We start from the raw sequence: 132,333 nt of genomic DNA, 5'->3' as shown, positions 1-132,333 counted from the left end.
ATTTATAAAAATGAATTTTTTAACTAAATTTTAGTCAAATTTATTGAGACCCCTTATGATCAACCTCGACATCCATAATTTAATTATATATAATATGCTCAACTACCCAACAACATCTCATTACAGCCCGTCATCTAATTTGATAGTGATACATGATATGCAACCTCTATCGTCATGATTAATGGTATTTAGGTTACGAAAGCTGCATCTAACTGTGTGTTTGAAAGTCTAAATTAGCGTGATTAATTAATGATGTGACAATCATTAATATCTTCTTCATTTTTAGTTTTCTAGTTTTTTAATTTTCTTAAATCAAAAGTACTTCAAAAAATTCAAAATCTTATAATTTTTCTTTTTTTTTTAAAAAAATTGTTCTCTAGAAGACGAACACGAAGATCCCATGCACACATGTGCCTAAGAAGCATGAGAAATGAGAAATTGTAGAAGGATGGAATTAATGGAAAATAAAGGGAGTAGAGAAGAGAGAGAAGCACAAGGAGACAAAAAGGGTTGGATTATTAACAAAGATTAGGATTATTCAAATTTATCAAAACATTAGGATTAAATAGTACTAGAATTAAAATATGAAATATTCTATTCAACCTCCGGTCTGCAAGTCGCACACCACACTCCTCACATAGGGAACCCGGTTTATTGGGAACACGTCACGGCTCTTCTCCCCTCACTCTCCCCGAGCTTCCCTCGTACTGACGCCTCTCACTCCCTCGAGCTCCCTCAGATTGACGTCTCTCAACCCCCTTTAGTCCCAATCTCTCTCACAGATTCCTCCCTTCAGCGGCCTCTCTCTCTGCCTCTCTCACCGAGCCCTCTCTTATAAGAATTGCTAACCCCAACCATCTCTCTCGCTCTCAAACTCTAGACAGTGGGTTGAGGTTCTCCAAACTCCAGACATCGCAGAGAGACCCAGATCTATTCGTTGATCAGACATTTGTACAAAGTTGAGAGCTTGAGACGCATTCCCAATTCCGAAATGAACCTTGTCATTTTTCACATTGCCTTCATTCTCCGTGCTGCTACCTGCCTTGTGCTCAGCACTGTTACCTCTGCGCACCGCCAATCTCTCCATCGTAGACGTCAATAACCCAAGGTGAGAATCTCTCCATCTCAATCTCTCTCCCTCTCTATGAATTTTGGTACTTTTAACTGTCTTAGCTTGTGTTTCAAGATAGTCTATTGGATGGTAGATTTCTGATTTTCTTTTTCCTTTTTTTTTCTGTTTACCGTTTTGGCTTTGAGGAATTGTGGGTGGTTTCGTGATTTAAGCTTTGTCGTGATGAGGGGTTTTCTCTAATATTGATTGGGTTCGTCTGATGGGTCTGTTTGATTTTCATTTCCCCTTAATTTATCTATCTTGCTGTGAAGTTTCACCAGAAAACTTTTCCGACTCTGTGTATTATTGAAGTGCCAATTTATCTCTAAAACTATGTCATGTGATTTATTAGTTCTTAGATTTACCTTTGTTGACGGAGGCAGCGAAGCTAGACGACGGGCGGAACTAGAAGACGGAAGATGATGGTGTCGGCAACAAGAATGTGGGAGGAGAGAAGGGGGGGATGCGAGGGAACACGGGGAGGGGAGACTAACGCTGGGGGGTAGGAGGGAAATTGAATTTGGATTTATGGCAGAAGATACAAAGCGTACACTTCATTTAATAAAAAGTAAATGACACGTAGGATGGTGTCCGGAGGTTGGGGAATAGTAGGAGGCTGAGTAGCAAAACTCTTAAAATATATATACATAAGACCATATATTATATAGTACTCTTTATTGCTATGAACTATTTATTTTTTATTTACAAATCCGCTGGCCGAGGGATACAGATAGTTCCACACAACTGCTATAACATAATTTAATTTAGAAGAAAAATTAAAAACAAATTTATGATCAAATTGATAGAGCTTTTACACTTTTGATGCAATGCTCCGTACATTATAATGAGGATAATTTTAACAAGTTATGTGCATTCAAAATATACACATTACAGCTAATCGATTTTTTTCTCTCTTTTAAATATTTTTTAAATGTCTTAAACTATTAAGGAAAAAAAATAAATTCATTAATATGTAGTCACTTCCTTCACCATTTAAAAAAAAATTAAAAAATTAAAAAGGCATTTAATTATTAATAGGCACGTACGTTTGAGGTATTTCATTCTATCATTTTCCTACTTTAATTAAAAGATCTAATTAAATCATGTGGCCATGGAATTCATTAGTTTCAACGAGTTCTCGTCAAGTCTCCATATGCAACAGACTACGTACGATGCTTCCAACTTCCAACTAAAACCCCCATCGATGGCGATGGAGCGGGTGGCTGTCAATTCTATCAATATTATTATACTACGATGTTTTTGTTTTGTTTTGTTTTTGTTTTTTTTTTTTAGTTATATATATATTAAGAAAAATAATTAATCAGTAGGCATAATTTTCGACTAAAGTAGATTTTTTTTTTTTTTTTCATAACCAGAAATTCATTCATTTTCATCAAACAGAAATCCTTACAAATAGAGTTTTTATCAAGCCTAATGACTTGACTTACAAATGAAGGAAAATAATCCCACCACATCACAATGTCATCAACTTCTCATGCATGTGTAGTCGACTGATGAGCAGCCAAATTACCGAGCCGATTAACATGCACAACTCTTGCTTCTTGAAAACCTTTCATGAGCTTGCGAATATCTTGGAGATCAAATGTAGAATAAAATCAAAATTTGTTAGGAACTCAGAATTATCATTTAAAGTCAGAACATTAAACAATCAGTTTCTAACAATACTTTTGGAACATCCCATTGAGCACACAACTGTAATCCCCTTAACAAAGCAGTAGCCTCAATAAATTCAGTAGATGAGACTTCCCGTTCAATTTTGCTACAAGCCACTACAATATCACCATTATGATCTCTCAAAATCACCCCTCCCCTAGCATAATTATGTTCACAAAAAGTAGCCACATCAATATTCAATTTCAAGTATCCTAGAGGAGGAAGATTCCAACACACAACTTTGTTCATCTTCTCATTAGACACATAAAAAACCTGCAACTCTTTATACTCTAGCTGTATAGAAAGAGCATTATTTACGATTACATTAGTTTGCAATGATACATGCCCATAAATAAATGTATTCCTTCTATACCAAAGCCCCCAAGCGATTACTATAAATCTGGATAACAAGTCATCTGGCCTCTATCTCTAGCCACGTTTGCCAAATCCCAAAAGGAAAGGTCAGAATTCACATTACATAGTTGAGAACAATATTCCACCCATACATTTCTCACATCTGAACAATAAAACAAGGCATGAGTAGCATCTTCACTAACTTGGTCACACAACACACATTAGTCATCCTCCAACACATGTTTCCTCTTCAAATTTAGAAATGTTGGAAGCTTTTCTTGACAAGACTTCCATGTAAAAATCTTTATTTTTTTTCGGGAGTTTCAGCTGCCACAAACACTTCCAAAAAACTGAATCAGTTCTTTCCCTTGAATGCTATCTCATTACTTGAGATTGACTCTGTTGTATCACTCTATAAGCACTCTTAACTGAATATATATCATTCTTCTCATGAACCCAAAACAAAAAATCATCTGAACTTATAGAGACATGCATCTTTAGAATCTGTTAAACCACATTTTGATTGAATAGAGCTCTCAAAAATTGAACATTCCACCAACCCATATCCTCATCTATTAATGACTAGACTCTTAAATCTTCCTCAATCTCAAAAGGAGCTAGAGGCATAGTAAAATTTGGAATCCATGGGTCTTTAAACACTCTTACAGATTCTCCATACCTCACACGCCACGTACAACCTCTTTTCAAATAGTTAATCGCTTCCCAAATTCCCTTCCAAACATAAGATGAATTAAACAAACTTTGGCTTCAAACAAGCTTGTATTAGGGAAATACCTGGCTTTATAAATTCTGTATATTAGAAAACCCTCATTTCTTAGAAGTCTCCATCCTTATTTAGCTAAGAGAGCTAAATTAAAAAGACGTAAATCTTTAAAACCCATACCTCCTCTACATTTTGAAGTGCAAAGTTTCTCCCAACTAACCCAATATATTTTATTTTCCTGAGACTAATTCCCCCCCCCCCCCCCCAAATTTAGCCATCATCATCTCTAACTCATAACACAAAGACTTTAGAAACAAAAAACAACTCATAGCATATGTCGAAATAGACATTTCTACTGCCTTAATAAGAACCTCCATACCCCTTTGTAATAACAAATTTCATTTCCACATTTGTAATTTCTACCACAATCTATTTTTAATACCCGAAATGGCTTGTTTTTTTAACCAACCAACTATAGGCTAAATTAGATATTAATTAAGCTGTTAAGTGTTATCTTATCTTCATCGTGATTTTTATTCTTATAAGACAATAACTTTAGGATCATTCTAGACTAGGGCATGCTATTTGACATTAATCCACTTTGATTGAGATAATAAAAATAATTATTTTTTAATTAGTTTTTAAATTTTATTCTTTTAAAAGAAAAATTAATAGTTGATATTGTTAAGTTTCAGATGAAATCAAGATCATGAACTCGAGATAAGAGAGAAAACTTGAAACTGAGATTTGTATTTACTGAATTGAATTATTACAAAATGAAACTCTGTTTATATAAGTACAGAAAGAAAGTAAAATGACTAACTAACTAACTAACTAACTCTTCTTCCTCTTTTAATTTAACACGTGCTGCTGCTGCTTTAGACTTCAATTCCATTTGTTCAATCTTGGATGCTATACTCCAACACCCCCCCTCAAGATGAACATGGATATTAATGATGTTCATCTTGCGTAATGTGTGATGAAAAAATAGAGAACCAAGGGGTTTTGTCAATATGTCTGCCAGCTGCAATCTTGAAGGAATATGAAATAGCTTGATGACTTTTTGCTGCAATTTTTCTCTGATAAGGTGACAATCGATTTCTATGTGCTTTGTCCTCTCATGCTGAACAAGATTTGTTGCTATGGATAAGGCTGCCTTGCTGTCTGTATAGAGCATTGTTGATTGAGAATGATTAATTCCCAAATCTTGCAAGGCATAAATAAGCCATTGAATCTCACAGGTGGTTGATGCAATGGCCCGATACTCTGCCTCTGCAGATGATCTGCTTATTGTTGCCTGTTTCTTGCTTTTCCATGAAACCAGTGAGTTGCCTAGAAAAATAGCAAACCCTGTGACACTTTTTCGAGTGTCAATGCACCCTGCCCAGTCACTGTCTGAAAAGGCTTTCAATTGCAAGTCTGATGATGAGGGAAAAAATAATCCTTGTCCTGGTGTTGCTTTCAAATATCTAAGAACTCTAGTGGCTGCTTGATAATGACTGATTGCTGGCTTGGAAAGGAACTGACTTAAGACTTGAACTGAATAGGCAAGATCAGGTCTGGTGAGAGTTAAATATAACAATCGTCCAATCATTCTTCTGTAAGCTGATGGATCATCATACAAGATAGAATCTGTTTCAGTGAGCTTAAGATTGGATTCCATTGGGAATGTAGCAGGCTTGGCAGCAAGCATCCCAGTATCTTGAAGTATATCAAGAGCATATTTCCTTTGGCAAATTGAGATTCCATTCTTGGACCTTGCCACTTCCAAGCCAAGGAAATATTTGAGTTCTCCCAAGTCTTTAATTGTGAACTGGTGATGTAAGAAATCTTTGAGTAGTTGAATTTCAATCAAACTGTCACTAGCCAATAAGACATCATCCACATAGACCAGTATAGCTAGGAAGAATGATTCAGATTTCTTGATGAACAAAGAGGAATCTGAAGTACCTTGGACAAAACCATATTGAAGCAAAGCCTTGGACAATTTTTCAAACCATTGTCTACTAGCTTGTTTTAAGCCATATAGACTCTTGAGAAGTTTGCAAACTTTGTTTTCCCCCTTTTGAGCCATACCAGGAGGTAATTCCATATAAACCTCCTCATATAAGTCACCATGTAAAAAAGCATTATTTACATCTAGTTGGTGAAGATGCCAATTTTTAATGGCAGCTATGGCTAGGATTAATCGAATGGAAGTAATCTTTGCTACTGGAGAAAAAGTGTCAAAAAAATCCAATCCCTCTTGTTGATTGTAGCCTTTAGCAACCAATCTAGCCTTGTGTCTCTCTATAGTGTCATCTGCTTTATATTTAATTCGAAAGACCGACTTGCAGCCTATGGTCTGTTTATGTTTAGGAAGAGTAACAAGTTCCCAAGTCTTATTTAACTCTAAGGCATTTATTTCTTTTTGCATAGCAGCTTGCCATTCAGGTATTTGGACAGCTTGTTTAAAGGTTTTGGGTTCTTGAGAAGCAGAAATTGATACTAGGAATGCTTTATGAGACGAAGACAGTCTAGTTGTGGATATAAACTCAGAGATAGGATAGAGAATACCTTTGTTAGGAGAACAAGCCGCATGAGGAGATGAGGAGTTTGCTTGTTCAACATTTTGGACAGAACCACAAAAATAATCCTGCAAGTAGATAGGTGTTTGTTTCATTCTTGAAGATTTTCTAAGCTGTTGAGAGTGATCAATTTTGTGAGAATGTTGACCACTGGAGGATTCAGTATTGAGAGTTGGTTCAATATTGAGAGTTGATTCAATATTGAGAGTTGGTTCAATATTGAGAGTTGATTCAGTATTCAGCATAGGATTTTGACTATTTGGTACAGTCAGTGTTTCTGTGCTTGCCATTTGTTGAATTGAGGGATTTGATGCATTTGAAAATGGATTTGAGGGAGTATTAGAAAAAAGGGAAGAAAAATCTGAAACAGAAGTATTTGGTGGAAATAGAAAAGAATGAGCCTTGGAATTAGATGGTAAGGCTTTAAAAGGAAAATGACTTTCATGGAATATGACATTCCTTGAAATGAATGTTCTGTTTGTGTTTAGATCTAGCAATTTGTATCCTTTGATATCAGAGGGATATCCTAAGAATAAGCATTTTAAAGCCCTTGAATCAAATTTATGCCTGTGATTTGAAAGAGTTGATGCAAAGCAAAGACATCCGAATACTTTTAAATGGGAAAGATTAGGAGCTTTATTGAAGAGCATTTCAAAAGGTGTTTTATTTCTAAGGAGAGGAGTAGGGATTCTATTTATGATGTGTGCTGCTGTCAACACACAATCACTCCAAAAAGTTAGAGGGAGATTTGCTTGGAACATTAGAGCTCGAGCAGTGTTTAGTAGGTGCTGATGCTTCCTCTCCACAACACCATTTTGTTGTGGAGTTTCTACACAGCTCTTTTGATGTAATATACCTTTATCATGATAGAATTGAGGAATAAGAAATTCAGACCCATTGTCTGATCTGAGAGCTTTGACAGAAACATTAAATTGTGTTTCTACCCATTGTACAAAATGTTTTTAAGATGGAAGGAACTTCAGACTTAGCTTTGAGCATATATACCCAAACACATCGTGTGTAATCATCAACTATTGTAAGGAAAAATCTGAAGCCAGAATAAGATACAACACCAAAGGGACCCCAGATGTCACAATGTATCAAATCAAAAATTTTATTTGCATGTGTCTGAGAAACAGGGAAAGAAAGCTTTCTTTGCTTTGCAAAATGACATGTATCACAAACATTATTCGAATCAAGAGATATAGAAGGTTCTAATTGTCTAAGAAAAGGTAATCTAGAGATAGAAACATGTCCTAATCTGTTATGCCAGATATCTAAATGTTGTTGGGTAATGGCTGAAGCAAATGGTAGAGAATGAAACTTATTCTTGGTGCAGGTAGTAACTTGTTTGAAGTGGTAAAGTCCATGTTTTTCATGAGCAATCACAATCATCCTCTTTGCTGATTGGTCCTGTAAAAGGCAATAAGAGTTAAAGAAGGAAATAGAGATATTAGTATCTTTGGTTAGTTTTGAGATAGAAAGCAAGTTGAAAGAAAAGTTAGGAACACATAACACATTATTTAAAGATAATGTGTCAGAGAGGCAAATGGTGCCAATATAATTGGCAGAAACTGATTGGCCATTAGGTAGGTTGATGAAAGTATTAATAGGCTTAGGTGTAAAAGAATATAGAAGAGGTGAACAGATCATATGATCTGTTGCACCAGTGTCTAATATCCATGAAATTTCATGTTCTTGGATTGAAGAAACAGAAAAACAAGAAGAGTTTAGAAAGTTACCAGAGAAATGAGAAGTAGCAAGATTCACAGCTGGTGTGAGGTTTGTTTGAGGCAGTAGAGGATTTGAATTAGCAAGTGCTAAAAGTTTGGTAAATTCCTCATGAGTTAAAGAAAACTTTTGGTTCTCATTACTGTTGGTAATATAGACCTCTTCATTGGAGATAGCTGCATTTACAGTAGGTGAATATCGCTTGCCTTTGGGTCCAGTCCAACCAGGGGGATATCCATGCAACTGGAAACACTTCTCCACAGTGTGTCCATTGTATCCACAATGAGTACAGTATAGAGAGGATCTCTTTGACTTGTCTTTCAAGAATTTAGGCTGGTGATTAACTTGTTTGACCAACAGAGCATGAGTTTCATGATCAACAGAATTATTCAACTGTCGCCGACTTTCCTCTTGAATCAACAAAGAAAATACATTTGCCATGCTTGGCAATGGAGAACAGAGAAGTAATTGACTCCTTATTGAGGCATAAGAGTCATTGAGACCAACTAAAAACTTTAAGACATAATCAGACTGTTGTCTCATAAGAAGAAAATCAAATAAGTTGCAGGTGCATGAAGCCATCTTTCCACAGCTACAAGTAGGAAAGGGTCTGTAATTGAGATATTCATCCCAAAGTGTCTTAAATGAACTGAAGTACTCAGTAATTGTTAAAGAACCTTGAGTAATGGAACTGAGAGATTTTTCAAGATGAAAAACTCTAGGACCATCACTTCTCAAATATCTGGTTTTCAATTCATTCCATAAATCGACAGCAGAAGCAACATAAAGAAGACTACTTCTGATTTCTTTCGATATGGAATTCATAAGCTAAGAAAGTACCAGATTATTGGCTCGAAGCCAAGCAGTGTGGAGAACACGTTGATCAGTAGGAGGAGCAAGGATTGATCCATCAATAAACGCAGCTTTGTTCTTGACAGTTAAGGCAATGATGATAGATCGAGTCCAGGCAATGTAATTATTACCAACAAATATTTCTGAAACCAGCAATGCACCAGGATTATCACTTGGATGCAAGTAGTATGGACTAGAGGAATCATCCGAAGGATTTTGACGAAGATGAGAAGAATGAACAGATACATCATCATCAGAATTCATTCTTGAAAATTTCCAAGAAATGCAAGAAAATTATGATTAGAGATTACAAAGATTTCGGGATGAAGATGTTTGTAATCTTATCAGGAAATGAAGTTTCAGATAAAATCTGATACAAAGATTGCGGAAGCAAGAGTATTTTCAATCTGATACCATGTTAAGTTTCAGATGAAATCAAGATCATGAACTCGAGATAAGAGAGAAAACTTGAAACTGAGATTTGTATTTACTGAATTGAATTATTACAAAATGAAACTCTGTTTATATAAGTACAGAAAGAAAGTAAAATGACTAACTAACTAACTAACTAACTCTTCTTCCTCTTTTAATTTAACACGTGCTGCTGCTGCTTTAGACTTCAATTCCATTTGTTCAATCTTGGATGCTATACTCCAACAGATATGTCATTTTTTATTTAAGAAAATATAGAAATTAAAATGTGGAATTAAATAAATATGACTAAATTTGGTCAAATTAGCTAGGATTGCCAATTAAAGTAATGTTAATTAGTATTTTTGATAACTTTATACCATTAACCTAAAGTTAATATAAATATCTCTCTCTTTTTGGTTTATAGAAAACCCTCTTCAAATTTCATTATAATTAACGTAATTAGAAGAACATTACATCATAGGTTCAAATTGAGTCGTCAGACCAACTACTTTCGTAATCAATTATATATAGTACCAACACACAATACGTACACAAATTAAAACATCCTCAAACTTCTTTGCAATTGCAAATAAACTTACACATGCAAGTGAGTGAGCAATTACATGCATTTGGCTCCCTCCTTTCATGCATGCATGCAGGTTGATTTCATACAGATGGATTGATTAATTAGCTAGACATCTCATTCGCCTCCACCAACAATATTGCTCGATCTCTGCACTCATATAAGATCTGTAGAACTTTTAAGCACCTCAATTGTCGTTATGGAGTCACTTAATTTCTATAATAATGTCAGGTATGATCTCCATTTGACATATTAGTTGTAGCTCTCTCAAGACTGCCAAAGCTTCCATATCCTCTACCTTCTCTTGCATATTTTCGAAGTAAAATTATACCTGTCATCTCTATACCACACATAATTTTTGATCGTTTTATTTTTTCTCTTAGCAAGTATGTGATATAGGGATGATGAGTAAAAGAATTGATCAATTAGTTTAGCAGGAATAAAACAAAAAATAAAATAAAATATAAGTATAGTGTGTAGTATGTGGTGTGTGATGTATGATGAGTAGCAAAACTCAATTTAAAATTCAAATCATTTGCATATATGTTACCATTAAAAAATTAAAACCTCTAATTCCATCTCAGTAAGATAACTCCCGCCACTTCAAATTTAGAGTAATTATTAATTATCAAGTAGTTTTTGGAATTAAGATATTACTCAATACATCTTATCATAAGATGTGATGTTAAATTTATGTAATTCTTCTATGAACATTGTCGCATTTACATTAATTTAGTATATATAAAAGTAGTTGGAGATCAAGCTGGCCTTAATTTATCATCTTATAATTCTGTAGTTTTCCCCAGACTGTACGTTCTTTTGGGCATGCATGCATATTCTTCTACGTCTACCATCATATCTTTAATTTAGGTCAATAGATTGAGCAATTGATGAACGATCATATATATTCCTTAATTTCTATGATCTGTACCATAATCCACAAAGCCATGCATGCAGCATCGATCTTGAAGATTTTATTCAATTACTACTTCATCAGTAGTACCGTAGGATACCCGTTTCTTTCTTCAATTCCCAAACAAAAACTCAAAAACTGGAATATTGGCCAGAGGAACCACAGATATAATTAATGCGTTTTCACTCCCTAGAGGGTGGGCTAGCTCAAGTTGTGGTGGCCGGCCACGGGCCACCAACAGCGATTCTATGAATTAAGAAAAAACGATAAATTTATATCTCTTACAACTATTTTATATTAAGTAATGCTTATTTTATATTAAGGAATACTATATATAAGTTATAAATAGATAAGTCTCATATAAATTTATTGTAAATATGTTTCAACGTCATTCATGTACGATCACCTATAATTAAAATGTAAAGTGACTTAGGGGTTCGTGGGAACGCATCCGATACCTAAGTTAATAATCACAATAAGAACTTTTTTTAATAAAAATCAGATAATCTTTCACATACCTAAGTTCTTTGTATATATAGAGTCCATGAGACATCTGTTATTATGTGATAACAGATTTATCTGTTATTCAAAATTCAAATGTTGAGACGAAGGGTTTATCCACATTCAAACGATATCTATACTCAACCAGTAGCTTCTATTCTCCGATAGATTTTTGGACAGTTATCTTCTTAGTGGTTAAGATGGATTTGGCCTTGGGGGTGGACCGAGCTCTTAGGGGGTTGAGTTAGCGGTCCGATTGTTGGCTCAAGTCCATTGACTAGCCCAATGGGCCTCAAAGGATATCGATCCATCTCTAAAGTCTTTTATAAAAAAAGTAAGTTCCATTAATTAAAAATAGTTTTTTGACATTTTTTTATAAGGACTTGTCTATTTTTAATTTGTATAAATTATTTCTCTTTAATATTCAATCTATACAAGTATTGACCCATTTCATTAAAAATAAATTTATATTTTATAAAAAAAAATCTATTTATTATCTCTACATTACATATTATATTTAATTTTTTTTAATTAAATATGATAATATACTGAGGGGAGATGATGAGTTGGAAAGCGGATTTACATCCAAATTAAACTGCACTAGAAACAGTTCTTCTACATGCAGGCGCGCCGCGGACGAAACTGCGCACCAACGATGACGTGCCCGGTCATAAAAAAAAAAAAAAATACAGAACTGATTCAGAAAAGGGAGGGAAGCGTAAAGCTTCCGAAGCACGTTTCCACTGTCCAGCTTCCGAAGCACGTTACCGAAGTCACCCAGCCGTGGCTTGCAGTTCTGGGTAATGTGCGACCGTCCTCCTCTACGACTGGCCTCTTCTGCGACCGGCTCCTCTCCGACAGCCTCCTCCGAGGTGACTGTTAGTTATATTTTCCAACAGTTTAACTCGCGCGACCAACTCCTATCTCATTCTATATTTTCATCTATCATTTTCTGTATGTCATCTCATCAGTCTCTGTTTTGCTACATTTTCTGCCATTACAGAGGTGTCTTGGGTTCCTCATTTTCTGTTTTACATTTGGCATTCCGAAAAGTGCAATCTGAAGTGCAAGGCCCGTCGTCCTCTCGAAAAGTGCAAGGTTCCTCATTTTTAGTTTAGTGATTTTTTTACAACAAGCATGTAAGTTTTTAGTAATTTTCTGCTGTTGCATAAGGAGATGGTTTTTTCGTTCCCTGATAAAGTGTTATTGATTTTGGTTTAGAAGAAAAAATAGTCCAGATAGAGGAAAGGAGTCGAGAAACAGAGAGTGACAAACAGAGAGTGAACTCCAACCCGAATTGAGCTTAGACCCCTATAAATTACATGGAAAGTTGTTTTATTGTCATCTATGCATGTCGAAAAATCCATTTTGCTGATAAATGTCATATAGGGGTCTATGGTGAAACCTTGGCCACCACGGGGTGGCTGGAAACTTTTCAGTTTTTGATAAGTTTTGGTCATTTGGAGAGAACTTGTGTTTAGCATTCTCAATTGGAATGTGAAATAATTTGATTTGAATTTAAAAAAAATTTTGACATCTTGTATTTTTTTATATTTTTGTAATATAGAATTTTTTGGGGTTCCGATTTCAGTGTAGCATTTTCGTGATATGAATACACAATGAGTATTTGTTGTGATTTTTGTGTTATGGTTTGAATATAGAGAGGATTGAGTGCAATTTGCAAAAGATATAACATTATTTTGTATATCTTTTGAATAAATTTATATGATATGAATTTCAATATTCTCTAGATGGAGAAAGGGAAGGAGCATGCATCTTCTACTACACCTCCTACAGAAGAACATGCAACAAATCCATCAACGCAGGTACATACATATTTGTGAATGGTTAAATTCCGTACTTTTTTTTATTATCATCACTGGTCTTGGGAAGTAGTTGCCACAAGACCATTCTTGGGCATTGTGTGCAACAGCCTCTTACTGTCAATAGACCAGTGGGCAATATTCTCTATATCTGTCATTCATAATCATTTTTGTTTTAAATGTGTAGGCGATACCAATACAATTTTATCCGGATTTGTCAAATTATATGCATACAAGCCATCCACCAATTCCACATCCATGGTTACCGCCATTTGTGGCGCGTCCTGATGCCAACCCAATGACATGGACAAGTCAGGTGATAAATTGGTTTGTTAGATAGTGGGCTTATTTTTATATTGCGAGTGTAAAAAATTTTTTGAACTTTTGTGGGTGTAAACTGCAGGCAAGTCCGATATTCCCATTTCACTCAAGGACTAATCCTCCGATTGGGGAACACTCTGCAAGTTCAAGCCATGCCCCTGAGCCTGAAAGTATATCACCTGAGTCTACTGAAAAAAGTATGTCTACGCCTTCGTATCATGATACTGTTGAATCAAATCAAAAGGACCAATTTGGGCCAGAGCCGGCAAATGTATTGCATACTGAAGGGGCCGAAATCGTAGAGGAGCCGAAGTTGGGTATGGTGTTTCAATCTGAAGAGGAGTTACTTTCTTACTACAAAAAGTATGGGAAACAATGTGGTTTTGGGATAATGACACAAAGGAGTCATAGGTTTGAGGATGGGAGTGTTAGATATGTGACAGTGGGTTGTGCTCGTGGTGGGAAGGCACGGAACCGTACGTCTAATGTCGCAAGACCACGTCCGACATCAAAGACAGATTGTAAGGCAAGGATAAATGCCTTATTTGGAAAAGGGGTGTTGACGTTGTCGAGTGTTAACAATACCCATAATCACGGCCTAAGTCCACAGAAGTCGAGGTTCTTTCGCTGTAATAGAGAAGTCAGCGAGTCTGTTAAGAGGGTGTTAGATATAAATGATCAAGCTGGGATCAGAATGAACAAGAGTTTTGCCTCTCTTGTGCAAGAAGCGGGTGGGTTTGAAAACCTTCCTTTCAATGAAAAAGACTGTCGTAACTATATTGACAAGGCACGGCACCTTCGACTTGGGAAAGGTGGCGCTGGAGCCCTCCGTGAGTATTTTGCTCGGATGCAATATAAGAATGACGGGTTCTTTTCACTCATGGATATGGATGATGACGGGCGGTTGAGGAATGTATTCTGGGCAGATGCCCGAACTAGGGCAGCCTACAAATATTTCGGAGATGTCGTGACATTCGACACGACGTATTTGACAAACAGATATGGGATGCCGTTTGCACCATTTGTTGGTGTAAACCACCATGGCCAGTCAATTTTGTTGGGGGCAGGATTAATTTCGAGCGAGGATACAGAAACGTTTACATGGTTGTTTCATACTTGGTTGAACTGTATGGATGGTGAAGCTCCCAAGGCTATTATCACAGACCAAGATAGAGCCATGAAAAATGCAATAAGTCTTGTCTTTCCAAATAGCCGGCACAGATTTTGTTTATGGCACATATTGAAAAAAATTCCTGAGAAGCTAGGTTCACACAGTGCATACAAGACCGGGTTGAAGAGTCAGTTGCTAAATTGTGTATATGACTCTCACACAATAGAGGAGTTTGAGGTGTCTTGGGAGGTGTTCATTTTGAAGTATAACTTGCAGGAGAATGCTTGGTTGAAGAGTTTATACGATGAACGTACGTATTGGGCACCAGTGTTCATGAAAGAAGTTTTTTGGGCTGGAATGAGTACAACTCAACGAAGCGAGAGCATGAATGCGTTTTTCGATGGCTACGTGCATGCTAAGACAAACTTGAAAGAGTTTGTCGATCAGTTCGATAATGCCTTGAGGAAGAAGATTGAGAATGAAAGTGCTGCAGACTTCCACTCATTCAATTTCACGATTCCCCTCGTCTCTCCCTCTCCACTTGAGAAGATTTTTCAAGACATTTACACTTGCAATAAATTCAGAGAAGTTCAGAAAGAAGTGATAGGGATGCTTGCAACTCTTCCAACTCTTCACCGGAAGGATGGTGTAATTGCAACTTACCATGTAGAAGATGAAGTGAATGTCGATGGTTTCATTAAAGAGGTGACCCACACAGCACACATTAATGAGGCCGAGTGCGAAGTGAAGTGTTCATGTGCCTTATTTGAGATGAGAGGGATTTTGTGTAGACATGTCTTGGGCATTTTGAGAGTTAACAAAGTCCGATCGATTCCAAATAAGTACATACTAGATCGATGGAGGAAAGACAGGAAACGAACTTACACGCTTATACGAAGTAGTTATGACGAAGTTGATCAGAGGCCTGAAGTTTTGAGATATTCACGAATCATCAAGATGTGCTACGAAGTAGCCACAAATGCAGCATCATGTGATGACCACACTGAGGATATGCTACGCAAGCTAGAAGAAATGAACTTAAGCTACGACAGCACTCTCACACCGTCGAAGGTTGTAAGGTCTGCACTCGATACAACGACTGAAGCAAGTTCGAAGAAAGTACTGAGTCCCCATGTGGTGAGGGGAAAAGGCAGACCGCCGTCCCTCAGAAAAAAATCAATGATTGAGCGGGTGAAATCCACGACAAAGAAAGGTAGTCAGAAAGGAAAACGTAAACAGGTACACTGAAATATGATAGGGATGACGTACAATAGACCAGCTTCTATTTGTTCATTTAACTGTAAACTAGCCCAAATTTATTTATTCAATAAATAAGAGGTTGTATTTTTTTTGTACTTTGTAGCCGCATGGACTAGAAGGAGAAGTTGTTGGAACGTGTAGGAACTTATTTGGCCCAGCAGATATTGGGAGACAACAAGATGTCCCATTTCAGGTAATATTATAAATATTGATGGAAGCTTATAGGAGATGGAGTAATATAATTTTCGAAATTATAGTCTACCTTGGAAAGACTTTGATCTAACATTTTTTGTATTTCTTGATAGCCGCCTAACAACACTACCGAGGTGTTGGACTTTAGTGCCTCCGAGTATGGATTAGCCGTGAATGAGACTCAAGAAAGTGTAAATATTCTCATTTAAAATGATGTTTTTATTTTATGTTTTTATCATTTGGATATTGCCATTATATGTTGGTTTGATAAAAGATAAAATATTATATCTCACAGATGCCGATTGGGGTGGATGGAACCCAACCAGATATCTTGCGTTAGACACACCGGTGGGAATAAATCTGGCCATAATGGGGTTTGTATCTCAAATGCACGGCCAGGCTATTTTGGGAAGATGAAATCTTTTTCCCAGCAATTTTATTGTTTTGTCAAATGATTTTTGGTGTTCCCATTTCAGTTCAGCAATGGTAGATGAACAAGAGTTTTGTACAAAAGTAGCTGCCACAGATTTTTTTGTGTAATTATGTGGGTTGGATCAGCTCATTGTTTCATACATGGCCGCCACAGATTTTGTATTGTTCGATGCGTGGAGCTAGACTTGCACAAGATATTAATGGGGTGTACATATGTTGGTTTTGGGATGGCTGGACAGTTGCAGTGTTACAGTACAAAAAACCAGAAGATGGGTCAAGCTAGCTGATATGTGACTGGTTATTTTTTGATGTGTGGCATTAAGATTTTGGTTGAATTTATATGTACAGAAGGATGGATATATAATGGGGTTTGTTAGGCAGTTTTTTGATGCCTGGAACCCATAGGGATGGTGTAAATATTTTATGTAATATGATGGGTGGAACGGATTTGCCTTATTTCTTGTTTAGGCATATGTGTGAATTGGTACTTAGTTCAGGGGCCTGTATAACGTGCTGCAATACATATGTTCTGTCCCATTTACGTTCATATTTTGGTCCAGAATGAAAGGGTAGACGTGATGCATTTAGTTATTTTGAGTCATAAACAATTCACACAAATTTTCTATTTAGTCTTCACTAATTCTCACAGATTCTATTTTGGGTGTTAGGGGCTAATTCACACAAATTTTCTATTTAGTCTTCACTAATTCTCACAGATTCTATTTTGGGTGTTAGGGGCTAATTCACACATATGCAGGTTGTTTTTTGGACCAATCTGGGCAACCTCTCCTATTTCGCTTTGACCTGTAACTCTGGCCATATTTCAGCGTCTTTGACCTGTATAACGTGCTGGAATTTTGCCATTATTATGAGCTGTTCCAGGTACTATATTATGCCTCGATTATATCCACAAAATTCTGGAAACTGCAGGCACTATAATCACAAGATGCACAATCATACAATACAAAACCAGAAGTTCTTTTCACACAAATTTTCACTAGTCAGCAAGTACACAATCAGATATAACATTAGAGGTGGATCACTAGCCAATGTTCAATTTTGTTGTCCCAAGTCCTCAAAATTCGGAACTCTAATTCTTGTACATATTGGTGTATCCAAATTTCAGTTCTAAAGCAGAAAGTCTCCAAGTCCTCAAAATTATACACTAAGTTTTACGATAAGAGGATATTCACTGTGCTCGTATAAAGTACAAATAAAATATAATACAAATTATACAATACACCCTTAGAAGTTTGCATTGACGCCAGACTACGGACTCCCTCTTCACAATTTCAGCCTCTATTTCTCGAACCTCTTCCAAGGCACTTCGAACTTGTTCCAATGCAATTCGAACCTCTTTCATGGCATTTTGAACCTCTTCCTTGGTTTGTCTGAACTCTTCCTCTCGTGATCGAACTTCTTCCTCAATTTGACGAAGAGCTGCCGGAGTTTCAATCAGCTCTTCCTCCTTCCTAGACATCTGAAAATCAATGTTTTCAATTTCTTTATCTATCTCATGACGTCTATCTGCCCATTTGAAATAGTTGCAGTGGGGTAACCCCTGTATAAACAAATAAACAATACATTTAAAATTAACATATACTGTTCTGTCTCAAACCCAAATGCAAAGCTTTGTAATTCACGTTATTCGTACCTTCGTATTATATTTTGAACACCCAAAGAATGATCGGCCCGGATTCCTCAGCGTATTCGATGTTCTAAGTTTTGCGGCTGACCCACAAATGCACGTTGGCATGATGTTGGAAGTATGAGTTTCAAATGAAGATGAAGAATCTTCACTTGAAACCTTTTCTTTAGACAACATGAGGGATTCAAGTTGACACAATGGGCCTAATATAAAAGGATCAACCAAGTTGGTCCTGCCCGAAATATATTATTACAAGAGGAAGCTCATACATGGACTTTCTGCATATGTGTAAGGGTAATAAGAGCCTTAATGTCATTTCACAAAAACAGAAACTGAAATTTCATGTTATCCATAGCTTTTCATTAAGCCATTCAGGGTAACTCTCAGATCTGGACAATTTGAAAGATTGTACCCATAATATGTTTAAGATGGTATACTTGAAGGGAGAGGAACGAAAGAAGTTTCAAAGATCAAGTGCGGTCAATGTATGGGCAATGAAATCTATTTTTCAGTACTGTACTCCCTTCACGGAGGTTGTAATTGATTTTCATTGCGTGCCTAGCAGCATAAATTCCTTGTATCTCTAAACTAGCACGCTTAGGCATGAATGCTCTTGTATATGTCCCGTATACTTGGGCTCTTGCTTATTCGTTTGATCAATAAAATCTTGCTTACCGATTAAAAAAACCTTCCATAAAAATACTAGGTTCCAAAATTATAAACTAAACACGTAGCCCTCCCTACACAAGTCCACTTGCAACATCTCCGAAGTCATATCACAATGCATAAAAGGAAAAAACCAATACATAACAGATCAGAACAAAAAGACAATCATGGAATAGAAGAAAAGAACAGCTGAGTAAAGCAGTCGAAGCATACCACTCTAACAAGAGTTGATACCTTGATTAAGTATTTGGAAATCTAAGTGCTAAATAAAAAATTTGTCTTCAACTTGTCCATTGTCCAATTCCCTTAAAAAGGGAAAAACTTACCATCAATCACATTCCTACATCAATGCTCAAAATACGTAAGAGGAATGATGCAGTTGCCTCTTATAATCAGAGTAATCCCACGTTAAGGCACAAAGAGAGCTCAAGCCAAACGAAAATGGGTTTAAATCTCGGATATAAAATTATCTTTTTCGACAACAATCATACTAAGCCATGCACAAAATAGAACACTGCCTCTAACAGCATACTTCGATAACCAAGATTAATCCTTTTTTCTATCATCAAGGTGGAGAATTGAACCAAGAAACTTTTCTATATCATCAATTAAATCACTTTTCATTGTTTTCAATATGATCAATTCACTAAGCTACCTACTCTACTAATCTCTTTCCTAGGAAGAAAGGGATTCATACTATTTAACTTCCACCAACGGCACCAACCAAGGATCAACTGTCCTGTGTCATACCCTTTATTAACCTTATCAACCAATTTTAGTCAAAGTAAAAATATAAAATATACAACTAGCACTGTTTTTATCAAATCTTAAAGAGGCTTGAACATAAGGACTCCATATTCTGTATCTGTCATCTCACAATCTTAAAGGGGTTGCAGATGGAAGACTCGAAAACAGAGACGATTTTGGCAGGTCGAAAGTGAGGGAGATCAAAAGAGAGGAAAAGGGCATGAAATGGAAAAGGGATTAGTGCAGAAATTATTCAACATATATGTATGATTTAAGGAAAACAAAGTGTCATTAAAGATTCCATCAAGCGAGAGAGAACGAGAGAGACACCTGTTATTCAAGGCTAGGGTTTCGTGAGCCTCGGATCTGCGCAACGGAGTCCACGATCAGACCACGCTCCCGAAGAACAAACCACCAGGTTTGTTCAGAGTATTACAGCCGCTCGGTCGAAAGTGAGTTTGGGGGGAGATTGATGGCATAAGAGCTCTCGGTGAGGGGTTCGGTGAGGGGTTGCAGACGGGGGACTCAAAAACACACAAGATTTTGGCAGTTCGAAATGGAAAAGGGCTTAGGGCACGAAATGTTTTTAGGGATTTTGGTGAAATCCATTTTCATCTTCCCGCTTCAATGAAACGGGCCCGTTTCATTTCATCCGAACAGTTTTAAAACACCTTAAACGCCCCGTTTCATTTAGCCACATCAGCATTAGTGCGCAATTTCGTCCGCCGCGCGCCTGCATTCAGAGTTTTCCCACTAGAAAAAGCCCAAACTGACAGTTACAAACTGAAGGGCCATATGTTGCGGGACCCACAAAGCATCGTTTGTCTTTGAGCAAAACGACATCATTCTCTGTGGAAGAAAGAAGATAACATTCCAACTCCTTCCTTCGGGAAGCACCACGCCTGCCCCAAACACCAAACCATGACCGACTTGTTCTGTCCCGACTGCAAGCGGGCGACGGAGGTGGTGTTCGACCACTCCGCCGGAGACACCGTCTGCTACGAGTGCGGCCTTGTTCTTGAGGCCCATTCCATCGACGAGACCTCCGAGTGGCGTACTTTCGCCAATGAGTCCGGTGACAACGATCCCGTCCGAGTCGGTGGCCCCTCCAACCCCTTGCTTGCAGACGGTGGCCTCTCCACCGTTATTTCCAGGCCCAATGGGGCTTCCGGAGACTTCTTGTCCTCCTCGCTCGGCCGCTGGCAGAACCGCGGGTCCAATCCGGATCGTTCGCTTATTCAGGCTTTCAAGGCCATTGCCACCATGTCCGACAGGTTTCTTCTCTCCCTCTCTCTCTCTCTCTCTTTCTGTGGTTACGGTGGTTCTTTTTATGTTTAGTCGGAAAATGAGAGGAAGTTTTAGAATTAACGTTGGTTTCTTGTTTCTTGAATTTGAAACTTTTCATGCAACTTTTATATAATCATACTCTCTCTCTCTCTCTCTCTCTCTCTGATGTTTTTTTTTTTCGCCTTGTTACTGGAGAAAATGAGGGTGAATGAGTGAAAAAAAACCCTTATTTTTCTGTGTCTTCACTTTCGAATCCAGCCATGCTTTGGGAAGAAAGAGATGCATTTTTAAAAGAACCTGACTGTATTTGTTTGGTTGGGAGGAAGTGAGGGGTGAAGGGGAAAAGGAAAAGGAGCGACGAGATTTGCTGAGTACAATGAAAATTCAACCGAGGCCTCTTAATTTTCCGTTTGACTGGTGAGAGGTGGAGGCGCAAACTGGAAGGGTGTTGTTTGAGATTGTATGGGTTTTGCCAATAAACAAGTTTTTTAAAGCTCCTAAGAAACAAAGTTGATATTGATTAGTTAGATTAAATTATGAGGTGGACACATCTGTGAGGATAAGTATAGACGACTTTTTTATTTGATTTTAGTTAAGCCTGTGTGTGTCTGCTAGGTGAGAAAGTGTTGGAAGAGAATAGAAAATTTGGTGGGTCCTTTGTGTTTTTGTCTTGTTTATTTTTAAGAAGGAAGCATTATGCTATTCAAGTAGGGATCTTTATCTGTTTGGGCTGATTGAGTGGGAGTTTACTATATATGGGTAGGAAAACATAATTCGATATTCATGATTTTGATAATTATTCCTATTCTGCTATTCAACCGTGGTATACTTTTTCTGTCTTTGTAACCTTAATATTCCCATTATTTCAGCAGATAATAGATTCCTGCTTTCTGTTGAGAATATTTGCAAACTGCAATATAGTTGAAACTACTATTTTCATTGCCAATTTTTGTCAATAAAATAGATTGTTAATGAAAAGACTTGTACGTAGACTGAGAGAGAGAAGAAAAAACTTGTGCAAAGGAAAATGTGGCGTGGCCAGGAGTGAAGTGAATTAAGTTTCTATAGAGCATAAATAGCTGGTTTCTTTTTCAGGCAACCCGTTCATTTTTTCTGAATGGTCTGAAAACTCTTTTTCTTTTTCTTTTTTTATAAGTAAGAAGTAAATTTTATTCTTACAAATGAAATAGGCATAGCCCGTGTGCACAGAAAGTATACAAAAGAACACCTAAATACATTCTATAGTAAGGAAAGAAAGTCATGAACATTGTTTACGTCAAGTACAATAGCTGAAAACCAAAGCATCAATGTGCACATAAAAAAATTCTGAAGCTTTGCCATCGTGCGCTCCCTATCCTCGAAGCATCTCTCATTTCTTTCCGACCATGTACACCACATGATACACAACGGGATCATCTTCCACACTGCCGCCACTTGAGGGGAGCCTTGAAGTTCCTTCCAACAGGCCAATAAATCCACCACCTTCGAAGGCATTACCCAAGCAATATCCATTCTTCTAAAGATCTCATTCCAAAGCCCCCTTGTAACCTCACAATGCAATAGTAAGTGAACTACAGATTCTCCATGCTTTTTACACAAATAACACCAATCCATCAAAATGATGGTCTAAAAGCTTTGGAGCTCAAGTGTCATTTTTAGTGTTTTATGGCAATGTTTTGTCTGGATTACGGAGTGATGTTTGATTTTTAAGAATGACATAATCACATAAAAGAAAAGGAACAATCAAATGTACTTTTCTCATCTCTATAAGTGAGATACCAATAGCAGGTGATTGCTATGAGATTGTTGAAAATCTAAGGTTTATATCTGACTGATGCAAGTCTTCACCCAAGAAAGGCTGATATAATAATTCTTTATTTCAGGTTGGGACTTGTTGCAACCATAAAGGTATGATGGTTACAAAGGAGGTGTGTTTTAACTTAATCCAATATGCTGAAAAGTGATCTACATATCATTCTTTTTCATTGTTGTTACCTAGTGTTTAGGATGGCTTAATATCCATGTTACTTTGTTTGGGTTTTATCATGAGTGGTTATGTCAAAGACTTGATATATCTTGTATTGCGCTCAGCTGCTTCAGACGTATAATGTTCATATGATCCATTTGAGTGTATTTAGAGATGTAAGGACCCAGTTGTTATGGGGCTATTGAAAGACAATCGTTTCACTAGCTGTTGAATGGTTGAAAGAGTGTCTTTCAGGAGAAAGCATGTACGTTATATGGTGTTGTACATATTCTGATTTCAGTCACAACCAACCAAGAGTGATTAAGATGGAATCTGAATTCCTAGTAGGATTTGAGTTCTAAACTGTCTTATTGATGAAGCTTAGAAAACTGAATATTCATAAATGTTCAAACTTTCAGATTTAATTGTTAACAGAATCAAATAATACTTGCTTAAATGGTATGTCGGTAAAAATTAAATTGTAAATTTGTTTCTCGTTAAGGACACTATCCTGTTTATGTGGTTTTGTTTGTAATCCGATTCTATCCATCTTTTTTTAATCACAGCAAAGGCAGTTATTGGAAAACAGATGTTTGTACAGTTGGCAGTCACAGTTTTTGACCTGAAAATTAGCGCTGTAATTCTGTTGCAGATGTGCAGTTGTATAGGATAGTATTGGGCACCTGTGCAAATACGCACTAATAGTGTATATGGCATCAGTGTGATTGCATAAGAGAGAGAATGTAACATAAGTGTAATCTGCAACTTACAAGTTGCAAATGATTCACCTTCCATATTTTTTGGGTGAACGAGTCATTCCATCAATAGCAATACAGTTCAGTACATGGAATCTTTAGCAATACAAGGTCAAAAACAACATAGCAGAGAGTATAACAAACACTCCTAACATAAACTACAAATCTGCAAAGACTCTTTTGCTACAGAGAGTGTTGGTCGGAATCTCAGTTCCTGGGGCACCAAGAAGCACCCCTTACTCACCTCTTAAAACCATTTTTAAAGGCTACCAAATTGTTTAGATCCTATGAGATGATTTTCAAGATGTTTTGTTTGTGACTAGGTTGGCCTCCGTATATCCTGCAATTCCTCCATATCCAGACATGATATACTATAGCTCCCAATGCAAGTTTGCATATTACAGCTGCCATACTTTTACCTTTCAGATTCTTTAATCTCTAATCAGTTGCTGGCTTGTCCCTCAAACACTTTCTCCTTACTTCTCTCCATAACCGTTTTGTATAGAGATGATCTGTACCTTCAATGCAATTTCTACAAAATACAATGGGAATCCCATGTATACCCCCATTGCATCAATCTATCTTGAGTAGATAGTATTTTTTATTTTCCACCAAATAGAAGAAGTTTGCTTTGGAATTGCACATGAGATACAGACAAGTTTCCACCCAAAGAATTCTGGCAATTTAAATTTAATAGTTTCCCAAGTATCAGAAGTAATAAACTAGCAGAATTTAAAAGGAAGCCAATCAGGTTTATCAAAATTACCTAGCTGAATAGAAGGAAGAAGAGTCTGAATTATCACTATGTACTCTGATATAAAGGCCTTGTACCCATTGTTTATCAACTGAACCACATGAAAGTTTAGCTTCCATATGACTTTCTGAAACAATGACAGCCCTAGATCCAAATTTGTTTTTGTGAGGAACGCTTAATGGCTGCCACTAGTCATGCCAAAGATAAATAATTTCTTCATTCCCAACTGCATTATGTTGAAAAGCTCTAGCATAATTCCCTAGTTTGAGAATCTTTGTACATCGCAATACCTTAATGGTCCAGAAGGATCTTTTCCTTAATGCAAAGCGACCCACCAAGAACCTGCCTAATTGTAGATATTCCGAATATGTTTTGCCTAATAGTCTTGTCCTTTTTTTTAGGGACGAATAATATTTCAGTATGTTATATTTTTAAAATTATACATCGCATATTTAGATTGAATCTCTGTTCTCTCTAGTTTTGAAGTGTTTTGGTTCATTCTTGATATATTGTGTAATTTTGATTTAGGATCGAGCAAATGAAATATATAAGAAAGTAGAAGATCAAAAACCTCTGAGAGGAAGGAATCAGGATGCCATTTTGGCTGCTTGCCTTTATATTGCATGCCGTCAAGAAGATAAGCCCCGCACTGTAAAAGGTGTGGATATAATCTCTTGAGAATTTTTATCAGTAACTTATTTCTGTGTATGGGGGAGTCCCTGAATGTGTTTTCTGATCAGAAATTTGTTCCGTTGCTAATGGAGCCACGAAGAAGGAAATTGGCCGTGCAAAAGAGTATATTGTGAAGCAACTTGAAGTAGAGATGGGCCAATCCATGGAAATGGGAACCATACATGCTGGGGACTTTCTGGTGAGTTTATCAAGTTACACCAATCAAGGGGTGTCACCTTAACCTGTGGGGTCTCCTCATGCTCTATGCAACTTGTACATGTATTTGGCCCTGCACATAATGCTTGATGCCCACTGATTGTTGAGTGGAAGTCGCTGACTCGGCAAATTGTCCTGCTTCATGTCATAACCTACCAATGGTTTTATCTGTCACGTCTTTATTTTCTAAGTATATCTTAAGAATTTTCTAACAAAAGCATTGACATCAATCCCATTTCTATATATACAGAGACGTTTTTGTTCCCGTCTTGGCATGAATAATCAAGCAGTTAAGGCTGCTCAAGAAGCTGTACAGAAATCTGAAGAGCTTGATATAAGGTAGTTCTGATTTTTTTTCTCTGCTCTAGAATTTTGCAGATGTGAAAAGGTTTTTCAGTATGTTCTCTTAGTCATTCCTTTCTATCTGTATTTGCTCAACTGGTATGCCAATTGGTATGTAAATTTATGTCTCTTAATAGTTCTTTTCTGTCTATATTTGCTCAATTGGTATGTTAATGATATGAAGCTTGTGTGCTGTGCCGAATTATTACACTAGTATTTAACAGATGGAAGGTTGCTTTTATACGAAGATAAATGTACTTGGTTATATAGACAAGGCACCTATAACTGTATTGAAGACGTTATAGGTGGTAACCAGTCGGTGTTGCTTGGATATTGACTGATATTGGTCATGCAACTGAAAGTCTTAGAACCTGTCTTGTCTGAGTGTTCTCTCTACCACGTGCAATACCATAGTTTATGGTATTGAAGACGTTATAGGTGGTAACCAGTCGGTGTTGCTTGGATATTGACTGATATTGGTTATACAACTGAAAGTCTTAGAACCTGTCTTGTCTGAGTGTTCTCTCTACCACGTGCAATACCATGGTTTATGGTATTTTTTTTCTTTAGTTCACATGAGTGCAGCCTCAAACCACATTTAATGGTCACCAAGTTTACTGAACAGTACTTTTAAAAGTTAATAAATAAACCAAATACCAGTTGATAGGAAGTCAAAATTCCTAAACAAATTTGTAGCTGCACTAGACAGTATCGTGAGGGGTTAATTTTTACTTTCTCTGAAGTTAAAACGTTGGATTTGCAGAATTTCAGATATTCATTGAGATTTTAAATTTTAAGTATAATAAGAAGATGGCTTTTTGAAAGCATTAAGAAACCCTGGCCTATTGGGTTCTTTTGCAGGAGAAGCCCAATATCTGTTGCAGCAGCTGTAATTTATATAATAACTCAGCTATCTGATGACAAGAAACTTCTGAAAGGTTAGAAAAATAAATTAATATTACTCCTGGTATCTCCTAACTCGACAGAGGTTACAAACATTGAAGCACTGTGGGTGCAGACATATCGCTTGCTACAGGGGTTGCTGAAGGGACCATCAGAAATTCCTACAAGGACCTTTATCCCTATGTTGCAAGACTAATACCTCCTTGGTATGCCAAGGAGGAAGACCTCCGAAACCTCTGCAGCCCATAGAATATCAACACCAGTTGCATGTTTTGCAGCAGCACCTTTTAGTTAGATGATGCTGCTATTTTGGACATGGAAGAACTTCTATGTTTTCCGAACATCTTTCTGCTCCTTTTAGATTATCAGGCCTCTAACTTGTATTTCTTAATTATGTAGTCGCTGTCAAAGTAGTTGTCATCGAGCCAGAATGCTAATTTGGTTTTGTCAGCTAATGCCGTGAGATTACCTTTCTTTTTGTTTCGTTGGACTCTGTAGTGTTGGGTATGAAACACGGGGGTTGGGATCTGAAAGTAAGCCTTTTAACTTGGGGAAAGGGAAAAGCTTAAGAGCATGGCAAATTGGCAATTGTATGTAGTTCTCCTTTTCTTTTACCAAATGATGCGATGATGAATGTCATTGTACAAAATTTAGAGCCACTGTAAACAGCATCAAAAATTCATGTCAAACAATGGGATTGAATTGGAGATTCATGTTTGCTCGTTGAAATCTAATGTCATGGAGTTGGGTGGCTTTACAGAGTGTTGTTATCTCTTGCATTTCCTGATTTGTTCGATCTTATTTCCTTCTCATGCCTTGAAAGCAATGGGAGAAAAAGAGAAAAATGGTATTTTGTGAAGCAAGATGAATAATTTGAGAACAACTTTTTTAGCCCCCAATGAGGCAAGGCTTTAGTCAGGAACTATAATCCTCGTATACATATGACTCAATATAATATGGCATTATCTGAATGATCAAAATTGGTTTCCACTTTTGTATGCTTGCTCCTCCCTTATATAATCCCATTGATCTCTCTGTTGTGAAAGCAACGATGGCAAACAAATAAAAACAAACAGTCAAAAAATAGTCGAGCGAGCTTTCTGTCTACGTCTTTTCTGCTCACAAACCAAGCTTCACATGCAATCGATCCAAAACTCTCAATTCGTCTGGGTCCCTTTCTAATATTACCATAATTTTTAGTTGATTGTCCTGGCCCTGTAGTAGATTGGTATAGTTTCTATCCCCCTTATTGTTTTCATTTGTATCCAAAACGGACACCAAGGTGATACTGATCAGATTAATTTCTGCTTATGCACGAAGAGAATTACCTTCATTTTCCAGGAAGATAATGCTTTTGTGAAGTAGGAATCCTCCGGTTTTGCATGCAATATTGGGTACAAAAGGTCATATGGCCTTTTGGTCTCTATAGGACCTCTGATTTTATTTATTTGTAATGATTTCTTTGTTGAAGAAGTGTGATTTTTAGTATTTTCCTCTCATCACAAAGAGAGGAGATAATATTCCAGCTTGAAGTTCAAAATAAAACGTGTTCATAGTACTCAATATTGGAACTGATTTCTTGCTAGCCTTTTTTCCCTTTAAGAATAATAATTTCTCTAATTAAAGGAGTGAGCATTCCCCATCTAGCCGTCTAGTAGTTAGGGCTGGCTCATAGTTGGTAACTTGTTCAATTTTCCTACCCAACTCTCTAGAAAGTAGCATCAATTTTCAATTTTGGAGGTCTCAAGCCTTGTCATAATTATTAGTCTTAAATAAATAAAAATTATTAACAAGCATATTGCTAAATTTGAATTTGACTAAGTTCGCTTATTAAATAACTCAATATTCATGATAAATACAAAAATTTATTATAGTTTTTAAGTTATTATTTTAATTTATAACCCTTATGAAAATTTTGGCCCAATTTGGAATAACGAGTCAAGTTCTCTCAAGAAATCTATGATTATATCAATAGCATGCACATAATATTATTTTTTAACTTCACAATGAAAATATCTCATGATATGAAATCATATTTAAATCCTTATTAACGTTATTAATAATATATATATATAAACTATATAAAGATACTAAAAATCAAAGTTGGTCTATAAAATTTTCTAGATAAAATCATCATAATATATCATATAATTAATTAATTTTATCAAAATTAAGTAACTTTTTTTTTTTAAAGAAAATGTCACAATTCATTCAATAATCAAGAGAAACTTACATCTATGACGAGATACATGCGAGAATATCCCCATAACAACCATTTGAAGTCCCACCAGTAAACTCATCTAAAATTAAATGAATCATTAGGTAAAATTAAAAGTATAACTTGATGATAAACTTGAGTGCAATATTTCATGTTCGAATACTACTTTATCGCCCACTAGTTGTTCGATCGAACTCTATCCCTTTATATCTGATCTACTCGTACTAAAAGGAAGGGATCATAGAGAGAGTCAATTAGCTGGGTACTTTGCTTAATCATGAAGTATTTTTATTGCAAAGAAAGTAAATTAAAATTAAAAGTTAATTACTAGTCAAAAAAGAGATTTAGAAAAGTGAAATAGAATATATTATTTTTAAAAATAATACTATATACAGTACTCGTATAATGCGCAAATGTCATATAGTCGTTTTGAAAAAAAATGGAATATAATATTAAAAAAATTAATCTTTTTCATACTAGTATTGTATTTTTTTTTTTTTTAAATGATTGCACGGTACTTAACACACTCACGACTACAAGATGTATTATTTCTCTATTTTTAAATTTAATTCCCATGCATAAGCCATAATGACGACCTTTTGTCATTCATAAAGGTTTTCATCCTCATCTCTATTATTATTCACCTTTTTGCGTTTCAAACTCGCACTCCAACTTTAAGACTATTCAATGCGTTGCTAAAGAATTTTTTTTCTTTTCTCAATCCAAAACCTCTCTAGTGGTTTCAAGAATATTATCTTCATGAAATGGCAATCCGAGAGAGAGAGAGAGAGAGAGTTCCCTCAAAGCTGTGTCAGCTTCCCACTTGGGGAAAGAAAAGTTTCCAAAACTTGAATAATCCATGTCATTCCGAAAGAAAGCAAAAAGAAGGAAAGATGTCTTTATAAATTCCAATGAATCGAACCATGCAGCTATTAGGGCATATGTAGTTTTCCATTCCCCTACAATTTCTCTACTGATAATGCTAAGTCATCGTACGAAAAATACTTATTTGTGATCAGATATTTATAACGAAAGCAAACGATTGTTTATTATAAAAATGGATTAATAAGCATTTTTCTTGTAATGAATGTTGCTCATGATTTTCGCGAAATGGATGGCACTTAATTCTTTGTTCTAAGTGACCCTACACTTTTTGTCCATAGACATATGCATTTGATATCTGATGCTACAATGCAATGCCATGGGTCTTAGACAAACGTAGAGATTATAATATATTCACTGATCTTGTGGTCCCTCTAATATTGTGAGCACCAACCCTACATCAAGCAATCAAATTAAAGAGACTAAACTCCATGAAAAGTGAAAACTACCTGAAACGCCCGGCCATTAATTCTGATCCACGTGACATACGATTTAGTTCTTATTATATATCATGTGTAGTATAGCATGGTCATTTTGGTCAAAGACAAAAGGGCTTTGTCACTCTAATGCCAAGGTGGCAACATCTTTAGGTTATCCCTCGGGAAGAGATTGGGAGATAACCACATTAACAGTACATCAACAGTGCGACAAGTAGCTAGCATCACTAATAGCCGCAGGATTTGTAGGGTTTGGCTTTGAAGAAAACCAGATACATGCATTTGTTGTATCCATCTGATCTAGTTTGTTGGATTTGACACTTCAAGATGGAAACTTTATTCCGGAATTTGATAAACCCCCAATCATTATGAACTTTTTCGATATTGTTGACGTTTGGTGGCATTTGGACTTTTTTAATCTCAAAAGTTAATTCAAGAAGTGAGGCTTTATCTCACATTTATAAATTAATCACCAGCTCCTTTCTTAATCAATATAGGACAATCCCAATAATCACCCCCTCACATATCGGGCCCTAGGTCGAAGCAGCAGCAACCCATTTCTCCTACAGACTATTGAACTTGAAATTGTTGATAAACTTAAACTCTGATATTAGTATTGGGTGGTCTTGGATCTCTTTCAACCTTAAAAATTAGCTCAAAAGACGAGAATTTCAACCAGCCCATTCCACAACCGATGTGGCCCATGTGGGACAACCCCAACAGTTGATTTGCATGTTTAAAGCTCATTGGTACTGACATATGGCACCAAAGGCACATGATAGGTTCCGGTGGTAACTAATGCTTGGGAAAGTACTGATTAATGGGCTAATTTGATTGATTTTAAAAGTAAAAATTCGGCCAGTTTAAAAGTCAAGAACCAATCTATCTATAAGCAAAAATACATTTAAGGCTAATTTAATACGTACTAAAAGTTTTTATCAATCAAGTCATGTATCATGTTGATGTTAAATTAATATATTAACGCATAGTTAAACACTGAACACTTGAGGTGTTCTTTGGGTGGACATGACCAGTATTGTTAGGGGATCAAATCTCGGTTAACAATATAGATGTTCCTTCGGTGCATGCCAGTGTCAATCAATGAATTGATTCCTATGGTCCTACCCATCCCCGTTAAGATGGAGTCATGATTCGTGGTTTTTGTAGAGTCTAACTTGTGAACTGCTTTGTTATGACTTAAGAGTCGTGAGGGTTGATCATTATTTTGTAATTGTCTATGTTTGGTGAGTCTGAAATGAGAGGAAAAAAAAAAAAAACTTTTCATTTTGAAATTTAATTCCGATATCCGTTTCGTTTAACAGATCAGTCAGAGGGTGAGTGGATTCTAAAGATATCGAAAGCCGGACTCAGACTCCAAAAATGTCGGTGCACACTCGTATAGTATATATTTTAATATATTGTTAGTCTAATTTGTATTTTAGGGTCAGAAATACAATTTAATCCTTTTTATTAAGAAAAACTAGTCCGTATCTTCATCTATAATATAATATACAAAACATGACATAAATCACTTAATATCTCAATCAATTAAAAAGAAAAAAAGAATCTTGAGAACCACATAAAAAATGAAGATTCTCTCAGCTGATCGATGTGCCTGACCCCAAGATTCCAATGAGCTGCATTATCTAACGTGGGACCTCACGTTTTGGCAACCTCTAAAATGAGATGGAAAGAATCCATTGATTGTGTTCAAATTGCCACCATTAAGGAATACTTGCTATCCAAATTGATTATTAGGCAGTAGCCACTCACCTCAATGCATGTCTCATGGTAGATGACAGATCTGCATTAATGCCACGCTGAATATTCTCCATTAATTTGAATAGATGTACATGCAAATATTTTTTTTATACACACAAAACACTTAAATACAAACCCATATATATAAATAACTCCCACTTGTGATGTCTCTTTCATTTACTAATGGCTTTATTCAGAAAAATCAGTGCCATCCTACCTCAGCTGAGATTATACTGCAAATTGTGAAGTCAATTATAGAACGTGATTTTTAATTAGCCCACAGCGTACTGTGTTAAGGTGCCAAGGACCCACACCCGACAGGTGGGGATGATTGTGTGCAATAACGTCCAATCATCAATACATTCAATGTTTGCTGATTGGACATGGCCACCTTGATTAGAAATTCATCTCAATATATCATGAAGCCTGTATTGATGGTCATATGTGGGTCATGGTGGTTGATGATCATATGTGGGCCATGTTTTCAATAGGAATTCACCTGCATGCAACACATGGAATAGTACTTAAGCTATTCATCTAGATGGACAGTGCAGGAATCAAGGATCAACCCAGATAAATCAATAAATTATATATGGACATAAAGTCATTAGAATTAGGTAAGAAAAGAAGTACCAGATTAGTACCAGTTCCAAGAAATAAGAAGCAAACACAACTCTAGATAGCAGAAAGGGTGTTCCGCCACCTTACCTAGAAGACTTTACTGCTTTGCTATAATGTCAGGTTTGACAAATACAGGAGGAGGCTTTGATGCAAAGTAGTTAGGACCAGTTAATGTCTAAGTACCTGTATCTGCACTAACTACCCATCTTCAGCCTTCCCAGATGGACCCCAACAGCTTCCTTTTCCTATATATTTCTGTCCCTTAGCCCTAGAATAGAAAGGGCGTGAAGATTGAAGAGAGAGATTTGTCCTTCCAAAAGGCATAGTTAGTCCTTTGAGCAATATGGTACAGCCTTTTTCGGCTATGGTCCATATGGGGCACCACAAACTTGGGATACAAACCAGCCAAACTTTTCCCTGATAAAATCTACATATCTATATTATTCTACCGAAGTGTTTCTGTTATGTCTGGCCCTCTCCGGGTTCTCCAGCGCCAGATGTCCTTGTTCTATTCCATATTTTTCACGGTGGTCCTTTTGTCAGGGAGCTGGTTTCTGGTGCTTGCTCATGATTCATGGTGCCCACATCATTTTGTTCAGCAAACCAATCGACGATTCCAGCAGAAAACGGATAGGTTCTGGGAGTATAACGAGCAGACCAACAGTTGGGTTGAAGTAGAATTACCGTATGATCTAATCTCTTGTCTAAATGATAACTGTACGAAAGTGGGTTCCCTTGGTCGAACAACAAAGAAAAGTGAGGATCACATGGAAAGAGAATATGATGTTCCTGTAGAAAGAGAGAGTTTGAAAAAGAAGGATGGCCATGGAGGAGTGGAGGACAGTCCTGATACGGTTCTGCCTCTGAGAAAGAGAATTTCATTGATTAAAATGTCTGATGAATCCATTTGGGTCACTGGTGAAAGTGGCTCCATCTATGAGAGGTTTTGGAATGGAGTGCAGTGGGTGATTGCTCCCCATGATTTACCAATATTCGCAGGTCATGCAATCTCTGTTTTTATTGTCAATCAGACAATTCTTGCACTATCAGAAGCAGGAATTCTGTATCAGGTACTATACAGTGCACAAGTTGTCTCAAAAGTTTTTATCAAATAACATGCTATGGTATTGATTCATAATTCTTGAATCTTCACGGATAAACATCTGATTCTTTTTTATTGGCTATCTGTTTTTTACTTCTAGGAAGGGAGTAGGAGTGTATTTTCAAGTATACAGAATTGATTATATAATACTTAAAAGCAGAAATTTCCCCTTGCATGTGTGTTCTTCGAATTGAAAGGCATACCAGACTGATTATCAGTGATCGCTAACTATTTTATATGCAAGTTTCCGATTGAAGTCGGACTGAAGTCAGGTCCGATTTAAAATCTAAAATATATGAAATTCTGGCACTTTGACTCGGACCTAAAAGACAGTCTGCTGGATGGAACAGCTGGAATCATTGTAACTTGCACCAGTTGATTTACACTTTTTCATTTACAGTTGAAGCTCAGCGAGAGTTCACAGCCAGTTTGGGTAGAGCTTATACCAAGACTGAATCAAAAAACAGGTACAGAAGAGGAGCAAAGTTCTGCCATGTTAATAAAGTCTGGTGCTGTGTCACATGATGGAGTGTAAGTACATCAACTTGTATTTTCAAATTTACATCACATATTTCTGTTACTGCAAGAAACTTGTCTGTCTCCTTAAATGACTCTCTTGTCTTTGCTAATGCCTGCCAGTAGAGTTTATTTCTGCACAAGGAAGGGGGCATTGATAGAACTAAGTGAGGTTGAGCCTCCAAGGTAAGACTTAAGTATATATGACTAAAAGCCATTAGAACTAACATTAACACAGTAAAAATTTAAATTTCAGTGTCTATTTATAATGTAGATTCCGATGGGGAGACTCTAATTTCACTTGGACGTTTGTGCTATAAACGTTCAACAGATGGGTTTATCATGGCAGACCACCTGGTGCAAATGTTGCAGCAATAGCTGATGCTTCTGCTATCAGAACAGAAGTAGTTTATACCATAAGGTGTGATCTCTATCTCACTCCCGTGTACCTGCTTTGCATACACAGATTATCAATATGACATTGAATTCAACAATCTCAATTCCGATCATGTCCTTAACTAATTGAAGCATCATAGTAGCCAAGATCAATATTGTAACAGTCAGTATGAAAGTAGGCCAGGAAAAGACCACAAATGAAATTGTGAAGTTACCAATGTTACAAAGAAGTGAAAGAACAATGGCATTATCAGAGTGCTTTATTATCATATCAAGCTAAACATTTAGCTGTATAATGCAGTTCTATAGGAGATCTTTATGAATATGATAGAAGCTCAAAACCGTCATGGAAGAAGCATATATGGAGAGAAGGAACAGGACAAGATGCTTCTCTGATTCCATCAATGGGGTGCACTTTACATGGCCTGACTGGAGATCACTCTATATCTCTATTTCTTTTAACTAAGGTACTTTTTTCTGCAAGTATCTATAAAACAATGCATATATCTATAACAAATAGTGATAATCTAAATTAGAGTGGACAGGAAGTGAAAACCATTAGGATGATCTGAAGAATGGTTGAAGAAAAACAATTCGGGAATAAATCAACAAACACTTCAGTAATACAAATTTTTTAACATCGGTGGAATCCTTAATTTTTGTGATTTGCTAAAGAACTCGGGATGCAATGGATTACTTCCACTGCACTACAAACAAAGAACCCTCTGTTTTAATACAGCTGGTCTACTGGTATCTTTTATATCTATCAAGCTTTTATTTATTTACATGCATGGATCTAACCTTACTTCTTCTGAGATTTTTTTTTTTCATCTTACTTTTTCTGTTCAAATTTCACATTATCATCATGAGATGTTGCATCTATATAGGGTGGTAGTTTGATAGAGAGACGACTACACCAAAGGAAGTGGAAATGGGTAGTCCATGGAAGTCCAAAAGATGAGCATCTGACAGCTATCACACCAGCTCTGCAAGAAGAGCTAAATGAAAAATTATTCTCGTTGTTTCTCACTACATCTACTGGATTCATTTATGAATATCGAATACCGAAACAATCAGGTAGGCCCTGTGAAGAAACTAATGATGTTAGTTCTATCAATTAATTTACCTTTAGAAGCAGTTCCCGATTTGAATATTTCAGGTTCATGCATATTTTCTTGAAAGGGTTTGCTTACCACCTATAGCATTCACTGAAAGTTATAATTCAAATTGCATATTTACACTTTCACACACTAAAACATTAAAAACAATAAGAAGTTCAAGAAAACTTTCTTCAAAAAACCAACAGATTCCAGTTATTACTTTTGATCAAGAAACCCATTTTTTATACACAAGTAGTTAAACTTCTTCTGAAATAACTGGTAGGAAAAGCATATGCAGCCTTCCATTTTAGAAAATCTAAGATTGTCCATCAGAGATTGCGAGGAGGGAATAAAGAAAAATCTGTCCTAAGGTAATTTGCTTGCTATCTTGGTAGTTATAAGAGCCATAAACAAAGAAATAAAGGAATATGAATATAAAAATGCCTAAAATCTTGAGTGTCCTCGAAGAGATATTCATAATTGAATTAGCTTTCGCACATGGATCAATATTTAACCAGTTGTTCCTTGATGCAGAAATAATGTGGAGGGAGGAAAGAAACTAGAAACCAAGGAACTTATACGGGAAAATAATGAGTTGGAAGGTGCTAATAACACAGAATAATCAAAGCATAAAACGACAAGTAGTTGGAGTGTGAAAGAATCACAATTCAGTTTCATGAGATTTTTTAAATAAAGGGATTCACTCAGTTCTTACTGTGGAATAAACTTTGATGACCTCACTCACCTTAGAACTGACTGCTCAATCATTAGCATAATTCATCAAAACAAAAAGATTCAATTCCTACACTCAGTCATAGATATATTCGAAGCTTGGTAACTTTCCATCCTCATTAGTAATCCTCTTTCCGTTTTAAGTCTTAAAATAAAGTTACAATACTTGTGCCAAAATTGAAAATTTGCACCTGAGTTAAATTATATGCGACTTAACAGTGCATCTTCTACCTTCATTATTTCCTTCAAGCTTAGCATCCTTTAATGGTTTTAATTCTCAAAGCTATTCACAAAAGAATGACAAACAGTGATAACATGAAGAATATCAGATCATATACCCTCCTAGTTGCACTTCATAGGCTTACTTAAATGAGCTGCAAAGGGCTGGTAATCATGTTAAAAAACAGAAAGTTATTAAACAAGGCTCCTGTAGGAGTTTAGGCACTTAAGATGAATTGTGGTTTCTGTATGGAATTAATAAATTAGCTTGCATAAATGCGTATGAATTATCGTTTGCTAAAGGAGCACCCAACTGATTTTCTGGAAAACTCAAAGTATTCATCCTGAAACTTCACACGAAAACAGGTATTGCTCAAGAGAACCAAATTCCAGATGCGTGGGTGAGTCATATGCATCCCCCATATGCAAAAGCCGCAAGAGGTATTGCTGGACTACAATTTCATCCTGGCAGGATGGTATTTCCACTAGATGATGGAAGACTTGCAGAACTGCATCTACCAGGCTTAGGTGGTGAAAGTGCAGGTCCAAATCAACAAGTTAATGTCCGAAGAAAAGCATCGACCAAATATATGTGGTCATTAATGGACGCCCCAGAGAGTGAAGGATGGAATTCTGAGTATTGCACAGAAGAACGTGGGCCCACAAATTGCATCCTTGGTTCAAAAGATGAGCTCAATGGTATAGGAACATTGCGATCAATGACAAGAAGGCGGAAGGGAAGCCAAGAACAAGCTTATCTACAGCCAGGTGCCTCGGGTGGTAGCCGAATGATATCTACTGAAGAATCTAGCTCCCAAGATAATTGGATCACCACAAACTTTCGTCTAAGAGTGATGCATGGAGGTAGATCATTTTTCCTAATAGCAGATGCTGGTTTGACCTTTGAGTATCTATATACTGAAAGTGTATGGCTTTGGTTGAGACATGACCACACAACTGCTATCAAAGGTGCACTAGGAAACTACAATGGAAGTTTATATGTTGTTGACACATACGGAAGTTTGCTTATTAGGGAAAGAAGCAGCAATGAGCTGACATGGATAAATTGCACTGCTTTGAAGAAAGGAAGGCAAGTTACTGGAGGCCCTCCATGGGATGGAATGCCAGGTAAAGCTATGAGAGTTACAACAGAAGATGCACTCTTCTTTGTGAGCAAAACTGGAAGATTACTACAGTTCACAGTAAGTTACAAGAACCATTTAGAATATAAATTAGTCCAATATTGAAAATAAAATTGTACAATTATTGACAATGCTTCTCCCATTTTAGCATATCAGCTCTTTAGAACATTATAATAAATTTAAGAATTACATGAATTTTCTTTTTGTGCCATCAGGGCAAACAAGTTTTGGCCGTTATATCCAGAGACAATGTAGCATAGTAAAAGTAATTGGAAAGCTGTTTCTTACTACTCTAAGCATAGTGTTCCCAGCTGCACAAGCCTATAACATTGACCATGACTCCCCAAATGATATCTCAGAGGGAGACTGACTGATCATAACCCAATTTTTTCTGCAGGTTGCCCTGAGGAAGTTTAAATGGAAAGACTGCCGAAACCCTCCAAACAGTAAAATTGCAACTATAGTAGATCAGGAAATGTTCAGGGAAAATGTGGTGTTCGTACTCGGAAGGAATGGTCGGCTGTATCAGTACAACAAAGTGACTGAATTGTGGCATGAGCATTACCAGTCTCAGCATTTGGTACTATCAAAATTGCCTGGAACTGCTATGAGGCCATCTTTACCTTCACTTACAGGCTCAATTTTCATGCTTTCAGAAGATGGTGGACTAGTTGAATATCACTGGAACACATTGGATGGGTGGAATTGGGTGGAACATGGAACTCCATATAAGGGAGTGACCTTGGTTGGCTCACCAGGCCCATGCTTTGATGGTAATAAACTCTTTTCGATTGGCTCAGATGGAAAAGTATATCTGAGATATATGGATGAAATGACATGGAAATGGAAAAGTTGTGGGTTTCCATACATGGAATATACGATTGTTGAAAATCAAAGACAAGACGAAGAAAGAGAGATGAAAGAAGAAATTTGTGTTGACAAAGATTTTGCAGCTAGCTTGGAGATGAATTCAAAGCCCCTAAATGATCCTAGTGAAAACTGTGACCCCAAGGTAGGTAGTAAGTGCCCAACTGCACTAATGGCTAGTATATCTTTAAGAAGCAATATAAATGGTGAGCATTCTAAAATTTTAAATATATGCAGGTGGCCTCAACACGACCAATACCATTTTCTGAAGATTCCGTCATCTTTGAGCTACGAGATGGCAGAGTAAGCAATCATTACATTAATCTGCTAATACTTAGCTCATGGTGAATCGAAGTGACATCAGGCGTTCAGTTTAGTCCAATTCCTGCAGGAGGGGTTGTCAGTTCTGCACATAGATATAGCATCTTTTACATTATAATCTTATGTCATGCACCTCTATGAGATTGAACAGTCGACCTTCTATCCCTCGTACACTGGGGCAGAGGATGTCAGTTGGTCCAAAAACAACTGGGATCCCTCAGGATCAACTTAATGATTCAATTTCAATCATTGAAATGTACCCACCCATTATCATACCCGTAGATCCTAAGCATCCATGTCTTTTCTAGCCACCTCAACCCACAATTATTGGTGTTTTTCTTGCTTTTTTTTTTTTTTTACGACCTTCAACCCAATTCAAGTCACTCCTCAATATTGATTGTCAGAAAAACAAAAGTCACTCCTCAGTAATGGTGCAATTAAAATTCTTGACATTGACACACATCTTTTCATTGCCATCTAGCTTAATTTGGTTACACTCAATTCTTTGAAGATGCTATGTCCTTGCTGCTGAATATCCCACGAATTGGAGTAATATGCACTTCTCCACTCCACGAATTATGCCTTAGTTAAATATCTTTACTTTTTATGTACATTTCATGTTCCTTTTAGTTGTTGCCAGCTTCTATATTTTCAACAGGCTTTCTGCCTAACACGTCTCTCATAAAAACATTGAAACCACAACCTGAAAAAGAATGAATGAAATAATAATATTGCTAACATTGCCATGATGTCATTGCAGCTGGCAGAATTGCAACGAACAGAAAGCACAGATTGGTTTTGGTCTCGGACAATTGGCACTCCAACAAGCGCCTGCATAGCAAATTACTGGACTGCTTTGGCATCATAAAGCAGAACCCACTCCTTTTTTGTTTATGAAGCACATAAAGGTACAAACAATACATTTTTAGTGTCATTCAGTTAACATAGAAGAGAAGTTGCAAACAAGCAGTATACCTTTTTCTTAACTTTGACAAAAGAGGAGGTGTGAACTGAGGAGCAAAACATTGAGGAAACTTATAGTCACTTGCTCTACTACTTTTTACAAAAGTAAAGAAATACAAGGATGTATACTACTCATGAATACATTAACAAGTAGAAAATGCACTTGTTAAATAAATAAATAAAGGCATTTCCATTGTATTTATCGTGAAAAAAAATACCGAGTGAAAAGGGCCCCAAAATCAAAACTCTGCATGTCCTTTATACTTGACCAGATGTAAACTTCTTGTAGATGCATGGCCAACATTCAACATTCATTCAAAACATCTCCAAAATAGTAGACGAACATATAAATGAATTTGAATGTTCCAGAAAAGCAGGAAATACTTACTTTTCTTTTTACAAAGAATAATGATGGGGGTATGGAACAAACATGGGAAATTTTGTACATGCTGACGAGGCAGTGGCAGTGCACCAACCGTAATTTCCATTATTTTACACAAAACAAAAATTCTCTCTAGATGAGGCTCCTAGCGGTGGCTGAAGAGCCACCCTTCTCTCTAATTTTTAGCTTTTGTGAAAATGTAATTGTATATGATTTAATAACACTGTTTTGAGATTTTTATTTAAAAAATAGAGAAAAATTACCGTTTACGCTTGGAAGTGTGACGTTGGCATGTACAAAACACCCCATGTTTCTCCAATGCCCCTAGCATTAATCTTGTACAGAACTGCTTTTTTTGTTTCTATCTTTTTTTCTAAATCATGTTCGCTAATTTTTCTGCAGTTTTTCATAAATTTTTTTCAAGATTAATTTTGAAACCCAGACAATTAATTAGTTTTAGATTCCGTATTGTTTCCCGAACTTGGAATTTTATTCTAAACGTAAATGGGTAGTAATCAGGGGATTCATTTTGTTCGGAATTCAATTTCACAAAGACAAAAATGTCAGCCAGCTTATGCAGTAGATTATCGTGCTATTCGAGCCGTTTGGAACTTGCATAATTCCAAAAAATGAAACAAATCCAAATTTACAACATATAACATTACAAATGAATCACATCTTTTGTTGTTGCAAGTTCTTCTTGTTCAATGGATCAAATGGTATAAACCAGTCAAAAAATGGTACCCAAAACCGTAAAACCAAGAAAATGTACGAGAAATATAAATTGTTCTTCCACATCAAGGGCATATTTAACCTTGGTGTGAAATTCTGACAAAAAATGAAAAAATGACCAACCCTTCACTTTTTTTTCTTTTTTTTTTTTTTCCTTTTTTTTTAACTTTGGTGTTCAGAATTGAATATCCAGATATTTCATAAGGAAACAACAGCAAGGCAATTTTATAAAACACAGATCGCCAAAATTTGTAAATAAGGTAAACCATCACTTAATATTCCATACAAGTGAGTAGAAACGTGAGAGGTCCTCGATCGACAGATAAAAACGAAAAGAAAAAGAAAATCTAGTTAATCAAAGCAGCAACTGCAATCTTTCATTACTCATAACCAGCACAAACGTCGGGTCCCCTATTAGATATTTCACGCGCCATCACAATGGAACAACACATCACACTAGTATCTCCTCCTTGGACTCCTTGAGCGACGTTCTCGAGGTGGCCTGAAACAAAGATAGCGAGCTTAAAATCATTTGGCAAGATATCTAAATGCCTTGCTTGAATTTGATTCAGAAACAGTAGGTAGGGTTGCAGGATGTCCCCCAGTTTCAAATGACTCAGAAATAGTCAAAAGAGTTGCAAGTATACAAGACATAATCTCGTGTAAAAAAAACAAAAACCAAAAACACGATGCACTAACCCCTCATTCATTTTGCCTAAATGAGGTGCTAATGCACTAATCCTTTTTCCACCATCTAAGAGCATCATCATCCGGTTTCCCATCCCCATCCCTATAATTTAACTCAAAATCACATTTCCTCAAATTTATCCCTAAATTTTATTCATCTTCTAAAAACCTCCTACATCCCATTCCCCATCCCTATCTCTATTCTATTAAATAATATTTCTCTATTCTTTTTTTATTACTTTTTTCTCTCTCTTCCATTTACAATTCTAACTACTAACTCTTTTGTCTTATTATCTTTTTTTCAAATATCACTTTCTACTAAATATTTATATGATTTTGACTACCCAATACAGTATTTTTTCAAATCATTAATCGTATTATAAAAATAGTAAATTTTATTAATAAATTAATGCATTTTCTAACGTGATGGAAAATTTATTTAGAAGAGTACTCTTTATCAATAAAAACAAGCCGTGCTTCAATTACCCAGATTATTCATCATCAACTCATGGCAAACAAAAATTGTCCCACATACCTTCCCGAATTTGGAGGTCTCACAGAGAGATCATGGCGTCGGGAGGAAGAAAACCGGGAAGAGAGAAACAGAGAGGGAGAGAGAGGGGGGAAGAGGAAAATAGAAACTCAAATCGGGGAAGCCAAACAACCAGAGAAGATAAAAAATTATCCATCATCACTTACCGAAATCGTATTGGCAATCAATTTGAAAATGTGGGAGGGAGGAAGCAAACGGGTTACCTAGCGAGAAAGAAGAACACACGGGACGGAGGGCATCGAAATAGGAGCCAAATACACGATGCGGATGTACAGTGAATCAACAAAGATGGGGATTTACTGTACAGGCCGGATACTCAAGCTGCAAAATGGGGATCGGGATGGGGGGGGGGGGGGGTTTTTTTTGCAAAACCCTAATTTCATCCCTAAATTATAGGGAAAATGACAATATGCAGACCCGGTTGGGGATGCTCTAAGTCAGTTGAGCAAACTGTGCGCTCCCTATCCCTCTTTAGGGGTATTTCACCAATAGGTTGTATAGGAATTGAACAATTATATTTGCTCAATACCTAGCAGAAAACTCTTCTGTTCTCTTAATTACTTCACAAGCAGAGCAGCCTTTTTTTTATTCGTAATGAACTTTTAAAGCTTAGATCAAATTATGCATGTCCAACCTACAAATGATTTCTTTCACCACACTAGAGAAAAAGCAAAGTGGAAATTCTAAGTTTATAGTGACCTTCATCACTTGGATAGTAAATTTGGAAACAAATTAAAGAGAAGTTGATATATTAAATCAGAAATAAAATTCCTTCATTTACTAATTGGTGAGACTTGAGGAGAAATTTTCATTACCGGGAAGATAAGAAATTTAACATTTATCTTCTTTTTGATAACCCTGCACCCTCCACTTTCTCTATATAACTATTATAACCCCAATAATGAAATAAACATATCCATTTGTTTTATCTTATTCTCCCAAAATCCCCTAGATGCATTTTAATTGTTACCAAAGGGACTCCCCTCCTTTAATTAAAATTTCATGTATTGCTTTCCTTCTATAAAAAATAGAGCTTCTCACATAATTTCCCAAACAAAAAAAAAAAAAAATCATAATTGTATACATGCTAACCTTGTATTCTTTCTTTTCATTGCTCCATTAGCCGAGGATCCACTACTGAAGGCCCAGTCAACGCTGAGAGTTTGTGTAAGAAATTCTGCACCATTCATTGAGGATATCGCACTCTGTGCTTCCTCAAAGTTCTCGTACTCAATCAGGGCATATCCCTTGTAAAAGGGAAAAGTTTCAAATTACCATGATGATTAGAAATTCATCACAAAGTTTTTATTAAAAAAAAAAAAGCAAGCTGCAGGCAAAGTCAAATGGACATAACAACCAGAGAGAATTAAAAACAACTATCATTCTTCTTCCCAACTTGAACAATCAGTAACTAGATCAGTCTTTGCCCTATATTCAGAGCCACCCAACTCAACTCAATTACTTTCATCATTAGTTTCCAAAACAAAGTTAAGCCCTAGAAATAAAAGAATGACTCTACAACATTTATTAACTGTTGAAAAATGTATACTTGTTAAACTTGGGCCATATAAGAACATCTTGTATACAATAGTTTCTGGCATTAGAAGACTATATTAGGAAGATCATATGGTAGGTAGTTCAGAGAATGCCTCCACAATCATAATAATGATCTTGTAAAGAATTTTCCTTAAACATTCATTAGGTATTGCAGATGGCTGTCATGCTGTATTATGATATTATTCACAATCAAAGGAGAACATTTGACATGTTTCAAAAAATTCAACCTACTGAATTTTCACTTTGACCTATAATCATAAATAAAGTAAAGCTTCCTATGGTACAAAACAGTAGCAAACTTGCATGTCTTAGCATAAAAGAGTGGTAAACCATTATCATTGTCATTCATAAAAAATAAAAGTAACTTAAAGCTTACCTTGACAAACCCAGTGCGACGATCAAGATTCAAATGCAAATTCTTAATCTCCCCAAACTCGCCAAAAGAATTTTGTAGATCATCCTCTTGTGCCTCTTCATGCACTCCACTGACCAAAATAATCCATCCTTCAATGGCTGCAAATAAGAAGTAGAAACTTTTTATTTTCTTTTGTCAGAAAAGTGAAAATAGATCAGTATTTGTAACACCCCCTTCCCTATATATTTTTCTTATATATATTTATTTAATCTCTTGCTTGACTATAATTACGTAAGCACGTGACATCCATAACCTTAGGAAAGGTGGTGTTACAGTATTCAAGGACAAACTCCCCCATAACCGTTATATTCCCTCAATTAAAGCTGTTCTAAAACTACAAAATTCTTTAAATGCTGCAAGTTAAGCCTGAATTTAAAAAAGAAAAAAGAAACACAAAATCAAAGTATATCTAACTTAGTATTTATTCTCGTTAGAGATCTGCAAGGAGAATAAATAAATAAATAAAATTCGACAATCTCTAAAGGTTTTGTTCCAGCAATTGCAAGACTCTATGCTGACAAAAGAGCAGTGACTAATTGTTGATTCATGTGAATCAAACAGTTGAGAAGAAAATTGTCCAGAAGGGAAAAACATATCCAATCAGTTGGCAGAGTTGTAAATTATCTAGATAAAACATAAAAATGGCCAGCCTCAAGAAAATCCTAAGCAAATCAAATGAAGAAAGACAGAAGCATCAGCCAGCTTTGAACATCAACAAACTTGACTAGAGTATATGACGCAGATCTTACGAGGTACATATGATTGACCATGATCACTCTTAACTTGACAATGATAATTTCTAAGTCATTCCTCATTACCATTCATGTCAAACATTTATCCATATTGAATGCTGACCAAGCTAAACTAAACCAAATATCAAACTCCTCAACTCTCAAACACTTGCAGGAAATGGAAAATTGGCAATAGCACAAGAAAATGCCATGTAAGCCTCAAGTCAGCCAATATACTAACGAACCAAAAGGCTATCAAGCCTGGTACTCGGATAATGTCCTAAATCGCATTAGATGTGACCCCTCAAAGATTACAAAATTTCAAAACTTTGAAACATCTCAGCCAAGATGGCATTCGCTCCAAATCAATTTCAGGTCTATGCTCAAATCTAATGAAAGAATCGCCCATAAGGCTATGACCGTTTTTAGAAGAAGAGTTATCCCACTAGTCCTCAACGCATTATTCTTAATATCTCTCAAGGAACAAAGTTAGCATCTGATTGTTTGGAAAAACCAAGGTCGAGGAAATAGTTTCCACCAAAAAAGCAAAATTCATGTGGCATTCAATCATTCGAAAAGAAACACAAGGGTACGACACAAATTTCACAAGCAACCAATCATTTATCTTAAAATAATTTCAGGCGGAAACAAACACAACTTTGATCCCCAAACTCATTATATCCCAACGAATACTCCTAAAACCCTAGAATAACTAGGAAAGCACGAATATAATCAGAAATCGCAATTAAAAAAAAAAAAGGAACTCAAACTGAAGAGTGTATGGAAGGGAAACTGACATCGCTCGGGACCAGGGCCTTCGGGAGACCTGAGGGAATCGAAGTTGGAGGCGGCGAGGCGGGTGGAGCGGTCGGGGACGTCGGGATGGTCGTCGCGGAAGCCACGGCCCTTGGTCTTCCTCGCAACGGCAGAAGAGGAGGCGCCACCAGTGATGGCGGACTTGAGCTTGGGGAGTGGGGCCCTCGGAGAGGCAGGGGCGGCGTCTACGCCCCCGTCCTCGTCCATGAGGTCGTCTTCCTCCGGCTCGAAGTCCACGGCCTCCACCTCCGCTGCGCTCGCCATAAGGAAGAAGATTTGTTTTCCCCTGCACGTGTACCTCTCTCTCTCTCTCTCTCTCTCTCGCTCCCTCACCCACTGGAAGGAAACGTTTAGAGGTGCGTCGGGTGGTTGATGATTACGGAGCCGTGGGACCTGTGGAAAGCTCTGGTCTATGGTTTTATATGTTCTTTCCGGATCTGTGTTTCATGGAGGATTTTTAAGGGGTTTAGGCCCTTTTGGTTTGGAATTGCGACCTCTTTCTTTTCTTTTCTTTTTCTTTTCTTTTCTTTTCGTTTTTTTTCCAATCAATTAAGACTAAGGGTGTACAAGAAACCGGCCAACCGATCTCCACCGACGACAACCGACCGGAACCGGCCAGAACCGGCGATGAACCGGTCGGCCGGCGGTAGAAATAATTAGGAACCGACGTCAGTCGGTTCGGTTCCGGTTCGACCACACAGAAAACCGGTAAACCGACCGACCGGTTATATATATGTTTTTAAATATATATCTTATATAAAAACGACGCCGTTTCATATGAAACGGTGTCGTTTTTATATAAGATCACATAAGTTGGACGACGCCGTTTGGTCTTAACCAAACGGCGTCGTTTGGTTGGGAACGGGTTAGGGTTATTACCCTTCCCGTTCCCCCCTTCCCCTCTTCCCTCTCCCTATTCTCTTCTGCCGCCCCCCCCCCCCCGATTCTCTCTCTCTCTCCGATTCTCTCACTCCGTGACCGGCTCAGTTGGACGCCGCCGCGGTTGAACCGGTGAACCGCCGCAGCCCATCTCTTCCTCCCTCACAAGCCGGCCTCTGTAAGTTTTCTTGTGATTTTTCAATTTTTTTGTTCTGTTATATATATTATATATATCTGTTTGTTATATAGATATAATTTCTTGTTTGTTATATTATAAATCGTATATATAAATCTATTTGCACATCTACTTATATAAATAGTATATATTAATCTGTTATATATTTTTTTTTTGATAAGTTATAATTATATATGTAATGTATATATATTATGTATATATATTAATCATATTTTATATATATAATTATAATGTTATATATATCTGTTATATATAATAATATGATTATATATGATTATAATCTGTTATATATATTATATATATAATGTATATATATTAATCGTATTTTATATATATAATTATAATGTTATATTTAATATATATCTGTTATAACTTATATATAATAATATGATTATAATCTGTTATATATATTATATATATAATGTATATAAATCTGTTATATAATTTGTTGTGTAATGTGTATATATATAAGAGATTAATTATTTATATAAATTGAGAGAAGATGAGTGAACAACTTAGATTAGAGTCTTAGACTTGTGATGTTTGCCATGTTGCAAACTAGCTGCTGGAATATTTTGTGTTATGTTTGCCAATTTTCAAATTTGTGATGTTGTATAACATTTATATTTTGTTTTATAATTTAGAATTTTAGATGGATTCTTCTTCGTCTCCTATTGATGTTGATACAAATGAAACTCAACCAACCATTAATTTGGAAGATGTGAGAGAGACCAATGTTTCTCAACCCCTTATTGCCCCTACTAGTAGTACTTGTCCATTACCTAAGAAACGAAAAGGGACGGACAAGTCGATTGTATGGGATCATTTTACGAAGGTGGATGGTTGTCCTGTAGATGATCCAAAAGCTAAATGTAATTATTGTGGCAAGATGTATGCTTGCCACTCAAAGAGGAACGGAACTTCAACGATGCAAAATCATTTGCCTTCATGTCGTAAAAATCCCCATAAACGTGGACCTTTGGATAGGTATCAAAAAACATTGACAGGTGAGGCATTACCTGAGGAGGGGATTGGAGAGAGTGATGGTAGTACATTAAGGACTCTTGTAACTCACAAATTTAGTGAAGAGATTGCGAGGTTGGCTATTGCAGAAATGGTAATTGTTGATGAAATGCCATTTAGGGTTGTTGAAGGACAGGGATTTAGAAAATTTGCTTGGTCTCTTGAACCCCGGTTTAAAGTTCCATGTCGTGTCACAGTTGCAAGAGATTGTATGAAGTTGTATGAAGTAGAAAATGGGAAGCTTAAAAAAGTGTTTAGAGATGGTGGCATGAGGATTTCCTTGACGACAGATACATAGACATCAATACAGAATTTGAATTATATGTGTCTGACTGCACATTTCATTGATAAGAATTGGAAATTGCAGAAAAAAATAATTAACTTTTGTTTAATCCCTAATCATCGAGGGGAGACCATTGGAAGATATGTTGAGTCGTGCTTGCTTGATTGGGGTATTGATAGAATATTTACTGTAACTGTTGATAATGCAAGTTCGAATGATACTGCAATTTCCTATTTGAAACAGTTTTTTACAGGGAATTTGTTGGGGGGTAAGTATATGCACATGAGATGTTGTGCTCACATATTGAATCTTATTGTGAGTGAGGGTTTGAAGGAGTGCAATGATGCAATTACAATGGTTAGAAATGCAGTGAGATATGTGCGTTCATCCCCAGCAAGATTAGAGAAGTTTAAGAGATGTGCAGAAAAAAAAAAAATTGATTGTAAGAAAATGTTGTGTCTTGATGTACAGACACGATGGAACTCAACCTATTTGATGTTGGAGGCAGCTGAGAAGTTTGAGAAGGCTTTCAGGCGGATGGAGAGTGAGGATTATCATTTCTTCTCTTACTTTGATGATGGGCACATGGGACCTCCTAAAGCTACAGAATGGGAGACAGTGCGGGTGTTTGTCAAGTTTTTAGAGATGTTTTATGAAGCCACTATTCAATTTTCGGGATCTTTATATGTGACAGCTAACACCAGTTTTTTAGAGATTTGTGATCTCCAAACAGAATTGATTATGCTGAGTGAGAGTACTAATACTTGTTTGAAGAGTATGGTCATAAACATGAGAACCAAATATGATAAGTATTAGGGGTCATTAGATAGGATGAACTTGTTTATGTTAATTGCTGTTGTGCTTGATCCACGAAGCAAGTTAGGACTTCTTTCTTTTCATTTAAAAAAATCCATGATGAGTTTCGTGCTGAGGAGTTGGTTTCGAATGTGAGACAGGTATTAGCAGATTTGTATGAATAGTATAATGCTACATTCGGTTCCACCACGAGTACTCCAGTTTCTCAACCCCCTCCAATATCTAGATCCATGAATGTTAGTGATGGCAAACATGAGACCAAATGGTTCAAGGAGTGGTATAGGGCATCTTCCACCATGGGATCTAATGTTACCAAAACTGAAGTGGATCGATATTTATCAAATGCTTGTGAGGCACTCAGCGAATCATTTGACTTGTTGACTTGGTGGAAAATAAATGAGGCTAACTATCCTATACTTGCGAGGATTGCACGAGACTTATTAGCCATGCCTGTTTCCACAGTTGCATCTGAGTCAGCATTTAGCACGAGAGGTCGTGTGCTTGATCCTTTTCGGAGTTCGTTGGCTCCGAGAACTGTTGAGGCACTTATTTGCACTCAAAATTGGTTAAGGCATCCGGCAACACACATTGATATCCGAGAGGCGATGGATAATGTCGAGAGCTTTGTAGTAGAATCGGGTAATGTTTTCAAATTTTCATTGTAATTTAATTTTGCATATTTTTCATAATATGAATTCACTAACATTTGATATTTTATTCTTATTTATTCTTATAGAGTTGACCGTACAATCGAACGTGACAAGTATTGTCGATTGAAGATTGAAGACTTGAAGCAATATTTGTCATTTATTTATGTTATTTGTTGTGCTTGTATTTTTGCTATGCTTAAGACAATTTGGTTTGTTTTTCAAATTTGTAATATGTAATACTAAATATCTAGTGAAGTTGTTTTTATTTATTTTTAATTATGTAGTAAGTAATATGGTAATTAGTTAGTTAATATGATGAATGCTTTGGTTATTTATTATTTTTATTTATTTATAATATGAATTATGATAAATGATGAATTATTAGTTAACAACAAAAAATTAAAAAGATGTTGGATGATGAATTCAGGATAAATATATATATATAACAAAAAAAAAAAAACCCAAACATATTAGATAAAAGGGCCAAAACAGGGCCTCAAACCGGGCCCAACACCCATGGCCCAAACAGGGGGAACCGACCGGAACCGGCCGGCAAAGGAACCAGCAAGTTTCCTTCCCCAACACGGTCGGTTTCGGCTGGTTGCTGTATTGATTTTTTAAGAACCGGTCGGTTTCGGTTTAGGCCTAAAACCGAAACCGGCCGGCCGATGTACAGCCCTAATTGCGACCTTATTTCATCAGTGAAGGTTGCGTTATTTCCATTGTTAACTTATAATATAATTAAAATAAGTAAGAATATTGCTATATCATATAAAATATGTTAGAATGATTTTTTTTAATATGATATCATATAAAATATCATATAAAAATATTGCTCTATCATATGATGCAATTTATATGCTAGCATGATTAAAATGTAATATATTAAATTTATTTTACAATAAAAAATATATATAATTTGATGGATCACATAAAATAACGTAAACTGCATTACGTAAAATTTACGTGTAGAGCAAAAATTTCTCATGTTTAAATCCATTTGGGTTTATTTAATTTTTGGGAAAAAATTATATAATAAATATCATGTTAATATGCTTATCGGTTTTACTAAAGAGCAATGATACGTATAATCCCTAAATGGGACTGCAATGTAGTTATCTATGCTAAACAGCCTAAACATTTGATTTCGAGTTTTACTACATACAAACAAAGTCGCGCACTAATCTGCATACCAATACTGAATCCTTCATACTTAAAATTTAAATTAACACTGTTTTCAATAAAATCTACTTTTTGACCAATCACATTAAATTAGTGTGCAAATTAGTGGACAATTATGGTTGTAACTAGATTTTTCCTTTGATTTCATATTCGTCGATGGAAGATGTTAAATATTTTTTTTAAATTAATTCTCTATATATTAGTTATTGATATGCTAAAAATCATAAAATTTAAATTTTTTGAAAAAATTGACATAATGAGTTCTATAAGTAGAATTCTCTTCATTTGTATCATTCATTTATATAAATCTAATTATGGGTTTCTGCCTCTGCTTTCTATTATTGTATAATTATGCTGTGGTGATTGGTCTTACGCACAAATCTTAGATTTATGTAAGTCTGCTAATTCTCAAAGTCGAGTTTCGATAGATGACTTGAAAAGTGTTCAGCATCTTCACCTTAATTGGGTCATTCAAGAATTCTACTATATACAAGTAAAGTCGTATACTAATCTGTGTACTAATACTGATTACTTTATATTCAAAATTTAAATTAATATTATTTTCGATAAAAATTACTTTTTGATCAATTACATTATATTAGTACACATATTAGTACGTAATTATACTTGCAACTAGATTTTTCTAACTGCTAATTATGCTTTTCCTGAACATTGCATCAAAAGGCCCATATTTTTTTCTTGAGTAATGTTATATACAGTCGTAGAGTTCGTAAATGCTGTACAGTTATTTTGAAAAAAAATAGAGTTCACTATTAAAATATTAACTTTTTTGATATCGTATTTATTCATTTTTTTTAAGTGATTACGCTATATTTGAATACTCATAATTATAAATATCATTTTTTATTTTTAAATTAGTGTAAAAAATACACCCTCTATACTACTGATATGATAAAATTTTATTTGCAACAGAATCTTAACATCACAAGATTGAAAACGCCCATTATGTGCATGTTTCTTTGAGTGAGATCCATGCATCTAGACCCGTGTATGGGCCACACTGTTTACACAACAGAAATTGATTTGAAAAAGCTATAATGTCGACGTTGCTTTGAGCCTAGCCTTGCCTAGCCTATGCATATGGACCAGTGTATGGGCCAGTATGGTCGTTTCAATATGAGGCCAGGTGCTCAATGCCGTATACTACATTGCTATACATATGTAGCATGTGTTGTTGGGGGTGTAAGTATGGTCTACTCCATAGAGGCAGGTGGAGGGGAGAAGCGATTGCAATTGGGCTGCAGCATTGCTGTGAGTGTTTTCCCAAGCAAAAAAACAATAAATAAACAAAACACGACAATAGTCAATAGGTGTTGATGTCCCCTCTCTCCATCATTTTAATGTTTCCACGTGTAATGTTCTCTGTATATGGACATGTTTCTGTCTCCTCATTGCATATCGGTCAATTATATACAAATTCTAAATATATCAATTTTTTATAAAAAAAAAAAAAAATGTTTTTTTTAAGGACTCACAGTTTTATAAAAAATTCGTCCAAAACTTATACAATCTATAAATAATAATGAAAAGTTAATAATAAAATATTAATAATAATAAATAATAAAATAATAAATAATAAGATAGTATTCTCATAATATTTTAATATCTAAACTAATATTTAAGACTTGTTCTTAATATTACTCGCCTCAAATTTTTTAAAAAATCTAATTACAAGTATAATTGTATATTAATATGTGCATCAATTGAATATGATTGGTTAAAAAGTTGATTTGATTGAAAACAGTACTAATTTAAATTTTAAATATGAAATAATCAGTATTGTCACGCAGATTAGTACACGACTTTACTTATATGTAACAAAACTCTAAACTTTTACCCGTTTTAAACTTTTAAGACTTGAAAGTTGATAGTTTTCTTAAACTTAAATTATCTTATCTCATTTTATTATTATAATTTTTTCAAATTCTTATACAAAATATAATAAACAATTCAATTTTTTCAAATCTTAAAATAAAGTTAATATTAAAAAATTATATTATAACAATATTTTATTTAACTTTTAACATAATATCTCATCTTATTTAAACTGTATAATCAAATGATTTAAAATTATTTTTTAGATTATTTAATATCGGTTAAAAATATTTTTATTATTATATGGAAGTACCACTTTTAAAAGTTGTCTCCCTTCCACTGTACAAGAACTTGTACGTGGTTAATAATAATATATGTTGTACTTGTAGTGGCAACACTTTACCACTCTGTTGCTTCAAACATGCCTAAAAGTTAAAAAATTTACCCTTTCTATGGTACCTGGTCTTTGCGATATGTCTAGTCCATTACAGCAAGGGCAGAACCCATCTTCGTAATTTACATCATGATTTTAATAAATCTTTGAATAATTAAATTTTTTGAAATATACACACAAGTGGTCCTCCTAATATTTATATATATATATATGTAATAATAAATCTATTTAATAGTTAAAAATTTAGAGCATTGTTACCGGAAGAGTCATATCTAAAAATAAAATAACCTTTTAACTATTAGATATAAAATTAGCTACATTGGATAATTAATATACAATGAGCAAATCATTATTTAATTATTTTTCTGTAACTCTCCCTCTCTCTTTCGAATATTTTCAGAAAATTTGATAGAATAAAATATGGTTGGATTAGAAAATTGAGTACATATAATTGAAAAATATAATTTTTTAACCCATAATTTAATTAGAATATGATTACTAATTAATATATAATAGGTAGAATAGTAAAATATGATAAAATAAAATAAATTAATAATTAAAAAAATATTTAATTAAGTCCAGTCAAACATGGCTCCTGTTAATTGATAGTTCAAACATATCAAATATTCCTCATATTTGATAGAGTATTAAAAAAATATTTAATTTTTTTAATTATTAATTACTCATTACTATATAATAAATAAATAGATAATTCAATGTGAAGATTTGATGTGAATAGTTGAAATAAAATTTATCTTATATTATTTTATTATTATATAATAAAAAAATAACTATCTTAATATAAAAAATAATATAAATAAAATAATTAAAATTAAAATTTATCTTATATTTATTAAAAATATAATAACCCATTTAGAATGCTGTAAAACTCCTGCGAAACTCCTGTCTGGGGATGCTTTCAAACCTCGAGTCCTGATCCACATGCCCATAGGTGAAAAGTACAAGTCAGTGCTCTTAGTTAAATTTTATGTTTTATTGAGTTCTTATAAATGAGAGAAAAAAATTGAATAAAAATATTATAAAATAAAAAATTATTTAAATATAATTTTTATTTTAAATTTTATAAGATTTGAATTGATTTTATATTTTGTTTTAAAATTTATATTAATTTTTATGTTTAGATAATGGTTAAATAAAAAAAATTAAAAATTAAAAAATAATTTATATATTTAAATAATATGTAGAAATAAAAGTACGAGAAATTCATCCTATCCACGTACAACAACATGCCTTTAACTTTACAAGCACCAAAAATATTATTACTGCATGTAAATCTAAAAGGAAAGATGTAAATTATAAGGGATGGTACGAAGGAAGAAGTCTGTCAGAATGATGGCTAGTGAACGTGCACTATTTAAATCCCCTTCATCTTACAAACACGCGCCCCCATAGCTCGTGCTGAACAGATTCTCAAAATATCTTCCTATACTATTCATTAAATATTTATATTATTTTAAAAAATCATAATATTATAGTAAATATTATGATTTTTAACAAAAATATTTTTCATCTTATATTTTGGATAGGATATAATTTAAGTAGTTGTTGATTTAAGTGATAGATATAACAAGTTTATTAAAATATTTCATATCAATTTGTTTGATCGGAGATGATAATATTGGGCCAGTTTGGTTTTCAAACTCATTGTATTTAATCATTACAGTTTTTTTAAATTCTAACACAAAATATAATAAAATTTTAATTTTTTAAATTCTAAAATAATAATAATATTATCAAATAATATTCTAACAATATTTTATTCAATTTTTTACTTTCATCTCAACTCAGCTCAACATCCAAACGCAGGCTAAATCTAAAACAAGAATTCTAGAAAATTGTCATGATATTTAGAGTTACAGTCGCAAAGAAATTTTACAAAATTAAATTTAGAAACTGGCGTTGTTTTATCTGATTAAATTGTTACCACCTAAAATAAAATAACTTAGAGACCATTTGAATTGAGACACTTTTAATCTATTTCATCTCATATCATATTATTACTACAATTTTATCAAATTATGACGTAAAATATAATAAACAATTCAACTTTTTCAAATTTTAAAATAATAATAATAATATTAAAAAATTATATTCTAACAATATTTTTTTTAACTTTCATCTAAAATTATTTCATCTCATTCGACTATCTAAATAATCTCTTAAAACTTTGTTGCTTGTAAACATATTTAAATGCGATATACCGAAAAAAAAATAGAAATGTTATAGAACATATAAATAATAAATAATAAGTAATAACTAAAGTTTTTGGCGTGTTATCGCATGTAATCAAAAATAAAACTTATACTTCTAAAAAAATGGATTTAGTAGTGTGAGTAAAGATCGTTTCCACATAAAGTGTCTAGCCTAGTTTTATGCTAGGTGAATAAGGATTGGGGTTTTGAGTTTAATGAGAACAATTATAAAAAGAACAACTAAGGAACAATTCAAATTAAATTATCGAAATTAATCAAAAGAATAAACTTTGGTCTAAGTCAATATCTGCCATCATAATTTTACAACTGATTATCGATGCAAGTATATATTAATTCGTATTTTGAATATTCAACGTTAGAATTATTTTCATATTTCTCCTTAGTCCCAGTTAATAAGAAAACAAGTGATCTAATTAATCTTAATTACTAAACAACCCAAGACAAGTGCTAAAAGTTTAATCTAGTAGCAGCCTTAAGAAATAGAAAGATCGATGAAGCTAAACAACACAAGCATAAGCAATTACATTTAATTTTTTTGAGCGTTCTTCTTAAGATCTAATAATTTATGATGCAACAAATTATTAAATCTTAGTTGCTTAAGAGCATTGGCAATGACCTAACCATTGCCAAGTCTAAAGTTTAGCTAGAATGGTAACTTTTAACTATAGTATCAAATTTTAATTAGATGAGTCCACATTGGACTAACTATTTTAAATGTAAAATAATAATATAATATTATATATTTAATAAAATTAATTTTGTTTTAATATTTTACAAATACAATTAATATATTAATTAATAATTTTATTAAAAAATAAGGACCAATCTCTGAGCTACATGAGGACCAACCTCTCGATGTAAAAGCCTCTATTTTCTAATATTTTTAACTTAATGGGACTTCATATACTCTTGGATAAACATTGTAACCCTCTCTGCTCTCCAAAATCGTTAACTACAACGCAGGAGCAACAACCACCTTTCTCGCTTTCCCTTCAGAATCAATTTTACACAAACTAGCCCACTCGCCAAGAGTTTTAGCACTAGGCACTGTCATTAATTTGACACGATTACGCCGTCGACCCCCACTACCTTCACCACTGAAAGCCAACCAAAGAAAATATCAAGAATTGCATGCAAATGCATCAAGAAAATATACAGAGCAGCATGCTCAACCTGCTGCAACCATGCCCAACCAACCTCTGTTTTTGTTGATTAAAACAGAGCACCTACTCTTAGTACACCAAGCATTGCCAGCCCTCCATGCCACTTGCAATCACCGCTTGTGAGCCACTCCAAGCCACCTCTAGTTGCACATAATAACGTCCATAAAGAGAGAATGGAATACGAGGGAAAGAGAGATGAGTTGTTGGACGGGAAATAACATTCAATATTTTGATCCTCCTGCAGTATCTCGCTAACAATGGCCAGGGAGACTAATTTATTGTAGCACAAAGTCAATATAGCATGAGTTTAGCTAGTCCGATATGAGAGCTTTTTAACAAATATAGCCAAATTTTAGACTTGCATTGGGCAATGGTGAGGCCATTGCCAATGCTCTAACAAATTAGAGAGATCAAATAATTATGGATTTGATATCTACTAGTAATTAAACGAGACAATCATGAAAACATGCATAGAACATTCAATACTCAAAGCATAAATTGAACACTAAAAAAAAATTAGATCTCACAGTTTCATTGATTCTGAGGCTTTTGTTTCATTCGACCAATTATGAAAGTTTAGCCATACAAGGCCACGATAAAAACTCAAAGGATAAGTTGGAGAAGAGTGGAGGGAGAGGTGTGTGGATGTCTCTTAATTTTTCCCCCTCTTAGCCCATTCAAATCCTCATCTTATAAGCCTACCTAGGACTGTAAATGAATCAATCTGTTCGATAGCCCACTCAATACTCGCTCGGTTAAACTCGAATCGAACTCGACTCGTGAAAAAAAAAAAAACTCGTTCTTGAAAGCAGATATCCGCTTGATTTGTAAATGACACATACCCGACAAAACTCAACTCGACTCGGCTAAGGCTCGCTCGTTTATACTCGAGTCGACTCATTAGCTCGACTCAATTAAAACTCATTTATATATTGATAAAATATATACATACACGTATGCATGTATATATGTATTAGCTAATAATATAAGCATACCACTTTTATAATTAAATATATAATATGTATTCTAATTACTTATATCTATATCTATATAGTGAATATACTTCATAGGTATATTTTATAATTTGTATAATAATTAGTATATAAAATCTAATAATTTCATATACTAGTATGTGGGAACCATATATAATATGAAATAGATATATTCTATCATATTAAGTGTATGTATTAATAATATATGTAGGCATATAATATATTGTTATTTTGGATAAATATCAATTAGTTAGATATTAATTATTTATAAATTTTATAATTTAATAGAGCTTCTACTTATTAGTTGTATAAATTTAATATTAATTTTTTATTCATTTAATTTATTAATTATTAAATCTTATTCCAAAAAAAAAAAAACAATTCACGCTTGAGCTCGAGCTCGAGCTCGACTCGACTCGAACTCGTTTGTGGGACGAGCTCGAGTTGAGAATTTAACTTATCGAGTCGAGTTCGAACAAAAAATTAAAAAAAAAAACTCGAGTTCGAGTATTTTGAGTCGAGCTGAGCTCGGCAAGCAAAAAACCGGCTCGGCTCGATTACAGCCCTAAGCCTACCCAATCTCCTAAAAATATTTTCAATATTATCATCAAATAACAATATCCAAATCTAACTAATTAATGAAAAATATTGAAAATAAAATAGAGTCCTAATATAATTAGGAAAGTGGTGTTTCCAGCTGAAATTTTCGTGCACCAGATCTCAAATGTCCGTAGATAAATCGCTTATTTGAATTGCATGATACAGAATGTTCCGGAACTTAGCAGTGCAAGTGCGTCAACTTCAAAACATGAAAGTTGTATACCTTGATGCAGCCAGTATCTCTCAAAACTCAAAATATGAAAGTTGTAGAACTTTTTTTTGGAGTTCTATAGAATTTTGAATCATCTCAATCGAAACTCGGATAAGAGAGTTATGCCCAAATTACGAAACAATGTTGAAATTGTCCAGAATCGCCCAATTAGCTTTATTTTCCATTTAATGACTCTATTTGCATCCTAAATCAAAATATAAGAATAATGAGTACATTTAGACACCAAATAAGTATAAAGACATGACATTGAAGGAGAAAGACATGACATTTTGCATTCTTATCAAATAAAATAGTAATTAGAATTTCCTTCACTATATCAAAACACTAATACTAATATGAAAGGAATAGCATGTGTTAAATATTTCTAAGAGCATTCTCGTTGGTTTGGCCAGATGTTGACCAAAATTTGAATTATTTGTGTAAAAAAGATCCACATTAAATTAGACAAATTTAAAACATTTGACATTTTTGCTATAGTAGTTAACTAAATATGGAAGATTACATTCATTCACCAAAAATTAAAATACTACTCTCTTATAATTATAAATTATAATATAAAATATGATTTTTATATGATTTTGAGAATTAAATGACCTTTGAAAACATAATTTTTTAACATTAATTTAATTATAATATAATTATTAATAATATTAAATTGGTAGAATTATAAAATGTTATAAAAATAAATTTTTTTAAAAAATATTAATTTAATAATATTTTTTTATTATATAAAAAATAAATAATTAATTTAATATAGAAATTGAATTTAAATAAAATAAATAAATATAAAAAAAGTGTAATATTAATTAAATTTTAAAAATAAATTTGACCAAGTAAATGTAAATGCTATAAAAGTTTGTGAGGCTCGCCTTCCCTTTTCTTTCTGTATTTATAGTTTGGTCATCACCCATCACCATACTGCAGCAGGAGCTGCTCTTTTATGAGGGTAGGGCCTGGACTGTAGTCAGAAAATCATATTCAAACCCCACCAAATATAAAAAGCCTCAGTGACTGGATGGGTGTTTGAACATTAGGGGGGTTGATGATACTATTTCTCATTAGTTTTGTCTAACTCTACAAGGATATAATCTTAAAAAAAGAAAAAGTATAGTTACAAGCATAATTATATATTAATATGTGCATCAATATAATGTAATTGATTAAAAAGTAAATTTTATTGAAAATAGTTTTAATTTAAATTTTAAATATAAATAAATTAGTGTTGATACACAGATTAGTCCGCGAACTTGTATATAGCAAAACTCAAAAAAATAAGAGAAAGTATGATCATTTTTCTATTTTTTTTTTTAAATTTCATTTTGAAGAATAACAAGCATGAGAGAGAGAGAGAGTTTACTCTCCCTAGGCTGCTGCTGCAGCAGCTATGTTCTGACACCAAAAGTTGTGGCTCTAAGTTTTGAGAGAGAGAGAGAAAGGAGTAGCAGCAGCAGCAACACCAAAGTACTTTCGAGTTGATATTCTCTCTCTTTCTCACTTCTTTCTCGTCTTCCACCATCTTCAACCTCAAAGTTCTATCCCTACGAGTCTACTTACTACTCTTTGGTTTCATGGTCGTCACGACAGAGAAAGACCCACCCACTCTTCCTTGCACATTTTGCTTCTCACTTCCATACATTCACCACCATCATTATAATACTAAGATAATAATCCACCCATTATTACTCTCTTTCAAAAAGAGTCCATACTAAATTCATTGCTCTTACTGATTCTCCAGCTCCTTTAAATATTTTCAGGAAGTCGGTGTTTTTGCTGCAATGGATACTTATGAAGCTACTAAGGTAGTTTTCTCGAGGATCCAAACCTTGGACCATGAAAATGCCTCGAAAATCATGGGCTACCTTCTCTTGCAAGATCATGGTGAGAAAGAGATGATACGCTTGGCCTTTGGACCAGACATCAATCTTCAGAATCTTATCCTTAAAGCCAAAACCCACTTGGGACTACCCTCAAACTCCATAGCCTCTTCACCCTCTACACTTTCCTCTCTTTCTCCCTTCAAACCCATCTCAAGGCCCAACCCTTTGTCCCTCTCCACCACCTCCACGTCTAGAAACACAGCTAATGGCATTGACGTCTCAAAACCATCTTCCCCTTCCCCAAACCCTTGGCCTCGTACTGGCTTTTCCAGTACTACTCCTCTCTCTTACGCCAGTGTTGTTAAAGAAACCCGTGATATTGGTCCCGGCTCATTTTTATCTTCTGCATTGCCCTATAACTCTAGTGACCTCATTGATGACTACCCACTTCAAGATCATCTTGCTTTCCTCAATGATTCTAAGATCGATGACTTGCTGGACCCGCGGCTGAATTTGACCGTGAATCCGAGAACTTATGCTGAATCCCCGTTCGACACCCGAAGCTATTTTGCTCCTGCAGATGTGTCTTCTGGGTCGGAAGACGCAAGCTCTGGGCTTGGATGGAAACCATGCCTGTATTTCGCCAGAGGGTTTTGTAAAAATGGCAGCAGTTGCCGTTTTCTTCACACTGATTCCTTGGACACTGCTGCTATTGTTGGTTCGCCGAGCAAACTCAACGAATTAGAACAGTGCCAAGAGTTACTTAGATCAAAGGCTACCCACCAGCAAAAGCTAACCACGGCGTCGCAGTTCATGGTCGGAGCTTCTTACCCTTACAATAAGTGCCTGAGTCTTCTGTTGCAACAACAAAATGACACCCAGAGGTAATTACTATTCAAACATGACTTGAATTGCCATTTAGTTGAAGTTGTTGATTTCGGATGATGTTTAATTTGGGTGTTTTGATCATGAAGGTCATGCCCTTTAACTGTTTACCATATGCTATTACCATACGCACAGCGCAAGTACGCATTTTGAAGGATCTCATGAACTTATTTTAACTCAACATGTTGTAATGCCATAAAGTGTAAATTGCTGACTCTGATAAGTGGATCTTGCTTATGGGTTTTTTGCTTTTGGATTAATGATGATTTGTTTTACTTTGTGGTGGCATTGTGACGATGCAGCAGGTCGGCAGCAGCAGCAGCGTTGATGACAGGGGATGAACTTTACAAGTTTGCGCGCTACCGGTCTGAAAGGAATGATTTTTCGTCCATGGGTTTGGGAGGAATGGTGAATCCAGGCTCCAGACAGATTTACTTGACATTCCCAGCTGACAGCACTTTCAGAGAAGAAGATGTTTCCAACTATTTCAGGTAATTCATTTTAGTTAATTTGCTCGGATTTTGGCAACTCGAATCTGGAATGGAGGAATTGTAGTTATAAACAGGCTTTATTGGTTTGATCTCATGGTTTTGAAGCATTTACGGACCCGTGCAAGATGTGAGGATTCCATACCAGCAGAAGCGAATGTTTGGATTTGTTACGTTCGTTTACCCGGAGACAGTGAAGATTATTTTGGCGAAAGGGAACCCTCATTTTGTTTGTGATTCCCGCGTGCTTGTTAAGCCTTACAAGGAGAAGGGAAAGATACCTGACAAGTATGAGCATATTCTCTATATTGGCTCCTTGTTTTGTTGCTGCTCGCTTCCTATCTTTGACGTTTTGTTGTCAATCTATCCTCTAATTTTAGGAAGCAACAACAGCAGCATCAGTTGGAGAGGGGAGAGTATTCACTGTGTTCGAGTCCATCAGGGCTTGATTCGAGAGAGCCACTTGACCTCCACTTTGGTAAGCAAATCAACAACCAATAATGTTTCTTTTTTAATTTTTAGTATCAAATTCTATTGCTCTTTCTTAAGGTGTGTTATTCTGAACACAGGAGCAAGAATGTTCTATGATACTCAAGAAATGTTGAGAAGGAAACTGGAGGAACAGGCTGATCTGCAGCAAGCCGTTGAACTACAAGGGAGAAGGCTGACGAATCTGCAACTTTTGGACTTGAAGAGTCATTGTTATCATCCTCATCAATATCATCACAATTTATCTCTTGGGTCCCCCATTCCCTCGCCAACTCAAACTCAGGCTCCTAACAATCAAGCCCTTGTTCTTCCAACTGTTGGCATAGATCAAATAATTCCAACAGGTAATAATTCATCAATCGATGTTTTTAAACATTGAAATGGTATTCATACTGCAGAAATGATGCAAGCTTGATTATTTATTTCCACTTTTGCTGCAGAGAAAAACGATGATCTAGGTGCAGGCACTTCTCAAACTGTTGCTGCAGATGCTGGTCGGCAGCTGCAGCAGGAAGTGAATCCGGCTAGTAGTAATGGCAATGCTGATAGCAATAGCATGAGCAAGGAGGAGAAATCATATCCTAAAGAAAGTGACCTCCCTGAAAGGTATGAAATTAAAATTTTGGATGTCAAGAAAGTTTGCCAACAATGGCGATGAACCAGAATTTTTCTTAGAATACATCAATACCTGCCTTTACTGCTTTGGATCATCTGGGGTGCTTTTCTTTTCTTTTCTTTTTTCAATCAATGTTGACCTTAGTACCCTTATTGTCAGTCCGTTCACATAATTGTTTCAGGCCCTTTTTGTGACATTTATTTTTTAAAATATCTATTTATTATCTCCTTTTGTGTTGTGAGCAGCCTAGAGCAAAGCCTCCCTGATAGCCTCTTTGCTTGTCCTAAAAAATCAGCTGGTGACCAATTTACTGCCATTTCCGTTGCTTCTGCTGAAGCCGATGAAACCACATTGGCTTCATCTTCTTCTAATAACAACTCATTGCTGCCCACCACTTCCCCACTCGCCATGGCTTCTCTGAAAACTGTTTTCTCCAAATGCCCAGGTACTGCCACACACTACAATTTATTGTTTTGATCCTGAATAGAAACTTCATTTTTTAAGTTTTATTGTTATTATTATGTTTCAGGTTTCCTTTTGGGCATGGAATGTAGTTGACAGGGCCTGAGCATGGCCTGCAAGGTGGGGTTTTGACTATGCTAGTAAGAGCATCCGCCATTTGGACCTTGGATCCAAGGAATCCAAGCATATAATTTCCTGAGTTTATAGTCAGATGGGTCTTTTATTCTGTTTGGCACATATGTTTGTATATGCAGAAAGGTTTTAGGAGCCCAAACTAAGGAAGAAAAATCCTCAAGCAGCCAAAAGTCATTACCTACGTCAAAGAAACTTGTAGACAAAGATCTCAGGATCTCACCATCATCGTTTCATTATCACCATCAAGCAATATTAGGCATACTACTTATAATTAATACATAAGGCATACGCAGAAGGACAGATGCGAACTAATTTATGGGAGTGGGGTCTTTCTCTTTCCTTACTTTATACACTCTCTACAGGTGTTTGCTGGACCACAGCATTAATAGAAGAAAGGATAGTTTGTAATTTGCAAGTATTAGTATTATATTGCCATATTTACTCTCCTGTGTTTTCTTTCTTTAACCGCTCTTGAATTTCTGTGTTACAAAACGAAAACCTAGAGAGAAATGGAGTCTGTAATTTGCAGAAGTGAGGTTATGTGATGTACAGAAGTAGACCCAAGAAAGTTTAAAGAAACTGTAGCAGAAGCTTAACAACTATACTGATTTGGAGCCTGGAAACGGAAAAGAAGTGGCATGAAAGATGTGCCTGTCACTTTTTTCAATTTTTATTGCCCTCTGTTACTGCAGCATCTGTCATCCACTAAATTATGAAACAGTCACTGGAGAAAAAACTTAAAAGGAAATATTAGTAGGGAAAAAAAAAAGATGTAAACAAAAGTTTGTTCTTTCATGTGATTAAAGGTGTCCCTTTAGGGGACTCTTGTCTCATTTTTTGTTTTCTTTAGGTGGACATGAAGGGGTAAGGGCCACATTGTCACATGGGTTCTGACACTAAATATGAATGGTATTTGGGTACCACGCACCCCTATCACTTTCAGTAGTTAATCTCGTTCAAATAACAACACTAGCTTTTTTGTTTTTTATTTTTTTATGGGTGTTGGTGCCTGTCTCATGGTATTGTAGTAAAGGTTATGCTACTTCTATATCTTCTGTAAAAAAAACAAACATGTAGCGTGGTTGTGGAGATAATTTTTATAACCATTTATGGGCAGAAAATCTTCTTATTGGTTTTTGTAATCATCATAGCTTTATTGATAAGAGATGATTTTGTTAGATTATTTTAGCAGAAGAGTTTTGCAGATCTTTGAGTAATGGGTCGTATAAGTGGTAGGAGCTTCATAAGATTACCATTAGAGGATTCGATCAAGAAGCATTGGACTGGAATCAACAAGAAAATGTCAGTGGTGGAAAACTAGATAGATACAGATTGGGATAGATTTTTATTTGAAACAACATTTCCCTCTAATGAGGTTAAGATGTCAGCATCCACTCCTATTTTCTGTGATCTAGTTGGCCACCTGAATGCAATTAGGATGACCTTTTTGCTCCAGGTTTGGTTTGGTTTGAGTATTAAACTACTTGCATTGTACTATGTCAAAAGTGGTGTTATGTCCAGATCAGCCTAATGGGAGAATCTTTTTAAGCTGTTAGTGACATATCTATCTACCTTTGTTAGAGATGGTGAATAACCTTAAAAAGGGTCATGAGTCATGACATCACCTAGTCATTACCTAAAGGAAATTGCCTTTCATCTGAACCCAAGTTATCTTTAGATGTAAGTTGAGTCTTGCATCAATTTCTTCTTGTGGTTTATCTGGTTTACTACTAATTGCTGGACTTAAACTGCCGTACCGATACGGCAGCTTGATTTGGCCATTCCTACCGCCACGGTCTGCCATTCGAAAGTTGGTGATAAGCAAGAAAATATGAGAATTTGAAAAATCAGATCCGGTTCTGGTTTTCTTATTATCAGCAGTGATTCTAGTCTTGATTCTCGGTTCATTAGATGCTTTTATTCTCAAATTCTAGAGTGTTTTGAAATTTTAACTTGTACAAATGTTTGCGTCGACGTGAATAAAAGAAATTTGGGAAATTGAAAAATTGAATAAAATATTGTTAGAATATTCTCGAATGGAGACACGTCGTTAATTAATATATAAAATGAGTTCTAATATAATTTGAGAAATTTGATTTCCCCACCCAACCTTGCTTTGGTGTAAAGAGGGAAACAATGTTTCAGAATAAAGCTACCATAATGATTGTTGCACTTAACTTTATAATTAACTAATTTTAGATCTAAACCTTCTTTAGTTTAATATAGCGCAAGGAAAAAAGTTGCAAAAGTTACAATAAAAGATAACAGTTTCTGTACAACAATGGCTTGGATTCTTAATTAAACCATGATCTCCTCTTTATAGAAGAGGCCCATCCCATTATCATGGCAAGTTCAATACTAGAACAAATCAAACATTATGATTAAAGAAGCAAAAAGTTAATGGAAGTGGTTGATGAAAGCAAAGAGGCATATAAAGAATTGCTGGGTAGCATTTTCTGGTTGAAGAAGCACACAAAGGTTAACACTATATATAGTTTTGGTAGGAGCAATATTCTCTATATGGTTCTCTAAGTTTTAGCCGTACATATCTTTTCACTATTGGGATTTGTTATATGTGATAGGTTGGGATTTAGATTTCAAAATACTTTTTAAGATAGTGAGTTCAACCTCTAGAAATTGGCTTAAGTGGTAAAGGCTTAGGGTTTGGGGGTATGCTCTCTCTAAGTTTAAGGTTCAAATTTTCTTAGGTGCAAATAGTCTCTAAGGGCGATCGAAATGAGAGATTTTCTCTTTGAATTACCCAATATGCACTTACAAAAAACTTCTTATCGAGAGCTTGTACACTCCCAGGAAAAAAATAATAAGATGTTGAGTTACCAACAAAATTGAGTTCACCTGGTGCCCATTTGACTATTTTGTGTGCTCAAAATTGGTACTTCTATAGATCATATGGGCTCCATTGAATGTTGTGTCGCTTAATGTTAAGAATATAATATAAATAATTAAATTTAAATCATCTCGTCAGTTTAAATTTTTAGAACAAGTAATGATTTCATATAATATCAGAGTATGAGTCTTGACTTGGAACTCTAATTTTACACTATATTTTATTTAATCAAATATTTCACATATTGAAACTCACTGATTGAGGAAGAATATGTCCCACACTCAACATATGACAACCCTTGCTTCCTTCACACTCGGCTCATTTGGGCATCCTTGAGCAATCAACACACACATAAATGTGTGGATGTCTATAGGCCTCTATCATTCTTTCCACAAAGTGCTTATGCTCAAGCTACCTAACTAGACTAATTACTTCACTCGTTACAAAAAAACCCTCCAAAAGGTGAAAAAATACATAAATTCTTGGGGGTTCTAACTCCTCAGAAACAGTGCAGCCAGCAATATTCGTACTCTCAGAATGGGAAACAGATTACATCACATGGTAGGTGGGGGGGAAGAACTTTCTCAATACATAGAGTGAGGAGAACGTGCAGTACTGAAAGCTGAAAAGGAGCTTCAAAGGTACCTGATTCATCACACGCTCTGTTTCCCAAAGTTACAATATTTACTGATCCTGACACTATTACACCTTCTCTTCCCATCTCTTTTTCAACATAAAGGTGAGTTCCTGAATTTTATTTTGCCTAAGTTCTGGTAAAAGATGGGGTGGGGGAAGCTTGCACTTGCATATTCACTTCAAACTCTCTACTCTTTTTCTTTTCTTTCTTTTTTCTATTTGTGTTCTGCCAATATGTCTGAATTCGAATCCGAACAAAGATTCACATTCTTTAGTCTTTAGAGTATAACCTGTATCGAAACTTTGTGTTGGTGACAAAAAGAGAATCAAGGACTTTTGTTTTTTTCGTAGATATGCTTCGCTGGGTGCAAAGTTCATGCCATCAGTAGCTTGGTCTCCTTAATTTTATTTTTCAATTATATACTAATATATTAAAATATGGAAATGATTTTTAATTACAATCAACTATCATCCACCTTTGAATTTCTCCTTTTTTAATGGGTAGATGCTGTCACATCAATTTAATAAAATAGAAGTGAGATAAAAACGTAGTATATAAGATAAGTTATATATGTTCAAGACAAACAACACAAGAATACGACAATCGTAGACGATAACATTGATGCGAAAGGCAGAGACCACAATCCAAAGCATTGGAGCAGTGTGCTGATTGTTGGTTGTTGTAGGGAACGACAATAATCGGCTTGTAGCAAGCATTAATCTCCCATGGAGTTGGCAGAGAAAGAGATGGAACAAAGGCAGACTTGACCATGGTAGTGTAATCGAATGAGTCCAAGGTAGGCTTGGCTATCATAAAACTACAATATGAAAGAGATCTATGGGGCCACATGCTACATTTCTTATGAAAAAGTTGTAGTTGGTGATGATGAGCTGAAATGAATTGCTTCAAAGGATTTAAATACCGATAAGCGAGTGATTGAAAATACAAACTATTCATTATAATTCACGTATTTTTAAGATATTCTTAACATCCGAATAAGCTCTAACTTCCAAAAAAAAAGATCACATTAGTGTGCTATCAAATGGGGGTAGCACATAACTCTTGTGGGCCACATAAGTTGGCCAAAGATCTTCTTTGGTGCCAAGGAAGGGTGGGTCGATTGATTGCTAGCTCAACAAAAAGAATCCATCGTGATGATTGTAAACGAGAAATGATGACAAATGGAGGGTTAAAAAGAGAGAAAATGGGTAAAAAAACACATAGATTTAGCTTTTCATTGATTGTCCATGTGATCATGCATTGCATTAAGAGCTCAATGAGTACTTTTTTATTTATTTATTTTTTATTTTAATCGGTTCAAACCTCTAATATTTACAAATTATATACATTTTTAAGGTTTGGGTTTTGTTCGGACTTGAATTGTTTTGTCTACTGTTTATGACTATCGGTAAAGCCACATTTTTCAAATAGCATTGACTGAAAATCTTTGATTCTGGTCAAAGTAAGAATCAATTTCATCAAATGACAATGCCATGTAAGACTCATATGATCAATAAATTTATAATAATTATATTTAAAAGTCTTTACACTACTCACTATCCACGAGACATAATTTAATTTGAAAGATAAATTTTAAAATTAAAAATTTTTAACTCAAATTATGGTACGTGGATGATCTATGGTGTAAAAGTCTCAAATAATATTATTTAAAAATTTATTCTAATGATTTTAATTTTATTATGATATGAAACAACCAAAACAAAGATTATATATCCATCATTAAGTCAATAATGAAGATGTATGCCCTCTAATTGTGAAATTAAGGGTTTAGAAATTAAAAAAATAAAAATAAAAATACAATTTGCAAGATTTGATTTGGCAAAGAGGTGGAAAAAAACAATGGATAATACTAACTAAAAATAGTCAAATTAAGAACATGAACATCTTGATTTGGATTCAGAGATGAGATAAGATGATTTTAGATAAAAGATAAAAATTTAATAAAATATTATTAAAATATTATTTTTTAATATTATTATTGTTTTGAGATTTGAAAATGTTAAATTATTTGTTATATTATGTTTAGAAATTTGAAAAAGTTGTAATTATGAGATGAAATGCTTTCCGAATCCAAACGGGGCTAGGTCATTCTTAGTGCATATTTGAGATTGCTGTTAAAAATATAACTTATAATTTTAGAGGCTATAACTTATAACTTAAGTAATAAGGTTTACTATTAAAAATTTATAACTACTTGGTAACTATATATTTAAAACACTTTCAAATATGTTATATTTAGTGCATGTTTGAGATTGTGGTGAAAAATATTACTTTTAACTTAAAACTTATAACTTAGAGCTTAACGTAATAAACTCTACTATTAAAAAACTATTTATTGTTTGGGATTCGTATGTCTAAAACACTTTTAAACATATTAGATTTGTTTGGAAACAAATTAATAAATCACTTTTTGACATAAAAGGGCATATACTTGATAAAAATAAATTGTTATAATAAAATAATAACAAAAATAGTTTAATAGATTTTTCAATAATTATAATGAAAAAGAAAATCTTTTCAACGATGCATAAATGATAGGAGAAGAATGAAAAATATTGATGGGCAAAGTCTTGAGTAGATTATACAGGAATAATGAAAAATATAGATTGACAAAGTTGTCATTGTGCTAAAATGATAAGGGTCATTTCGTAATGTACATAGCACGGTAAAATAGGGACTACTTTTTCTGAAGTGCTTATGACAAAAAGCATCATTTTAATACTTTTGTTGAAACGTAATTTTTTACTTTTTTTTGGTTTAGAAGTACTTTGATGTAAAACTATTATACAGACAAATTTTATCATTTAAACACTTTAGACCGTTCTACTGCACTTTTTAGACCTTTCACCGCAATCCCAAACAGGCATTATTTGGAAACAAATTAAAAAAGTACTTTCTGAGGTAGAAATGATGATAATTTAATTTTTTTAAAATTATGACTATATCTTTAAAAGTTTAAAAGTTATAATTATCTAAAAATTATGTGAGTATTTTTGTCAATTGATAATCTTTTTAAAAACTTAACTACATTCCAAATGATTCAAAAAAGATCATTTGAGATTTTCTTCAAACATACTTTTTAATTTATTTGAAATTAAAAAATATTTTAATATATATTACTTAAATAATTTAATTTACTATTTAAATACTTTTTAAGACTCGAAACGCAACACCGAGCTTATGCAATCTTTTCTGGTTTGGACGTTTGTTGTTCTGAAACTCACTGTCCTTTTCACTAGGGGTGAAAACCGACATATCGGTTTCGGTTTTGGACAAAAACCGAGACCGAACCGATGGGGTGGAATTGATGAAAATCTCGACCGAAACCGGCCGGAGAAGGGGGAGGAAACCGTCGTCCTCGGTCTCGGCGTAACGCCGGTCGGTTCGTCGGCGTCGTCGGTGGCTGTGTGCGCCGTGAGAGAGAGCGAGAGACCACGGTGACTGGCAGACTGCGTGGCTGGCGAGAGAGAGAGATACCAAGAAGAAGAAGAAGAAGACGAAGGGAGAGAGAAAGAGAGAGAGAGATACGAAGAAGAAGAAGAAGAAGAAGACGAACGGACAGAGAAAGAGAGAGAGAGAGAGGAGCGGCGGCTGGTGAGAGAGAGAGATACGAAGAAGAAGAAGAAGAAGAAGAAGACGAACGGCGCTGTGTTAACCCTAGAGTTAAAACGGCGCCGTTTGTTTAAATTTTTTTTCCAATACTAAACCATAAAACGACGCCGTTTCACTTCAGTTTTGAGTGAAACGGCGCCGTTTAGATAAGTAATATTTTCAAAAAAAATATAAATAATATAGTCGGCCGGTTCAGCGGTTTTTCCCTGGGCGAACCGCGAACCGAACCGGCCGACTTCGGTTTGGCTTAAATCCTACCGCCGGCCGACCGGTTCTCTGACGGTTTCGGCCGGTTCCGTGCGGCGGCGGCCGGTCTGATCGGTTCCGGCCGGTTTGTCGGTTTTTCTGTACAGCCCTACTTTTCACCAAGTTTGAATTTTTCAATGTTGTGTATTTTATTTGCATACGCCATTATCATAAATAGACAAATTAAGAATGTTTTAGTTATATGTCTTTCTCTTAACTGTGAGTTATGATTTCAACCAATTGGTTTACTCCTTGCATCAATATAAATCATTTTTTTTAAGGTTTTATGGTTAATTCTTATTTTTATTTTTATTAAAAAAAGAAATAAAGTATTTGAAAAATTATAAGAAATTTTATTTTATAATACCTTCAATATGTTAGTGATATTATTTAAGATCTCTGATCTTCTGAAGTTTTATTCAAATTTAAAAGTTAAAGAGTAAAATAGTGATAAATACATAAAACTCATAATCATTTTAATATTTAAAATTACACGAATGTCTCTTTATTTAAAATCTTTTTAAGTTAAAAAAGAAAAAGAAAAAGAAAAAGAAAAACAAAATGACCTTACACAACCCAATGAAAAATTATCAAATAAGAGGAGGGAAAGGTAGGAAAAAAAAAAAACAGTGGGGGCCCACCTTGAGCTAGGGTTTCATGTTCTTGTGGAAAAAAAAATAAAAAAACAAAAAACTTATTTAAAAAAAAATCTATATATAATATGGAATATAATAATAATATTATGATAAATAATAGTTATATTTATGAGTGTGTGTTATTAAAAAATATAAATATAAAATTTATATAAAAAATTAATTTTTAATAATATATATTTTTTTAAATGATTGTATCTCACGAGATGTACTTACGTATTTCACAACTGCACGTGCCATTCATCTAATATTATCTACTGTGTAATTCATATGGCTTATGCAAAATAACCAAACACATGAATACGTATTTTGTGCTGCTCGTGCTTATGCAGATCTGAACTCTTACCACTCTCTACCTCTTCAAGAGAGATTACAGATACAGAAACCGAGAGAGAGAGACAGAGAGGGAGAGAGGGCCAGAGGCAGTCTGTGAGTGAGTAGTGAGAGAGTGCTGCTAGCAGTACTGCCTTTTAGCAAGCCCGCTTGTTATATTTCAAACCCTACTGATTCCCAAGCGAGAGAGAAAAGGGATACCTCAAGCCTTCACAATCCTCTCTTTCTTGCTTGTTTCTGTATTTTCTTTCCTAGAAGTACAAACCCAAGAAGCAATGGATCCTTTTGAAGCCACAAACGTAGTATTCTCAAAGATAAAATTTTTGGAGCCGGAGAATGCCTCAAAGATCATGGGGTACCTTCTGATACAGGACCTTGGAGAGAACGACTTGATACGCTTGGCCCTTGGGTCTGAGACATATCTGCAGGCACTCATCTTCAAAGCCAAAACCCAGTTGGGTCTTCCCTCGAATATTATTTCTACACCCTCTACACCTTCCTCCCCCTCCCCTCTCAATCCCATAGCCAGACCAACCAACGCCAACCCTTTTTCACACTCCTCACCTAGACTCCCCAATGGCTTTGACTTTCATAAAAACCCATCTACTGCCTCCTCAAATTCTTGGCTACTTTCTGGGTTCTCAAACAAACCCATTAGCCCAAAGTCAAGTCCTTTGCTAACCTACGATAATATCCGCGCCGGGTCGCTTGCTTCACGTTCATTTCCATATAGCAAGAATGGCTTTGAGAACGGTGGTGGCACTAACACTGACCTCATTGACGAGCACCACCTCAACGAGTACCTCTCCTTCCTCAACGACTCTTCGTCTTCATCCAGGACCGAAGATTTGCTCGATCCAGGATTCGAATTTGGTCATGAAGTACACAATTGGGCACATTCTGCCAATCATGGAGAAGCCCATCTTCACAGACGGAGCTATTCGGCGAGCGAAGCTTGTTTCGCGTCAGAAGAACCTGGTTTGGAATCTGGGTACAAGCCCTGCCTTTACTTTGCCAGAGGGTTTTGCAAAAATGGCAGCAATTGCAAGTTTGTGCACGGCGGGTTTGTTGATTCGGTTGATAGTCCTTCTGGTCTCATTGTGGGTTCCCCGAGTAAGTTCGAGGAGTTGGAACTGCACGAGGAGATGATGAGATTCAAGGCTGCGCAGCAGCAAAGATTGGCTGCGCAGCAGTTCATGGCTGGAGTATCACCGTCACAGTCAGCGTACAACAAGTACATGAATTTTCTCTTGCAGCAGCAGACTGAACCCCAGAGGTATACTGGAGATGACCCATTTTTCGCTTTAACCTACTCTCATGTTTATCACATGTAAAGGTTACTGATTTCGAGTTTTCTGGTTTTGATGACACATTGCAGATTGCCCATTTTGTTTTCAACTTTGTCTGTGTGTTTGACTAAAAGGGTTATTGATCTTTAGTTTATTTTGGATGTGGGTTCATTCATGATGTTTTCTTTGGGCTGCATTGCTGATGTATTGTAGAGCGGTGGCAGCTCCGACAGCATTTATGATGGGGGAAGATTTTTTCAAGTTTGGCCGCTGCCGGCCAGAGAGGAATGACCTTTTGGCAATGGCATCTACGGAAAAGTTGAATTCGGCTTCGAGGCAGATCTACTTGACCTTTCCAGCGGACAGCACTTTTAAAGACGAAGATGTTTCCGAGTACTTCAGGTAATATACCAACCTTTCGCTTTTCGATTATTCCATTGTCTTGGGACTAAATCGCCTCTACTTCAGAATCATCCATTAGGTTGCCATAGACGGTATCCGTTGATATGCATTGTGTAACAATGTTTTCTGCACCAAATTATGAATATGTTAGCAGCCTTTATGGCAGCAATGTTCATCGTTGGGCTTTTGAGTTCTGTTCATTATGCCTTTTTTTTTTTTTTTTTATAAAAATGGTGTATTGTTTTTGGTGTTCAGGGATGAAATTTGATCCCATCTTGTGATTTCTCTTTCATAATGGAACTATGATGTTGTGGCTTGCACCTACCTGGATAAGACTACCTGCTTTAGCTTCTCTTTACTGTTTATGAATATAATTTTATCATACTTATAAAAAAGGACCACATGCTTTACAGCATTGTATCCACTTCTAGTTTGTGTGCTGAGTTCATTGCTTTAGCCTTAAATGTCTTCTCAATAAACTTCTGTACCTGTGTACTTGGCTTCACCTATTTTATTAAAATTCTTATTTAATGATATTAAAAAAAAAAAAACTTTTGTACCCATTTGGCTCCTTTATACCTTCCACAATGTTATGGAAGAACTTCTGTGGCTTGGGTAGCCATTGTGCAGCATCCTTGGGCTTCCTATTTTTCAAGAGCCATTTGGTCTGTTATTGATAGAAGTTAACGTGGAGGTAGGGAGGGAGGGAGGCCTATGGTATTTTGCTCAGAAGCTGCAATACCCGATACATTCAATCCAATGTTCATATCTGATATGTTAAATTTTTCTTTAAATTTGTATATTTGATATCTGCACTGTTTCTTGGGATTAGCTAAAGCGGTATTGCTAGATATAATGTGTAGATGGAGGATCCAAGTGGACAGTTTCTAGGAAGTTGCATTCTTGTCATATTATTTACAAGAGATTGGTCACTTGGTTTGTTTGACTCATCAATCAAGTGCAAGTGCTTGAAGAACCTACTGCAAATTTGAGCTGGATGATATTATTTGAAATGTTTTAAGATTGAATTTAACTTGTTTTCGAGCAATACGTGGTCAGCGAAGATGGAGAAATCCATCTTTTGGAGAGGAAAATTTGAAAGGTATGCAAATTTTACCTGTGATTTTAGATTACAGAATGCAGCTATGATTGCAGGTTCTTTCCTGGATCATGGAGGCCATAGTTTGTTGGTTGAGATGCCGGAGTGTTTAAATGTTTTTCTCTTAGTGGTGGGCTTGTGTTTGAGTAGAAGTACTTCTTTAGATGACCATAAATGTTGGACAGCCCTTTTTCACTTGAAGGTGTCCTCTGTGTTTATGCTGTTTTTGGAGAATGATAGGAATGAAAATTATTAACTATCTTTACTTTAAAAAAATTCTGAAGTATTTTTTCCAGCCTCCTTATGAATGGGATCCATTCTTGAGTAGCAGAAAGCATGATCTTGAGTGGCTAACAAAACAAGTTTTGTATATCATGTTATTAATTTATATTCATCAGCTTGTGCATTTGTTAGCGTTTAAAAGTCAAACTCAGGAATATAATTAAAATTTATTATCTCTCTGAAGCAATTTTGGACCAGTCCAAGATGTGAGGATTCCATACCAGCAGAAGCGAATGTTTGGGTTTGTTACATTTATCTACTCAGAAACTGTGAAACTCATTTTGGCCAAAGGGAATCCTCATTTTATATGTGATTCACGTGTGCTCGTCAAGCCCTACAAGGAGAAGGGAAAATTTCCAGACAAGTATGGAAATCTTTACTCTTGTGCCATCTAGATTTTGTGTTGTCCACTTGCTGTTTTTATACTTTTGTTTTTGATTGATTGCAGAAGGCAACAACAGCAACTGGAGAGGGGAGAGTTTTCACCTTGTTCGAGTCCCTCTGGGCTTGACTCGAGAGAATCCTATGATCTGCCCCATGGTAAGCTTACAAGCATGCATGCTTCTTCCTGCATCTTTCCTTTGAATTTGCACTTTCATTCTTGGTGAGAATGCTAGAAAGGCAATAAAAAACTTTTAAGCTGATTCTTTTCAGTTCATTATGCATTCTAGATTTTTTTTGTGTTTAAATTATTTACCTCACTGAATCTCAAGTCTCCTTACAGCACCTAGAATGTTTTATAATACGCAAGAAATGATATTGAGGAGAAAATTAGAGGAGCAGACTGAACTACAGCAAGCAATTGAACTTCAAGGAAGAAGACTGATAAATTTGCAGCTTCCGGACTTGGATGAACGTATACACCACCACCAGCGCAGTCTGTCTGTTGGTTCTCCTGTTCTCTTAACTGCTCAGCGTCATGCTAATGTCAATCAAAGTGTCATCCTCCCGTCTGTTGGAACCAAACAAGATGTTGCACAAGGTCAGCCATATGATGGTAGCCATCAGATATAGCTTTGGTTTTATATCTCTGGAAGATGTAGGCTGGTAGCGATTAAATATGTATTCTGTTGGTGCAGGTCACAGTGACAATTCGGCTGCAGCTGCCGAGCATCTGCTTCTGCAGGAAGTGAATCCAGCTTGTATTCACAATAATCACAGTGCCAAAAGCAAGGAGGACATCTTCCATGCTGAAGAGTTTGATCTCCAGAAAAGGTATGGAGCTTGATAATCATATAAAAATGAAGGCCAGCCATGACAGCAAGCATCACTCTCTACTTTATTTGAGTTGTATGCTCTGCCGTCGCTCCTCTGTGTTCGTGTGTCTATCCGCAATTTCAATTCTTCTCAATTGCTGATTATGTTCTCTTACCCGTTTCCCCTCTATGTTGACCTTGAGGGCAGTGTAGAGCAGGTACTTCCCGATAGCCTTTTGCCTTCTCCTACCAAATCAGTAGGGGATAATCTCTCTGACATTTCTGCTGCTGTGTTGGAGGTTAATGAGAGCTCCGCATTCTCCACTACTCAATATTCTTCTGGAAAAGATTTATCACTCAGCAATTTACCTAATGACAAAGCTTCCAAATAATATCTAAATGCCAAGGTGCATCCCTCAAGAAACTCTCTTGCTATACTGATAAGAGAATAGATGGTGGATTCAACTTTAGATATATTTATTTTTTTAATTCCTTGAGTTTTCTATTGGCATGAAACTTTTGCAATGCAGGCTTTGTGATAAACGTGAGCATGGCAGAACGGACTGACTTTCGGGTAACAGATATTCTTTTGTTTCTTGAATTTTGCTAAAAATTAAAACTACAATTTGCAGATATCTGGTCAAGGCTTCTTGGTGATTAGACTTTCATGTTTATCTTGGCAGAAATCATAGAGAAGCTTATAAAAGGGAGAAAAATCCTTAAAAAAGTATAGGAGATTATACCTACATCAAAGGGTAGATCCATAGAGAAGATATGAACGAGTACATCACCATCATCGGCAATACATACTACTACTAACAGCAAATACATATTCCATACATCAGGACAGATGATTCTGAGTAGAGAAGGGTGTTTCTCTTCTACCAACGTAACGTGACTGTATGTGTTTCTGTACCACACTGACTGGAGCAGTACAAAGGATTGGAACTTCTATCACACTGTCAGCTACGCATTTTCTTTCTTTTTACCATATTTATGTTGGGAGATGTTGTTCAGTAGAATTGGACTTTATGCCAGAGGATTAGACAAATATGTACAGGCTACTTTGTTAGCAAACAAAGGAAGTTTAGAGGAAAAAGACTTCCCATCCACGCTTATATTTTTAATTTTCCCTTTCTGAGCAGTAGATAATCGAACTGGTAGAACACGACAAATAAGAGTAAAAAGGAATATTTTACTATCCGTTTAAAATTCACTTCATTGTTATCACCACTCGAGTGCAGGTTCATTTTATAATGTCAGTTTGGTTTGGTCTTGTTCACTCTAGGGAACTCTTGTCTTGTCTCTTATTTTAGGCCCACATGTTGGGGAAAGGTCGCTCTTGGCACATGGGTGCTGACACTATACGGGTGGGTATAAGGGTATTACTCTCCTTTCCCTTTCAGCTTATTGAAATGTTTTTATTTGGATCTAAGTTTTGTGGAAGCCAGATCCCTTGTGTGCTGACAGATTTAACTTTTGCTCCTGCATGGAGCCCAATTGCTGCTTTCCTAAACAGGAATTGTCTAGAACTGACCCTCCACAACGTGGTGTGTTAATGCTTATAAAGATTGAAGAAAATATAACCTGGATATGATTGCAACAATCCTGACAATCAGGCTAAAGATTGATGAAGAGTCTCTCCTATGCAAGTTGCTTTTGTTGCTGGACGTAATATACAGAAATGCCCCCGCTCATAAAGGTTCCATGCAATGTGGGGTGGAAGGAAGGGAAAGTCTGGAGTTGTAAAAGTGAAACGATTTTTCTTACTCCAAAGTCCTAAAGCGTATCGGTTTTGCTAATCAGTTTATGAGATACCCTTAATTGTTTCCTTAAACCTGAAAGGGGATTAAGATAAGGTGATCCATTATTACCTTTTCTTTTCATTCTGGATGGAAAAGTATTATCAAGTATGCTCGTACAGAATGAGAAAGCTGGAATTATTCATGGTGTTAAAAATTAGCCAGAGAGCAACCCCCAAATCCCACGTCCTCTGGTGCTAAAAATCAGTCTTGAACCACTCAAACTCCCTGTCATTTTTTTATGAGGGATGATTTCAGATTGCCTTTGTGTTCATATCTGAGAATTGATTTACCTGGGAGGACACATTTGACTCCAAAGTGTCATTCCAAAGGCCATAAGAAGAGTGTTCAAACGGCAAGTTGGAAGAATGGTATTCATCAAAACAGCTGTTATGGCTGACTATCTGATTAGACTGCATCTCAGGCTGTGAATAGGATGATGTAAACCTTTTGGTAGGGTTTCACAACTGAAAAGAACCTTAATGTCACCCTCAAGGCCTGACTTCCCTTTGCTTGCCTAAAGAGAGTAGGGGACTCTTGACTTTCGCCCAGTGGAACCCTTTACCCAAACACACCCATAATACTTTAGATGGTCCCAAGAACTGAGGGGGCCAGCCACTAAAAAAATGGAACATTATGGATTACAGCCGTTTGAGGCAGCTACGACCACAGCTACCGACTCTGGGGGATTGAAGTGTGCTAAAAGTGAAGACTTAATTAGATGGGTAAATGCATCTGATAAGTGTTAGATCTATACACAGAATTAAAATGAACTATTTTTTACCAACGGACAAGTTTGATATAATAACATCAAATTTGCTTTAGAGTTTGATGACTTTTACAATATAACGTATTTCATCAAGTGATAGTTTGTAAGGTAGGTTTTTTGTAACTCTTGTGAATCTGGTATATTCTCCAAGGGAAATGCTTTTTGAACCGATGATTTGTACCGATTTTTTTTTAATTGTTAAATAAGTGAATATTATTAAATTTATGTATTTTTTTAGATGCTCAAACATGTTAAAAAATGTTTTAAAGAAAAAAAAATTGCAATTACAGTAATTGGTTGGAACTCGGTTCGAGTAGCAGTGTCCATTCCCCGACACATCCTAGTCATGACTCATGTCGGAAACCAGTACATGATCATGAGAGGACATATAGATCCCTGAACTTTCTGATTTCAAACCAACTCTCCATGCCATAGTAGTACTAATACTACCAGTGCTCCATATTGGGTTGCTAATTTATTTGTCAATGGTACCAGAACATGGAATGTCTCACAATCAGAAGCATCTTTCATACCGACTGTGTTCGTCTTATTTTCGACATTGATTCTGTTAAATCAAATGGTGCATATGGAATTGAATTGTTGTATGGAGTGAAAAAAGTCATCCTTGTACTTAACTTTGCCAAGGTTTTCATAGCTGTGACAAACTTTTTCTTCTGCAATATTAGGATTGTTTGATTAGTTTTCAAAGTACTCTTGTTTGGAGTGGCTTTTGGTAACAAGTAGTCCGATTTAATGGTATTTATATGATCAAAACCTTTGGTTTCTACTAATGTGTTGACTCCCATGTGTGGTTACTATGTCTGCCTCACTTACAGTGGCTGGTGGCTAACTTCACTAGGAGCATTCCCATTGGTTTTCCTATAAATTTTCTTATAATTTGGCTAAAAATCACACTTCCTAAAGTTTTCTCCTCAATTTTACTCATCTTTTAAAATCCTCCTACATCTCACTTCCTATTATTTCTCGTATAATTTAATCTCTGGCTACTCTCTAATTAAAGGAAAAAAGTTCTGGACCGGGTTTTAGAATTCATTAGAAACTTGATTTCATAAGGAAGAAAAAATATCAGAGAAAAATGATTTTAGAACCATTTTTACTTGATGAAAAAAAGGGATGGGACCTATGATTGATGGGCACCCTACCATCAAAGATTATGCAATATATTTTTAAAGTAAACTGAACGATTTGTTTGAGTCAAATTTTCATCATTTAGATGGAATGATTCAATCCATTTCCTGTGAATGCGACCAACACCCACATTCTCTTATAATTTCAGTGAATCATGAAAACTGAAATTGATTCTGAAATGGGAAAAGTGGCATCTGAAACAATTTTCAGATGATGTCCCAATTCCAGTAAGTGGGTTCAGTCTAAAATGATCCAAGGGCTATGGCAAATCCCCATAGAAAGAAAAGGAAAGAGTTGGGTCTCTGATAATTCATGGTATGGTCCGTGGCAATCCAAAGCTATATTGCATTACATGTTTGGTTTTGTGACAAAAAAATTACACTCTAGCCTACATAGACTTCTATCTTTCTCACTAGAAGTTCAAAAATTTGTTTCCTGATCCGATAATTTGGATTATTGGATTCTATTATGTATTTAATTGGATTACGTTTCTAAGTCCACAAATTGCTAATTCCAAAGGCTCAGTAAGTACATGACCTAGCAAGATCTACTACCTCTTCAGTTTTGGCACTTTCTTTGTCCATATGAAACAAATTAGTATGACCTAAGGTTGAATCAGACAAATGCATGTCTCTGGAAAACATGCATATATATTCTGATTCTCAGGCTGGAGAATGGAGTTAGAAGAAGGGATCAGGTTGTGCGTGTGCGTGTGAGAGAGAGAGAGACACAGAATTCACAAAAAAGGCCAGCAAATCAATGTACCAAAATTTACAATGGAGATCTATATTTCCAAAGAGAGAGATGCTCTACATCATGGCATTTTTGTCTTGAGCTAGATTAGCTAGTAGGTACATCATGTACATGCAATTGCCACCAGGCATTAGTCAGCTCATTTCATGTATTGAATCATGCAATACAGACCTGAATCATGACCATACTTAACAGTGCAGACTGCAGAGGCCCCCAGAGAAGGTATGGAAGGGAGTGCTGTGCTTGGAGAGCAAAGTAATTGAAAGAACGCCCGATGAATAATATTTTTCTATTTAGAATGTGAAACAACAATATCTGGGATCAGAAAGAAAACAAAATGAAAGCCTAGAATAGGCAGCTATATATAGATGATGGACATAAGCAGTAACATTAACATGATAAGTCTTTATATATAATAAACATTATTGTAAATTTCCCATCTTCCTTTATCTCCTTCAAGGTAAGGATCAAAGTCATATCAGAAAGATGTGGTGATAAGTGCTGCAACGGCCTATTGAATTGTCAACCCCACTTTGCTAAGTCAAGTTTTGGATGATTCACTCAAGCTCCGTTTGCCACTAATTAAGTAAGGCAGGTTAAAAGCATGGCTTCCTATGCTAGGACTACTCAACGATTTTACTGAAAAGGGAGACAGAAATTGAAGACAATATAGAGAAACTATTAAATTGTTTCCAATATTAATGTTGGTTGTCCCAGAAAATTTCCAATTAATAAACGGAAATGTGCAGTTTTCTTCTGTTTGAAGGCCGATCGAGTGCGTAGTTCAGTTATTTCCTGTCCTGTCTTATCTGGCTTCAGTCTATACAATGAGGAATAAACTTCTGATTGCACCTATGTTTCCGCTACTTCTGCTGTCTTGTAGCCTACAACATATGGGCGCCGATGTTAATGTAGAGATATCTGTGCTGAGCTATAGATCTGGTTTCCTGGGTTTCTCATTTGCTTTGCCCATGGTTGGTTTACTCAAACCAAAAGATAGCAAAGCTCTTATGGCTCCCATACTCCTACTTATTGGTTTTCTGATATCGAGCCTAGAATTAATAGGTCTTCTCTCTCTCTCTCTCTCTGTGAATTTATAGTGCATTCACATTTCATGGTCTATTCTTTGGAAACACTGTCTTGGTTTCGAGATGTGATGATCGAAAAAATCTTTGAACTCTATGGTATTTGCCAATGAGTACGGCCATTCACTTTTAAGTCCCCATCGACTCATTTGATAAGAAATTCTAGGCCTGCTGAACTCACAATTTAAGATCAAGACAAATTATGTTTACATATAAGTCTTATCATGCATAGCGCGCCACCCCAGTACTCATGAATTTGGCCTACAATTTGCAGCAAAATTAATGGAGTATAAAATCCTCATTACTCAGAATTTATTAACACTCACTTGAAGAAGATGAACCAGAGGCGAGGATGAATGATTGAATTGTATTCATACAGAATAATGCCTTACATGCACAGCGTGTGCTGCTATATATATACGACAAATATGGAATAACGAATAAAGAATAAAGTGACAGATCATACTAACAATCCTAACAAACTGTACAATCACGTAATGCTGGTGCTCTGTATTATATCAGGTGGATCCGTATGCATGGGTAGTAACTGTAGGCTTGAAACCCCCCCGCAAGATGGAGAGTAAATATTGATAACTCCCATCTTGGATAGTAACTTGTTGAACGTAGGAGAATGAAGTGGTTTGGTGAGGAGGTATGCGAGTTGATGGGCAGATGAGATATGTGCAGGGGATATTTGCCCAGCTGAGATTTTGTCGCGAACAAGGTGGCAGTCGAGTTCGATGTGTTTTGTCCGTTCGTGAAATACCGGGTTTGCTGCAATATGAAGAGCAGCTTGATTGTCGCAGTATAAGGTGGCTGGCTCCGGAATGAGAATGCATAAATCTTGTAGTAAGTATCGGAGCCATGTGAGTTCACAGGAAGCTGCTGCCATTGCGCGATATTCGGATTCTGCTGACGACCGGGAGATGGTGCTCTGTTTTTTTGATTTCCAGGAGATTAAAGAGTGGCCGAGGAACACGCAAAACCCGGTTGTTGAGCAACGTGTGTCTGGGCAGTTGCCCCAGTTTGCATCACAATATGCAACAAGTTCCAGTTTAGAGGATGCAGGAAAATAGAGACCTTGGCCAGGAGTGGCCTTGATGTAACGAAGAACCTTCAAGAGAGCATTATAATGAGGAATCCGTGGCAAGGCTATAAATTGGCTGAGCAAGTTTACACTGTAATTGAGGTCGGGTCTCGTGTTTGTGAGGTAGATGAGCTTCCCGATTAGGCGTCGGTACATGGCTGGGTCATGAAATGGCTCACCATCATCTTTGGATAATTTCAAATTGGGTTCCATAGGTAGTGAAGAAGGCTTGGCTGCAAGTAGCCCAATTTCAGCGAGGATGTCGAGGGCATACTTGCCCTGGCAGAGTTGAATACCAGCTTTGGAGCGAGCCACTTCCATGCCAAGAAAATACTTGAGGGAGCCAAGTGTTTTGATCTTGAATTTGGTGGCCAAAAAGGTTTTTACAGTATCACTTGAGGTAGCAGTAGAGCTTAGTATAATAATGTCATCTACGTAAATGAGAAGTGCAACAAAGGCATCAGGTGTGACCTTTGTGAATAAGCTGTAGTCTGCATGGGACTGTTTGAAGCCAAACTCGGCCAATGAGGAGGACAGCTTGTTGTTCCACTGGCGTGAGGCTTGGCGTAGACCATATATGCTTTTGTGTAAGCGGCAGACCTTGTTGGATTTGGCAGCGGAATGACCAGGGGGTAGTGTCATATATAATTCTTCATCTAATTCGCCATAGAGAAAGGCGTTGTTGACGTCTAATTGCTGGAGATCCCAGCCTTTGATTGCAGGGACGACAAGAAGGCAGCGAATAGACACTAATTTGGCAACCGGAGAAAATGTGTCATGGAAATCAATTCCTTCACGTTGAGTGAATCCTTTCGCAACCAGACGGGCTTTTGCACGTTCAACAGATCCGTCGGGATTGAATTTATATTTATAAACCCACTTGCATGCTATCGGTTTCTTGTGAGAGGGTGGATCAACGATGGACCAAGTTTGATTGAGCTCAAGTGCGGTCAGTTCTTGTTGCATTGCTTCACGCCAGGTAGGGTCTTTGGCTGCTTGAGTGTAGGAGCTGGGTTCGATGTGAGTAGATATGGAGGTGGTGAATGCTTTGAAGGATGGTGAGAGGAGATCATAACCGAGAACAGAGGATAGAGGGAATTTTACCTTGGAATATGGGAGAGTGCTTCCAGTGCCGTTCTTCTTGGATGCCGACGGAATGGAATTGAGTGAAATGGCTTGATTGCAATGGAAGTCGGCAAGGTATGATGGAGGTTTACGTGTGCGAAAGGAGCGTTGTGGAGGATTGGGAATGGTAGTGATGGGGTGGTCGGGTTGAGGTGGAGTTGGGTGGGTGATATTTTCAGGTGGAAGTGGAGAAGAATTAGTGGGCGACGTTGTGGGTTGGAAGTTGGGAAAAGAATGAGGGTCCATTGGAAGGGAAGAATAAGCAGGGATGTTGGTGTATGAAGGAATAATGAGAGGTGTAGAAGTAGAGTCCGAATGTGATGAAGAGAGTGATTGTTTTAAAGGAAAAATGTGTTCGTGGAACACAACGTCACGGGATAAAAAAAATTTGTTTGGTTTGAAGGTCAAGTATTTTGTAGCCTTTGACCCCATAAGGATAGTCAAGAAAAAGGCATTGTCGAGCACGAGGGTCAAATTTGGTATGTGCATGAGAGAGGGTTGAGGCATAACATAGGCAACCGAAAACTTTGAAGTGTGAGTAGGATGGTTCAGAGTTAAAAAGAAGTTCAAAAGGTGTTTTGTAATTAAGTATGGGAGTGGGTGTTCGGTTGATGAGGTATATGGCAGTGGTGATAAAATTTGTCCAGTAATGCATGGAGAGGCCGGACTGGAATTTTAAGGCACGGGCGACGTTGAGTATGTGCTGGTGCTGACGTTCAGCTAATGCGTTTTGTTGTGGCGTAGCGACACAAGTGAGTTGATGTTGGGTACCTTGGGATTGATAAAAGGAAGGCATGTTAAATTCACTGTCGTTGTCTGAGCGAAGTGTTTTTATTTGGGTATCAAATTGGGTGGCAACAAGGGAGAAAAAATTATGAATGGATTGCCGAGCTTCTGATTTTGAGGTAAGCATGTAAACCCAGGTGCATCTAGTGAACTGATCGACGATGGTAAGGAAATATTTTGCTCCATTGTATGCTGGAGTTTGGTTTGGACCCCAAATATCGACCGATATTAATTCGAATGGTTTGTTAGCCTTTATTTCCAAGTGCGGGAATGGTAATCTATGTAGTTTAGCCATGGGACAAATTTCACAAGGCGTATGAGAGGAAGTGGCAGTTTTGGAACGATCTGGAAAAATATCATGTAAAATGTATTTCGTCAAGGAGCTATGCCCAAGACGATAATGCCACAGTGTGAAGTTATCAAACGTAGAAGCAGTGGAAGTGTTTACAGAGCAATGAGGAAATGCAGAAAAAAAATAAGATAAGGCAGTCGGAGATGGTGTTGAGAGTTGGAGGTGATACAAGCCATTAAACACCTTCCCCATTCCAATCGTCTTCCAAGATGAAAGGTCCTGGATGTAACAAGAGTGTGAAAAGAAAATTAGACAACATTTAGAATGAGATGCTAATGATTTTGCCGAAATTAAATTGAATGAGAAAGCCGGGACACACAAAACATTTTTGAGAATTAGAGATGCACTAAGCCGAACATCACCAATATGAGTGGCTTGTGTGGTGGATCCATTGGGAAGGCGAGCTGTGTGTGAAACAGGAGTGACATTGTGAGAAAAAAAATTCGGGCTACAGATCATGTGATCTGTAGCTCCGGTGTCTATTATCCAGAACTGGTGGTTGGCGCAACAATGTGTAGTGAGTGAGTATTATTGCAAAAGATGTTACCAGACGCATGGGAAGTAGAGGCAGTGGCAATATTGGCTACAGGGACAGTTGGAGGTGGCTGGGCATGGTGAAGCAATGCAAGCAAGTGGCTGTACTGCTCGTGTAATAGACGATACATCGCTGATTTGCTCCTGCTCAACAATAGACTGATTAGCATAACATTTAGATTTAGAATGATTCTTATGGCCTGGAGGAAAGCCATTTAGTTTGTAACATTTTTCTTTTGTATGGCCTGGAATGTGGCAGTGAGAACAAATGGGAAGGTTTGGGTTGGCTTTGAAGCAACGTTCCAGAGAATGTCCAGGAATATTACAATGAGAGCAAAATAGGCGATCCTTGCGAGATGGCAAAACAGGACGATTATCGGGACCTCTAATAACCATGGCAATGGGAGCTGATGGGATATTAAGTTGCCGGCGTCGTTCTTCCTGTTGGACCAGGGAGAGAACTCTGTTGAGGGCAGGAAGTGGGTCTTGAAGTAGTATTTGAGCTCGGATGGAATCAAAGGAATCATGGAGGCCCGAGAGAAATTGCATGACTTTGTGGCGATGCGAGTATTCTATCAGCGTCTTGACGGAACCACAGGTACATGTGGGCATCGACTCATAAATCTCCAACTCATCCCAAAAATACTTGAGTTTGTTGTAATATTGTGTAACAGAGGTGTCATCCTGCATGAGAGAAGAAATCGACTTGGATAATTGAAAAATTCGTGGAGCATTCTGGATGGAGAACCTCTCACGTAGATCATTCCAGACGTTCGTAGCCGTATCGGCATGAGCAATGCTCGAGCGATGTTCTGAGGCAACCGAGTGCTGGATCCATGCAATGATCATATCGTTGCATCTCTCCCAAGATGTATAGAGAGGGTCGGATGGATTGGTAGGCTTGATGATCGAACCATCGATGAAGCCTAATTTGTTTTTGATGTTGAGAGCACGCCTCATGGTCCTAGCCCATGTTACATAATTTTCTGTGTTGAGTAGATCAGGAACAAGGGGAGATGAAGCTCCTTCTCCAGGTTGGATGAAATAAGGACTGGCTGGGTGGTGGGGATTGAGGGTGGGGTCAGTTGGTAGAGCGAAATATGTGTTTGGCATAGTTGATGCGGTTTCGGATTTTGTATCGGAGATCATGCTCGTGATACCATATTAACACTGACTTGAAGAAGATGAACCAGAGGCGAGGATGAAGGATTGAATTGTATTCATACAGAATAATGCCTTACGTGCACAGCGTGTGCTGCTATATATATACAACAAATATGGAATAACGAATAAAGAATAAAGTGACAGATCATACTAACAATCCTAACAAACTGTACAATCACGTAATGTTGGTGCTCTGTATTATATCAGGTGGATCCGTATGCATGGGTAGTAACTGTAGGCTTGAAAGAATTATTGGGAAAAGGAAACATAAGGGAAGGATATCACTGATGTAACTGATAAATGCCCTGTATGGAAACTATCACTTGTAAGCCCTCTTTTATACTAATTCATACACGATGCAATAGAAGGAGACTTGGCCTTAAACCACTCTTATTTATAATGGTGATTTCAAGAGACTTTTACCACACTCCATTGTCTCCCGTTCAACTGAAACTAATAGTGTACTTGGCCTGTTTATTAGGATAGAACAAACCAAAATGTTTTTCAATTTCCTCTTCTTTCAGGTTCTCATCAAACGGGCCAAACAAATAAATTTCTATGGTCTTTCCTGGCCTTTTCGGAGTCCCTACTTTCACATGATTTGTTGTTTTTTGCTCCTTTTAGTCCCACACCGATGGGAAATAATAAAGGGGCAGATTTTTTAGATTATAAATAAGAGGCTTAGCCTCTTAGTTTAAGTGCACCAGTTGAAAGCTTATCTAGTAACTTTTGACTTTAGTTAAATTCCTCTATTAACCTTTTATAAAAGGGGAAGAGGTGTAAAGTTAAAGTTTTACTAGTGGGGTAGCTTTGTAGGTGTGGTGAGGAGAAAAATTGTGTGATTGTAACAATTTTTCACATAGTGAATTTTCTTCTCTGGGTCTGGTGGTTTTTCTCCTGTTTTGGAGTTTCCACGTAAATTTCTTGTGTTGTTATTATTTCTCTATTTTTCTTGTTATTCCTGCAAAGGGTAGATCCTATGGGGGGTGAATTTGGAGGTCCAAATTCTCAACAATTGGTATCAGAGCCACTAGGTTCTTTTTGTAGGGTGGAGCTTTGGTATGGTAGTGTGGATACGTACAGTCTAAGGAGGTTCTGTCTAGGAGATTGGAAATTTTAAGTGTGTCCATTGTGACCCTCTAATCTTTCCTGGGAACTAACTTAGTGAGGTACTATTCATTTCTACAGTAAATTCATCAAAGCAATGTCAGGAAGTAGGCCTTCAAATCTTGTAAAATTTGAGGTGGAGAAATTTGATGGGAGAATCAATTTTGGCTTGTGGCAAGTACAAGTCAAGGATGTCTTGATTCAATCAGGATTACACAAGGCATTGAAGGGCAGACCAGCACCTGAAGTCAGCACTGGTACTAGTGTGACTGGTGAAAGGAGTAGATCTAAAATGAGTGATGAAGATTGGGAGGATCTAGATTTGAGAACAGCAAGTGCGATAAGTCTGTGCTTGGCCAAAAATGTTCTTGCAAATGTGCATGGAATATCTACGGCAAAGGAACTCTGAGAAAAACTTGAAGAGTTGTATCAGACGAAGGGCGTCTAAAATCGTGTGTACCTGAAGGAGCAGTTTCATACACTGCGGATGAGTGAAGGTACAACTATTTCAGATCATTTAAGTGTTCTCAATGGCATTGTCGCTGAGCTAGAAGCTATTGGAGTTAAAATTGATGATGAGGATCAAGCCTTGAGATTCATCTGGTCTCTTCCACCTTCTTATGAGCGCATGAAACCTATTTTGATACATGGGAAGGAGAAAATAATTTTGTCAGAAGTTACCAGTAAAATCTTTTCTGAAGAGAGAAGACTAAGTAGTGGAAGTAATGTTTCACATGAGAACTTAGTGATGGTAGCAGCTGGAAATGGGAAGATGAAGAACTCCATGAAGAAGAAAGTAGTCTGCTGGGAGTGTGGACAATCTGGGCACGTCAAGAAAAATTGTCCAAGAGCTGGAGCAGGTTCGGCAAGTGGCTCCAAGTCAGTAAATGGAGATACTGATATTGATGCTAATATTGTGTCTCTCTCCATGGAAGATTTTGATCTTTAAAAGAGACATGTACATCTTCATGGCATGCCGCTAATTCCCAAAGTTGCCATGATAGAGGATGTGTTAATATTAGCGGGTCCACAAGTTTGCACACAGGCATTAGTTTGACATTGATGCAGGGTGTGTGGTGGAAATTCATGTCGATGGCTGATGAACTTCCATGAGAGCCAAACGTGGAAGTTACACCATAATTTTCAGCAAAGTTGTTTTTCGACATGGGCCGAAGTGAAATGCTTGGAATTGGTTTATTCTGAGTGGGTATGCTTTTATGGTGAAGCATGATAGCGGAAGCTATGAAAATCTTCATTGAGGTGGAGCTTGGCTGTGGGACTAGTCAAAGTCGCAAGGTGGAGATTATTGTTTTTTGCTCCTTTTAGTCCCACACCGGTGGGAAATAATAAAGGGGCAGATTTTTGAGGTTATAAATAAGAGGCTTAGCCTCTTAGTTTAAGTGCACCAGTTGAAAGCTTATCTAGTAACTTTTGACTTTAGTTAAATTCCTCTATTAACCTTTCGTAAAAGGGGAAGAGGTGTAAAGTTAAAGTTTTACTAGTGGGGTAGCTTTGTAGGTGTGGTGAGGAGAAAAATTGTGTGATTGTAACAATTTTTCACATAGTGAATTTTCTTCTCTGGGTCTGGTAGTTTTTCTCCTGTTTTGGAGTTTCCACGTAAATTTTTTGTGTTGTTATTATTTCTCTATTTTTCTTGTTATTCCTGCAAAGGGTAGATCCTAGGGGGGGTGAATTTAGAGGTCTAAATTCCCAACATGATTAACCAAATTCCTATAAGTGCCTGCATTCTCGATAGTTTCCACAGCACCTCCAGCAGTTGGCCAGCCACTCCCTGACACCACAATATCCAAACTTTTTCCATTTGTTTTCTCAATAACAGAATACAAAGCATCCATCAAGGCATCAAAGAGATTTCGGTACTCTAGTTTGCCATCTTGTACAACAACATCTGTTGCAGTAAATAAGGCATAGGGGACCGGTTGGTGGTTGTATTTTACTCTGAAATAAGGGTAGATGTTAGCAAGAAGTGGCGCTCCAGTGCTAACCAGGAAACCAATGATTGGCTCCATGAATGGCCCTGCATTGGCACTGAAAGCAGCTGCCGATGGAGGATCAAAAACACCCAACAAGTTCGTGTCCACCGCTGTTGACCTTGATCTGGTTTTGTAGACCAGCATCTGCAATTGCTTTGTAAACGTTTTGCATTGCTGGAAGAACAAACCGAGCTGCTGCACCGATTGGATTCACTTCGTTTCCAACCGTAATATATATACTTGAACTTGACGTTGGAAGAATAGTCTTTAATGTTCCTCTTGACCCAATCAGTTGCAGCTGAAGGGTCGGCAAAGTCTTTAAGGCTGTCATTAGGGACGCCAACGATGAGTTCTATGTTGAAATCTCTAAGGGGTTCGAGAATTTCTGGATATGGAGAGTAAATGCCCATCTTGCCAATGCTTTGTGTTTTGCATAGACTTACAGCTTCCGACTCAGGTGGTAAGTTGTCTGCATTGCCACTTCCTCCATAGCAAACACCTATGATTGTGCACCTGCACAATGTATTGAGCAATGATTTAAAATGAGTTTCAAAGAAGGCAACCATATGTACTGCTATATTTGGTAATCATGGAATAACGCAAGAAGAGAGAGAGAGAGAGAGAGAGAGAGACCTACGTGTTGTAGGCCACACAAAAGCCGAAGTTGCAACAAAATGGCTGCAACGAGAGGTTTAGTCCTCATTGTATACATAGAAGCCGGAGAGGAGAGGAGAGTACAGGAAATAAGTTAACACTCGGCTTTCAAACACTAGATTATATTACTATTTATAAGTCGGAAAATTCCTGAGATAACCAACTGCTATGTAAACATAATTTTCTTTAATTTCTGTCTTTATAAGTCGTTGAATAGTCCTAGTATTGAGAGCCATGCACTCATGCATTTAACCTGCCTGGCCTCAATAAATGATGTAGAAGTTCAACGGAATTAGTGGTTACTTAAGCTTGACAATCATCAAAAACTGAGACAACAAAGGGTGGTTGACATTTCACTACGTTTTTTTCATCAACACGTCTGTCTGATATGACTTTTGACTTTTTCCTTGAAGGAGATAGAAGGACACAGCAGCAGCAAGATGGTTTACAAATGATGTTTATCCCTGTTAGGCCCTTGCATAAGTTGGCTATTCCATCAAAGTTTGTCTAATATTTCACTTTTTTATTTTTTTGCCATTCCCACTCAAAATCTAATCTCAGATTAATTGAATTATCCATCTAAATTCTATATAATAATAAAATATTACTTATTTTCGATTTTTTATTGTTTATCTAATTCTTTATATTATATTTTGCAGACCTATCGGACATGTTTTATTTTTAGTCAAATAAAATATGTTAATTTTAATTAATTGGCTCGTAATCCGGGAACTTTTCTGTAAGTCTCATGTCACAGATGTAATGTTTCGTTCATGAATGAATGAAGTATGTTTTTCCATATAATAATAATAATAAAACTAGGATGAAATAACCTTAAAAAATGAGGATGACTTTGCTACAATATAAGCCAAAGACATAGATCAAAACTTTGATTACCACTTGGAGAAAAGATATTTGCAACTGTAAATTGTGAAATTGTTATGTAATTGTTTTGTAAAAAGTGAATAAAATATGAGACTCAATAAAAATAATAATTTTTAATAATAGATCGTGCTTTTTTTTTAAATGATTATACAGTGTTTACATATTTTACAATTATACGTAAAATTACTCTACCATAGGTCCATATGATACATATTCTATTGCTGGTAAGAGTGGGCAGCGGGGCCCCGCACCCTGGTACCTTGCCCCCGTTTGTCCAGCCCGCATCTATAGTCTCCCTAGCGAGGGCGGGGGGCAGGTGGGCCCAACCCTGCCCTGCCCCTGCCTGTATATATATTATATATATGAAAATATAAATATTTATATATATATACAAAAACATATATTTATGTTTTTGTATATAAATATAAATATATATTTATATTTTACAAATTGTATATATATAAATATATATATATATATTACAATTTGTTAGACTTGTTTACAAAGTATGCATTAGCAAATTTAAAAGCTATATAGTTTAAAACTACTACACTACAACTTATACAAAATATACACTAGCAAATTTAAAAACTACATAATTTTTAAATTATAGTCATATTTACAAAATTTAAATTTATAATTTGAATCTAAAAATATATTTTTGATCACTTTTAGATCTAGAAATAATTTTTAAACATAATAAAATATAGTTAATATTTAAAGTGAAAATAAAGTGGGGGCGGATTGGGTATCCAGTCCGCACTGCGCCTAGCAAGGCGGAGTACCCCACCCCCGCATCCGGTGGAGGGGAAAACCCCACCCCCGCACCATGTGGGGCGGAGAGGGGGTTATATTGCTGGCCAGTTTTAGGTGATAGTTGGCATTTAAGAAATTCGTAAGACATTAGGCCGGTTTTAGACACCTTGACAGATATTGAAGGACCTTGATTATGAATGGACAGAATTTTGCAAACCCTATGTACAAGTAGACAGAAATTGTCAAAACTACCATTGACCATTTTGCAAAATTGATCTTGGGAATTTCAAGGGTGGGTGGCTAGTCTATAATATTTGGGCTTAGTTGATACGAGCCTAGTTCGGAGAAAAATCTATTTTCACTAAAATATTCCAATGTGTAGGGATAGACGGCACTTCTGTGAGCCGCTTGCCTCTGATCTATGTACATATATAAGAGGCAGTAGGAGTATGTTGCAAAATGCCAATTAGTATAGTGTTTAGGTATTTACTTCCCTCTCATCTATGGCTTCAATATATACAATGAGGAATAGACCTTTTATTGCTACCATGTTGCTACTTCTTCAGCTATTGTGTTGCCTACAGAATATGGGTCTCTCTCTCTCTCTCTCTCTCTCTCTCTGTGCTTGTGTTATGCATGATTACCAGATGTTAGCATTTTTTTAATAAATAGTATATATTAGTAACCTTTTTTTTTTTTAATATCATTACCGTTGGAGAAAAACTTATACGCATCATTCATTTTGGATTTTAAGTATTTATACCATTTATAGGTCTTCAACTTTCCGTAGAATTAGATGGATTCTCTCAAGCAGTTTTAAGCTTTTAAGTTCTTAAGACGTTGTGAGGTTTATTTCTTTAACGTTCTTAAGGCTGCCTTAAATTCTACTTATTGGCCAGTTGCCGGATGAAAAACGGCTACTTTTTTTATTTGAATGGTTGAACTTTCTGTCATCAGGTGGCGTCCGTCGGGTGTCCATTTTCTATTTGAGTGTGGTGTTGTCTACCTATACAATATAGAGAAAAATGGTAGAGAGAAAAAGAAAGTACCTAGATAATTTTGAAAGTATTTTCAGATAAAAGAAATGTGTTCTTCTGGTGGAGCTTTGAGCTCAACCAATTGTGCAGATTTGGTTCAGGCTACAGAACAATCAGTTGGGCTATTATATTTGGGAGGAATCAAGTCAAGAGGAGTTCTGCTGTACCGGTTAATTTGAGACTTTGTACACCACAGAGGGCTGGAATCTCCTCAAAGAGAGCGAGATTTCCGTATCGTCCAAACTGATTTGTGAATTTCATTGTAATTTTTATTATATTATTGTGTACTTCACTGACACCAGATATAGCAGTACATGTTGCAAGATTGCTTTCTTTGAAACTATTTGAATCTTTGGTCAATACAATCCAGATGCACAATCCATCGGTGTTTGCTACGGAGGAAGTCGCAATGCAAACAATTTACCTCCTGAGTCGGAAGCCATAAGTCTCTGCAAAACACATGGCATTGGAAAGATGCGCATTTACTCTCCATATCCAGAAATTCTTCAACCCCTTGGAGACTCCAACATAGAACTCATCGTTGGAGTCCCTAAGGACACCTTTCAAGACCTTGCCGACCCTTCAGCTGCAGCTGATTGGGTCCAGATGAATGTAACAAACTATTCTTGTTGGGTGTTTTTAATCAAGGTCTCAACGGCGGTGAGCACAAATTTGTTGGGTGTTTTTGATCCTCCATTCGTCAGCTGCCTTCGGTGACAAGGCAAGGACATTCATCAGGCCAATCATTAGTTTCCTGGTCAGTACTGGGGCACCACTCCTTGCCAACATCTACCCTTATTTCAGAGTAAAATACAACAACCAATCACTCCCCTATGCCTTATTTACTGCAACAGATGTTGTCGAGCAAGATGGCAAGCTAGAGTACAGAAATCTCTTTGATGCCTTGACGGACGCTTTGGATTCTGCTATTGAGAAAATAAATGGAGGAAGTTTGGAAATTGTGGTGTCAGAGAGTGGCTGGCCATCTGCTGGTGGTGCTGTGGAAACTATTGAGAATGCAGGCACTTATTATAGGAATTTGGTTGATCATGTAAAAAGAGGGACTCCAAAAAGGCCAGGAAAGGCCATAGAAACTTATTTGCTTGGCTTGTTTGATGAGAACCTCAAGGAAAAGGAAATTGATAGACACTTTGGCCTATTCTATGGCAATAAAACGGCAAAGTATAATATGAGTTTCACTTGAAAGGAAGAAACTTACTGTCTCTTGTAATATACGCCTATTCTATGGCAATAAAATGGCAAAGGATAGTATGAGTTTCACTTGAAAGGAAGAAACTTACTGTCTCTTGTAATATACACCTTGCATGTATAGGTGCAATATTAAGAGTGGCTTCTGCCTTTAAATTATGAAAAGCTTAATTGACTGTATGAACTCGATCCAAATAAGCCAGAAATCCCTTCAGCTGGATTTGCAGGCTACTTACATGAGGAAAAGGTTGCAGCTGTGTTCAACTTCCTCCAAATGAGGAAAAGGTTGCATGGAAAATCAATGAATGTCTTGCTAAAATTTTTCTGTCTTGAACGGGACCTTGTGTTGAGCTGTGTGCCTGATTACTTGGGTTTTACGTCTCTTTTATTTTGTTTGGTTAGACTTTTTGGTGACTATCTTTCTTGTTTTTGGTTAAAAGCCATTTTTTTTGGTAATTTTGTCCTTGTCTAGAAAAAGGACCTAAAATCGCAGAAATTAATGGATGATTACAACTGGGTCATTCTTTGCTGCTGGACTTTTCCAAGAGAGACTGGGTCAGTCTTCAGTTGACAATAATTCTGAACCGCTAAACAAGCTTAATCATTTAAATGGGTCGCATTCCTAACGCGTGAGAATGACTCCCTCGACCGTGACCTTGACCGATTTACAACAGGGTTAGTTCGGTTGAATTTAATGCAACTCAAATTAGGTATACGATTCTGGTCAAGGATCATGATCTTTACATAGTTATAGGGCGCAGATGGTAATGTAGAGATATCTGTGCTGAGCAATAGAGCTGGTTTCTTGGGTTTCTCATTTGCTTTTCCCATGGTTGGCTTACTCGACGCAAAAGATAGCAAAGCTCCTATGGCTCCCATATTCCTACTTCTTGGTTTTCTGATATCGAGCCTAGAATTAACAGGTCTACTCTCTCTCTCTCTCTCTCTCTCTGCATTTGTACTGCATGAGCATTTCATAGTTTAATCTTTGGAGATTCTGTCTTGGTTTTTAGATGTGATGATCGAAAAAATTTCCAAACGTACTCTATGGTATTTACCAGTGAGTCCGGACATTCACTTTCTTTAACTCCCCACATGACTCTTTTGATAAGAAATTCTATGCCAGTTAAACTCAGAATAGGTGTATGGATCTGTGTTTTTTTTTATGCTTTGAAAAAATTTGTTAAGACCTGCATGGAACAGAATGGATTTAGTTTTAGTTCTGTTTGGAACTGCGATTTCAGAATTGGCTGCCATCAAAAGCACATTCACTTTAACCAGAAAATGGTTACTGCTCATTTCAGGCCCTGTTCTTAAAATCTTTCTGGACGCATAATGACATGAACATTAATTTTAACTCAAAAGAAATAATCATCCCGTTATTTAATTTGCCTTTCCCACTTGCCTAATTATGCCACAACTCATCAAGAGTATTGGGTCGAGGTTTACTCCCACCTGATTCGGTGGTTGAAAGATTATGAGATGTTTGTCTGAATCTTCATGGATACCATACCAACGAGATGATATTTAAACAGATGAAGAGATGCTAAAACTCATCATATTTTTGCCTAATTTTGATGAAGGTGCACAATCTGTCGGTGTATGTTATGGAAAAAATGGCAATAATCTACCAGCTGATGGAGAAGTCATAGAACTATATAAAAGCAATGGCATTGGAAGAATGCGGATATATGAACCAGATCGATCAATTCTCGACGCCCTTAGAGGATCAAACATAGAACTCATCATTGGCATCTCTAACAACAACCTTGAAGCCCTCACTGATGCTGCAGCTGCAACAGATTGGGTCGAGAAGAATGTCAGAAACTACTGGCCTGATGTCAAGTTTCGATACATTGCTGTTGGGAACGAAGTAAATCCTAATGACAATGAAGCCCAATTTGTTCTACCTGCCATGCAAAACATTCTGAATGCAACTGCATCTGCCAATTTAAATGACCAAATAAAGGTGTCAACAGCCATAGACACAACTTTGCTGGGAAATTCCTTCCCTCCATCAGTAGGCTCATTCAGTGACTCTGCAAGTTCATATATAAACCCAATCATCAAATTCCTTGTCAAGAATGGTGCACCACTTCTAGCCAATTTGTACCCCTACTTTAGCTATATAAGTAACCCTCAAGACATCAGCCTTTCATATGCCTTATTTACTTCACAAAGCATTGCGATAATGGATGGTAATCATGGATACAAGAATCTCTTTGATGCAATATTGGATTCTCTGTACTCTGCTCTTGAGAGAGCTGGTGCACCTGATTTGCAGATTGTAGTATCAGAGAGCGGTTGGCCATCAGCAGGTGGTACTGCAGCTTCAATACAAAATGCAGGCACTTACTACAAGAATTTGATTAATCATGTGAAGGGTGGGACTCCAAAGAGGCCTGGACAAGCAATAGAAACATATTTGTTTGCCATGTTTGACGAAAACCAGAAGAGCGGGGCTCCAGTAATTGAAAGGCAATTTGGTCTCTTAACCCCTGACAAACAACCCAAGTACCAAATCAGTTTTCCCACTAGTATTTTCTGCGTGGGAAGAGGAATCTTTGTGAGTATACTATAGCCACATAGATGCATATTTTCTGTACATGAGCATGTGCTAGTTTTTTTTTTAAATGAAAAAAATGAATTGGTCTTTGAGTTTAAATCCATGATGAGTTCTCATAACAATATCAAAACATCATATGTCCATATGATCCTCTCATAAAAGGAACTTCTATTTCGAGTTTCCTACGAAGACACTGAACACTTGGTGTTTGTAAAGATGTCTCTTTCACTCTGATAGTGTTGCGAACTTGCGAGCCTTTTTATTCATATTTATAGATATTAGCTACAAGATGTATAATTAGAAAGGAAGTATATTACCGTTTGAAGATTATTATGTACCAGGAAATAATCAATATTAATGGAGTTTGATACATATTTGGGAAGGTTTGCCATTAGCCGTTGTAGAGAGGATCTTCGTCATAGCTGTTGGATGGATACGGGAAGTTTTGCCGCTTTTGTCTCTCCTTGATTGTGGTTAACATCCCAGTTTGCTATGATAAATCGTAAGGTTTGTTTATTGTAGCATTGTAGGTTTTAAGACTCCCTGACTAATTCCAAAATTGAAGAACTGTAAGTAAAAAGAGAGGAGAGAAAGCCAGTAGAATAGAAAGAGCCTTGTATAGTATTCGGATTTTTTGAGCTTTGTACTGTTTGTTTCGCATGGATATGTATTATGTTTGTGCTTTGACATGAGATTTTGAGAACTTCAAGAGCCCCTATTAAAAAGCATTACAGATTTAACTCAAATTTCATTTTGATTGATTTTTAAGAGAGAACCGTTTAGAACTCAAAAGGAATAGTTTTTGGAGACCAAAAATTAATTTTGGGAGACATTTTATACAAAATACTAATTCCTATGGAAGTTCCTAGTGTTTAGGTGTCCAAGTATGTGGATGTATGTTTCTGTGTATATATAAAGACACTCATGAAATATTTAATGGTATTGTCTGCTTCTTTACTGCTTCTTTACCACTTTTTGTTAAAATTATAATACAGAATTCTAAAAGTCGGAATCCTTTTTCTTAGAATGATACTGTTAACAAGGCAGATCTTGAGCATCAGGCAGATATTGAACTCTGTTTTCTTTGAATATTCCACCCTGCCTTGAGAGGTTTGGGTAACCATTTGTGCTAGATATGATTTCATGCCCACTACCAACTGTTCATCTGCATCCTCTCAATAAAATATTCTCTGCATCTTGAAAAACCTTTCCAAATCCATTGTAATAAAATATTCGAACCTTTCACAATCCATTGCTAGTGATGATATATAGCATAAAACAAAAAGATCAAATCTTCAAATTTGTAGAATAGGAATCAGTAAGAGTGCAATAGAGATCTATTACAATGACGACAAATATTTAGCTCAGAGCTCAAATTCCTAGTCAGAAAGATTAGTATTGCAAGGCCAAATACGAGTGGATACCAAAGATTTAAGGCCAAGTATGCAAATAATTGAGTGAAGTTGGACTAAAATTCATGGAGAAGTAGCCCTTCTTTTGTTCCTTTTTGAAATCGTTGTCCTATTTTTATATATAAAGAAGGGGGCTGACAATTATTGTTCTGTTCTCTGATCCTCCCTTCTACAAAAGCCCTCTCCCCCCTTTATTATCTTGGTCAAAAGAGTCACGACCTATTGCTTTCTAGCAAACACCATTCTCACACTTACTTCACCACAGCATTCTTCAGTTGCCAATCATTCAGATAAGCTCAGAATCAGAGTCATCCAATCAAAATGTTGGGCTTACTTGCAGCCCAAGTCACATGTAATTTCCACGTACCGTCGTGAAATTGCAACTCCAAAAACCGTGTGCATGGCTTCATCAGCCTCAACTTTTCAAGTCCAGCCCTCCCACACATTCCCACCAGTGCATGAGTCTCTCACACATTGATATGAGCGCATGAGGCCACCTATATCCCTCTAAAATCGTTTGAGTTCTCCCTATGCTTTATGCTATATCTTTATTTTACCCTTTTTTCTAAATAAGAAACTAAAAAAATAGTGGAAGTGAAAGTCTCTGATAAATGTACCAAAATATTGATCACATTGCCCTCTTATCATTTGCATTCTCTAACCACAAACATTCAGTTCACCAATTAGACCATTAACAAGTAATAAAGAGAGTTAATACTATCAAAATTTCTCAAGGATGCAATGAAATAGATAGCAAGTGGCCAATGCTGTTAGCCATTTTATATATTCAAGTTGATGTCACTGTTAACATATTTTGCTTGAGTTTCAAGCAAATTTTTCATTAAATATTTGGAATTAAGCTTAATATGATGTCAACATAAACAATATAAGCTATTAATGAAAGAAAATACATGTAAACTCAAGTTGTCTACGATTTGCAATGGCATTACTTGTTTGATAGAAGGTCAAAAGAACATAAACAATAAAAGCGAGTCAGCTGGTTATCTAAGTATAGACAATATACAGTTTTCATTACTACAAATTCAAGTATATTTTGAGATTAAAAAATAATAATAAATAAAAAAATTTGATGATTTTTTTTCTTATGTTGAAATAAAATAATAATATTTTTATAATAAATTTTCTTTTCTTTTATTATGAGCAATAGATAATCTCTTGCAACATCGTATAAATTTTAAAAATACTGTCAATTTTATAAATTTCAATCAAGATTTTTGTCTCAATTCCACTTTGGAGATGATGCTTGATAATGCAATTCTTATGTTATTAAAAGGTATTTAAGAGAAAATTTATTTAATAAATAATGGTACTTTAATTGGAATTTTCTTTTGAAAATAGATAATAATAATAAAATGGTAAAATGTAAAGGGGAAAAAAAAAAGGAAGGCCAAAAACCAAAAGCGAGAACAGAAAAGAACTTTTTGAAAACGCCATGAGAGGATCGAAAACCTGACCTATGAGGAGCAGAGAAGAGAAAGAATTATCTTTCACCCCGTGAATTTGTCAAGAGAAACGCCCTCTTTCTCTTTTCTTTTCTTTTCTTTTTTCTTTTTAGCTATCAAACCAAACAAAGACGCCTAAAGCTCAGACATACATACACACCTTTAGACATTTCTTCCATATCTATCTTGAATTCCTAGAATCTGGGAAATCCTACGATTACACCCACGCAAACATTAGCATTCGATCTCAAAATCAAGATTGGATCAGAAAGTCCCATCAACACCAGGATCATCAGACGTTCGATTTGATGACTCCAACTTTGACATGTTGCCGGCGTTGCTAGACCCCGCAGCTCCGGTGCACACAACCCCCCAAAACCCCAGCCTTAACGGTCAGTTTTCTCATTCTCTCTCATTCAACTTTTCTGGGCTTCCATCAAAATTTCAGTCTGTGCCAATGAACCCATCCAATATCGGGAATCAAACTTCCGGATTTTCGGATTATTCAAATTCCAATAGTGGTTTCAATACGTCGTCGTTTACGGGATCAGCGACCGGTTCTTCAAGGCCGAGGTTTGTGAAGGTGAGGAGGCATTCGAATTCCCATAATTTGAGACCAACGGGAGCCTCCGACGACCATGCAGACCTCGGTTTCAATCCATTTCGGCCCGTTTCCGAGCATTCGAATTCCCATAATTTGAGACCAACGGGAGCCTCCGGCGACCATGCAGACCTCGGTTTCAATCCATTTCGGCCCGTTTCCGAGCATTCAATTCCAGCCTCGTCTGCATCCCAAACCGGGGCTTCAATTTCTGGCGGCTTCGGTTTTGGCAAGAGTGGGAGTGAGTCATTTGTGTTTGGAGCGAACATAATCGATTCGGGTGCGGATTTCAATCTGGGAAAGTGGGATTCTAGGGTAGGTTTGGAAAATGGAGTTGTTGCGAATATGAGGAACTTGAAAATCGGAAATGAGGATTTCGTGAATGCCAATGATAGCTATCCTAGTAGGACACGTTCAAGTCTATCCGGTCGGTCCGGGAGTAGTGGCTTCGTATTCAGTAGCGGCGACGAGAAGAGTTCTGGTATTGATGAAGGCATTGCATCGATGCTTCCAGAGGAAATGAGGAAGTTGAACATTGAAAGTCTAGCAGATGTCGAAAATATCAAGAAAAATAGAGATGTAAGGTTTAATCTAAGTACGAATGACAAGACCAATTTTGGGTTTGGGAGTGATGACAATGTGAGCAGTTCCTTTGATAGAAGCGTGGACGCAGAACTCCCAAACGAATTCAAAAAAAAATTGGGCATTAAAGAAGCTGGTAAGTTTGATGGTGCTGGAAGTTCAGCAGATACACTTCCTGATCAGATGAAGAATTTAAACATGAAGGATCCTATAAATAACAACTGTTTTGAGAAGAATGATGTTAATATTGAGACAAATGACAAAAATAATGCTACCTTTGGAGGCAGTGAAAGTACTAGTGATTCGTATGGAGGAAGAAGAGAAAATCTGCTGTTGAGGAAGATGGAGAAGTTGAAATTAGGAAGTGGGGCAGGATACTCTAATCGATCAGATGCAGGGTTATCTTCCCCTCGAGTATATGTGAAGGAGACTCAAACGGGAGATTTTAGTGAAATGTTATTACATGACCTTGATAAATCAGCACCAATGGAATCCAATTTTCAGGTGGGGATGCAGGGTGAGAATGTAAGTGGTAGTCAAGTTCCTTTGGACCAACCAAGAGATGATATCAAACTGCATGGAAAAGTCGCATCTTCTGCATCATTCTCATCTAGTGACATGGGTCTTCCTCCAGTTGGGAATGCTTTTGAAGTACCTAAGGCTGAGTTTAGCTTTACAAGCAGACAAGATGCAACAGGGACAGACTTTGTAGAATTTAAAACACCGAAACCAAAAGATAACATATTTTCAGGCTTAAATCAGAAAATGGAATTCAGTGCAAAGAGGGAACCAATCAGAGACACGAGACAGTCGAGACTGAATAAAAAGAGTGGAAAACTGAAACATTCTACCCCAGTCAAGCTGTGGCCTGGTCAATATGTTGTTTCTAGGGACAGTGTTTCCCAGGAGAACACAGAGGTTTCTGAATCTTATTCACCTATGGATATTTCCCCGTATCAGGAAACACCAGCTGATAACCGATGCTCAAGAGAAAATTCTGTGACATCTGAAGAGTCATTTAGACTGGATAACAACTATGAAGCAACTAATTCAGCACCAAGTGATGCTATAGATGAGGGTTTGATTAAAGCAACTCAATGCTTGGATATTAATGAAGACAATTCAATATGCGAAGAAGCAAAATTCGATAGTTCTGAGTACTGTTTTGATAAAATTGGTGGTGCTAAAGGCCCTCAGGAAGGGTCTGTTTCTGGGGCTGAAACTGAAAGCTTCAAATCTGCTGCTGAGGATGTGGACTATAATAGTGACGTCACCATCACATCACAAGAAACTGAAGCCATTCCGAGCTCAAATATTGAGAGTTGTGATAGTGATGACAGGATGCAAATTGGCGTTACTTCAAGTTTGGAAGATATAAATGTGGGTAACTTTACATTCGCCGCCTCTTCTGCCACTCAAGGTCAATTATCTTCTTCAAAACGCCACCAGAAAAAGAAAAATTTGTTGAAAGTTGCACATGATATGTATGATTCCTCTCCCAAGGCAAAAGTTTCACATGGATCATCCTCTGTGAATCTTTTTCCATTCTCCGGAACTTCATTGCCTTTGTCTCCTGGGCGGAGTCAGAAAGGAGATCTATCTATATCACAATCAAATGTTAAAACTGATTCTGCAATGGAAAAAAGACAGGAAATCAAGCTAGAGCCTGCACCTAATGTTGCAGCTCAGGAAGTATGTGAGAAGTGGCGACAAAGGTTAGCTGCAATTCAAATCATTTCCTTTTCATTTCTGTCCTTAAAATTCATAAAATTCTCTCTTTTACTAATCTTTTACGTCATTGAAGCATTTAGTAAGTTGGCCATGTGCATGTCATATGTTTTCATTATACCCTCCGGCATTGAGATCAAATTTGTTTCTTGAATCAGGGGAAACCAGGCCTATATGAATGGGGATCTTTCTAAAGCAGAGGATTGTTACACAAAAGGGGTTAACTCTGTTTCTATGAGTGAGTCATCAAGAGGCTGTCTCAGGGTTTTAATGCTGTGCTATAGCAACCGTGCAGCAACACGTATGGCTCTTGGAAGAATTAGAGATGCATTAGGAGATTGTATGATGGCTGCCGCAATTGATCCCAACTTCCTTAAGGTGCAACTTAGAGCTGCAAAGTAAGGGTTCTAATTTTATTTTGAATGCATATTAACATTTCGTTGTCTGCATATGCTTGTTTATCTGTGACTGAATCTGTTTGCCCTTGAAGAATATGTAACCATTTAATTGACAGCTTTCTTGGTAAATGACGTTAGAGAAAAGTATACATTGCATCATCAAAACTATCAGGGATTTTGCACGTTGTATCTCAAACTACCGTAACTGGCACATTGCATACTAAAACTACCAAAAACTTATATTTTTACCTTCATTAAAATCTGATCATCAAGATTGTGTCAATTCACCTATTTTTCATTCACCAAAGTGCAAGTTCTTGTTAGTTGGAGGGTGCACTGTGTCAATTTTGGATGTTTGGTTGCACAATGCAAAATCTTGGTGGTTTAAGATGCAAAGTGTACTTTTTCCATATTATTATATTCTATTGTATTCTGGCATATTAAAATAAATTTGATGCTAGATTCTATATTGGTAGATGAAAGATGTTTATGGTGTGGAAGTTACCACTCCTTTTGATTTCTATTTACATTTTTATTCAACTAGTTTTTAGGGCAATATAAATAGATATCTGGGTACCCGTAGCCTGAGCTTCTTAAAATAGTGATATAAGATTATATCCCCTAATCTATGTTTTTTTTTTTCAATTTTTAAAGTTGTTATCTTTCCCTTGGAGAAGTTGAAGATGCATCAAAATATTTTAAGAGGTGCCTTCAATCAGGAAGTGACATCTGTGTGGACCGGAAAATTGCAGTAGAAGCATCCGATGGCTTACAAAAGGCACAGGTACTGTAACTTACATTTTGGAATCTAAAAGATGTAGTTATTGTATTTATCAACATTTTTTTCTTTATCTATTAATATGAAGTCTTTTTATCAATGTTTTAAATCCTGTTCCGGTGATCATTCCGATTTAAGCACTGGAATGGAATATTTCGGTACTGGTGTGTTCTAGTTTACCGTTTCAGGATTAGCTGTATATATAAACTGATAATTAATAGAATAAATATATGTGTATGTATGTGTGTGTGTGTGTGTGTGTGTGTGAAAGAATTGGTGATTTATACCCTTATTTTCATGAATATCTTATCAATGAGCTAGCATTTCTTCCTTGGAGTGTTTGACTGGCTGATCCAACTTCCTCATTTCTCCAGCATTGTTAGATCTTATTCAGTTTTCCAAACAAGTTGATTTTTTTTTTTAAAAAACCGTGTTATTGTATTTGTTAAGGCAATTTGAAACAGCATTTCTCACTCATCATAGTTGCTACAATCAGAAGTAAGCATTTTGGTCAACTCTCTTTGTACGCATGGGTGTTTCCCGTATAGTAATGAAGTGAACACACAAAATCAGAAACTTAGGCAGCAGAACTGAATATTTTGTGGGAACTCTGTCTTTCTTTCCTTTTTATATTGGTGAAATGGAAGGCCAGACACTGTTTTTAGACTGCAGCAGATTGTTTCTTGCAGCTGAACAATTTGAGAGTGTGAATTCATTAAATTCTTCTTGATGTATCACTTAAATATACTTCTTTCTTGCCAATATATGAAAGTTTTTAGTGGTGCTTGTTTTAGTGACTAGGGGATGTTTCAAAGATGTTTTCATTCCCAAACATATTAAATCTACAGTATAAAAACTCCTCAAATGCCAAAACTCAAAACACCATCTCGTAGAGTATTCTTCTAATTTATTTTTTCTTATAAAGCAAGCAGCAACAGCCCCATCATGGCTGCCACCACAGGGTGAGCAGCCTGGCCGCCAGGGATGGCCCAGATCTCAGATCTGTGGTGGCCAAGTTCGGGCCACCACCAGGCAGCCTGGCTCCTCTGGCCACTAAGAGTGGTCCGATCTAGCCGCCGTGATGGCAAAAGTTTTCTAGCCACTATTGTGGCCAAAGCTTGTAGCTGCTGTGGTGGCCAAATTTTTCTAGCCAGAGGATCGGGGCTGCCCCATCTAAAAACAAATGCTTACTTTGTGGCCACAACATAGTGGCAACCACCATGTGGTGACAGCCACTATGGGGTGGCTTTTAGGTTTTTAAGGGAAAAAAACAATATATTTAAATTTTTTAGTACACCCTTCGTAATAACTCATGTAAAAAACTTTTACAGCCAAACATATTCTTAATACGTTCCACCACTCCTATAAAACTTATTGAAACCTCCTTTCAAAAATTTTTGGCGATTATTCATATACATTTCAACGCTATTCATGAAAAATCCTAACATCCAAACATCCCCTAAAGGTTTTCTTAAAGTTCTCTATGTGAGCCTAGAAAGGTGGGTCAAATTATAAAAATGGTGTTCAATTTTTTTTTTTAAACAAATGAAAAGTTATCTGAATTGATATTTCATTTTGGGGATTTTGTCTGTTTTGAGACAAACCCGACAAAGAAAGCATATCACTATTGTGGGACGGTGTGAGTAAATTGTAATATTGTGCTGTACCATTACATACAATTGTTGCTCTTGATCTGTTCAAAATTTTATGGTTTTAAGTACTTTGATGTGTTAGTTGTTTAACTACATCAATCTGGTTGTGAGGCCATGCCTAAAATATACCTTTGTTTTCTCTAAAACGTTTTTAGTTACATAGCTGCAGCAAAATGTTGTCAAAAGTTTGTGATTTATTTGCTATGTGGCTTTCACTTCTGAAAATGCTTGATATTATTCCTTCATTTTCTTTTATATTTTCCCTTTACAGTGAGTCCATTTAAGATTTTTTTTTCCTACAATTTCTGTGTATATTTCTCTCTGTACGTTATCCAAACCAATTTGTGGTTTTATGGCCAGCAGAAAGTGATAGATTGCATGAATTGCTCTGCTGAGATTTTGATAAGGACTAGGAGCACAGCCAATGATGCAGAGACTGCTCTGGAAGTAATTGCTGAGGCTTTGATGATAAGCCCGTACTCGGAGAAGTTACTTGAAATGAAAACGGAGGCTCTTTTTATGGTTTGTAGCTCTGTTTCTGATATTGAGTAATTTATTTTTAGACTATTGAAACTCATTAAGAGTCTGTTTCCAGTTTTCTGTTAACTTCTCTATTAATTGGCAGCTCCGGAGGTATGATGAGGTGATTCAGCTGTGTGATCAGACCCTTGGTTCTGCTGAAAAGAACTCTCCTCCAGTGGCTACTAATGACCAGGAAACAACTCTGAATGGTTCTGAGAATTTGAAGAACTTTTACTTCAGACTTTGGCGATGCCGCCTGACTTTTCAAGCCTGCTTTCATTTAGGAAGGCTTGAGGAGGGTCTTGCTTTACTTGAGCAAGATGAAATCACGAATAGGTAACTCATATTCCTCTCATAGGAAAGATCCCTTACATAATTACATTTACACGGTTTGTTACTGCAACACAATGTTCCTGATGCTAATTTGAACTGTCAGGGGTGGAAGCAAGTCTCTGGAATCATTAATACCCCTAGTTGGTACTGTACGTAAGCTCTTGCATCATAAGGTATTGCTTTTTTCTCTTCTTGGGCTTTGAGATTCTTTGCTACAAATGAACACCATATAACGTGTGAGACATATGTGTTAAATAAGGAAGACAACTCTTTGTAAAAAATAATAATCATAATAAGGAAGACAACCTGGTTATTTCCAATTTGATGCATGCTCACATTTTTCATTTTGATTTGAATGTATTTTGTAGACACAATTAATTCAAATATGTGATTGGTCTTCACCTTTGTCCATCATACAAAATTAGCAGATATACATCTGATGATGATTTGAGAAATGCTAATAATAAATTCAATAAATGTCTAATACTCCAGAAGGATGATCATACGTTCAAATTTATTAAATACAGGGCATCACCTCTGTTGTGTATTGTATAGGTGTTATTGTTTCACTTGACTTGGTCTCTTTTTCCTATCCGGTAGTTCAAAAAATAAAGCTTAAATAAAATAAAATTAAAAGAAAAGGAAAAATAACCCAAAAAGTTTTATCTTTGTGTTGACTCATCTGTTGATCTCAACACAGGCTGCTGGGAATGAAGCCTTTCAGGCAGGATTGCATGCAGAAGCTGTTGAACATTATACTGCTGCTTTGTCATTCAATGTGGAGTCACGCCCTTTTGCAGCTGTTTGTTTTTGCAATCGTGCTGCTGCATACAAAGCATTGGGCCAGATAACGGATGCTATAGCAGATTGCAGCCTGGCGATTGCTCTCGATGGAAACTATCTTAAGGTTTTTCTCTAAACAAATACATTTAGACAAATGCAATCTTTCATGCCCTTTAATAAAAAGCAGTGAGGAAGAAGTTTTCAGAGCGTTTTGAAATCTGGTGGAGGTTAAACTCAGTATAGTAATATTCCTCATGGTTTTAATAGACAAGTCTACTCTCTTGGAATCATCAACGTTATTACCAATAAAAAATATATAAAGCAGTGTTTTATGGGATTGCTAAAGCTTTGAGGTAAGCAAATGAACGTCCACTGTCATTTTTAGGCAATGGAATATTTAATTTCTATTGGTTTGCAATACGCAGGGCTAAAAATGAACGCAACAGTCTCTTTTATTTAATTCCTTACATCCAATTTGAACACGCATTTTTTTAAGTTTATAAAACTTCATTAAAAAGGTGAAAATCAATTTGAGCACACGCAGATGGCAGATGAAGTCATCTTACTGAGATGGAAAGCACAGAGTTGGATTTTTTGCAGCCATCAACCCACCCGTGGGTAGCCTAAGTGGTAAAGGCGAACTTGTGTGCATGATCCCCATGCCACGGTTTCAATTCCCCCCAGGATCAAACTGCGATTTAAGTGGGAGGTCATGGCGGTGGGTTGCTATGCTAGTCTCCATGGGGGTTTTAGGTTCCCTCATAAAATTTTTGAGAAAAGTAAGAAGGAAATAAAATAAAATAAAATTTGCAGCCATCAGGATGGGTTTGAGTGAGAAGAGATGCATTTGGTTGGTTTCCTCTGGTTGTAGCTTTTAAATTTCTAGTGCCGAAAGCTTAAGCATATCATGCGCATACTAGCACTTGCAACCCCATCACATAAAAGCCTGAAAAACTTCACACTGATCATGCTTCCAGAAGTGAAAAGGCTAAACTAAACCATGACAGAAACTGAAACAAATGGAGATACTGAGGATCCATATAGAAGCTTCTAGACAAATTAGTTTGATACCATGTTAGATTCCTTTAATCCCACAAGCTTAAGTTGTGAGGAAGTGGGCCAATGATATATATTCAAGAACATATGAACACTAAGGCCTCTTTTGGTTACACAGATGAGATGAGAAATTTGTGAATGGTAATAAAATAATTTGTGAATAGTAGTGAAATGATTTGAGTTAAGATTTTTATGGGGTTTTGGGAAATGAGAGAAAAAGTTGAATAAAAAAATTACAAGTTAAAAATGGTTAGAATATAATTTTTAATATTATTTTTATTTTGAAATTTGAAAAAGTTGAATTGCTTTTTGTGTTTTGTTTGAAAGTTTGGGAAAGTTGTAATGATTAGATGAAAAAATTGAAAATTTGAAATTGAAAAATGTTTGTGTTTGAATGATGTTTGGATTTTTTTTTATAAGTGAATGGTGTTTGGATGCTGATATGAGATGAGATGAGATATGGGTGTAAATTGGTTGGTCCAGTCCGGTTTGGATGATGGATTGAAATTTTCGGTCCATCATTTTTCCCTGACCGGACCGGACCGAACATCTATAGGGACTGGACTGGACTGGTAGCTATCGGTCCGTTCAGTCCGGTCCAATTTTTTTTAGTTTTTTTCTTCTTCTTTTTTTCAAATAAATTAATAAAAAAATTTATTTAAATTACTATATTAAAATTAAGTGAATTATTGATGTGGATTATATAACTAACTCATTAAAAAAAATATTTTATATGTTCAATGAATTATTTAAAATTTTATATTGTTAATGGTGATAGGTTAGATGAAAATTACATAATTATTATATAAAATAATATATTTAAAAATTAAAAAATATACATTTTCCTATTCATCCTGGGATCGGACTAAAAACCGAAAGTTGGAAAATCCTTGGACCGAGACCGACCGGTCCCAAGGTCGGTCCGGTCCGGACCAAAACGGTTGGTTTCTCTGGTCCGGACCGACCAGCTTTTTTTTTATTTGATAAGTAAAAGATAAATATTATTGATCAGAAGAAAACAAGCATGGCCCTTGTATACAGGAAGTATACATCAGGTACCTAAAAACATTCTACGAGCGAGGAATCAAAGATAAGAAATCATGGACATTGTTCCCATTTAGTACAATAGCAGAGAGCCAAAGCAATAAGGTTTGAAAGAAAAAGTTCTTTAGCTCCTCCATAGTGCGTTCATTGTCTTCAAAGCAGCGCGCATTTCTTTCCAACCAGATACACCACATGATACATAGTGGGATCATCTTCCATACTGCTGCCACTTGCTAGCAACCTTGTATCTTCCTCCAACACCCCAGCAGGTCCACTACCCTCAAAGGCATAACCCAAGCAATGTTGACCCTTTGGAAAATCTCATCCCATATCTCCCTTGTAATCTCACAATGTAATAGAAGGTGATCCACAGATTCTCCATTCTTTTTGCACATATAGCACCAATCCATCACTACACACCCTCTCTTCCTCAAATTATCCGTGGTCAAGATGTTCCCAAGTGCTACGTTTCAGACGAAGAAAGCTACTTTGGAGGGTACACGCGACCGCCAAATATTCTTCCAAGGGAACGGAGGGTGGTTTTTTGTGGTCAAAATTTTGTAATACGCCTTTACCGTAAATTTCTTCTGATAATTAGACCTCCACTTCACACGGCCACTCCACTTCACCCCTAGATGAAATGGTTTCAAAGGTTTGTGAAACCAAACCAGGCCTAAAAGAAACCTGAAGTTTCTTTCTCATGTCTGGTCAGAATAAGATGCCTCATTAAATCCGTCTTTTGGATCCCTGTGCCCTATTTTTTTATATTTTTACTGATGTTCTTAATGTCAGCTCTAATTTCAAAATTTTTAAATTATTTCACTTCAGCCTGCATTTTTTGTATTTTTCCACGTAAATGGATTGTGCCCCATTAGCACGCTTTAATTTATCCAATCCCATTTATCAAGCCTTCAATCTAAACAGTTTATTTCAGGCAATTGTTGAATCTGGATAAAAATTTCTTTACAATTGGTACCAAAAAATAATTTCTTTACAATTAGTTAATGGCATCACATGGATCAAGGTGCTTGTGCTTATTTCATGTTTATGATCATCACTGATAAGCAATGTTGGAAAAAAGACATGTTGAAGCACACTCCTTTTTTCTTTTCTTCTTCTTTCCTTGTACACAGTTATAGGGAGAAAAGCCTTCTTTTTTTTTTTCTTTTGGAGGAAAAAGAAGTTGGGTGGAATCAACTTGAGATTTTTATTTCAAAGTATAGTCTTCTTAACTGGTCTGCATTCTATAGTCGCATGTTATATGAATTCTATTATTGGCATGCCTTAGAGTAGTCTTCATTGAACTTGTGGAAAGAATATTTTATGAACATAGCTTGCCATACAAGGGCCTTCTGGAGCTGAATGGGCCCGATAGTTTGAGATGTATGGAAAAAAGTTCAAGAGTCCATTTTTTGAGCATTTTGATTAAAATTCTGTTTCTTGTCCATATTGACTTTCTTGCTGTATGAAATGATTTTGGTTGACATCTTCTCAGTTGCCTTAAAAGTTGAGCAGTCCCTTCTTTTATTGATGCTTGTAAGAACCTGTTTTAACTTGTTGCTATTTTGAATTGTTTTAATTTTTAAGACATTTTAGAGAAGAACGGTCTATCCCTAATCGGAAGGGGGATTCATCTTCTATGGGGTAGGTCTCTCTCCACCATGTCCGACCCCTTGCCCTGCATCTCCTGTATATCTTGTGGGCACACACTTGATACGTTCAGTCATATATCGAAACCCCCCCCCCCCCCCCCCCCCCCCCCAAAACACAAAAAAAAAAAAAAAACATACCAAGTATAAGTTCCATTCCCTTGGTATCGTTGTCCCACATAAACCTAACTCAAACTCCTATCCACCAATTCTTATGGGGGTGACCTTTACTGCTAAGGCGGCACCCTCCAATGCTATTTGTGTATTCTTTCAATTATACAAAAATAACCCCTCCTATGATTTCTGAATGGAGAGGAATTCATTTCCTTGTGGGTGGGGATTGGGATGCTTATTCTCATAGTTGGAATCAGTATAGTTTAAGTCAGTGGGTCCCAGGACGGGTAATGGGATCCTTGGCCATTCCCGGCCCCTTTGTCTTCCCAATTTCTTTGTTATTGTCATTTTTGAGATGGAGCAGTGAAACAAGTGATGTGATCTATCACCTTTTTGTGAAAGTAATTTCTGTTCAATTTTATCATTTTGCTTCTCAACTGTAGCTTGTGTAATTGAGCCTTCTAAGGAAGTTTTGCCGTGATGTTATAACTTGGGCAGTTGACCGAGTCATGCACTTTAGGAAGACTTGTGAAGTTGAGGGCTTTTTCTATTGTTTTTATGAATATTATTTTCTTGGATTGGCCTTTGCTTGTATTCGTGCCTGTGTGTCTGGGTGGTGAGTGTTTATACTCTTTTAAATTGCTTATTTTATATTCATATATTTGTTTGATCATTAGCACTTTATCTGTTTAATTTCATATCAAAATCTTCAATAGAGATGATGTGATTCAGCTACCTCATTGCTTTTGTATTAATACTTTGACAGGCACTCTCAAGACGGGCAACTCTATATGAGATGATCAGAGATTATGGACAAGCAGCTAAGGATCTTCAGAGACTTGTATCCCTTCTAAATAAGCAAGTAGAGCAGAAAACTAATCAATCTAGAGCTTCTGATCGATCTATTAGTGGTGCAAACGATTTGAGACAAGCTCGCCTGCGGCTTTCTGAAGTAGAAGAAGAAGCCAGAAAAGAAATCCCCTTGGATATGTACCATATTCTGTAAGTTTCTCTTTCTAGGTGTGATTCCAACTGTTGTTTTTTCAGTTGCACTTCTTTGTGGATCTGACGATCATAATTATCCCGTCATGGTCTATTTCAGTGTGGTAGTCTGTACAACATTAGCCTTGATGGTGAATTACCTTATTTAAAAAATAAAAATAAAAATAATTTGGCACTCAATGAAAGCCATGATATAAATAATAGGCCATTTAGATGCACGAATGGCTTGTGTATTCTTATTTATTAAGCTAATTGCTTTTATCTTTGTTTATTTGATCTATGATATGTCACACACTTCCCATAACAAATATTTGGTATATCAAACACATGAGTAAGCTAAACGTGCAACATAACTTTGTTAAGAAACTCGTGCATAGCTTCAGTTTTTGTTCCTTGTTTACTCTTTCTGCAAATAGATAGTCAACATAGCTACGTAGATATGTCTACTGTTGCAAATGTACATAATAATCATGTCCTCCTAGGTTTTGGCGCACATTAAATTGATCTAGTAAATATCTGATGGTCTGTGGGTTGTCACTTTTCCTTTCTTTGAGATGCATGTGGAAATTGTGTTTGAGGTCTTTTCAAGTATGTGTATTGGGTTAAATTTATTTTCTGTCCCATAGCATGGGTCCCTTGTCACTTTTGTTTGTCTCAATTGTGCCCCATTTTTACAGTCATAAGTTTAGGTTTCTATCTTTGTTTTATCCTCACCTCAAAATACCTGTCTCTTACAAGAAATTTAAAGCACATCCTCACCTTGAAATGCCTGTCGTTTACAATAAGGTTAAAGCACCAATGGGTGTTTTGCAAACAGATTGTCCTATTAGATGGGATGCGGAGTACTTCCTAGTAGGAAATTAGGAATGAGCATTCCCTGATATGTTTCCTAGTAATGCTTATGTTCTATCTTTATTTCATCTAGATCCACTATATGTTCTTGACTGTCGTGCATTATTATGCTGATTATTCATTGTGCCATTCATAAACAATGATGTACTGAGGATTATATGTGGATGGGTATGGATTATGTCCCTGTTAAGTCCCTAAACCTAGAGAGTTGGTGGATACAGACCAATTCATTTAACTTAATATCCACATGCATATATGCATATGGGTTTTTGATTCTAAGTGTGGCATGATGGATGTCTTCAAAAATCTTTATGCATGTTTTATGTTTTTCCTTTAGAAGTATTTTGTTTTCCACGGAAAGATTTCTTGCTGTTAACACAACACAATCACTTCCGAGTAGGGTCATTAATCTCAAGCTTTGAGATCATGTTCTAATTCAAGTTTTGACTGCAGGGGGATCGAGCCCTCTGTTTCGGCATCTGAAATTAAGAAGGCATATAGGAAAGCTGCACTTAGACATCATCCTGATAAGGTTTCAGAATGCACTCGTTTAACAAAAGAAGGTGCTGATTTTTACATTCTTACTGTTATTTAACGTGTAAAACAAATTATTTTTCGTGTAGGCTGGTCAATCCCTGGCAAGAAGTGACAATGGGGATGACAAGCTGTGGAAAGAGATAGCAGAAGAAGTTCACAGGGATGCAGACAAACTCTTTAAAATGATTGGAGAGGCATATGCAGTACTTTCAGACCCTATCAAGGTATAACATGCATATCATCATGATGCAGTCTGTTTATTCTTCTTTGAGTATTGAAGAGTTTGAAACTTCTTACCAACTTCTTGTTTCCCTTGTTTTTTTTCCCATCTAAAATATCCCGACAAAATGTTACTTCAACATAGAAAGTAGTAGTTCAGTCAATCCTAAATGTGACTTTACTACTTGGCGGGAATCTTGCATTCGTTGGCTTGCTGATATACAATCTGAGATGCGTTTCTTGGCACTAAAAAAAATTTCTCGCATGGATGAATGAGAAATGAAGTTCTATATCTGGTATTTTGGGGAATCAGAAATATATATCTTCATTGCTCATTTATATATAATGTCAAAGGATGGTCGGCTTCACTTCTCCAAAAGCATTTATTAAAGCGTTGCTAAATTTTTTTTCTTATTCCTCTCTATTTGATGTGCCTTCTTGTTAAACATTCTTATTAGGCGAACATAAACATTACTTGCATAATGTATATGCCTGCTCTAATCAAATTAAATTTAGACAGCAATTAACATCAATATGCCTAGATTTTAGAATTAAGCATCGAAACATGATTACCCTGAACAACATGCTGTTGAAACCAGCTCAAACGTACTGTCTTCCAAACATAGTCATGCTTGGTTAACTTGTTTGATAAGATTTTCTGAGAAGGGCAAATCAACTTTATGCTAAACAGATTTGGATCAGTTTCCTCGGTGCTCTTTTATCTTTAATTGCTTAAGGAATCTTTTATCTTTAATTGCTTAAGGAATTGACTGATCACCTGATCTCAGGATCAATATCCCGAGTGGTATGATTAGGTTTCTTTTTGTTTTTATTTTTCTGTTACTATCTGCTCATTCTCTATTTTGTATGATAATCTAACCCAGTCCTTTATTATTGGTTTTTTAAACTCTATGATCCAATTTGGTTTATTTGCTCAACTTCTATTTTTTGCAGCGTTCAAGGTATGATGCTGAAGAAGAGATGCGGAATGCCCAAAAGAAACGCAGTGAAAGCAGCACAGCTAGAACTCATACAGATGCCCAGTATTATCCATATGAAAGAAGTGGCAGTGGGCGGCATTGGAGGGAGGTTTGGCGATCATATGGTAATTCAGCCTCTAGAGGGCCAGAAGACAATCGATGGGGCAGGCATTCATGAAAATTGTGTCATCATGCATAAATGGATTCTTCAGTTTTGATCAACAACTCAGGGAAGGGACTAGCAGATGTTCATATTCATTTTATATGTACCTTCAGATTAGAGGTCCAGCAGACGGCCGTTACTTCGGCCACCCTTTAGATTTAATTCCACAGTTTTCATCAAAAAGAAAGGAAGGAAAGAGCTTGCTTCTATACAATATCAGTAAAGAGATCTGACTGACGGTTTGAGCTGTTTAAATATATTTGTAACATGTACAGAAACTTGTTGGCGTTGGTAGTTTGATCCTTGTTGAGAGATTAAACTGAGTGTAAAGAAAGGGATTTTCTTGTTTGTCACAAAATCCTTGCTATATTTCTTGGTGTTTGTGGTCCATTCATTTCAAAACATTCTTTAGAGTAGGAGAGTGGTTTGGTGCACCAGTTGTACACACGAGTGTTGATTTTTTATTGTACTGAACGATGTTTGATTGTATGTATAGTCACCGTTTATCATGTCATTCTTCACAATATTTTGTGTTTTAGTTGATTTGAACGTTATACTAAATTTATTTAAAGTTAATAGTGTTTTAGTTTTCCAAACGTGTATTTTGGTTTTTCTAACTAATGCCTTTTCTTAGTCTTATAAATAAATAATGTATTCATAGATGTTAATGAGTTTTAGAGGAAATTAAGAAAAATTAGTCAGGTTACCTGACACAGTATACAAAAGATAGGCAGGTACCTACAGCTAAAAAATGGATTCATGGCTAGAAGAGAGCTACTGATTGCCAAAAGGGCATATGGTACGTGGGATATTCCAATGGATTTGATGTTCAACCCTAGGTTTATTTGTCATCAAATTTATAGACAAAAATGCACTTTCTATCTAAAAATTGACCATTAACACCCTCATCTAATTTTATGATAAATACAGAATATGTGAAAAGGAGTGATGCAGCACAATCTTAAGAACCAGATACTTAATAGATAATACACACTGTAACTTTTGTTTTATAATTTGAGGGTATAATGTGCCAGTGTCCATAATTTAGGCTCCAAAGTGTAAAATACCAATCATTTAGAGGGTGAAAAGTAGACTTTTCCCTAAGTTTCGTCGAAGATGATTATGCAAAAACAGATCAAGAGCACCACAATCATTGCTTTTACAGTGATTTTGCTGCCTGTTATACCATTCCTCCTTTTTTTTTTTCTTTTAAGTGCTGTAGTGATATCATTTCCCATAAACAAAGCAAAAAGAAAGGGGAGAGATGGTCACTGGATTAATAATTCATTTCCTGGAATTTGAATATAGAATCAGAATTTTCTCAGGAAGTGTTATGTAGCAAGATGTGTCAATGGAATAAAGTTACTTAACAAAATTCATGAATAAGATATCAGAATCGTTTTGAGTGTTCTTCAGCAATGATTATGACATACTTTGAGCGCTCTCAGAAAACAATAATGAATAACCTGCAAATTTGGCATTGCTCTCACAACTTTAAATGCCAGCACCTGGTTCAAAAGATTATTAGCAAATCTATTTCATTTGTTCCTACGCCATTGACGCAACAAAGCATCAGCAGCATCAATTTCTCTACCCCTGCAGTATCTGCAGGGACCCGAAATAGAAACTTGAGTTATAATTTGACTTCAAAGCACATTCATACATATATTCCTAATCCAAGCTCTTTCGGGTCTGATTCAACCATCCATGGTGGCCTGTCAAGAAGGAAAAAAGTCAAATGAGCTAAACTACAATGAAATAAAGAAAATGAAAATGAATAAGTGGAGAGTTCAATTTAGGTATCAGAATTTCTTTTCACCTGTTCATTACAAAATTGATTGTTCCTTGGGCAGCACGTTTGAGTAGAACTTCCCTCGCCTCGATGGCAATTCCTTCTGGCTGCAAGAAAATTCCATTAAAGTTCCAAACATAGTAAAATAATATTTTGATCTCCACGTGATTTATTGTAATACCTCTTCTGGAAACCAAACCCCAGGCTGTGTGCTTCCCTCAAGAACTGCTAGAGCAAATGCAGCTGTTGCATTTCCCACACAGCTGAAAGACATGAACCCTATAGTTATAATATCTAGCTTCAAGAGCCCCCAGATTACATCAATTGAAATTTATTTACATAAGTGATGTTTAACATAAGGGCATCAAGAGATTGAAGGTAACATCAGAGAAAGACTGGCGGGGTTCCATTGACCACAATAAATCTCTGGAAAGCAAAATCTTACACAGAGAGTCTCCTGTGACTGAATATACCAACAGCATTGCGCCCATCTGAACACTCCAAATCAACCTGTTCTCCAAACCCCAGAAAAACAAAACAAAGAAAAATTGTGCAAAATTTTAAGAAATCTAAATTGTTTTATAAACTGTAGTAAAATGAATAGATTTCCACCAAATCCCTTTAAAACACTGTAAACTAGAAACAAATTATAAGCTTTTGTAATTTTCTTAGTCAATTTAGTATCTCACCCTCATTGACACGCGCTCTCCAGCAATTCTATCCACTGCTCGAACTACAGGGTCAAATAGTTGAACTAGTTCTTGGACTTTGCTTCTGTCTCTCAGAAACTCCTGCAATACTCAAATTATATAGGCTTATTAAATGGAGCTAAAGGCAAGGCAGTTACTGTGATCAGAATATAATCAATAGTGAGCCATTTATCTCTTAATTACTGGTATATTGTTCGGGTCCTTCACATGTCATATACGGAAGAAACTTTGTAACACAGTATAAACCATCATAAGAAAACAGGTTTCTGTTATTTTTTGTATGCTAATTTCTCAAGAGACTTGATGGTCAACTAACATCAATTAGATTATCTTGTTAGATAATTACTATGCACTCTCAGGAACGTGGTATGATAGTGATGGATGAAAGAGGTTGATATGAGTGATCTAATGTTGATAAAAATAAAGAATGAGAAATTGGATACAAAGACCAATATCAGGAATTTAAATTGTGTCCAAAAGAGAAAAGAGAAGGGCAGAAATCAATAATTGACACTGCAAGAGCATACCGCAGGAAGAAGACTTGTCATAGCTTCCATTCCCCAATTCCAGAAGAACGGTGCGGTTCCAAACCGAGCACTAACAGTTGGTATTCCTAGGACCTCATGTACGCTTCTTACTTCAGGCAAATTCCTGAGACGATAAAAAATGAAAAAGGAAGTTCTGTTGAGTAGAAATGTTGTAGGACATAAAGAAGCTTTGGAGTGTTGCATTGAGCAGCTATACAGAAAGCAACTGGTTCCATCAAAACAGCATCTAACTGTACAAACAAAGTTTTAATCAACTTTATTCGAGGAAGCACAGAAGTGTAAATTACAAATGGATATATACCAATTTCCTTGTAGTCTATAACCTTGTTGGGCATATGCTTCATGACTCTTTACATTTAGCCTAGCCTATAACAAACTAAAGCTTGACTTGGACAGGGCCTATTTAAGTTACCTCTACATCAGCTTTTGGGATGGATTCAACAAAGAGGCTTCAATTAAGGTACTTATGAAGTATGTTTCTTTTTTTTCACCAATAATGTACAGACCAGAAACTTGAACATTGGTGGACATAATGGATGAAACTCTTGCATCATGTGCATGAAATTCACTGCTTTGAAAGCTTTTGTTCCCAACAGAACTTACAGCAGATAAACATCTCTCTTTCCAATTCCTTTTCCGAAGTCAATATTGAGCATCCCACTATAAGGCTTCAGCTTGATCATTTCTCCTAATTGAATAGTCAACCATCATAGTTAGCATCAAGTGCAAAATCGTGAGCTATCTAAAGAGAAAAGGAAATCTTTATTTGAATAGTGCTTTTGAAACTGACCTTTATTATATGCAGCCACATCCTCCCCAAGAAGTAAAAAGCTAGTAGCTAAGATAGTAGGACCTGCACCCCCAGTGCCTGCTGTGTAGTAGTAGAATCTGACATGAGCATATTTGAGTGTGAGTTGCAAACTTTGTCGTAGGAAAAGAGGAAAGTAAACCAGTTTTAGCCTTTAGAACACATACTGCAATTGTTTAGCAAACAAGAAAAGATGTTGCGTTTGCATATCATAATTGCATTTCTACGCGGTTCATTCTAATTTTTTCCTTTGAGCATGAAGTAGTCAACCAAAAATCATGTTAGGATTCCAGATGCATAAGTTTGGTGTGACTGAGATGAGGATACCAGGCTGCATAAATTAGAATGCTAGAATTAAGAAAAATAGTACTCATATAAACACAACCAAACTTAGCCTTAATTTGCAAATAATCAAAGACAACCACATGCATCTTTTTCTGTCATTTTATCCTATCTAAGGTATGCTGTCTCTCACCTCCTAATTGGGTGCTTGGTGGGCTGCTCTGTTATGTTTGCAGGCCCATGCACAGAGCAGAATTAGTACTTCCACAGAGATTGTATTTTTGGCTCAAGATAAATTAACAATTCTACACACTCTTTCTGTAAGGATTATTAATCTTAATGGTATTTTCTCACCCTCACTTTTTGATGTCCCTGGTTCTTTGCATCCTGATTGTACTCCAATATACATGATTTTCTTAACACAACTTTTGTACATGCTCAGGGAAAAGAAATGTACATTGGTTTCCTCTCAACTCTATCTATAGTTCTATGTGTCAACTGCAGTGCCAAACAAAAGAAATAAACATATAAAATTTATTATCAGCAAAAATAACATGTAAAATAAAATGGAAGCAATTACCGTAGTCTCTCTGGCTCACCATTACTTTCACTTCTTGAAGCACGAACTAGTTCTGCTGCCATCACTGTCATATAAATGATGAGAAGAATTAATATTTGGCATGCATGAGAACGTTTTTATCTTTCACAAAAAATAATCTGACCAAATTTCTGCACTAATGCATATGCATAGAATGTTCTCTTTCATAGGTAGTCCCAAGTCCAATATGAACCTTTCCAATATTCAAAAACTGACATAGACAATCCCATGTAATGGATCATGAACTATTGAGCTTAGATTGGTTGAGTTATACCTTTAAGATACAACCCATCTTAAATTGACAGGGCCCACTTGTCTAAAAAAAAATTCTTTTTGCCATTCAGCTTCACCTAGAGCCATGTAGGGAAAGATATTAGAGATGTTCATAAAATATCACAGGATGTCTTATCTACCCTCATGATTTAGTGCATGTTTATTTAATGGAGATCTCTTAAACTTGGCAGTCATGGGGAAGTCTCACTTCAACATAAGCTGCTAAATGATCATCAGGAATAACTTGGGGTTGCCCAGTGGATGCGCTCCCCTGGCTCTAAAAAAAACCTGGTCATTAAGGCCAAGCATTTACACCTTGCAATTGAAGTGGCGAAATGGCCACTTCATTGCAAGTTAATGGCTGGCCTTAACCAGCTGTGGGTTACACATGGAGAGGACTACATATAGCCCCTACCCCTTTGCAATGTGCGCAAAGTCCAACATCTCTCTCTGCTTGAACTCACTGCAAGTGCTCTTAGGCCATGGATATTGTGAATATCGCTAAACATAGTGTGCTCCACTATTGGGATGAATCTTTCAAGCCTGAAGGGCTGAACAAGTGGAACAACTATGATGAAGATTCCATTTTCAGTGCAAGTGAGGTACCAAAAAACTATGAAATTTCTAACATGATCCATATGGTGGAACACAGTGCCCAGATGTAGGAAGAAGATCCTCTTTTCAGTGCAAGTGAGATACCGAAAAACTATTTGATTTCCAACATGATCCAAATGGTGTAATACAGAGCACAGATGATTAATAGAATGCCCACTACCATGTTTAAGACTCCTGGCCCTGGAGGCTGTAACCTAGTATATGACATTACAGTAAAAGTACAATTACTTCTTTTCTTGGTTATTGAATGTCATTCATTCCTATTAATTTTCAAGAATGTATATTCATTAAGTGTGTCAAAACTTATGACAATAATGAATACGACAGCACCATTGCTCACTCCTGGATAAATTCCTCCTGTTGTTATAGCTGGAATATTTGCAGCTACTGCTCTATCCTTGAAGGATTTAGCACGCCATGAATAGGTTGTGTCATCACAAACATCAACATACGCTGTCTGAGGAAAGAGTGAGAAACATTATTTGGGAACTTGCTATATATATTATCTAGAGTTATCCAAAATATGTTTTATACATGTACATGACTGAGAGTGTGCATGTTGTATATGTTCCCAGTAGTTATGACTTACCAAAACTTCAGAACAAGTTAGGTTTTTAACTGTAGTAGTTACCTTTGCCTCACCTTGGTTTGTATGGCAGCTTCCAGAACAGTGCACCTCTCTGCCTGTTGGAAAGGTCCAGCAGCATGAACTACAAGATCCACATCTGCCGAAAAACTTGCAAAGTTTAAGGCTTGACTATAATGAGCTACTTGAAAGATGTCTTTTTAGGCATCAATTATAAATTACTTTTCTAGAGAGAGAGAGAGAGCGAGAGCCTCAAAACAAGATCCCAAGCAGATATTACTTAGCACTCACTCTATCTAGATCTGTATGGCTTATGAAAAAGTTCTTATGGAGCCCAGTAAATGGATGGAGGAACTGATCTTAGATAATAATGTGTCAGCAGAGTTACAAAGTCATCTAAATCCAAGGTATGACACTAAAGGACCGTAGATCATTGATCTGGGAATATGTCAAAGACTGATTAAGACCAATTTGTTTACTTCAAGTAAAATATTTATAATGTGAACAGAATAGGTTGCACATGCAGCTTAAAAAGCATAGGAAAAACCCTTTAGAGGGCAAAAGGTTGAAACCTGTCTTTGATATCATTTGTCCCATGCCACAGTTTGACATACACCAAAAAACAGCTAGTCAATATTACAATTGGACTCCCTTGAAAGTATTATAAATCGCAAAACTTCTCCCTCCCAAGAAACATGGAAATCCCATTTATCAGCCTCTTTCCCATACTCAACCTGGGATATTACAAATGGTTCTCCTTTGTTGTGTTCGTGATTCAAAGTTTACACGCATGTCAAGCGAGAGCTTAGTTAAGAATTCTTTTTTTTAACATTTTGTCCTCTTTTGCGTTTTCTTTTCCTTTTCAACTTTGAGCCTGTAACAAGTGCTCACGAAATGTAAATTTAGCAGGCTAAATGTGAATTTTGAGGAAGAAGGCAAAACAAATAGTGCTTCTTGTTAAATTAAACACTTCAAACATTTCATGAACTATATCCACAGCAGTGTCTAACTTAAAACCACTGGACGGTTGCATGTAGTACGCATGTCATTGAACAATATTCAAAATACAGGGACGTTTCATGGAATCAGAAAACTAAATACATTATGAAGTGTTTTTGTTTGGTATAGTTTGCCACTCCGACATACCCTTTAAAGCTGCCTCCAGGGATTTGACATTCTCAATATCGACTTCAGCAAACTGAGAGTTCCCCCCTAGTGTAGCCACCATAGAAGCACCTTTTTCCCTGTCATAAGTGTCAATTTCCATAAAATTTTGGACTTGGAAATAATAATATATAACAGTGAAGATTTCCGGTGATAAGATAGACAAATGGCATTATAGCAGTAGCTTTTTTTTTTTTTGGAATATATGAAGAAAATTCCATGCTTTATCCAGTTGAACAAAGCAAAAGATCACAAAGGCATAACAATATTTTCCGTTTGTTTTCTTTCCTTTCAATAGATTTTCTCGGGAAACAAACAAGAATCGAGACAAGGAGTAGTTCGTTTTGTAGTTCATTCACCTATTACGACCAGCAACAATGATACGGAGGTCGGGACGGAGGTTGGAGAGGGCGATGGCAGTTGATCCTCCGACCCGACCCGTTCCTCCCAGCACCAAAACCCGGGCATTAGGAGACGAGTTCTCAGGGTGGCGAACCCTGTACTCGCTCTCTTCTTTAGCGCAAGCCAACAGAGTTCTGCTCTTCACTAAATGCATCGAAGCCCTCATCGCCATGGCCCCCCTAACCTCGCTAGTCACTACCTCTGCATGGCTATCCCAACTGTTTTATCTCAATACCAGTTTAGCGGTGATACTAACGTGGCACTTTACGGCCCCCTGAATATATCCAAGAGAAAGTGTAGCCGTTTTTAAAAGACTTTTCCTCGTTTCTACGTACAACACACTATAATTATTTTTAATTTTTTTAATTTTATTTTTTTAATTTTATTTTTTTAATTAATTAAATTCTTCTACCCATCATTCATATACTATATAATATACATTTAATAAAAAAATTAAAAAATTATGTAGAGTGTTTGGTGTAAAGATGATGTGTAGAATTTTTTATTTTTTAAAAAATAAGTATAATTTTTTTTATTACGTGATATAATTTAATTTAAATTTTAAATTTAAATCTAGAGAAATAATTATATTGATTAAGGTGTGTATTATAATTGTTTAATTATTGTCCTTTTATATAAGATTAATGAAAAATTAATAAATAGTTATTTAATCATTTAGACATGAAGGAAAAAATGATATTTAAAAGATGATACATGTTGGCAAATTTTCCAGCTTGATAACCAATTTTTGATCACATTACTGTTACAGTGGTTGTATTTGTGGTGTTTATATATGGCTTGCAAAAATAAGTAAATGAGACAGAGTGGAAGAGACAGATTTTACACTAAGCTAGGCCTTTGTTTGGAAAAAGTTTTTGACTCAAAATTTTCATTTTATCTCATCAATTTTCCAAATATCGCTGAATTAATACAAATTCTTTCAAACTAATCATTACAATTTTTAAACAAAAAATAAAAAATAATTCAACTTTTTCAAATTTTGAAACAAAAATTATATTAAAAAATTATATTATAACAATACTTTAATTTTATTATTTTTTTATTCAACTTTTTCTCTTTCATTTCTTAAAATATCATGAAATATTAACTTAAATTATCTTACTATTATTCACAAACTATCTTATTACTATTCACAAAATTTTCATTTCATCTCACTTTCCAAACTTCTTCAAATGTAGCAAGAAATAGCATATGCAAAATCCGCTATAAACAATTTATTTATATAAGCTTTCAATATACCCTAGGTATGGTTTGGATAATGAGATGGTTTTATTTAGATAAAAGTTAAAATTTAAATAAAATATTGTTAGAATATTATTTTTTAATATTATTATTCTTTTAGAATTTAAAAAAGTTGAATTATTTTTGTTATATTTTGTATAAAAATTTAAAAAAATTATAATGATGAGATGAGATGAGATGAAATGAAACACATTCAACGGCGTAATTGTTGTCACACTACAACAGAAAGCGTCATTCCCGGCGCTTTTAAATCGCCGGAAAATCATCAAATATCACCGCTATATATATATGCCAGCGACTAAATAATCGCCGCATAATCGCCGGTACTATTCAGCCATTTCTTCTATACAGCAGCGAACATAAAAAATCGTCGTTGAATACATGATATATTCCGGCGAATTTATAATCGCCGCAATTTAATTTCAAAAACCTAAATCTATATACCGGCGATTTCAAAATCGCTGTAAATTAAGTAAACGGCGATTTAGGGATCGCCGGTAAATAAATAATATAACCAGAATGTACTTAGCGGCGTTTAAGAAATTGCCGGTATTTAATCTTCGGCGTTTTAAAAATCGCTGGGAATTTAATAACCGGCGTTTGTTAAATCGCCGCTAAAGTATGAACCGGCGTTTCATAAATCGCTGGTAAGTTAATCTCCGGCGTTTTAAAAATCGCTGGAAATTTATTAACCGGCGTTTGTTAAATCGCCGCTAAAGTATGAACCGGCGTTTCATAAATCGCTGGTAAGTTAATCTCCGGCGTTTTAAAAATCGCTGGGAATTTATTAACCGGCGTTTTATTAAACGCCGCAAATTTAATTAGCGGCGATTACGGAAACGCCGGTTAACAAAATAAAATGACGGGAAGGTTATATTCCGGCGTTTACGGAATCGCCGCTAATTAAATTTGCGGCATTTAATAAAACGCCGGTATAGAATTTACAATTTAAAAATCATATACCGGCGTTTATAAAATCGCCGCTAGTTTTAGGAAATCGCTGGAATTGGAATTACAGCATTTTTTTGCATTATAATCTTATAATGGTGTTTTGTAAGTTTTTGGCGGCGATTGAAAAATCGCTGGAATATCCTCATTATTCCAAATTTTAATAACCCAGTATTCCTACATGGGTCTCATTTAAATGAGACCAATGAGTTCTCATTTAAATGAAACCCAATAAGAATACTGGGTCTCATCTTTCACCCATGCATTAATCATGAAAACTCTATTTTCATGATTAATCATCCAAATGTACCTGATTGACATGAGTAGCTAATTAATTATCCATACATCAACAAATTTGGAATATATCAATATTCAAGTAAAGTCATCAATCAGACCAAAGTCATATATATTCATTTGCTTGGTGGTGCATTATACTGTCATATCAAGTACAAGCTGAACTACTGATTATGTGAAGAGATAATCATCACTAATATTTGAAACATGTTCAAGCCTCTACTACATCCAATATCAAAGAGCTACCAAGTTGTGCTTGTATGTGCCTTCAGTGCACGCCAATGAACAGCACTGAAGTTGCACGCGACCGTTCCCATCTGTTTAAAATTAGCAAAACCAATACAAACTCGTATTGCTGGTTGCATCGTCCCCCTATAAGAAGCCTACCCGGCCAAGCATTAATCCTGCAGTTGTGCTTTCATGTTCCTAAGAAGTAAAGTGTCAAAAAAGCAAAATGAGTCCCTGGTTATTCAAAGAATAAAAGACTACAGAAAAAGAATTAAATGTAGGCAGATGAGGAGAGGGAAAAAACAGATATGCATGGCATTAAATTGTTAAATGGAATATTGACTTCTATTAGACAAAGACCAGAAACAACTGGCATGCATGCCTGTTATGCAAAAGGCCTGCGTATACAAATTAACAAAAATTACAAAACAACTCTAGAAGAATCCATTTAAGTCAATTAAACCATTATGCCAGAGCAGAACCTCCAACAAATAAACTGAAAATAAATACTTTGCTTTATAGATGTTTCAAAACATCTATGGTTCTATTTATTGCACCATGGTGCTAAATGTCCATGATCATCTTTTTTCGATTGTAAACTCTAATTAGGTTATTCTCATGTACACTCCCTGTGTACTTGGACTTTGCCTACTTTTAATTATAAAATTTCAGAGATTACCTATCACTACTTTTATTGCACCATGGTGCATGTGGGAGCAAATAAATGACAGGATTGATGCATACTATTGATGGCAATGAACTTATATAGTTGGTGAAGCAGCTTCCTGGGAAGAGGTAGTGATTTATTTGGGGGGCAGGGAGTAGATAGGAAGCCATTGTGGATGTAGTTGCAGCAACTTGGCTCTGCAATGGCAGTGAGGAAGATTTGCAGTTTGGTGGCACCATCATGCACACGGTTCCCATTTTAGATAAACAACATATAAGTTTGCAAAAACCTGACATTTTGGATTTAGATCTCACCTTTTCCCCTCAAGGGAATATCATGAATCCTTTCTTTGGTTCCACTAAGAATATTTCACAACTGAACATAAGAGGAATTTGATAAATGTTTCGCCTACCAGAACAAACACCAAAATGTCCAAGAGGCTGCTAGTAAAAAATTTACAGTTTAGGGCTAAATTTTTACATTAGTTTGGAGCGTACAAGCAGATGTCATAGAACGCATGCTAAACATGATTGGCGTGGATAAATGCAGCAATGCCAGCAGCCAGTTGGCAATACAGCAATTAAAACTTAGCATGCGTTGGATGGTTAGAAATATATAAAATCTGACAAGTTTCCATAATGATCTTTTGTACTTGAAAAATTACAAGTCTATTTTTGGCTTGCAGTGCTGACTGATAACTACTCCTTGGTTTCAAATCACTCTTATCAAGTATGCATGTTAGAGTGGTAAGCCTGATAGACATATTTTGCCCATTTTCATTAAGCTTAAGTTTTTGGGTAGGTTCAAAGCAAAAAAGTCCATCGTCTATACTGCCTTTTCCATTATCCTCCTATTTGATATAATAAGGCTTGTGCATTTTTTCCAATTATAAGTGTCTCTACACATGAAGGAGAGTGTAAGTGCGTGTTAAGCTGGATATATAGACAATGCAGGCATGTGCAGATTACAATAACTTGGGGCCATTTACATAGCCATCTCCATCAAAGACAGATGCGATGAATTTTAACCTTCCACATGCAGTTATATATAGTATGAACAGCACACTGCATGTTACAAGAACAGCAGGTAATATGCTGTTGAAACATCGTACTATCTCTATTTCTGTTGAAATTAAATAACCATACAAGTCACATAACTTGCAGTCCAAAAGGTATTTTCAGCCCAACTACTTGTTTACACTGCATGTAATTTGGAGCATATATTGTATATGGAGAATATCATCAGAGTTGACTTTTCACCTCCTAAAGCAGACACGCTCATCTATCAATCTTTTTGCCCTTTAACTTTTTTTTTTTGGATAAGTATCTTTTAGCCCTTAACTTGAGCACCCAAACCATAGTGTCAGAATGCTATTCGGCAATCCTTGACTCCTGGATATATTTTATACATTTCAAGACTAGGAACAACTCTCACACAGAAAAGCCATAGGAATTGAGCACAAATTGTCATGCAAATGGTTCATAACAGCAGTGTTTGTTTGCTGTTGTCATTGTATCCAGATTGGTGAGTGCAAAGAAGTTCACGTGAGGAGAGAGAGGCTGAGAAGTCAAGGGTGGTTGTCCTATTACCTAAGTTAGTTGGAAGAAGGATAGAAAATGACTAACCCTTTGACAAGCCCAATGAGTTGTCAGTAGAGCTCGGTTTCCCTTAATTTGACAATCTCAGTAGAGGTGGTCTCTATGGCCCGGGAAGCAACCATCATTTGCGACTCCAACTTGTCAATTTCGGTCTTGCTCTTCTCGGTCTTCATATAGTCTGCCCTCTTCATCTCTAGACTCCTCAAATGCTCCACCCTCTTCTCATGCTCTATCTTTAGGGTCTCTGCTATCTAACAACATCATGCAAGAACATAGAAATAGGTACACCCGACGCCACTCCATGTAGCGTAACTCTATGATATTATTAATAACACCGTAAAAGTCGGCATTATTTGTATCCTCGTCCCCAGTCACCAACACCCCAGAATTTTGCGTACGCCGGCGAAGTTCACGCTGCTTCGTATGAAACCTTTTTCCATTTATTATGCTTGCAGCATATGATGCAACCCAACGATCAGGCCCCCAAGCTAGCGCATAAAGATCATCATTAACATCATGTGGATTTTTGGACCGATGTTCCTGGATCTATACCAAAATTGTATAAATTTTAAATGTGATTAATTGTCATCGTTAAAAAACATATCGAGAAACATGTTTGTTTTCAGTACCTAGATAAGGTTGGAAAATAACTTACACGGTGCTTGAACCAAGTTGGAAAGTCAGTTTGATGTGTGCGATCGAAGCAATTTGGGTGTTGCACCTTACATTTCTCAATGTGTTCCCTACATATCAAGCACAGAATTGCAAAGCCCATATTTGATGTTATGGGCATTGCATGTATAAAATTTTGTATATGGAGAAATAGAAGTAGATGATCAAGGAAATTAGTTCATTCTTACTGTATATAGGGTACAATCTCCGGGCAATTGTTGAGCACATACCAGATGGCTGCCTTAAAGAGTTTGTCTTCTAATTGCACATTAGAAGCTATACCCAAGGGACGGACCTTCTGGTTGAAAATTTTGAATCCATCTATAGTTTCCTCTTCGTCAGCATCAATGTTTCGGTCCGCTCGATTGAACCTCGTCTCAACATCTTGGAGGTACATGGAGCAAAATGTCAGGCATTCAGTGTGAATGTAGGCCTCGGCTATTGAACCTTCAGGTCGGGCTTTATTCTTAACATACCGCTTGAATTTTCCAAGATATCTCTCAAATGGATACATCCACCTATATTGTACTGGACCCCCAAGTATGGCCTCACGGGGCAAATGAACAGCTAGGTGGACCATGACATCGAAAAATGATGGAGGGAATATCATCTCCAGTTTGCATAGAATGGTTACGATATCAGTTTGGAGCTGTGATAGGCGATTGACATCCAGTGTTCGAGCACACAACTCTTTGAAGAAAGTGCTAAGTTCAGTCAAAGCCAAGGCAATGTCACTTCTTAAAAACCCCCTAGCAGCAATTGGGAGTAGTCTATGAAGGAAAACGTGACAGTCGTGGCTTTTCATCCCACTGATTTTGCCATCACGTAGTGAAACACAGTTCGATATATTAGAAGAGAACCCATCTTGGAATTTGATATCGGACAGCCACTCACAAAATTTATTCCTTTGATCTCCGTGTAATGTGTACAGTGCATGTGGCATTGTTACATGATCACCTTCACGCCTCAAATGTAATTCTTTTCTATAGCCTAAAATCTCAAGGTCACGTCTTGAATTGATATTATCCTTAGTTTTTCCTGGAGTGTTCATTAAAGTGAATAAGATGTTTTCGGCAATATTCTTCTCTATATGCATAACATCAAAATTATGCCGAAGTCGAAGTGTTGACCAATAAGGTAACGTGAAGAATATGCTAGACTTTGTCCAGTTAAACTCTTCAGCAGTACGTTTTCTCTTCCTATGAGATTTGCCAAATTGAACATCCCCAATCATCTGCAATTGTCCTAGAATATCGTATCCTCCTATATCCCTTGGTGGCATACGATGATCTTCCTTGCCATTAAACAACCCTTTCCTCCTTCTCCACATGTGATCTGGCGGTAAGAAACGGCGGTGTCCCATATAACAATGTTTTCGGCCGTATTTCAACCAATTGGAGTCTGTGTCAGCATTACAAGACGGACAAGCTAATTTTCCCTTTATTGACCAGCCAGAGAGATTCCCATAGGCAGGGAAGTCATTTATTGTCCACAACAATGCGGCATGCAACATAAACGTCTCCTTAGTTGCTGCATCATATGTAGGGACCCCATATTCCCAAAGTTCAAGCAATTCATCGATCAACGGCTGCAAGTAAACATCGATCTCATTCCCTGGTGACTTCGGACCAGGAATAATCAAAGATGTCATAAAGAATTGATCTTTCATGCATGACCACGGCGGCAAGTTATATGGGATAAGGATCACTGGCCAAATGCTATGAGGTTTAGCCAAGTTGTTGAAAGGAGTGAATCCGTCACAGGCCAAACCGAGCCGAACATTGCGCGAATCCGCAGCGAACCAACTATGATGTTCATCAAATTTCTGCCAACACTCAGAGTCAGCCGGATGTCTCAGGCTGATATCATCTATCGGCCGTTGATCTTTATGCCATCTCATATCACCTGCTATCTTCGCAGACATAAAGAGACACTGCAATCTCGGTTTCAACGGGAAATGGCGCATCACTTTTTGAGGTATAACTCGTGAGCCGTGTGTATTTGGCATCCACCTCGAAGCCTTACATACAGGGCATTCATTAAGAGAGGCATTTTCCTTCCAGAATAAGATGCAGTCGTTGGGACATGCATGGATTTTGTGATAATTGAAACCCAACCCGCGCTCCAAAGACTTTGACTCCTCATATGATTGTGGCAAGAGTGCATTAGGGAAGGCAGACCGCAACAGATCAAGTAGCATGTTAAATGACTTAATTGACCATCCACCGATTGATTTGATGTGTAATAACTTGACAATGAATGACAACTTCGTAAATTTTGTACACCCCTGGAAAAGAGGACGTCGGGCATCCTCCATTAGCTTGTCAAAAGTATTTGCTGGTGAATCTTCAGGTATTGGTGGCCTATTTGGCGTAGCAGTGTTGTGTTGGGGCACATCAATAAAGGTCCCTGCTCGGATGTCATCCAACATATGCTTCATGTCATCTATGTAATCATCTTCTAGTATAACCTCATCACTAATATCATCATCACTGACGTACGAGGTTGTCTCCTCCTCCCCATAAAATATCCACTGCGTGTAATTTGGATTGATCCCTTTGATAAACAAATGGGTTTCCACCTCAAATATAGGCAGCCACAAATTGTTAAGACATATACGGCATGGACACCGAATTCGATCCCGTCCACTTGCATGATTTCGTGCTTGTGTGAGGAAATTTTTAACACCCTCAGCATATGCAGGTGATAAGAGTCTATCAGGCTCGTTCATCCAACTTCTGTCCATCTAAAGAAAAATATGGTGGGAAAGAGATTTAGATAAACAAAACTCCGTCAACATAGATAGTTGATGAAGGCTGAAAAATATATTGAGGAAGTCTCATTAAGGCAGAAGGCATAAAAACATGAGATTTTACATATAGGACTAGCAAGTGTTTGCGAATTGAGTTCGGCTCACTCTAGAGAGGTGGGCATGTTATAGAAGTTATATCCATGAGTCCACTACGAGGTGCATGGATTGAGTGATGTTGCGCAATCATGATGGTTTCGAACGAATATAGTCATGGCTCAGAACTAGATAAATATTTCACTTCCATACTAGGGATAACAAATCTTCATTTATAGTCATGTATACACCAATTCAAATTGACTGTCTAAACAGAAATGAACTAGATGACAATACTAGGGCAATTGGAAAAATCGTGTTTTGAAACGTCTTTAATAGTTTATGATCTTCATTGTTATCACAGGTCAAGAATGGTATTGGATAAGGTCAGTTAAAAGGTCTGAATAACGCTGATGCTAATTATTCTGTAGTTGTATATATAGGGATTTTTATAATGTGGCAAGGTGAAATGTGATTTATATAGTACATACACTGTGCTGGTCAACCCTTAAGCTACGTAGCCAACACTACCGTGTCTAAAAAAAATAATTCATCGCTGATAATAAGATAATGCATTAACAAATGACAATTTAGATCAGGCCATGAAGTAAGATTACAAATCACATGTCAATACTAAGAAAATACATGTGGAATGTGATGTGTAATAACTATCTGAAGAGTATTACATGTCGACCACCCTCATTAGGAAGATACCGATATAGGCATTGTATAACTAACTATATAAATCTGTATATGTATAGTCATGCATACCCTGGAAATTTAATAGAAATATCATAAGTAATGAGTAAAATAGGAAACAGGTTGTATATGACAAGTATAGAACGTAACGAGGAAGCATGGTTCTATTTATTTCACAAGGCCATAAAACATCCATATATGAAATGAGAGTTCATGGGAACGAAAGTAAAATGAGGAAGCATAGCTGCAGATGCAGATGCTACTGGTTACCTTCAATAACAACTAGACTATGTCTAGTTCCGGCTCACTCCTGGATGGGCAGGCTCAACAAATGACAATACTCTTAAAGAACGCTATTGTGAACGCCTTTTAGCTGCGTACCAACCTCGACGTCCAATTGCAATCTACGGGGGAAAATCCATGTAAATTTCAGTTTCAGAACTAATAACAGAATATAGCCAAATCACGAAATTAGGGTAAAAAAAATACACTAGAAAACTATAGACAAAGATTTCTGTTATCACAATATGGACTACATAAATCAAGTTGGGAAAATCATCTGCTTATAAATTTCCTGGCCTACTCTTCACTTGGGGAAAATAAACAATGAAGCACAACCTCAACCCATGAACTTTCTGTCCATACATTCAGCATAGTCGCCACATAATGTACATTTGGCTATTTATCCCCTCCAACACGTCAACTTTTTATTGGACTTTATCTTAAGCCTACCCGGCCTCCACCTTGCTAAAGATCTTAAAAAGCCCGGAGAAGAAGTATAGAACAGTGATTGGTGGCTGGCAGCCACCTCCGGCGCTGGATATATGCATAATTCATGTCCCCCAGAAAAATTATTTTCTAACTTAACTTTTATTGGATAGAGCAAACAAGGAAAAAAGAGAAGCTAGAATCTCTCAAGATTACATAAATCTGAAGAAGTTTTCACACACGTACACATACACACACACACACACACACACACACACACACACACACACAC

At 36.3% G+C, this 132,333-nt stretch overlaps 10 protein-coding genes and 2 pseudogenes across 12 annotated transcripts; 8 read left to right on the top strand and 4 right to left on the bottom strand.

Moving 5' to 3' along the window:
• Window positions 1-12,079: 12,079 nt before the first annotated feature.
• On the top strand, window positions 12,080-16,471 carry LOC122291131 (protein FAR1-RELATED SEQUENCE 5-like). The gene is made up of 9 exons (XM_043098776.1): window positions 12,080-12,296; window positions 12,428-12,522; window positions 13,176-13,250; window positions 13,435-13,563; window positions 13,651-15,006; window positions 15,100-15,918; window positions 16,043-16,132; window positions 16,245-16,322; window positions 16,427-16,471. Exons 1-9 carry the CDS (start codon window positions 12,080-12,082, stop codon window positions 16,469-16,471), a joined length of 2,904 nt encoding a protein of 967 aa, XP_042954710.1.
• Window positions 16,472-17,569: 1,098 nt separating this feature from the next.
• Window positions 17,570-20,368, bottom strand: LOC122293037. Its single transcript, XM_043101651.1, has 2 exons — window positions 18,218-20,368; window positions 17,570-18,124 (listed from the first exon to the last, which is right to left on the bottom strand). The coding sequence occupies exons 1-2, from the start codon at window positions 18,386-18,388 to the stop codon at window positions 17,753-17,755; spliced, it is 543 nt and encodes a 180-aa protein (XP_042957585.1). The 5' UTR covers window positions 18,389-20,368; the 3' UTR covers window positions 17,570-17,752.
• Window positions 20,369-20,483: 115 nt separating this feature from the next.
• On the top strand, window positions 20,484-27,272 carry LOC122293036 (transcription initiation factor IIB). The gene is made up of 7 exons (XM_043101650.1): window positions 20,484-20,898; window positions 22,795-22,819; window positions 24,915-25,044; window positions 25,127-25,257; window positions 25,525-25,613; window positions 26,478-26,554; window positions 26,635-27,272. The coding sequence occupies exons 1-7, from the start codon at window positions 20,546-20,548 to the stop codon at window positions 26,766-26,768; spliced, it is 939 nt and encodes a 312-aa protein (XP_042957584.1). The 5' UTR covers window positions 20,484-20,545; the 3' UTR covers window positions 26,769-27,272.
• A 5,166-nt stretch (window positions 27,273-32,438) lies between these two features.
• LOC122293034 lies at window positions 32,439-39,994 on the top strand. Of its 2 annotated transcripts, none has more exons than XM_043101648.1 (10): window positions 32,439-33,508; window positions 33,941-34,071; window positions 34,183-34,242; window positions 34,388-34,477; window positions 34,754-34,919; window positions 35,340-35,529; window positions 36,870-37,705; window positions 38,043-38,657; window positions 38,750-38,815; window positions 39,594-39,994. In XM_043101648.1, exons 1-10 carry the CDS (start codon window positions 32,903-32,905, stop codon window positions 39,699-39,701), a joined length of 2,868 nt encoding a protein of 955 aa, XP_042957582.1. In that variant the 5' UTR covers window positions 32,439-32,902; the 3' UTR covers window positions 39,702-39,994. The 2 variants fall into 2 exon arrangements, with proteins under 2 accessions (XP_042957582.1, XP_042957580.1); XM_043101646.1 differs by having other exon boundaries at window positions 34,180-34,242.
• Window positions 39,995-41,120: 1,126 nt separating this feature from the next.
• Window positions 41,121-46,164, bottom strand: LOC122293035 (RNA-binding protein Y14-like). Its single transcript, XM_043101649.1, has 4 exons — window positions 45,651-46,164; window positions 44,084-44,220; window positions 43,243-43,397; window positions 41,121-41,412 (listed from the first exon to the last, which is right to left on the bottom strand). The coding sequence occupies exons 1-4, from the start codon at window positions 45,931-45,933 to the stop codon at window positions 41,367-41,369; spliced, it is 621 nt and encodes a 206-aa protein (XP_042957583.1). The 5' UTR covers window positions 45,934-46,164; the 3' UTR covers window positions 41,121-41,366.
• A 13,351-nt stretch (window positions 46,165-59,515) lies between these two features.
• On the top strand, window positions 59,516-63,488 carry LOC122292690 (zinc finger CCCH domain-containing protein 53-like). 2 transcript variants are annotated; one of them, XM_043101158.1, is made up of 9 exons: window positions 59,516-60,850; window positions 61,154-61,342; window positions 61,448-61,627; window positions 61,720-61,817; window positions 61,909-62,172; window positions 62,269-62,434; window positions 62,690-62,889; window positions 62,974-63,026; window positions 63,161-63,488. In XM_043101158.1, the coding sequence occupies exons 1-8, from the start codon at window positions 59,925-59,927 to the stop codon at window positions 63,000-63,002; spliced, it is 2,052 nt and encodes a 683-aa protein (XP_042957092.1). In that variant the 5' UTR covers window positions 59,516-59,924; the 3' UTR covers window positions 63,003-63,026; window positions 63,161-63,488. The 2 variants fall into 2 exon arrangements, with proteins under 2 accessions (XP_042957092.1, XP_042957093.1); XM_043101159.1 differs by having other exon boundaries at window positions 59,517-60,850; window positions 61,157-61,342; window positions 62,974-63,488.
• A 7,874-nt stretch (window positions 63,489-71,362) lies between these two features.
• On the top strand, window positions 71,363-76,875 carry LOC122292240 (zinc finger CCCH domain-containing protein 55-like). The gene is made up of 9 exons (XM_043100477.1): window positions 71,363-72,667; window positions 72,894-73,082; window positions 74,648-74,827; window positions 74,912-75,003; window positions 75,188-75,445; window positions 75,543-75,678; window positions 75,868-76,066; window positions 76,190-76,233; window positions 76,343-76,875. The coding sequence occupies exons 1-7, from the start codon at window positions 71,667-71,669 to the stop codon at window positions 76,049-76,051; spliced, it is 2,040 nt and encodes a 679-aa protein (XP_042956411.1). The 5' UTR covers window positions 71,363-71,666; the 3' UTR covers window positions 76,052-76,066; window positions 76,190-76,233; window positions 76,343-76,875.
• A 12,088-nt stretch (window positions 76,876-88,963) lies between these two features.
• LOC122292731 lies at window positions 88,964-90,094 on the bottom strand (annotated as a pseudogene).
• Window positions 90,095-91,984: 1,890 nt separating this feature from the next.
• LOC122291497 lies at window positions 91,985-94,087 on the top strand (annotated as a pseudogene).
• Window positions 94,088-94,448: 361 nt separating this feature from the next.
• On the top strand, window positions 94,449-96,855 carry LOC122292376 (glucan endo-1,3-beta-glucosidase-like). The gene is made up of 2 exons (XM_043100708.1): window positions 94,449-94,830; window positions 95,491-96,855. The coding sequence occupies exons 1-2, from the start codon at window positions 94,737-94,739 to the stop codon at window positions 96,486-96,488; spliced, it is 1,092 nt and encodes a 363-aa protein (XP_042956642.1). The 5' UTR covers window positions 94,449-94,736; the 3' UTR covers window positions 96,489-96,855.
• Window positions 96,856-99,271: 2,416 nt separating this feature from the next.
• On the top strand, window positions 99,272-114,850 carry LOC122292374. Its single transcript, XM_043100706.1, has 11 exons — window positions 99,272-102,246; window positions 102,418-102,657; window positions 103,312-103,441; window positions 105,451-105,609; window positions 105,713-105,945; window positions 106,046-106,115; window positions 106,643-106,849; window positions 111,355-111,590; window positions 112,896-112,974; window positions 113,066-113,203; window positions 114,153-114,850. Exons 1-11 carry the CDS (start codon window positions 99,674-99,676, stop codon window positions 114,354-114,356), a joined length of 4,269 nt encoding a protein of 1,422 aa, XP_042956640.1. The 5' UTR covers window positions 99,272-99,673; the 3' UTR covers window positions 114,357-114,850.
• Window positions 114,851-115,693: 843 nt separating this feature from the next.
• LOC122292375 lies at window positions 115,694-122,383 on the bottom strand. The gene is made up of 13 exons (XM_043100707.1): window positions 122,077-122,383; window positions 121,700-121,797; window positions 120,610-120,692; window positions 120,298-120,424; window positions 119,062-119,125; window positions 118,182-118,279; window positions 117,995-118,079; window positions 117,371-117,494; window positions 116,823-116,924; window positions 116,579-116,643; window positions 116,315-116,396; window positions 116,161-116,240; window positions 115,694-116,056 (listed from the first exon to the last, which is right to left on the bottom strand). The coding sequence occupies exons 1-13, from the start codon at window positions 122,289-122,291 to the stop codon at window positions 115,999-116,001; spliced, it is 1,281 nt and encodes a 426-aa protein (XP_042956641.1). The 5' UTR covers window positions 122,292-122,383; the 3' UTR covers window positions 115,694-115,998.
• Window positions 122,384-132,333: the final 9,950 nt, after the last annotated feature.

Source organism: Carya illinoinensis, chromosome 13 (genome assembly GCF_018687715.1).
Source record: "Carya illinoinensis cultivar Pawnee chromosome 13, C.illinoinensisPawnee_v1, whole genome shotgun sequence".
Classification (NCBI taxonomy): Eukaryota; Viridiplantae; Streptophyta; class Magnoliopsida; order Fagales; family Juglandaceae; genus Carya; species Carya illinoinensis.
Note: the sequence above shows the minus strand (reverse complement) of the source record. Positions and strands in the feature narration are given on the sequence as shown.

Excerpts from the sequence above, each read along its gene's own strand:
- LOC122291131 (XM_043098776.1), top strand. The coding sequence starts at position 12,080 with ATGACGTGCCCGGTCATAAAAAAAAAAAAAAATACAGAACTGATTCAG. Across the intron at positions 12,297-12,427 it reads CTCCGACAGCCTCCTCCGAG|AGGTGTCTTGGGTTCCTCAT; the intron begins GTGACTGTTAGT and ends CTGCCATTACAG. Across the intron at positions 15,919-16,042 it reads AGAAAGGAAAACGTAAACAG|CCGCATGGACTAGAAGGAGA; the intron begins GTACACTGAAAT and ends TGTACTTTGTAG.
- LOC122293037 (XM_043101651.1), bottom strand. The coding sequence starts at position 18,388 with ATGTTGTCTAAAGAAAAGGTTTCAAGTGAAGATTCTTCATCTTCATTT. Across the intron at positions 18,125-18,217 it reads GTTCAAAATATAATACGAAG|GGGTTACCCCACTGCAACTA; the intron begins GTACGAATAACG and ends TTGTTTATACAG.
- LOC122293036 (XM_043101650.1), top strand. The coding sequence starts at position 20,546 with ATGACCGACTTGTTCTGTCCCGACTGCAAGCGGGCGACGGAGGTGGTG. Across the intron at positions 22,820-24,914 it reads GACTTGTTGCAACCATAAAG|GATCGAGCAAATGAAATATA; the intron begins GTATGATGGTTA and ends ATTTTGATTTAG. Across the intron at positions 25,258-25,524 it reads TACATGCTGGGGACTTTCTG|AGACGTTTTTGTTCCCGTCT; the intron begins GTGAGTTTATCA and ends CTATATATACAG.
- LOC122293034 (XM_043101646.1), top strand. The coding sequence starts at position 32,903 with ATGTCTGGCCCTCTCCGGGTTCTCCAGCGCCAGATGTCCTTGTTCTAT. Across the intron at positions 33,509-33,940 it reads AAGCAGGAATTCTGTATCAG|TTGAAGCTCAGCGAGAGTTC; the intron begins GTACTATACAGT and ends TTTCATTTACAG. Across the intron at positions 37,706-38,042 it reads GAAGATTACTACAGTTCACA|GTTGCCCTGAGGAAGTTTAA; the intron begins GTAAGTTACAAG and ends TTTTTTCTGCAG.
- LOC122293035 (XM_043101649.1), bottom strand. The coding sequence starts at position 45,933 with ATGGCGAGCGCAGCGGAGGTGGAGGCCGTGGACTTCGAGCCGGAGGAA. Across the intron at positions 44,221-45,650 it reads AGGCCCTGGTCCCGAGCGAT|CCATTGAAGGATGGATTATT; the intron begins GTCAGTTTCCCT and ends TCTTATTTGCAG. Across the intron at positions 41,413-43,242 it reads ATGAAAAGAAAGAATACAAG|GCCACCTCGAGAACGTCGCT; the intron begins GTTAGCATGTAT and ends TCTTTGTTTCAG.
- LOC122292690 (XM_043101158.1), top strand. The coding sequence starts at position 59,925 with ATGGATACTTATGAAGCTACTAAGGTAGTTTTCTCGAGGATCCAAACC. Across the intron at positions 61,818-61,908 it reads GCCACTTGACCTCCACTTTG|GAGCAAGAATGTTCTATGAT; the intron begins GTAAGCAAATCA and ends TTCTGAACACAG. Across the intron at positions 62,173-62,268 it reads AGATCAAATAATTCCAACAG|AGAAAAACGATGATCTAGGT; the intron begins GTAATAATTCAT and ends CTTTTGCTGCAG.
- LOC122292240 (XM_043100477.1), top strand. The coding sequence starts at position 71,667 with ATGGATCCTTTTGAAGCCACAAACGTAGTATTCTCAAAGATAAAATTT. Across the intron at positions 75,004-75,187 it reads ATCCTATGATCTGCCCCATG|CACCTAGAATGTTTTATAAT; the intron begins GTAAGCTTACAA and ends GTCTCCTTACAG. Across the intron at positions 75,446-75,542 it reads CAAACAAGATGTTGCACAAG|GTCACAGTGACAATTCGGCT; the intron begins GTCAGCCATATG and ends CTGTTGGTGCAG.
- LOC122292376 (XM_043100708.1), top strand. The coding sequence starts at position 94,737 with ATGGTTGGCTTACTCGACGCAAAAGATAGCAAAGCTCCTATGGCTCCC. Across the intron at positions 94,831-95,490 it reads ATCGAGCCTAGAATTAACAG|GTGCACAATCTGTCGGTGTA; the intron begins GTCTACTCTCTC and ends ATTTTGATGAAG.
- LOC122292374 (XM_043100706.1), top strand. The coding sequence starts at position 99,674 with ATGTTGCCGGCGTTGCTAGACCCCGCAGCTCCGGTGCACACAACCCCC. Across the intron at positions 102,247-102,417 it reads TGTGAGAAGTGGCGACAAAG|GGGAAACCAGGCCTATATGA; the intron begins GTTAGCTGCAAT and ends TTCTTGAATCAG. Across the intron at positions 113,204-114,152 it reads TACTTTCAGACCCTATCAAG|CGTTCAAGGTATGATGCTGA; the intron begins GTATAACATGCA and ends TATTTTTTGCAG.
- LOC122292375 (XM_043100707.1), bottom strand. The coding sequence starts at position 122,291 with ATGGCGATGAGGGCTTCGATGCATTTAGTGAAGAGCAGAACTCTGTTG. Across the intron at positions 120,425-120,609 it reads AAGCTGCCATACAAACCAAG|ACAGCGTATGTTGATGTTTG; the intron begins GTGAGGCAAAGG and ends CTCTTTCCTCAG. Across the intron at positions 117,495-117,994 it reads AAGAGAGATGTTTATCTGCT|GAATTTGCCTGAAGTAAGAA; the intron begins GTAAGTTCTGTT and ends TTATCGTCTCAG.